We start from the raw sequence: 144179 nt of genomic DNA on the forward strand, positions 1-144179 counted from the left end.
AGCCATAGACAATATATTTATTCAGTCTTCATAACTAATTGGGTATTCTGTTAGTAAAAGTGTGAGTGGCCTTTCAGACCATGCTGCACGAAATTTTAGCACTAAAAGGCTTTTGTACTCAAACCAATATTATATTTAAATACAAACTATGCTGGAAAGTTAATCCAACAGCAATAAAAAGTTTTTTAAACCTTGTCAAGGAACAACAGTGGCAGAATATTTATAGTGCCAATAACATAAATAATAAATACAATGCTTCCCTTAACACATTTCTCATGCTCTTTGAGAGTTACTTTCCATTAGAACGTTTTAAACGGGGTACTAGCAGTAATAGGCAGCCCGGGTGGGTGACTAGCGGGATAAGATTATCTTGTAGAACAAAGCGGGAATTATATCAAAACGTTAGAAGTAGTCACAATCAAGCTACAGTAGCCCATTACAAACAGTATTGTAAGGTGCTTAAAGATGTTATTAGGAAGGCAAAGAGTATGTGGTATGCAAATAGAATAGCTAATTCACAGGATAAAATTAAAACCATATGGTCGGTTGTTCATCAGAGACTTTTATAGCAATTTGTATAGCAATCCAGGGGAAAATTTGAGTGTATCTAATTTAAATGATATACCTAGTGTTCCAGATATACTCCCATCGGAAGTCAAGTGCGCTCTAGATAGCATGAAGAAGGGAACAGTGCCAGGTGATGATGAGCTCAGCGTTGACATCCTCAAACTGGCAGGAGAGGTAACAATAAATCACTTGGCAAAAGTATTTACTTCCTGCCTGCACTATGCTTCAGTCCCACTATCGTGGAACAAGGCTAAGATTATTTTGATACACAAGAAAGGAAGTATTCACAATATTAAAAACTACCGTCCTATCAGCTTGCTCTCAATTTTGTACAAAATTTTCACAAAGATCTTGTTAAACCGAATTAGTTCCACACTGGACTGAGCCCAACCTATAGAACAAGCTGGATTCCGAAGCAATTTTAGCACTATTGACCACATTCTGACCGTTAGTGAAGTGATAAGCAGAGCGAATGAATACAAACTGCCTCTCTGCATTGCCTTTGTTGACTTGGAAAAGGCATTTGACTCCGTTAGCCATGTAGCTGTCCTCCAAGCTTTGAGTGAGCAAGGAGTGGGAGCAGCATACATTGAAGTGCTCAGGAAAATCTACGAGAATTCTTCAGCTTATGTTAACATTGGCGAATCAACTCAAGAATTCCGCATCATGAGGGGTGTCAAGCAAGGCGATCCCATCTCCCCAAAACTGTTCTCTGCTGTATTGGAAATGGCTATGTCAAAGCTGAGCTGGGAAGGTAAGGGAATTAGAATTAATGGAAGAAGGCTTAACAACTTGAGATTTGCTGATGATATTGCCTTACTGGCCAAAGACTTCGCAGAGCTCCAAAACTTATTTACAGATCTTGCATCGGAATGTCAGCTGGTTGGCTTGAACATGAACCTTTCCAAAACAAAAGTAATATCCAACAAATGGGTCCCAGCTGGAGATGTGAAAGTCAAGGACAGTCTACTAGAAGAGGTCAGTGAATATGTCTACTTTGGCCAGATTATAAATATGAAAGGAGACGTAAGACCAGAAATCTATCGACGCATCAAGCTTGGGTGGCAAGCATTTGGGAAGAATTCAAAAGTATTCAGATAAAAAATGCCAGTAAATCTGAAGAAAGCAGTATTTGATCAATGCATTCTTCCTGTGATGACGTATGGCTGCGAGACATGGACACTGAACTCATTCACAAAAGGGAAACTTAGGACAGCACAGAGAGCCATGGAGAGATCAATGCTGGGCTATACAAGAAAGGACAGGAAAAGGGCAGATGACATCCGGTCTGTGACGAAGGTTAAGGACATCTTAGAGAGAGTAGGTTCCTTGAAATGGCAGTTGGCTGGCCACGTTGCAAGAAGAAAAGACAACAGATGGACGAAGCTAGTACTGGAGTGGAGTCCGAGAGAGCACCGAAGGCCTAGAGGAAGACCACCAGGCAGACGGGACAAAGACATCAAGAAGATCGCTGGTAACACCTGGCAGAGAACTACCCAAGACCGTCCCACTTGGAGAAGACTTCTGGAAGCCTACCTGAATCCACGACTCAAAGAGGCCACATCATCTAATGATTGAATTGGCTGATGATGATGATGATGATGGTCGGTTGTGAAGGAAGTGTCTGGTCAGCAGTACAAGGTCGACGATATAAAGTCAGTTGCCAGTAAAAATATTTCTGTTACTGATATGTCAGATATATGTACAGTTTTTAAGAGTCATTATCTGAGCATTGCTGGTGAATTAAATAAAAATTTAGTTTCTACAGGAAATCATATAACTTTCTTGGCAAACGCCTTTCCGAGATTGATGTCTGAAATACTCCTCTGTGATACAGACAAGAGGGAGATTGAGTCAATAATAAAATTACTGAAGACTAAGGACTCTCATGGTTAGGACGGAGTGTGTAGCAGGATATTACTGTGCTGCACGTGTTAGCCCTGTATTTAGCCATATTTGTAATTTTTCCTTTCCTGACCGATTAATGTGCTCAGTAGTTAAGCCGCTTTATAAAAAGTGAGAAAGAGAAAATGTAGATAATTTTAGATCTATTTCAATGACATCAGTGTTAGCAAACGTTATTGAAAACGCTGTGTATGTAATGATAATTGATCATTTTACATCACACGATTTGCTATCGAATGTACAGTTCGTCTTTAGAAGTTGTTTAACAACTGAAATTGCTATATTCTCTTTTCGCTGTGACGTACTGGATGGGCTAAACAAAACGTTTCGAACACTTGGCATATTTTTTTTATTTAACTAAGGCATTTGATTGTGTTGATCACAGAATATTGCTCCAGAAGTTGGACCATTACGGAATTCGGGGAGCAGCTCACAATTGGTTCACCTCTTACTTCAGCAACAGAGAGCAAAAGGTCATTATTCACAGTATTGATAACGGCTGTGATGTGGGGTCTGAGTGGGGTGCTGTCAAGTGGAGGATGCCCCAGGGATCACTATTGGGCCACTCCTGTTCCTTATTTATATAAATGACATGCCCTCTAGTATTGCGGGTAACTCTAAAATATTTCTGTTTACTGATTTGGTAGTAAAGGATGTTATCTGCAACATTGGCTAGGTTTCAAATAGTGCAGTACATGACCAAAGTTTATGGCTTGTAGAAAATAAACTAAGGCCAAATCACAGTAAGACTCAGTTTCTACAGTTTCTAACTCATAATTCAACAAAACCTGACCTTTTAATTTAACAGAACGGGCATATGATTAGTGAAACTGAACAGTTCTAATTTCTAGGTGTTCAGATAGATAGTAAGCTGTCATGAAAAGCCCACGTTCAGGATCTTGTTGAAAGACTTAATACTGCCATTTTTACTATTCGAACGGTATCTGAAGTGAGTGATCGTTCGACACGAAAATTAGTCTACTTTGCTTATTTTCATTCGCATATGTCGTATGGTATTATATTTTGGGGTAACTTTTCCGATTCCAGAATGATATTTTTGGCTCAGAAACGGGCGGTTCGGGCAATAAGTGGTGTAAGTTCACGAACCTCTTCTTGACCCCGGCTCACGAGTCTGGGTATTTTAACATTGGCCTCTGAGTATGTATATTCCTTACTGTCATTTCTTGTTAACAATATTAGCTTATTCCCAAGAATAAGCAGCTTTCACTCTGCTAATACTCGGCAGAAATCAAACCGGCATTTGGATCGGACTTCCTTAACTCTTGTGCAAAAAGGTGTGCAGTATACTTCTGCATCCATTTTCAGTAAGCTACCATTCGAATTAAAAAATCTTAGCAGTAATCCACGAGCTTTCAAATCGAAACTGAAGAGTTTGCTCATGGGTCACTTCTTCTATTCTATCGAGGAGTTCCTTGAAAAATAGAGCTGATTCTTATTGTATTGTTGATTGCGTTTACTTAAACTTATGGACTGACATTTTTAGGGTTCATGAACATTTAATTTTATCTGTTATTACTTTTATGTTGTAATTTCATGTACTGACACGTTCCATGACCTTGGAGATTTCCTCCTCAATTTGGTCCTACGGAACTTGACGTGTAAGTAAATAAAAATGAGATGCTGAATACAAAGTCAAAAAAGTTTATTATACATTAAAAAAGCAATAAGGAAAACTGAAACTTTCAGAGGCTTGAACTATACTATACCTCAATAGTGACAGAATTATCTCTCAACGGTGTCTCTTTTGTCGTTCCTGGCACTAGGCTCGTGAATATATTGTCCACATCGTAAAAAGCGAATCATATCTTCTGCCGAGTTCTCAATGCAGATGAGACAATGTTAAGATGTAGATGCATCCAGTTTTAGGTTGGTGGGACCTGGTTGAGAGATTCGCTCGAAGTTTTTGATATTGTCTTTTGATGTACTGGAGTTGATGCTCGAGTTTCCTCTTAGACTAGACTCCAGCTTACTTTGTTCCCCCCCCCCCCCCCCCCCCCCTCTGTAATTCAAACTTATATCCTCTTCGGTGAGACTTTTCTCCGTTTAAGGGTTTTTAAGATGTTTGCTGAAGGACCTCCAGCCACATGAGGAAAAGAGGGCTGAGGATTCCATTTCAGGAATGGCTTCACATTGATCTAGTAAGGTCGGCTCGTTGACTTTTTCTTCATCACCTAGACCGACCACACTAGGATCTAATGCAGGCATAACTTACATCTGAGATCCATCAAGGCAAATCAGGAGTGTTTTCATAATTAAATGGGGAGTCACCATCCACCATTACCTCCATTACCCATCCACCGGTTGCTGTCTATGTGGGTGCAAGGTTTTCTTCCTCAGCGGTTTCACTGGAAGCACATTATTCAGGAGGGATGACATTGGAGTTGAAGGGGTAAATCCCCGTGCTCCGGAACTTTGCAGCTACATTGAGTGGTGACAGAGCTATTGACCATGCTTTTTGGAAAATAATCCCGATTGAGACCTTATTATTCTCCTGTTAGAGGTGTTTTCCCCTAATTAAGGCGAGGATGATGTTATTGGTCTACACACAATGTTTGTTTCTGTCATTTATAACAATCCTATTTTAAAATAACTCAGGAAACTCGCATCTACAGCAAATATGGTTCAAAAGAACCATCTGTCCATAAAGCAACCACAAAATTTAACTGTTCCAGGGCTTGGGGATAACTTACCTTAGTAGCTTTGCAAAAATCTCCAATATCCACGTCTGCAACTGAATAATGTGAAGCATGGCGCCCCATCTTATCTTTTGTCACTAGGATGCTATTTCGGGTCATGTAGACGCTGCCATTTAACGGATCTGACTGAAAGTTTCTAAAATAAAGGGTAAGGGCATGGCCTTTTTGGGAACTATGGCCTTATTTGGTGCACTTACCTTATTTCTTTTCTCTGTTTCAGTCACTCGTTGCTTACTGCTCTCTGTGAGACTGTCGACCACTTCTGATCCTTTTAATTTACCCATTTCCCAAGTCCTTAAGCGATTCATGTGAATATCTAGGGCCCGTGTGGACACAATAATGTGGATGTAACTCACAGGCGAGGTTACTATACTTATACTCATGTTTCTACTTGACTAACATGATCGCAGTGGACTGTGAATGATAAGGATGTAGTTAGCTTTGTGTTCTTGCTTAGGGATTAATAAACCAAGTAAACAAACGTCGTCTTTTATTCTATAATATTATTGCCGTCACTCTACCTCTACATCTACATAGATAGACCGCAAGCCACTGTATGATGTGTGGCGGAGAGAACCCTGTACCACTGCTAGTTATTTCCTTTTTTTGCACCACTCTCAAACAGAGTCAGAGGTAAACGACTGTCTATATGCCTCCGTACGAGTCCTAATTTCTCGTATCTTATCTTCGTGGTCCTTAGGCGCAGTGTATGTTGGCAGCAGTACAATCATCCAGCAGTCAGCTTCAAATGCCGCTTCTCTAAATTTTCTCAATAGTGTCTCTAAATGTAGGTCACCTTCTCTACAGAGGCTCCCATTTGGGTTGCCGAAGCATCTCCGTAACCCTTACGTGTTGTTCGAACCTACCGGTAACAAATCTGACTGCCCGCCTTTGAATTGTTTCGATGTCTTCCTTCAATCCGACCTGGTAGGGATCCCAAACACTCGAGAAGCACTCTATAATCGGTTGCACCAGCGTCACATATGCGATCTCCTTGACAAGTGAACCAATCTCTCCTAATATTTTCCCAATAACATGAAGTCGACCATTCAACTTCCCTACCACAGTTCTCACATACTCATTCCAATTATTATCGCTTTGCAACGTTACGGCCAGACATTTAAATTATCTAGTAATACTGCATCCGAACATTACAGGTTTTTCCTTCCTGCACATAAGCATAAACTTATATTTTTCCACATTTTGAGTTAGCTGCCATTCGTCACACCAACTAGATTGGTAGTGGGAAGTTCCTATGGGATCAAGCTGATGAGGTCATCGGTCCCTAGGCTTACACACTACTTAACCTAACTTAAACTAACTTACGCTAAGGACAACACACACATCCCTTGCCCGAGGACTAAGTAAATATGTATACTATTCCATCGAAATTGTTTAAAATGTTTTCGGTAAGCGTCTAAAATAACTGTACAGTTCTACGAATTACTGTTGAAGTAGATTGATACAATAAATGACATGCTTCGGATACAATGAAATGGCTCTGAGCGCTATGGGACTTAACTACTGTGGTCATCAGTCCCCTAGAACTTAGAACAACTTAAACCTAACTAACCTAAGGACATCACACACATCCATGCCAGAGGCAGGATTCGAACCTGCGACCGTAGCAGTCGAGCGGTTCCGGACTGCGCGCCTAGAACCGCTAGACCACCGCGGCAGGCGTACAATGAAATGTCGAGGCTATATTTCATTTATAAAACATACAAAAATAAAATGCATTGGAATATGCTTTAGTCCTGTTTGCTATAACAGAGCCTGGTTGAAGGATGCATCATGGTTCAAAATGGTTCAAATGGCTCTGAGCGTCCACACCTCATGGTCGAGCGGTAGCGTTCTCGCTTCCAGCGCCCGGGTTCCCGGGTTCTACTCCCGGCGGGGTCAGAGATTTTCTCTGCCTCGTGATGACTGGGCGTTGTGTGATGTCCTTAGGTTAGTTAGGTTTAAGTAGTTCTAAGTTCTAGGGGACTAATGACCATAGATGTTAAGTCCCATAGTGCTCAGAGCCATTTGAATTTGGCTCTGAGCACTATGGGACTTAACATCTGTGGTCATCAGTCCCCTAGAACTTAGAACTACTTAAACCTAACTAACCTAAGGACATCACACACATCCATGCCCGAGGCAGGATTCGAACCTGCGACCGTAGCAGTGGCGCGGTTCCTGACTGCGCGCCTAGAACCGCTAGACAACCGCGGCTGGCGATGCAGCATGTATTTGTGTAGAGGAATTGTGATGTTTTGTCAGAATATGTGGTATTGCACAGTGAACTGTATTGCTGGCGAACGTTTTACGCCATTTATATTCGTAAAATTGATACGCATACAAAGTATTATATATCAGAGCTCTGTCTTCATCTTATTTACGAGCACTTAAGCCAATGTGAGAGCTTATTACCAGATAACACATGTATTATCCTCTGTTATGCTATAAATAAATATTCCCATCCTATCCTACTGCACATTACAATCATAGCACTATTTAGTAAGCTGTATGATGTAGACAGATGGAGAGACTTTACGACATAAAGCTTATAAGTTTGTATCCTTGGTGTGCACTATCTTTGCTACGTGCACAGGCAGTATCTTTAGTAAATGTATTTTCGCGCCAACTGACATACATCCACATGTTGTCAGTGTACCTGAACTTGTATGTGAGATAGATTATTAGAACGATGATAACATCAGCAGTTCAGTATATATTGAACAACATATTACGATGTAATATGTGTCGTACTCGTCGGATCCTTTGGGACTCTCACAGTCAAAAGGCTGCATTTTGACGACATGTACTCATGTCAGTTTTATATTCTAACAGAATGCACGTAATGTACATTTATCTCCAATTGTTATAATTGAGCTACTTTCTTAACGAAATGTTTGCTGAATGATGTATATACACCCTGTGCTTCACTTTCGTATTTTTGTGTTTAGGTGACTTTGCAGTGTTACTTGAAAATGGTCATAAGGCCGAATTTGCAGTAGTACAATAAATATTTTAAACAGTCAACGGCGACTATGATGTCTTTTAGAAATATTATATGACTGTGAATCCCAGCCATGAGAAGTTAATCAAATTTGTATCAATTATACTTACGGAGCTTGAATCGTTCAAAGTTTAAGGGTAGATACTACATGTTGTACTAACTGATTGTGTTGAGATAAATGTCCTAGAGATGGATGTCCTAGTATCATAACTTTAATTTATATCAGGTGCTCCAACGAGTGCCCAGTTTTCTCAATGCACAACTCAATGTGCCCCCTAAACAACGTACGGACGTGATGTAAGGTTGGTGGCGTAACGGAGCCATAAGCTTCCTCGATGCACAGGTTGGAGTGGTGGTGCCTTAGGTGGAAGAATGTTTCCTTACACTGCCGTGTACAAGGCAGGTGAAAATGTACAGTTTAAAGAAACAAGCTTCGTTCTTCCACAGACTTTGAAGTGGATAAACACGAAATACACATCTAACGCGTTCTTTGACATGTTGCTGCTTCTCGGCGAAATAAGAGACGATCAGAATGAAGTATCCATGGCTGCTGGAAGAGCTCCGTTCTCCATAACGTTTTTCCGTACAATTTGAGAAGACACGGCGGTAACAGACGACCAGCAGGATGCAGGGATATGGAAGTGTTTCCCTTAGCTACCGCATACCGCGATCATCATATCAGTTGTTGCCTTCACTGGAATTAATCAAGAACAGCTGCGAAGATAAGAATCATAGAAGTAGATGCCCTCTGTGTAGCAAAGCATTTTAAATCAATATTGGCATGGCCTCCGGTCCAGATTGTATACCAGTCAGGTTCCTTTCAGGGTATGCTGATACAATAGCTACATATTTAGCAGTTATATACAACCGCTCGCTCACAGAAAGTTCCGTAACTAAAGACTGGATAATTGCTCAAGTCACATCAATACCCAGAATGGGAAATAGGAGTAATCCACTGCATAAGAGACATATCTCATTAACGTCGATATGCAGTTAAGCTTTGGAACGTATACTGTGTTCAAACATTATGAATATCTCGAAGAAAACGCTTTATTGACACATAGTCAGCACGGATTCAGAAAACATCTTTCTTGTGAAACACAACTAGCTCTTTATACTCATGAAGTAATGAGTGCTATCGACAAGGGATGTCAAATCGATTCCTTATTTTTAGATGTCCTGAAGGCTTTCGACACTGTTCCACACAAGCGTCTTCTAACCAAACTGCGTGCCTATGGAATAGCGCCTCAGTTTTGCGACTGGATTCGTGATTTCCTGTGAGAAAGGTCACAGTTCGTAATAATAAACGGAAAGTCATCGAGTAAAATAGAAGTAATAACCGGCGTTCCCCAAGGAAGTGTTACAGGCCCTCTATTCTCCCTAATCTATATTAACGATATAGGAGACAATCTGAGTAGCCCTATTAGATTGTTTGCAGATGATTCTGTTACTTGCCGTCTTGTGAAGTCATCAGATGACCAAAACGAATTGCAAAAGGATGTAGATAAGATATCTGATGGCTCGAAAAGTGGCAGTTGTCCTGAATAAAGAGAAGTGTGAAGTTATTCAAATAAGTACCTAAAGATATCCGCTAAATTTTGGTTACGCGATAAGTCGATCAAATCTTAAAGCTGTAAATTCAACTAAATACAAAGGGATTACAATTACAAATAACCTAAATTGGTACGACCACATAGATAAAGTTGTGGGTAGAGGAAACCAAAGACTGCTATTCTTTGGCAGAACACTTAGAAGGTGCAACAGGTCTACTAAAGAGTCTACTTACACCACGCTTGTCCACTCTATTCTGGAGTATTGCTGTGCATTGTGGGATCCGCATCAGGTGGGACTGATGGATGATATCGAAAATGTTTAAAGAAAGGCCCCTGGTTTTGTATTGTAGTGAAATAGGGGAGATAGTGTCACAGGCATGATACGTAAATTGGAGTCACAATCATTAAAATAAAGGCGTTTTTCGTTGCGACGGGTCCTTCTCATGAAATTTCAATCACCAGTTTTCCACTCCGATTGCGAAAACATTCTTTTGGCACCCACCTACATAGGGAGGAATGATTATAACGATAAAATAAGAGAAATCAGGGCTCCCACAGAAAAATTTAAGTGCTCGTTTTTCCCGCACGCCATTCGAGAGTGGAACAGTATAGAGACAGCTTGAAGGAGGTTCATTGAACCTTCTGCCAGGCACTTTATTGTAAATAACAGAGTAACCACGCAGATGCAGGTGTAGGTATGCATCTATGTGGTGAGTAGTATTCTGTCGCAAGTTTCCCTCGTACCACCTACCGCGGAAACAGGAGCTGAAGGGGAACGATTTCAATCGGAAAACAAGTAGTATCACTCGGACATTCACAAACTATGGCACAGTGAACCCTCATAATATTCAGCAATGGGTCCCAGAAAATACTAGATGGGTGCCTAATGTCGACTGTCAAAACTGATAGTCCATTACAGATTTCTGTGCAATTGTAGGAGATGAAATCATCAGTCCATACTACTATGCGGATACTCTCACAGGTGAATTGTACCGAGCCTTTATCGTCGACTGTTTTATTGCCCTCCTTGAAAATGTCAGTCTAGACATTAGGGATCTGTCGTGGATGCAGCACTACGGTCACCCAAGCCGCTGCACATTATGTTGTGCAAGAGTTCAACAACAGGTTACCTGGAAGATCGCTAGAACTCAGCGATCCTCAAGAATGGCTCCCAAGGCACCAGCACCAGTGGATTCCTTCTTGTTGGGTACTTAAGGAATCGTGTTTATATCTCCGTGACCACAGTGAATAGAGGAATATGTCGCTGCGTGACACCAGCTTGTCGTGCAGATGGCGCAGTGTGTTGTGTACTAAGGAGAATGTGGACTCGCTCGAACGCCTCGATTAAATGAGCGTTCCACTTCCATAAAATTCATGTGTGTATAGATAAATACGTAAAATATTATATCTCGTGCATCTTACTCTTCTAAAACTAATAAATGTGGTACACACCTACCTAAATGAATATTTTTTCACTTATAATCCTGTAAATGACAGAGAAACACGTTTTCCGAAACAGCGTGCAACACATGGAAATATTATAGATGTAGAAATACACACACGAATGAAATTAGCGTGAAGAGAAGCCAGAACTGTAGTAACCTCAGTAATTAAATGGAATGGCACACCACAAGAGCTAAAAGTTTTTGATGTCATATACATTACAGAAATGGAAAGGAAAACAGTACTAGGAAAAAGGCAAATTTCATGAAAAGTCGTATAACACAGAGATAAACTTGTTATCCGAAGGAGAACACATAGGGCGTTAGTTTTAAATGCACAAGAGTAAGGAGCAGATGGCATGTATACACCAGAAATTTTTTGAGGGAGATGTTCTGAACGACGTTGAACGTGGATGAGCGTAGATGTTGAACTCGAGCGCAGCAGACGTCATAATCAAACTTGATAAGGGAGAGACGGCTTTTCCGAAACGAAAGTAATACTTGGTCATTAGAATAGAACAATATCTTTATTAAAGGGTTTCGGGAGCGCGTATCAGTGGGGAGTTCCAAGGAAGAAAAGGAAGCTTTTGTTACCAGACATTACGAAGAACGACACAGACATTGCCTGTAGCTAATTACGTGCACTTACCTCGTATTGTGTTAAGGGGAGACGTTTCCTGTTTTTAAAATTAAATTTGTACATCAAGAAAAATAACAGCATGATAATAACTTTCCTTTCTATTTCTTCTGTGGCAGACAGAGGCTTGATATAGATTCCAACTATTTAAATAAAAAGCAGTCGTTCATTGTGTATTTACATTTCAATAACATCTGTAGCAACCTATTTCGGCAGTCTAATAGCTCTTTACAGAGAAAAGCTGTGATCGGACTGTTCAGCGCAAGACATGCCACTGTTGTAGTCTCTGACTTCAAAGAAACATAGTAGATTCCGATTACGAGTTTCGACCATTTCAGCAAGGTACATATTAGAAACTGAAGGGACTCCCTTTATTTCTTTTCACTTGCAAACAACAGCACAGGAAATTCCTTACAAGCTACCTGCCTCTCTTCAATTTCATAGTAGCTCTTGCTTTTGGTTTATGCCCTCAGTTACTGCGAAGTGTTACAGACAAGTAGGCTTTATAAATAATTTTAACGTGTCACAATTATAAAACTTGTTAACAGTAAAACATATACCTTTTCTTCAAGCAGGTTTAAAACAACTCCAGATGCATGAATTTTCTTCTGGCATGCTGCAGAAGATTTTTATTTTGAGAATCGTAACTCTGTATTCTCAGATCTCATAAAGATTCGCAACATTCTCGAGTTTCAGCGGCTGTCTGGTAAAGAGATATCCACACCACAATACTATTGACCTGTCAGTGCAGTGATTCCTCTCCAGAACGTATTTATAATTCGTGAAACTATGGAAATGGTGCACAATTGGTTTAATTTTGTTGAGACTGCAATTGTATTACAATGAGATCCAGAACATGCCAATGCGGAGATTATAAAAAGTAACATTACATGTGCTACAACAGTTCCAGAAAAATTAAATTCAATAAAGTCTCGAGAGAAAAGCTGATGTCCTCCTACAACGTTCATAAGTTTTTTGTCTCGAACACACATAATTTGTCCCACTGTTAATATATGGAGCAAAACAAAAGAAAACAACTAATTAACAAGTAAACTGATGACAGAATTTTACACGACTGCTTCAAGCGCAGCTACTCGTTGAACAGAAACAACACTGTACCTCGATTAACTTTATGAAACGTCCCCTTAGAAAAATTATACATGACTGTGCTTAAATTGACAGACAATATTTTTTGGCGCAACGCAAGCAGACTTTCAAAAATCCCTACAAAAGAATGGCCCTGACTAACATTAAGATATGCCTTTCACAACTCACTTACCTCACAAAAATCTTCGTTACTCGAACTACTGCAATACAGCGAGCGCCACTACTGCCAGCTAAATAAAAGATACAAACTACTGAAGGCACTAACTACTGATAGGCATAGTTAGCAAATGAAAGATTTTGATAGAGAACAAACAATGTATTTACCTCAATAGTGTTCAAAAGTCAGTTAATGGCATCCAGTTTTACAAATTTACTGTCTCTGTCCAAAACTCCGCCATCTCACTCCCAAACATCCACCACTGCTGGCGGCTCACTTCCAACTGCGCAACGCTACGCGCTGTTAACAGCCAACAGCCCAACACTACAATAGCGAATATTACAACAATGCCACCCAGCCACAGACTGCACAGCCAGTGATTTTCATACAGAGCGCTACGTGGCGTTACCAATATAAAAACCTAGACAGCCTACTTCCAACTTCCACGCATCAGTGTTGTTTGTAGTGCCTTTCATCTGACGACTGCAATCACTGTAGTGTGAGTCCTCACTCAAAACTTCACCTGAAGGTCATTCGTAGACATTAAGCCATCTGAGAAGTCGTCCGTAAAATTATCCCATTGTGATTCGTTCATATTAACTAGATATGGAAGCCCTGCATCACTCAACTTTGTCTTATTATCAGTCATCTTAGGTGAATTGACCACAGCTAACTCAAAAACATCGCAATCCACAAAGAAGTCTTGATATATGCTGATGAAATTACATAGAAGGCGTGAACTATTTTATCGAATACCGTTAGAAATACGGAAATTTGGAAATAATAGCGACACGGACTTATTACGCGGGGCCTTCAGGACGTAATGCAGTACTTGTTTCTGAAGTCAGGTTGGTTTAATTCAGGATTTTAATACACCATATCATTCATTGTACTCTTGGCTATTTTCGAAATATAATTTCCGGTCAAAGCGATAGCCTTACGCCACCTTAGTGGGACGTTTTGTATGCCCGCAGAGTACGACTATACTGGTCGACGTCGGAGCCAACGTTTTGCTCCATGAATAACGTCCCTTTCATCCACGTACTGCTTTCCTCGGAGTGATCCTTCATTTGGCCAAACAGAGGAAGTCGGAAGGTGCGAGATACGTTCTGTAGCATGGATGAGGCAGAAGAGTCCAATGACGTTTTGTGAGCTCTCCTCGGATGCGTAGACTTGTGTGAGGCCTTGCGTTGTCGTGGAGAAGGTTGAATTCGTTTGCAATTTCGTGGCGCGAAACACGCCGATATCACTTCTTTAGTTTCATGAGGGTGGCGCGATACGCACCCGATTTTGGCGTTGCACCCGACGGACGACATCCAAAAGAATAACTCCTTCAGGGTCCTAGAACACTATCATCATTAGATTTATCTGCTTAGGGTGCGGGTTTGAAATTTTTATTCGGAGGAGAGGTGGTGTGGTGCCATTCCAGGAACTGTCGTTTTGTTTCCGCCTCGAAGTGATAAACTCATATATCATCACCTGCGACGTCGTTGGAAAATAATGGTAACGAATAGCCTCGTAACGTGCCAACAATTCCGTACCGATGGCCCTTCGCTACTCTTTATGGTCCTCTGCTAGGTTCCGAGGAACCCAGCAGACATACACCTGTGTATGCCAACTCATGGACGAGTATGTCAGCACTACTAACACTGACATCCAGTTGTACATGACGTGTGTGATTGTGATCCATAGATCACCTTGAATGACAGTGTCCGCACGTTCCAGCATTGCAGGAGACACAGCGATATGCGGCCGGACGGCACGCGAAAGGTCGGACAAGTTGGCGCGACCTTGTTGCTATGACAACAAACGCCTCGCCATACTATTTACCGTGCTTTTGTTCACTGCTGGGTCTCCGTAGAAAATCTGCTGACGTCTATGAAGAATATTGCTCTGGTTTTCCGCTAAATGAATCTCAATGAGTGTTCTCTGCTTGTAAAGCACCTTCATTTCCGACGCCATTTGAACGTTACGTGTAGCACCGCCAGCTATCGGAAATTTATGAAACTGTAGGAGGTCAAGCGGGAATACTCCTCTATATCCCACACCGAATTCAGCATGTTTTCAACCGTAACAGGCCGAGAAAAAATGTGTTCTATTACTTACTGAACGCCCCTCGTACCAATGAAATAACAAATCAGATCTTATGAGCTATTGAGCTGGGCTTTCGAAGGCAGCCTGCACGTCTCAGCCGCTCCAGCCAATGTCCTACGAAAACTCGTTCTCTCCCAGTTTAGTAACGGAATGACTGGAACTGGGGACCTAGTAGCGACAGACAGACTTCGTCCCCGCCATTGCCCTCAGTGGTTGACAACCCCACAACAGGCTACAGCAGTACACTCAGCCCACTGCCGCCCCACACCGAACCCAGGGTTAGTGCGCGGTTCGGTCCCAGTGGCTCTCCCCCCGCCCCCCGGGAACGTCACACACCAGCCGAGTGTAACCCCAATGTCTCGGTGATAGAGTAATTGTGGTGTACCCGTACGTGGACAAATCGCCGACATAGTGTAACTGAGGCGGAATAAGGGGAACCAGCCCGCATTCGCCGAGGCAGATGGAAAAGCGCCTTAAAAACCATCCACATTCCGGCACACCGAACCTCGACACTAAACCGCCGGGCGGATTCGTGCCGGGGACCGGCACGCCTTCCCGCCCGGAATGTAGTGCGTTAGACAACACGGTTAAATGGGTAGGCTTGGAGGGACAGTAACTCCGTATTATATATAATTCCGCAATGACACGTATCAAGTTGTGATGTTGAGACTGCCCGTAGTAAAGGCGAAACGATGACATCGGCTCGTAATATTAATCGTTCAACAAAACAAATGAGTATTATTTAATACGCAGACTACATGTGTTCCTTGTTTCTGTGTAGTGATAACTGCCCACTGACGAATGAGAAGCACGGTGTGACGTTGCTGTGTTGCAGAAGGTGGTGCGCGAGATGAACCGCCTGGGCATGATGGTGGACCTGTCACACGCGAGCGTCGCCACCATGAAGGACGCGCTGGAAGCGAGCCAGGCGCCCGTCATCTTCTCACACTCCGCCGTCTACGCGCTCTGCAACAGCTCCAGCAACGTGCCCGACGAAGTACTGAGGTCCTTGGTATGTATGTTCAAGAATCTATTCTTCGTATGTCCAACGGAAGTCTGATGCAGAAATAGTCTGATGCAGAATTAAAACTGTCAACAAGAACGTCACACAAGTCCAATGCCGCGTTCGCAGTTTGGTGTTCAGTTTCGTTAAGCTCTAAGGGGAAATATACCGACGCACCACGAAGCAATTATCCGAGTAGGACAGAAATCGGTAGAAGAGACATACACATACAGACAAATAAATAATTACTATTTCAGATAAACTGAATAATTTCTTCCAGAGAAAGAGCTCCACAAATTAAGTAAATAAATTACGTGTAGACCTGCCTCTGGCCCTTATGCAAGCAGTTATTCGGCTTGGCGTTGAGTTACAGAATTGTTGGATGTCCTCCTGAGGAATATCGTGCCTAATTTTGTCGAACTGGGGCCTTAAATGGGAAAAATCCCGTGCTGATTTGAGGGCCCTGCCCATAATGCTTCATAGATTCTCAATTTGGAAGACATCGCTCGACATTGCTGGCCAAGGTAGGATTTGGCAAGCACGAGGACAAGGAACAGAAAATATCACTGTGTGTGGATGGGCGTTAATTTGCTGAAATGTAAGGCTAGGATGGCTTGCCTTGAAAGGCAAGAAAAATGGTTGTAGAACATCGTCAACGTACCATTGCGCTGTAAGGGTGTCGTGGAAGACAAGCAAATAGGTCTTGCGATGAAAAGAAATGGAACCCTGGACCATCACTTCTGGCGGATGACTGTTTGGTATACCGCCGCAGTCTTGCGTGTCTCCCAACACGTTTTCGCAGGTCATCGGCAGTTCACTTCGTAGCCAAACTCATCATTGAAGAGAGTTGTACTTCAGTCAACGGGATTGCAGGCCGAAGACATTCTGAAGACGCCCCAGACAGTGGTGGGGTACCAACCTGACTGTCATACGCCATATGACCCGACCACCATTAGCGATTGTCTTGGGGTGTCATTTCTTTTCACCTCAGGATCCCCTTGGTTGTCATACACGGCAACATAACAGCACACTGCAACGTTGAGGATATTCTACACCCCGTTCTATTGCCTTTCATGGCAAGCTATCCTGAAATTACATTTCAGCAAGATAATGCGTGCTTTCGTGCATCGCAAACCCTGCCTTGGCCAGAAAAATCGCCGAGTCTCCCCCAAAACGTGCACGTTTGGAGCATTAACTGCAGGGCCATCCAACTACTTCAAGAGTTTGACAATATAATGCGTCATTTGGACAAAATTTGCCATGCCCGAAGGGTACCATCCAGAAATTCTGTCTATCAGTACGATGCCTAGTAACTGCTTGCCGAGGGGCCAGACCTAGACCAACGCATGTTTGAATTGTTCAATTTGTGAAGCTTTTCCTCTACAATATATCATAATTTTTCTCCGAAATTATCATTGAACATGAACATGACAACCGATTTACGTCCAATTCAGATAATTCCTTCGTTGTGTGTCCTTTTTTGTATTAGGGCGTATTAGCATCTAAATGGATCGTAATTGTGGCCCTCACTATGGTGTGGAACGAGTCAGCTTTACAATTACAGTTCACACTTTCAGCACAAAATATGGCAACAGGCTGACAATTAAATAATCACTCAGACACACTCACACACACACACACACACACACACACACACACACACACACACACACACAGATTGTAGTGTTACACATTCTGAATTTTTTTTTCATTGGAAGAAGTTGTCACTTCTACTTTTTTTTGTTAACAAATTTTTGTACGACAGAGTGTATGGTCAAAGCTTTTCATGGCGTTCGTACTTAGTATGGTACCCGAAAAGCCGCACCATCTGTATTTTACGATATCTCTCATAAGTGTAGACTACATATGTTAACATCTACTGTTTTCTTTCTTCAGAAACCATAGTATCCATTTAGAAAACAGGGTTGCTCTGGGATGATGATTTAAACTTTAGGGCTCATGGACCACGGTTATGTAACTGATTGAGAAAAAAAACCCTTCTGCGGAAACTGCTTAGTCGAAAGTTACGAAGACAAATCGTAGTGGTATCGCCTTAGCAGTGAAATAGGAGACAAGTAATTGTGTGGACAAGGTCGTAAAACGGCATATTATTAGCGTAATTGCTGAAACTGTAGGGACGGCGGAAACAAGCAGAAAGGAGGCACACTTGAAGAAGGGTGGCAACAGCAAAATTTCAGTCTCACTGTAGGTATTTCTACGCTGACGTAGTCCTGACGTCAAGTACTGCTGTGCTGCACACTTCACTTTACTGCTCGTCTACCTCTGTCGGGTGCGTGACAGACAGAGGAGGCGTAATGGTTAACACACTGGACTCGCTTTCGGGTGGACGACGGTCCAAACCCGCGTCCGGCCATCCTGATTTAGGCTTTCCGTAATTACCCTAAATCGCTTCAGGCAAATGACGGGATGGTTCCTTTGGACGGCACGGCCGACTTCATTCCCCATCCTTCCATAATCAGATGGAACCGATTACCTCGCTGTTGGTGTCCTCCTCCAAGTCAACCAACCAACCAATCGAGTGCGTGCCTACTTCTGTTGGTGAAGGACGTTCACCAGTCGCTGAATGCTCAATAGTCGTGTATGGGGCCGTGAGGATTCCTATATTCCAGTTATAAAGAAATATCAACAAAGTTTGGTTTAAACAGTTTTATATTAAGCATATTGGTCAAAGTGGGCCCTTCCCTTCACTCCATTCCCACTATAATTCCATGTAGCACCACCTTTAGCTTTGTTACGTACCTCAGGTCGGCGAGGAAGAGAGTAAACAAGTTTCCTTATGTTTTTCATGTATAGCTGCAGCAACTCATTGGTAATTTGTTCCTCAAAGCTACCCAACTGCGGTGATGTTGATACCTACATGTCACCCATTGCTCCAAATAAACTCTGACATTCTTTGTGGGAGTAAGATCACGTGATTTAGCGGGCCACGTGATAGATGACATTTGGTGCCCTAGTGTGCGTCAAAGCAAGAACACACGCAGCCCAATGTTTGTAACGAGTGGCTCTCGGCGATGTAATTAATGAAGGTTATCGCGTTGGTCGATTGAGACATGTAAAATGAAGAAAAAGTTACGTGTGACTTATTGCGGCTCTACAATTTTAATTTCTAATGGTCACTGTACAAATGCAGGCAAATGCGTGCGCTCGCTGACTTGTTGACTTGAGGTGATGTGCATTATTATCGAATTTGTTATGTGAGGATTACTAATAAAGAGTCTGGTATAGAAAACTTTAAGGCGGTGCACCTTTAGAGGAAAAACTGTAATTATGATATGTGACACAAGGTGTCTTGAAAGAAAGCTTATATCTCAAGAGCTCTCTGCGAAAGCGCAGCACATCGTTGCTTGCTTGGCCTTAGGAATTCAGTCTATATGCAGCGCCTCTCGGAAGCGGACCACAAATTGTGTGTGCCCGAATTTCACAAAAACCTTGATTCGGCGACAGTAGCACGGAGGATAATTTGTAGTGATTGTGGACTGCAGGACTGCATAATGTAAATGGTGCTCCAAGTGTTCCCCTTATCCGGAAATGGATCGAAACGTTTGAAGAGACCCGTTAAACACTGGCCATACAGAAATACGGGTGAACAGGGTCATCAAGAGCGGACGAATCCGTGGAAAGAGTAAATCGGTCTGTTCGTAGCAATCCAACCTCTCCATTCGTAAGCGTGCAAGTTCCTTAAATGTGCATATATCATCACTGTACCGCACAGTTAAAAAATCCAACTGGTGAAAGAATTAAAGCCTCAAGATGTGAGGCATAGGCCGCAGTTCGTTTGTGATGTGACTGATTGTCCTCCATTTCACAGCATTTTGTTTTCTGATGAGTCTCAGTTTTATCTGAACGTTCACGTCAACTACAGTGCACTATAGTGCACCTAATAATAAACAGATGCATGAGAAACCGCATCATTCGCCAAAAGTTATTGTGTGGGCAGCGATATCGCCGCGTGGAGTAACAGGCCCGTAGTTTTTCGAGGACGAGAATGGCCGTGCAGTTACAGTGATATTGGAAGGTTATGTGACGATGGTAAATGACTTTTTGGTTCCTGAGTGGCAAAAAATTTCTGATTATAATCAAAGAAGATGTGTACGAACTTTCAGCACGCTAGAGTAACTTGCGGCAGCAAGTTCTGTTGCTCAGTAGAACGGAAAACCGGCTCAAGTTGCAAACATTTTATTTTTCATTCGATGATCAGTTTCGGGCCTAGAGATATTTTCAAGTCAACTCACAGGGCAGAAAACTAGATTTACACTCATGCACAACATAGTTATTATTAAGTTCTTAAGCACATGCCAAATATACAGAGCATATCGTTTTAAACTTACGTAACAAAGTCGAAAATGGCATTTCGCAATACGTCGAAAAATGTGTAATGTACATTGTAATGCGTACAGGTAACGGGCAGTTTACTCCTTCCTCTGTCGTAAGAAAACCTCGGGATTTCGTAATACATGCCGTTTGTGGCGATGCTGTGTACTATTGGTCAGTGATTTTAAGTATTTGACTCTTTTTGGTAAAGATTTTAAAAAGTATTTATTTTATTGAGTACTTGTACGGCTGTTGTGTGGATTTTGTATTCTTGATGACTGTAGAACGTTTTAATAAATAAAATGGTTTCCTTTAACCTGATGGGGCGCCCCCTTCCCGATGCTTCCTTACGACAGGTGAAGGAGTGAACTGCGAGATATATGTATGCACTGTAATGTGCATTACACTTTTTTCGACATCTTCGGAAATGACATTTCAGACTTTATTATGTACGTTTAAAACGACATGTTCTGTATGTGTCGTATATGCTTAAGAATTTGGTAATAAATGTATCATGCGTGAATGTAAATTTGGCTTACCGCCCTGTAGGTTGATTTGAAAATGGGTCTCGGCCCGAAACTAGTCATCGAATGAAAAACTAAATATTTGCAACTTGGACTGGTTTTTCTTTCTATTAAAGAAGAAGTTTTCAGTAAGATGAAGCCACAGCACACACATACAATGCGTCTATGCTGCAAGTTCGTGAAAGGTTTCCTGGTAGATCGTACTCCAGGAGGGACGAATATAAACTGGCTCCCACGCAGTCGAAATTTGAGCCCCGTGGATTTTTTCTTGTGAGGATGTGTCAGATGTAAAGCGTTTGTCAATAATCCGACATCTCTTGAGCAACTGAAAGCAAATATCAATAGCCAGGACTCCGTCTTCAGGCCACAAGTGGCCCATCGGGACCATCCGACCGCCGTGTCATCCTCAGTGGAGGATGCGGATAGGAGGGGCGTGTTGTCAGCACACCGCACTCCCGGTCGTCATGACGGTTTTCTTTGACCGGAGCCACTACTATTTGGTCGAGTAGCTCCTCAGTTAGCATCACGAGGCTGAGTGCACCCCGAAAAATGGCAACAGCGCATGGTGGCCTAAATAGCCACCCATCCAAGTGCCGCCACGCCCGACAGCGCTTAACTTCGGTGATCTGATGGGAACCGGTGAATCCACTGCGGCAAGGCCGTTGCCAAATATCAGTAGCCAAATGGCAGCGACCTCTGTGTCTACAATCTGAGACGTCATGCAAAATTTTGGTCATGGTCTAAATGAGTGCAGTAGGCACTCTGAGTTGCATTTAAATGGCGTTATCTTTCAAGAAGTAAATTCCTGAACTGTACAGTAAACTTTCCTTCGAGACATTCAGTGGAGTATTATATACTGCATTCTGCCACGGTCGGTCCCCGCTAGACCGCGGATTGTAGGTAAAAACCTATTTTGTTCCTGAGTTCCTATTTGCATAAAATTTTGTACTTATGCGTTTCATGACTATTTACACTTAATAGCGTTTATTCTATAGAACCTAAAAAAGCCTATTTCGACGTTAGTGCCTATTTTTGCCTATTTCGGCTTTAATATCCTAAAAAGTGCCTATTTAATCATATAAGACAGTGGCTTCAAGTTTTTCCACACTATACGACAGATGGAAAAAAAAATATTTTCTGCCCAGCGTGCAGCAAGGTGGCTAGTTGATATGCGCTCATGCTTCGTATTTGCCTAACACTTCGATCTTTTTTAATTTTTTTATATCGTTATCCCTGTTAATACCAAATACCCTTTATAGGTGTTTTATTATTCATATGTAAAAAATAGATCACGCATCTTTAGGTTAAATTGAAATCTGGTGAATTCTCTGAAAGAAACAAGTTCGGCAGTGATTTGTGTTACGCACTTGCGGCAGCAAACATCCCCTTTCGGAAACTAAAAAACCCTATTTTCAGAGGTTTTCTTGAGAAGTACTGCCATCAGTCTATTCCTGCAGAGTAAACTTTACGTAAGAATTATGTGGATTCAGCTTACAATGCTGCATTGCACAGAATCCGAGAAGATGTTGGAGAATCTTGTATATGGATTTCTGTGGATGAAACTACTGACAGTCTTGGCCGTTACATTGCAAACCTGATTATTGGCAAGCTAGATCCAGATGCTCCATCCAGGGCTCATTTGGCATACTCAAAACAGCTTACAAAAACTAACCAACAAACAATAGCACAGTTTGTGAACAATGGGCTTAAAGTGCTATACCCAAACGGAGTGGATGAGAATAAGGTACTTCTGGCCGTCACAGATGCTGCTGCATATATGATAGCAGCGCTTCAACTATTAAAAGTGTTCTACCCATTAATGCTGCACGTAACTTGTGTAGTGCATGGGATCAACCGCATAGCAGGGCAAGTAAGGCTACAATTTCCTAAAGTAAATAAAGTAATATCTATGGTGAAGAAAATTTTTGTTAAGGCACCATCCAGAATGCAGGCATTCAAAGAACAGCTTCCAGATGTCCCATTGCCGCCAGAGCCTGTTGTCACCCGCTGGGGCACGTGGCTGATAGAAACAGAATACTATAGTACGCATCTCTCAGCTGTCCAGAAGGTGGTTGAAACTATACCGGTGGATGCTGCATCCGTAACTGCAGCAATGGAGTTACTCAAAGATTCTTCTTTAAAACGGGACTTATCTTACACTAGGGCCCACTACACATTTATGGCAGGAATAATTTCACACTTAGAAGGCTCAGGGAGACCTATCTACGACAATATTTCTTTGCTTGAAGAAGTCAAAATGAAAATTAATGAAGCGCCATGTGAAGTAGGGGAAAAAGTACGGGCAAAAATGCAAACGGTTTTGCAGAAGAAAACTGGCCTGAAGGAGTTGTGTGCAGCTGCCAACATCATTAGTGGAAAATCCAGCACTCCTGACTGCAGCCTTCCTGTCCAACATGTACCGAAAATTAAGTACGTTCCTGTCACATCTGTTGATGCAGAACGTTCATTTTCAGCGTATAAATTGATTCTGACTGACTAGCGGCACAGTTTTTCACTAGAAAACCTAGAAACGATTTTGGTTATGTATTGTGAAGCCAATTATGGTCATCTTTTTTACGGAAATCTTTATCTTGCAGAAACTCAAAAATATTTGGAATTATATTCAACATTAATGTTGTAGATTGCTGTGCTCTGTAACTGTGTAAAAATTCATTCTCCTTGTTTTAATGACTAATGAGATGTTCATACTGTAAACACTGTGTATTTTAATTTATTTTTATTTTCTCTGCATCATTTTTATTAGAGCCTATTTTAGGTTTTATGTAACCTAAATGAACTACTGAAGGAGCCTATTTTAGGTGCCTAAAACACACTTTTTTACGACCTAAAAATCCGTGGTCTAGACTCCCCGCACGGAAATAAACTGCGCCCGCATAAAGGACGCAGGCAGACTGAGTCTGACTTCAAACAAAATCAGCATCTTGGACGTCGGAGTAATTCGATGAGACTGCGAAGCTGGGGGGAAGCAATAGCTTTTAGCTTTAATCAAAGACCACTGAGGTATTCAGACTGAGTGATGCTGGAAACCGGTGGGCTGCAGAGACAGGACGAGCCAGTGAGAGACGGAAGAGCGGAGCGGTTGCGTCGCTGAAAGGCGCATCGCCGGGCGGCTACGGTCTTTGCGCCGGGGAGACGAGGCCCTGCCCGCCGCCGCGGCGTCGCCTCTACACGAGCACGGCGCCTCGGCGCTGCTCCGGGTGAGAGGGACGCCGGAGGAAGGAAAGACTGCGCACGTTCCAAGCGCTGTTCGTTTTGTTTGCGGTAAGGTCTCCCGCAAATAGTCCGGGAAGTCGCTCTGTCCCCCGGGAAATCTATGACACAGCGCTTGCCGAGAGGCGATACGTATACGTGGCAGCGAGTCTGCGTGTTTATGTGTGTGCGCGACCATGTGCCTGTGTGAAGCACTGAGTGCCGCATACGAGACAGCATCCTCTCACCACAATTTCCATTTTCCATCTTTACAGAATTACGCCAACGGAGCAGGGATATCTTTCAGCGTCTGCTTGCAAATTCTTTCGAAGCGGAGAACGTTCCGAACGATGGGTCTTCCGGTACGGGTTCATCGTATTCTTTTCTGCGGTAACAGAAACTTAGGGCAGAGTTTTATGATTAACTTAATACATGTGAAAAATGATTACAGTTAATGAGAAACACGATGTATAAAATCTGAAGGCAATTGCAGGTAGCGGGTACGTAGATTGAATTTGCTATGTTATTCATTTTGTAGTGGGGATTAGTCCACGAGACAGCTACAATTCCTTTCCCGAATATTGTTTGTAGGCTTAAATTACTCGGAAAATGTCGGTTCATCAACTTGACCAGCGACATTCCTCAATTCCTCTTTCGAACAGGATATCCTAATCCATCCCTGTAACAAAGTTAATACATATCTTCAGGTTCATGTGTTGATCCTTTGCGATAATATTAACCAAGTCCAATACTTTCACAATGCATGTAATTACGATAAATTTAACAGATGTGCCTGACTGTGCTTGTTGACAGTGGTAGAATGTCATAGTACGATATACACAGCCTTTTACCGTAACGATGTTCCACAAGCTATACCACTGATTCAGGCATCATCTACAATGTGAAACATACGTCTTTACACAGTTCTCTCTTTGGCGGTTTGAATGTTATTTGACTTTCTTCTCAATATTTGAATGTATTAACTGTTATGAACTGAAAATTTAAATCATGGTGTTCCACTGGAACACACGACATTGCGTAACACGATACCCATATGCTTCATTTTATAATATAAGAAAATCTTGCGATTGCATAAAGAAGTTATGCAGCGTCAGTGGATTTTGTGATTCGGTGATAAAAGAAGCGGTAGAGATACGTCTGCACGAAAATTTAACTAAGCGAGACAGTGGTTACCATCGCAGGACAGCTTGGGATCCGGCAATAAGGGAAAATTCGGCATTAACGCTCCGCCGCGGCCGGCGCTGATATGAACAGACACCGGGAATCGACGCCCGCACTCGCGTGCCCCCTCCCTCCCCACACCACCGATGGCGCCAAGCACCCGGTACGATTCCGCTGGCACGTGATTGGTCGCCAGCCGAAATCTGATGGCGGTCCTGCGGCTACAAAGGCGCGCGGCAGGCAACATCCCGACACTTCGCCTGAAGATGATGGATACGCAATCCATTGAAACGCTGCAACTAGAAGACGACGCCACTCGGCTGATAACCCGTGATGATTTCATAGCTAAGAAAATCTTGTTAAAATTATTTTTATGTACATGTTACAGTTTTTAGCAGTTTTCTCATACTTTTTACAGCATTTAGAATGGAAACAAGCATTCTATAACCGTCAGTTTCCCAGATATAGAAGCCGCTATTTCTCACTGAAGTAGCTCCTCTCCTGTCACAACGAGGCTGAGTATACTCCTTCACAGTCGTCCCACCAAGAAAAAATTCTCTGGCAGTACTCGGAATTGAGTCCGGGTCCTCCACATGGTCGTTCCACATGCTCGTCAGTTACGGACACACATATACCTTCATCGCAGTGTTGCACACAGAACCGGTACTCGTTTAAGCGGGTGACGAGGTGCCGCTCCTGTCTAAAGTGTTTTCGTTGTGCACCCTACTGTCGGCGGGCCATTCTCTGTTCCTACGTCATAATGTAACGCAGCAGCAGTCGTCCAAAAACAGTCACCCTGTCCGTGTGTGTACTGGTCTTGCTGCTAAATAGTTCATTTCCTGATAAAGGTACGTCAATAGCTGTATTACTTTAACGACCCAGCAAACTCAGTATGTGTGTCCTCTCGGCGCTAGTAACGTGTTGCTGTTCAGATCCTGCCTAGCGTTGAGTATGGCCGTCCTGAGACCATCGATACTGTATTCACATGGCAGTCCAGCGATCCCGAATAATGCAAGTAAGAATATCGTAGAATAATACTCTCAGTCTGGATCTCGAAATCCAACACGTGCTGGTAGACATTACTTCCTTCTCTCACGAGGCGTAACACAACCTTCCCACAAATCACCCATATTTAGGTACGACTGCTTAAAGAGGGACATTGTATGATATTTTAAGGTATGCGCAAAATGTAGATCGCGCTTCTCTTGCTACACCGTGCGACTGCGCTGAGCTGCTGGTCGTTTCCATATCCAGACGTTTACTCACTTTATGTCAAGCTTACAGTTTCCAATAGCTTTGCGAGTTACAGAGATGTGTCTGAGAAAGCGCATATCAGCGTGCGTGTTTTACTTTTTCCATTCGTCTACTACTCTGCCCAGATTTCCAACGTCCCCTGTTACGTTCTTTGCTTGCAATATGCCACGCACAGACTCTTACTCTTATTTTCTTTTTTGTGTGCTCCATTGCATAAATACAAAGCCGAAATGTCTGGTCTATTTTACTGGTTTGAATCGTTTTTCTTCTTGACAGCACAATTCATTGCACGTGGTACGGTGCATACGCATGTTCCCATAAAATGTTTAATAACTGATATAGTGTAGGATTTCAGCAGGGATGGCATTAGAATATATTTGAACTACGTCGGTTTATCATGTACTAGCACTTTTGGCGAAACATGGTGACATTTTCACACGTTAGCCCCGTGTTTGTGTCATCGAGAACAACAGTTGTTCTGCTACAGGAAAAAATGGTGTTAGAAAAGATATTTAGTTGACTTCTGTGTTTCTGTAGTTAACAAGGACAACGCAACTCGTAATTTTGGTTTCATGAGCTTTTGTGAAAACTCAAAGGTGAAATTAATGTAGCAATCCATTTGAATGGCTGAGGCTGGTTTTTCACTGTGTAAATACGTTGTCCATGCAATGCTTGGGTTAACCACTTGCTACTTTTTCATGAGCTACACACAAATAAGAAATTCGTAGCAGAGTAATTCATACCCATAGCAATTTTGATGACAGTCTGACATTAGCACTTATAACAGCGGTGCACTAGAGAACGTTAATATACCATGAAGCTATCAGTGTTATCGGCACAGTCAAATACACAGAGTGGTTATAGTTAAACTTTCCCTATTTCGGCCAGTGGAGACAGAAAAGTATCTACCGTTCGCGTAGGAATGATTTGCGTGTACCGCAGGATCTGAGTTATTAGTAATGTTATTGCTATGACTTGCTGTTAGGCGGCGGTACCAGTACTGCCTTGTAGTGCTGAAAAGTAAGCATCAGTCTGTTTACAGTTCCATGCAGTGAACAAGGGTGTGGTCAAGGTGAGTAGGGCTTTACTCGTAAAGCTGTTTTATCGAAACAACAATAGTGTCGTTGTTCTGCACAAGTTCAGACGCAGTAAAGGAATACGGAGAGGTCCTCTTTCCGCGCTGGTGTTGAAGAACATGATTCGGAAGTGCGAATTTACTGAAGATTAGAGAATTGCATCTGGGAAAAGCCGACGACCAGTTGTGACACACATTGTTTCAGAGCAGATTCTTTAAGAGCTTACTGCTGATATTACTGAGAATTCTGAGCACAATCTTGTTTCAGATGTTCAAATGTGTGTGGATTCCTAACTGCTGAGGTCATCGGTCCCTAGACACACTACTTAAACTAGCTTACGCTAAGGACAACACACACACCCATGCCCGAGGGAGGACTCCAACCTGCGGTGGGGGGGGGGGGGGCCGCGCAGTTCGTGACATGGCTCCTCTAACCGCGCGGCCACATTGTTCGATTTTGGAGCAGTCCATGAGGTGTGTCACGTCAGCTGAACAATCCGCGGTCAACCATTCGAAAACTGCTGCCGACCATTGGTATCTATAGTGCGGTTCCACAGTGTCATGGGTTTAGATCTTGGTACCGCGCACCGCGGATTTGCAATACACGCCAGACGGCATGGACGTAGAAGATCCCTAGAGGTCTCTGCACAATCGCGCCTTAAGCCGTGGCGCCGCGCGCCACCTTGCTCACGTTTAATGTGAGGGCGCCACAGTGGAACACGTGGTCCCAACGGCCAATAGCGGCGCCCTCGATCATGTATTTAAGCTCCTGTCTCTCGCTCAGCCAGTGAGTGTAATCGTTGCGTGCGTCTTGACATATCGCCTCGACAACAGATAGCGTGTTTACCGTTCTTTGTTTCCATTACTAGTGGACGTCTTGGATCCGTTTGGTTGTCTCTGTCACCCCATTGCTTCTTGCGTGTCGTCGTCGTAAGGTCTCTCTCGATCGTCCGTTGTTGTTTCGTGTCCGTACTTTCCGTTCGTTTGTTTGTTCGCAGGCCGCTCTCCGCTTGGTCTCGGCAGTCATACTACACACTTCTCACCTGGAACGTAAACATGGTACGCAATTAACGAATGTTACACTCTCATAAGAAAATTAAAATGTGTTTTTTTTCAATGGTTTATTCATTATTTCCCTTCCTCATGCCATTGCAAATATTTCCGCAAAGTTTCATTCCATTACTATCACTCGTTCCACATGGGAGCCTTTTGAAGTAGCGGAAGTTCAATTATAACCATCCTGTATTTTATTATTGACAGAGTGAGCGGTAATGCTGTAAACAGACCGGCTATGCATCCATTCGTAGCCAGACAGCATTTTCAAACGCTAAGAACAGGAAATGTAGCAGTACCCGTAAGCTTTGCACAAAGGAGAATACGCTTACACTGATGACTCTGTAGCTATCTCAATACGGCTTCTTCCAGTGGAACTGGAAATTCAGTAGACCTATAAATACACAAAATAGAAACCTGGCTATAGCTATGAGAAGGAAGAGGTAATGCACACAGAATATGGAAAATAACTTTCTTCATAATTTTGTACACATAAGATCTAGAAGAAATAAGTGAAAATACTTCTGTCGGTGTTCACTGGCCCATTCCGACACTCGTCTGCTTGAAAAAAGCCTTTATGAACAATCACTGTGAAGGTCCGTACGTGGGTCGCATGTATATAGAACGTGTACAATATGAGACAAAGGAAGCCTCGGCGAAGACCTACGACACCTGAGAGACGGCTCCAAAGGAAAGTAGTACTCAGGACAACAGAACGCCCATGCAATGAAAGGGTAGAGATGGGTGATCCGCTTCTGAACTACTTCCAAGGAACAGACCCTTCTAAGGAGTGAGTGATCAGTGACTCGCAAAAAACGGAGCGTTATCTCCTCTGATCCGAAATGTTTCTGTGGAGACGTTAGTGAGCTGAATGAAGATCCTGCGTCAGGCTGCTGCAACAGTGCCCCAAGTCACATACTAAACACTGATGTATGGAAACCCAAGAAACAACAATTTCATATACGACACTTGCGATCTGTCAAGTCAGGAAACGCCGTATAAAAACTACCAAAGATACAGCAGATGCACATCACGCAGGCCGGCCTGTGTAGCCGAGCGGTTCTAGGCGCTATAGTCTGGAACCGCGCGACCACTACGGTCGCAGGTTCGAATCCTGCCTCGGGCATGGATGTGTGTGATGTCCTTAGGTTAGTTAGGTTTAAGTAGTTCTAAGTTTTAGGGGACTGATGACCACAGCAGTTAAGTCCCATAGTGCTCAGAGCCATTTGTACCACATCATGCTGGATTTTCATAATTCTTTCACTCTACGCTAAATATTAGCCCTAGAGAAAAAAATTAGCAGTACTTCTTTTTGTAGGACACTTAATGTAGTTTAGTTTTGTACTGGGATACTTTTTCGGTAGAAGCCGTAATTTTCATGTTATTCAAGAAAAAGGCTAATTGCTTTTAAATGTATCCCCACCCCAACAATCATCCCTCAACAGTCATTATTTCTAATATATCGTTGTTGGCACTCCGTCCTACCCCTGTACAAAACTGTGCAACGAGACAAATTATCTCCCGTATTCGTCCGCCTGCTTAGCTGAGTAGTAACGTGCTTGCTACAATGCAGCAGGCCCAGGTTCGATTCCCTGCCAGGTTAGAGATTTTCTCCGCCAGTAGATAGGGTGTTGCGTTGTTTTCATCACCATCTCATCATGACCGATGCGAAAGTCATCCATTCTGGTGACACGTGAAATAAGACTTGCACCCGGCGGCCGAACTTCCTCGGGCGCGACTTCTCGATCATCAATGCCACACGATCATTTCATTTCCATTTCATTTCCCATATTCCACATTTTTTCTGCATTGACTGGCTATTACACCACCAACTTTGCCATGCACTTTAAAATTGTAAAATGGACTTACGTAAACGTATGCTTCCGCGCCCATTGTCACATTCAATAATTTTTCTTAATTTGTGACCGCATTGTCAACATGTAGAACTAACGACGTTTCGGTCCCTTCTGCAAGTGACATTCTTCAGAGAGTTTTCGTTTACTGCTGAATGAGAAAATTTCGTTTCTTACATACCTGCAGCCGTAACTGTTACGTAATTCTGATATGCTATTGAGGACGAACTGGAGGGGTGTTAAAAGTCTTTATTGGTGTTATTATTATTTCTTTTCATTGGTGGAAACCCCACGTTTCGATTACTGTTTGCAATAGTGCATGTGATGGGTGGAAATCGGCGAATGGGAATCCAGGCGGCAGCTGTGACATGGCGCTGTTTTCCTGCTTTCTGGCGCCAGCTTAGGCGCGCCAGTACTCTACGTACTTGCGACCGCTGCGGTGTCACGCGCGTCTTTGGTGTATTGCTTCACGTGAGCTGCCGTTTAGTAACGCTGTTATTACTAGCAGCCAAGACGTCGGAAGTCGATATCCCTCTTCTCTGTTCACGCTCCGATCCGTAGAACGCCAGTTCTCTTTCTCCTGATAACGATGTCCTACTGAGTAGTCCCCACCTGGAGATCCGCATGGGGGACTATTTTACCTCTGGAATATTTTACCCAAGAGGATGCCATCATCAATTAACTATACAGTAAAGCTGCATGCCCTCGGCAAAATTTACGGCTGTAGATTCCCTTTGCTTTCAGCCCTTCGCAATACCAGCACAGGAAGGCCGTCTTCGTTAGTGTTGCAAGGCCAGATCAGTCAGTCATCCAGACTGTTGCTCCTGCAACTACGCCAAAGGCTGCTACGCCTCGTTTGGAATCACACGCTTGTCTGGACTCTCAACATATACCCCTCAATTTCCGCTGCAGCTACGATACGGCAATCTGATCAGTGAGGCACGCAAGCCTCCCCACCAACGACAAGTCCAAGGTTCATGGGGGGGATGTTGTTATTTATCATAATTAGAGTATATATTCACATAATTATTTTTACATATATGACAATGCGCACACAGGCACACACACACACACACACACACACACACACACACACACACACACACACACACACACACACATATACTTCATTTATATATTTAAAATAATCAGATTAATGCTTTCAGGACAGTTATGAGATGTCTTTTCCTTTCATCTTTATGTATTAATCATTTGACTGTTACATCCTCTTGGTTGTAGTTATTAATCTTCACCCTTTGGTCCATCTTTCTCAAGGCCTTATGCCCAACAGGTAATAATTCATCGATAATTCAACTATTCTGCCATTTTCCATTCTTTTGATATAGTCCATTCAGTAGTTCGTGTATTCCTTAATCTCTTCATACATAGTTTTTAACTCTCTGTTCTCTGATATCAGCACACATGCTCCTTTCAGAAACTGTATATCCAGATATTTTTCTTAGCAGTACGTCTCCAATGCTTGTATTCTTTATTCACAACTTTTTTGTTTTCGTACTGCCACAGTACTATTTCAAATGTCATAATTGGTTCTGACATGATTTTGTAAAACTTGGGTAAATTATCGTTTCACACTTTAGTTCTGAGGGCTCTAGACATTGTTGTGTTAATAAAATTGAATCTTTCTACTTTTTTTGTATGTCCAATTCTGTCATGACTGAGATAAGACTTCATATGAGACTGAACGAGTTTATGCTTCCTGTATTCTAACCATTTATAATTATTTTTATGGGAACTGGCCTCTGGCCTTTGAAAGACATAACTTCTGTTGTCCTTGAAGTACAAACAGACTACATTCCTCTGCGATTGTGGATGAAATATTACCAGCTGTCCAGTGGGTTTTCTCATTTCCAAGGTTGTCATGTGTAGTGATAGTCGAACTAGACAGATATTTATCTGAGTCATATTTGAATAGAAACAATAGAAACAGCGATTCCTTAAACTGGTGGGTATTCAAAACAATTTCCGTCCCAGTGTTACAACAACTGGTTCAGACAGTATTATGTAACCCTCTATGTCTAGGCGCTTTGAGTGTATCTATTCAAAAGCAACACAATGTTTACCAAGAGAGGAAACTGATTGACTTTAAATAGACCAAATTTTATTTATAAATCATAATACTGATTAATTTTTTTTCGGTTTAGGCACACATTTTGTCATACTGACTGCAGATATCTAGATTAATTAAAGTTATGCTACTGTTCTTAAATTGTAATTTGTCTCCAATAAAAGTATGAAAACGTAACAATAATTAGCCTTAGTTTTAAAATTTTGCCTATTGTTGAAAAGTATTTAGGATTTTGATGTAATATTTGGAATTTTTGCAGCGGATGAAAAGCAGATCATTTAAATCTCGAACCTACTGCCAACTTAACATAAACTTATTACTTCTCTTTCTATGACATTTCAAAACAGGAATACGTCAGATAAAAATACAGGTATAACTGCCTGAATTACAATGGCAAAATGACTTCCTTTCATTAATTTACGCGAGTGAATGATGAGTGGTGAGCCACGAAAGGGAACTATTTTTTTTTTCCAGTGAGAGGACAGCTGTAACCGAATCTCTGGAAAGAACAGTTTCACCTCTCTCTATACAAGACAGGTCATTGCTGTCTACTGAGAGTGTCGACATTAAGGAACAAGAAGTCAGATTCGGAAATCTTCCAAACACAGGCGCTGATTCCGGAAGATCTGTGGAATATATGGAAAATATTAATGAAAGATAATCTTGGACCACGCAAGTAGTATACTTTACAGGCTATGACAACTGTTAAAACAAAGGTGTAACGCACATAGATGCTACACATAATGGTAACCGGCGAACAACATTGGTCTTCGTTGAATACTGTCCCATCTGAGAGCATGAAATAAAACTGGACATTATCAGGTTCGTGGTACACACGCCGTATTAATGGTTCAAAAATGGCTCTAAGAACTGTGGAACTTAACGTCTGAGGTCATCAGACCCCCTAGACGTAGAACTACTTAAAACTAACTAACCGAAGGACATCACACACATCCATGCTCGAGGCAGGATTCGAACCTGCGACCGTAGCAGCAGCGCGGTTCCGGATTGAAGCGCCTAGAACCGCTTGGTCACAGCGGCCGGCCGTATTCATGGGACGGGGTATAGGTAATAATTTAAATAATGCATGAGACGTGGCATTCAATGTACGCAAATCACGTCCGAAAAGACTCAGTGCTCTCTTTGTACTTATTTCCACCTGTCATAGCTTATTTTGGTGAAGGATATTGTCTTACGATGTTCTACGTGCAACTATTTTACGGTACTGTTTAGCCTTCAGATTGTTATCAAACGCCTGTGAGTTTTATTCTTTGACGTCGCTGGTAAATGATCGCAATGGCGGAGCGCAGAATGTGCAGTCCACAGTTTGATTCAAATCCAAAAAATGAGAAACGAGATCAACGCCCGAAGCGTCACGAAGATGACTAGGACTAATGTGGTAAAATCTTGGAGGGAGTAAGACATCATTAACGTAGCAGCAAATCCAGAAACAGGCAAACCATAGTTACTGCTAAGACAGACAGGTAGCATGGTTGATATTAGATTTAACCATAATATTCGAGCGGCATCAAGAACTACCTTACAATTAGTCACAAACTATTATAGCATCAATCAACTGGAAACTTTCTCGAAAACCTCATGTCATTTCTTTTTAATTCTTATTTTACTTTTTGGATTGAGTATCAGACCTACAGCAAGGTTATCGAGTTGAAAGCTGAAGGACAAATATTTACTACTAAATGAAGCGTCGTTCAAGGATATAGTCAAGGACATGCAGCGTGATCCGCTCTTCGCTCGCCGTTGTACCGTGACTATTAAGACAGAAATAGTTCGATCAAAAATGTAGTCGGGCACCTCCTTAGACTACGTTTGCTTTCATTCACACTGGTAACATCCGCACATTGTGGAGACATAACGCGTAACACCGGAATTCCATTAGGTCGTGACATTTCGACTTTTACGAGACGTAGTCCTCTCTTTGTGTCATAAATATAAATAAAATCGTTTTTACGGTGACATTTATGTGACGCCTGCGTAAAAATTTCCAGTATTTCGCCTGCTAATGTATGGTAATAAAAGACGACACAGTTATGTGATTAATAATAAACTTACATACAAGAAAGAAGTGTACCATACTAGGTTTTATGAAAAACTACAAAAATATATTTCAGTCAACACAAAAATAATTATAACCCTCTATTGTAAAAAAAAAAAAAAAAAATACGCTTTCTCCAAATGGCAACCCTTCTAAGGAGATGACATGGCCAAAAGTCTGTATTCATTTTGGCAACAGTAATAAAGTTAACTGTTTGCTCTTTCAATGTCAGAAGTGTTCGAAAAGTGACGATGATCTCTACACGTTCACTTGAGCAACTAAACTTTTACAAAGCCAGATGTGACCAAATGAATAATGTCTGCAATTTATTACAAGGCATACGTGTCTGTAATATTGATAGTATTGTACTGACACATTTAAGCATTGCAAACATTAAAACGCGTTTACACCTTAATTTCCTGCGAAGGGTATCTTCCTTACTTACTTTGGAAATACAACCAAAAATCGTTCATTGAACCCCTTTAAATTCGTGAATGAATTAAAATGATGAATAAACCATTTAGTGATGGTATTACATATTTTCCGTAGTTTCGTATTTTGCTTGCCTGGGACAGCTACCAGAAAGTTGTCACAGGGAAGCATTAACCACGACGTTAAGGATGAAACTGCAAACAGTCAGTGATGTCTCCATTCAAAATAAATTCAACACTGGACGTGACCGTAGATTAGTGGCTAGTAAAATTATCATAAACCCCAAACACCAAATGTTGAAACTGTTTGAAAGAAAGAAATCTGAGTACTGAACAGTGAAGTGAGATAAACCAGCAGCCTGAATCAATAGCACGATAGAGACTCAACCAGACAATTCATGATAAAATATCGAGTTGCGGAAATAACTGGTATAGAAGGAATCACAGACCATAACGAAAGTGGAACAGTAATACTAAAGCCCTACTGAAAAAGCAATGACAATTCAAAACTGAAACGATTTAAGTAAAATATCTTAATGCATGACTATCAGAAGAAAGTGGAAGGTGAAAATAAACCCAACGAAAATCTATAAAGAAAACTTTAGTAAAGCAGAATATCTGGCAAAAGAAGTTAAACAGACGTTAAAGGTAGGTAGGATATAATCAACAGCAATGTAAAACAACAGGCGAATAATGGAAACATAAAACATTTTCCAGTACATCTGCAACATCTACCGCAGCCTAAACACAACATTGGTAGAACAAAAGCAGATGTACCTATTTACCAAGAGGTTTTTCAGTCAAAGATAGAAAGGCTATTGAGCAGGTGAGGAAAGGCAGAGCAGAACGGCATGTCATCGTATTTCAGCTATTGGAACTGTTAGAAACGAAACAGTCGTTAGTTAGCATCTTCACAATGGCTGCAGGATGGTAACATACCATCAATTTGGAAAATAGCCATATTACGCTGGACTAACTTCCATTTCATTAGCTTTTTATCTGCTATGCACAAGCTTTTCACGAAGATTCTAAAGAAGAACATTACAGGTGTTTTGGCTAGAGCTTAGCTAGTAAAATAGGTATCGTACCTCAGTGGATTCAACACGATAGGCCGCTTCCATTCAGCCAAACTAATGAGCGTGCAACGTTACTTTACTCGTCCTCTTCGAATGCGAAAAGGTATTTGATTCAGTCAGCTACAAAGGAGTTATAAAAACCCTAACAGAGCTAGGGACAGAACAAACATACATTAAAATGATACACATGGATATAACAGGAAAACGTGATGCCAAAACTGTAACACCTGGACTGTGGGCCAGGGGAAAAAAGTCATTTGATCGCGTGAAGCTTAATCCATACCCTGTCCAGCTTCGGCCGAGTTTACTTCCCGAGTGAAATATGACAGGGTTTGAGTTGATGACTTCGTCAGTCATGTCGGCGTAGTCCATGGGTCCCGTGGTTACTGTGAAAGGTCGCATTACAGTCAAGGATTACACAACCAGTTTCGTTGATCAGCTCCATCCCATGGTACAATGTTTGTTCTCCAGTGGAGATGCTACGTTCCAAAACGACAGAGCCCATCTTCACGTAACTCGCATGTCCAGAAATGGTTTTGTGAGCACGAGCATGAAATTTCTCATCTACCCTGGCCGCCACAGTCACCAGATCTCAATATTATTGAAGCTTTGCCGTCTACTTTGGAGACAAGGTTGTGTGATCGCTATCCACCACCATCACGTTCACCTGAAGTTTTGCTGATAGAATAGTATGAGATGCAAGATGTCCATGAGAACCATACAGGACCTCCCCTTTTTTTTTTTTTTTTTTTTTTTTTTTTTTTTTTTTTTTTTTTTAGGCTTCAGTTCTCTAACTAGTTTAATGCGGCCAGCCACAAATTCCTCTTCTGCATCACCCTCTTCATTTCTTCTTCCTCAGTTATTTTCTGGATATGTCCCGATCTCTGTCTTCTCCTTCCCTTTAGTATCGTGGAGGTTATTCCCTGATGCCTTAACACATGTTCTACGATCCTGCCCTTCATATTGTCAGAGTTTTCACTGTATTTGTATGTGTTATATCTGATCTTTCGGACATGTACGAATATATGTGCCTTGACTGCAATTAAAGATCATCCAGTGCAGATGCACTTTCACTGTATTTGTATGTGTTATATCTGTTCTTTCGGACATGTCCGAATATATGTGCCTTGACTGCAATTAAAGATCATCCAGTGCAGATGCACTCTTTGTCTGACGCCGGCCGCTGTGGCTGAGCCGTTCTAGGCACTTTAGTCTGCCACCACGCGACCGCTACGGTTGCAACTTCGAATCCTGCCTCGGGCATGGATATGTGTGATGTCCTTAGGTTAGTTAGTTTTAAATAGTTCTAAGTTCTAGGGTTCTGATGACCTCAGATGTGAAGTCCCATAGTGCTCACAGCCATTTGAACCACCTTTGTCTGACCTCTTGCGGAAACTAGCATGATTCTGCGAGCAGTGAGGGTAACAGACAGGGGACACTACGAATGTAGTGTGCGATAAGTTGCGAATTCTGGTTGGAAGGGAAGCGCTCTCAGATACCCGAAGCTGTTAATGGGACAGTTGGCACAAAGCGGGCAATACCTGTTGGACTCCAGGTCCGACACGACTTTTCACTTAGTGCCCATTACGACTAATGTCGGAATTTTAATTTCGATCATGTGTATATACGACTGCAGGATAAAAAATAAATGTTGTCAGTCTTTTCGGACAGGTCCAAAAGAACAGTATGTGCAGTCCGCAGATTGCTGAGTAGATCACTGAGGGAAAAATCATTGCCTGGATGCAAGCTGACTTTATTATTCCAGTAACACCGTGCCGGACACTGCCATCATCAGATATTTTGGAATGTCATGTTGTACCTAGACGTGAAGATAGATGTTGGAGTAGTAACAATCGTAAGCAGACTTTTGTATCTATAAGCAAAATCAAGGTCCGGGGTATCTGACTATGACAGTGTCCAAAACGCGTATAGCTGGAATAATAAAGTGAACTTGCATCAAGTGAATGACTTTTGCTCAGCGACGCATCTAGTGAATGACTTTTGCTCTGCGACCTATTCAGCGTTTTTCTGACTGCACTTTATTGTCCAACATCGTCACATACCTTCTTCGTGACTTCGTGTCATAGCTACATTCTGAAGGAACAGGCACCACACACAAAGCCGAGCTTTATTTTTGACATCACATCCGTAAACCCAAGTTTCATCACTTGTTGTGACCCTTTTCACTAGCTTTCTGGCATTGGTGACTTCATCTAGCTACTCCTGGGCAAGTTACATTGCAGCTGTATTGGTTTTAAATTCAACAATTATGGAAAACATTGTACTATTGCAAGTTTGATATCGAAAATATAAGAAAAAAGTCAGGGAATGTGCCAACTTCCTATATCATCATGGTCTTCTTTGATTGATTCCACTGTCGTCCATAATCATTTCTTGCACTTTGTCCAACGGTTTCATGGGCTGATGACGTCTACGGATGGATAGGTCGCTCATCATATTCAAAGTCTACAGCCTCCTCCTAAAAGTCTATACTAGTCGTAACCTCTTTCTTTACTCACAGCAAGCTCACCAGAAACGACATTTAACGTTTCTAAAATTTCTATGTACTTTATGGTATTTCTGATGCTAAATTTAGTACAAACAAATTCACTTGTGTATGAAATAGATAGTTGCCAATACTATCAAAAAGCTTGCGAAAGCTGTTTATAGAGTACTGTAGAAGTGCATGTACTGAGAACTGTTTGTTTCTGCCCCGGCAGGCGATGAACGGCGGAGTGGTGATGCTGAGCCTGTACCCGTATTTCATCACCTGCAGCGCGGCCGCCAACATCACTGACGTCATAGGTGAGAAATGAGTTTATCACGTTGGGGCTCATCCCGGCCAATACTGCTAATGAATTTTGTCCCTTCACTCTTCATTAGTCTGCCTTCAAAACTGCCATCCAAATTTTTCTGTTGAGGCAGCTTTTCAGTTATGGATACTGGTCGAGCAGTTCTCTAATAAGATCGTTAGTAATTAGGAGACACGTGTGAGGTACACGGCACAAAAGGTTATACGTAATCTGGTCTTAAGGGAGACTGAGAGAAGTAAATGGCGAAAGGGTACAGTAATTACGAAATTTAATGGTGATAGTTTTACTTCCACATATACAGAGTGAAGAAACATTGACACGCGCTGGATCTTCGACGTGATTCCTTGCATACGAACAATACAAAATTATCTCAACCCTGTGCATTAGTGTAAACTGGACGTTAAAAATGTCTGTTTGCCAGCATTTCATGCACATTTATAGCAAGTACCTTAATTCAAGATTATCGGCCTCTTGATTAGAATGTAACAGATGAAGCAGCAGTAGAACAATACTGATAAATCTTGTGACTATGTGGTGCTTACAGTTGATACGGCCTATCTAGGATGATTCCGAAATGAGTATTAAAAGAATGGGTCACGTGCCGCAGATCAAAAACGAGATGAAAAGTATTGGTTTTGGGGCAAAGGTGAGAAACGTTGAAAGTTGAGTGTAATGAATAGGTGAAGATGAAGTGTGGCTTGGGAAAAGTGTGAAGACTTAAAGGCTCAATACGGCCCTGAAAACAGAATAACAAAAATATACTACATTAAAGTATTAATACTCACTAATGAGACGTATTTCGTATGCTACAATAGCTATATAATGTTTAAGAAGCCGTACACCATATAATGAAAGCGAAAATTAGAAAATAATAAAAAAGTACTCGTACATTCCTGGATCATAATCCCCTGCTTACTCTAACACCAGCCTCAAGACACTGAAATGACTGGGTATATCAGTTTAATAATGTCGGAATTGAACTTAAGTACCTAAAACGTGATAACAGTCTTTGCAGACAGCGACTCCTGTACGTCTGGTTTCTACAGAAAATACACAAAAGATGTAACTGTGTGACAGACTATTTTCTGTTATCTTCGTGCAGAGTCTGCAAATATAGTTTCATCCTGCATAGTCTTTTCATTTCACAAGTTGCTACACAATCTAACCCGGAAATGACCCATTTCATCAAATTCCTGAATTGGGGTTTGAATAGGACGAGATATCAACTTACTTTCATTTATTTCGCTTCTAACAAGAAATAAAATAATTATACCCGAAATATCTCCACTAGCAGTGGAAGAATAAAACCAAGAACTTACTATCTAATACGTATGAGCATGTTCTAGACCTAACAGAAGGCTATAAAATATGAAGGGCTTATTTCAATAGTGGTACAAGTCCATTACCTCCAATTTTCTGCCTATAATGCTTCTGAAATTGATGATCCAAAGAATCGGAAAGAAAGGATTATATCTAGCAAGAAGCCATATGCTTGAATATTTCTGGTATCTCAACTACATATTTTTCAACCCTCATTTAACTTTTGGACTCTGTATCTGAATATGAACAAAAATGAACTTGTTCCACTACTGGAATAAGGCCTTCATATAAAATGTGAATTAACTAAAAAACAAGTTCCGTATTTTATTGTTTATTTTTGCGTAACGCTGTTCATAAGTATACATGGTGCGTCTGTAAAGGTCAGTGAATGGCCTCAGAAAATAAAATACCTTTACTGGCACTTAAACTAATCACCATGAGATACAATATACTTCCGACATCGGCTGTGAACCGTTAGCAAACTGTTCGCAAACGCATGTTGTGGAATTGCTCAACCACCGTCGTTACGTGTCGTTGGACACCCGCATCATTACAAGAGATGAGATATGGTGCTACCAATGGCATCAGGGGGCCAAGCAATAGTCAGTGTTTTCATCATCTTCCCCGCCTTCGTTGGGTTGAAATTCATGAGACAGCAAGTCTTTGCGGTTGAGAAAGACGATCAACATCGTCTTGATCTAGGATTTTGTCGGCTGACTTTTCTTGGGAAGCGGGTAAGACGATGATCTCCACGCCACTGACTGCCACTAGGTCTCCGCATCGTATTGGTGATATCAGGTCCAGTCTCTTCTAATAATGCGGATGTCCAACAACGCGTGACCACGGTACTTCGAGCGATTCCCCAAAAATTGTTTGTTGACAGTTTGCATCATCTTAACGACCGACATCACAAGTGTGTCGTAGTTAATTGTGATTCATTTGAAGGCGAGTAAAGGTGTTTTCTTCGTACCTCTTGTTTCCTTTATTTTCTAAGACCGTTCACCGAATTTTCGGACGTGCCTTGTATTTACACGATATAATTCTCAATAGTAACATAATGTGCATTACGTATTAACAGGTGCACTGAAATTTACATGTGAAGCTGAGGTTTTACGGAATTGCCAGCAGAGTCTGAACTGCTTCTCAAGTCGTGCGATTTAATTTTGGATATTATCTTCTGGTTTTCTCCTTCAATAATTACCTTGTGTTGCACATTACAAAATAGTGCTGTATTGGAACTAAAAACGTTGGTTCTATAATTGCCAGTTAAAACTCGAGAACTGCTGCGTTGTGTGGTTGGTAATGATCGCCGAGATGGAATCTTTAGTGAATAATGTAAAGACGTAGAAGGAAGCTCTGTTTCTACTGCTCTTTTGTGCTAAGAATGACGGAGGGTGATGCCACTGGTGTGCTTATGTGCACAAAAACTTTAGACTGTCCCTTGATTCCTACCGACAGAGTTGTTATCACCTTATGACCAAGCGCTTTCATTTTGTTTCCCGATATGCTGATTGAGTATCCACGTGCTTTTCTTGCACACATGGATGACTAATTACATTTAATTTGTAGAATTTCATCACACGACCATGTTTTTCCTGAAGCTGACAGTTTTGTTTCTGACTGGTTATTTATATCGAAAATAGTACTTACGCTGAACAAGAATTTAAAATTCACTTAATGAGAACTCGTCATGGGTTAGTGATCACGCTATTAAGTTTTCATAATCCTTCTCTCATTCTCTTTGGATAAGCAGTTACTTTGGTTTGATATAGTTTTGGAATAACGCAATAAGAAATTGCTTTGATCGATAATGGAGAATATCAATATTTCTTAAAAGCATTTCAGAAGAAAGGAGTACGCAATCGACCCTCGAAAAGCGTGGATAAATGATTGCAAACATCTGTTTGCAGGGACTGCTTACAGGTATGTGACCTTCTGTTTCAGCGCACATCAACCACGTGCGTGACGTCGCTGGGGTGGACCACGTGGGCCTTGGTGCTGGTTTTGACGGCATCAGCCAGTGAGTATTGCTGAAAGGACTGTGGCCACTAGAATTTAAGGCAGCTCGCACGTTGCATTTAGATAGTTTTACTGTAAAACAGAACTTCGTGGAGATCAGAAACAAACTGCTAAGTGAAAAGTCTAAGAGAAAATTTCATTTTAAAAATTCTTTGCATGTTGAATTACTGGATACCTACAGAACTACCAATTAATACCTGTTGTGACTTTGCAGTGCTTCCCCTAAAGCAGTTATCAAGGGAAATTTCTTTCGTTATATATCCATATACGTGGGCTGCGTACCTTGAGAATGTGCTAAAATATTGTACATAGTGTGTCACAAAAAGAGGACGAACACTATCCCATTAGAACAGTGGTTTCCAACTTTTCTGAGTCCGGTATCCCTGGGTGCTATCAGATATTAGCTAGTGCCCACCGCCATCATCAGCATTAACTCGTAACTAAACTGTAGAATGGAAAAGAATTTTATTTTGAACACTTTCATTTTTAAATGACGAAAGGTTAACTACATTTGCTGTAGTAGGTGTATTATCAGAAAACACACTAATGAGTTAGTGAGCGATTTGGTACTGTTTGTTCCTAACAACCTTTCATCATATAATGAAGAAGCAATTTTCAGTACATCGAGAATGCTACCTACAATTCCTTTTCGGGAAAGCAACTTTGCGCCACTTGTCTCCCTACTGGCACGTGCTTCACGCACACCCTCATCCCCCATTTAAAATTAAAATGTCTGCACTACACTTAGGCCAACTGTTTGTAAATCACTTGACTGCGTACCCTTTACTTCTGAACTGGCAGGAATTGGAAGAATTCAGACTGGCAGTGCTTTGTGACCTACTACTGTCACTACTACCAATATTACTAATACTTTTACTACCAATTAACCCCGAACAAGTTTCCTAAGGCCCAATAGTAACGACGTACCCCCGTTTCCTCCCAAGCCGATTGGCGTAACCGGATGCGGGTATGGCGGTGCATGTGGTCAGCCTACCGCTCTCACGGCCGTTATCAATTTTCGTGACCTGAACCGCTTCCAGTATCTCAGTTAACCTCACAAGGGCTGTGTATAGCCCGGTTGCCAACAGCGTTCGGCAGACCCAGACGATCACCCATCCAAGTGCTCAGCAAGCCCGACAGCGCTTAACTTCGGTGATCTGACGAGAACCGGTGTTACCATTGCTGCAGGCCGTTGGCGACCACTACCACTACCACTACAACCATCACCATGACTACTACTACTGCTAATAATAATAATAATAATAATGCAATGTAGGCCCTACATCAGTGTAGAAGCCATTAGATTCTTAATGTTACCTTGTGCTCTCAATTAATTCATTTAATGTAGCGAAGTGAATAATGAAGCAATTTCTAATCTAGTACAAGGACTACTTGAAACTTGAAGAAAACGTTTTCATAAGATATTTAAACATATGAGATGTACAGGTCTCAATTTCACTGTGATCGCTGCATGGTACAAAGTGCTAAGAATGTGCGCAGTGGACGTAGGTATAACCTTGCTCTAATGTTAGTACTTGAAAAAAAATTTAATTATTGGTAACGTATATGATCAGTTTTTCATTCTTACAAAATTGTGATAATAGCAATGATCTTTAAAAATAATATATTTTCTTTGCCGGTACATAATTTAACCCATTTGTTTTTACACCTCAGAAAATTGTCTATTCCCCCTCAGGTGATGATTATTCCGAGCTTCGGACAACGGTTTTAGAATATGGGTTTATGGATTTTTTCTGGGAGGGGAATACCATTGGCGACTCTTCAGTCTATTCTCCATTGCTGCCTACGATTTATTCGCTCTCTGATTATGGGTCCATGATCCACTGAAGCCCTCCCCCCCCCCCCCCACGAATCCCCCCCCCCCCTCCCCCAATCTCAAGAAGTTACTTTACTGATCGCTGACGAAGATTTACAGATTCTTAGGTTAATTGTTAGTTATTTGAGGATTAACACGGCAGTAGTACACTGAATGGCATAACTTCATGGGAAGTCACTGGAAGTGTTGTCGGTCGTCACCTGCAGAATTCTGTGCGGTACGTTTGCACATTTGTCCCTGTCAGTACAGGTAGCAATGATATTCCTGGTGGCTCATATGGCAATCCACGACGAAATGACTAGCAGTGTTCGCTGATCAGCCTTTAAGGATTTGTGGAGGCCACGCGACATCTGTTCGCTGGACACTTCAGTCGTTACTAACCTCAGCTACGTTCGTGGTCAATGTCAGCTTAATTGACAATGACGAGGCTGTTAGAACCAACAGCTTCAGAGTCATGGTTTGTCGTATATCGCTGCTTTTAGTGGTACACATTTCCCTGGTCCCAGTACCATTATGGACAGAGGTTTTTGGGTGTCCCCATTTTGTATGTTAGTGAAATAGTCGTCCAGCAAGGCAACAGTGTGTTTCCTTCGTAGGAGACAAGGCCTGTTTACGCAGCAGCTGGCTTCATCTTCTCCACTGGCGGTCGTGGCAATCAGTGGTGATCACCGAATAAAAAACAATATTGCGCGATGTTCCTTCTGTGGTCCGTCAGCGTACAAAGTCACGTTTGGTGCCGGTGGAGTGACCTAGTAGTAGGTGTCGGCGCCTATAACTTCCTCTGTAGTGTCCCTGCATGACGTTTCCGGACTTGGGTTGCTATCCTCGGTTAGTTCCTCAAGGCTGTTCTACAAACCCTCGAAGTTTGTCAGTTTGTCGCAAAATTTCTGGGACACTCTTCATAGCAATGATCTGCCACTAAAAATGACAAATGCTCCAACAATTGTCTATTTGCAGATGACCATTTTTGTCGTGAAAGAGATCGAATGTATTATAAATTATCTAGCTAATAGGATAGTGATTAACATCTCTTCTCTGAAGAGAACAGATTAACGCCTAACTGCAAGAATACGCAATTCATAGATTCCGACACAAAACCTATGCAAAGGCAAAATTTATTCTCTCTGTGGTCACGCAGTCAGTGTAATCGAAATTCTTAGAAGTGACGTAAATGAAAAGCTTCCACGGAGGTCCTTTTCAGGAACTCAATGCTACTATCTACGCAGTAAGAATGATCGCCACTCTCTCCCTTACACTCAAAAGCGCAAAGACGTCACATACTTCCACTCTATATATACGTTTTGGGACAACTCGGAGCACTCACCAAAAATGGTCTATGTCCAGGAAACAGCGGTTACAGTGCGCTACCATATCTGTTTGCTCATTTCTTGTAGACTATTGTTATTGTGTTATGGTATCCACCATTACTGTACTTAGATACGATCATGGAATTTGTGGTTGATAATATTGACCGATTCAGAAGAGGCTGCAATGTTAATTCTGAGAACACCAGATGATAATAAAATTTGTACATACAACAATTTCTAGATCTACAGCTACATGTACATACAAATTCCGCAAGCCACCATACGATGCATGGCGGAAGGTACCCTGCACCACTATTAATTACTTCCTCTCCCGTTCCATTCGCAAATAGAGCGAGGGAAAAACGGCTGCCTATATGCGTCCGTACGAGCCATAATTTCTTTTATGTTCGTGATATTCAGGCGAAATGCATGTTTACGGCAGTCGAATCGTTCTGCAGTCAGTTGGAAATGCCGGTTCTCTAAATTTTGTCGATAGTCTTCCACGAAAAGAACGTCGTCTTTTGTGTAGGGATTCCCATTTGAGCTCTGGAACAATTTCTGTAGTACTTACGTGTTGTTCGAACCTACCGGTAACAAATCTAGCAGCCCACCTCTGAATTGTATCTATGTCTTCTTTTAATCCGAACTAGTTCGCATCCAGAACACTCGAGCAGAGCTCAAGAATGGGTCGCGCTAATGTCCTATATGAGGTCTCCTCTACGGACGAACTCAAGAATGGGTCGCGCTAATTTCCTATATACTGTCTCCTCTACAGACGAACTGGATTCTACTAAAATTGTCCCAATAAACCGAAGTCTACTATTCGCCGTCCCTACCACAATCGTGCTCGTTCCATCACTCTGCAATGTTACGCCAAATTATTTAATAGACGTAACTGTGCCAAACAGGCACACAGCCATTGTCTTATTCGAGCATTACGGGTTTCTGCTTGTTATCTGCATTAACTTATTTTTTTATTAGATTTAGATCTAGCTGCCAACACGTAGAAATGTTGTCTAAGTCATCTTGTATCTTTCGACAGTCACTCAACGGCGACACCTTCCCGTACACCACAGCATGATCAGGAAACAGCCGCAGATTGTTATTTATCCTGTCACCCGGATCATTTATGTACATAGCAAATAACAGCGGTCCAATCACACTTCCATGGGATACCCTTCACTTTGATGAACATTTTCCGTCGAGGACATCGTACTGGGTTCTGTTACTTAAGAAGTTTTCAAACCACTCACATATCTTGGACCTATTCCATGTGCTCGTACCTTCTTTAATGCCTTCCGGAAATTTAGGAACATGGACTCTGCCTGTTGCCTTCATCCACAGTTCTTGAACATTCCTCAGTTGTACACTATTAGCAGCTGTCAACAGGCTTCCAGCTGAACAGAAAAAGTAATGATGAAACCCAAGTACGTAAATCTAGGTTGAATAGTTTCCCTACAGTACACTGCTGCACTGCACAGTAGTTTCTCACAGTAGTTGAAAATTTTTCTCTCCACCCTTCAAAAAAATTGTGTTCCGCTAATTTTTGGTTCTTTTGTTTGCAAAAATTTTAAGTCACCATCCGTATGGCTTAGTAAATGACGAGTAGCTTTTGCCTGCTTGCTAGATGCAAATGACGGACGAGAGAGCAAGGTGGACATGATAATAAAATATGTCAGTAAGTGCTCTGGAGAAGAATAGTGTGTGACTGTGTACTGTGTCCAGCAGCACGACGACGGGACTGGAGGACGTGTCGAGGTACCCGCAGCTGCTGGCCGCACTCCTGGAAGACCCGTCCTGGAGTGAGGATGACGTCAAGAGGCTGGCAGGGCTCAACCTGCTCAGGGTCTTCCGCCAGGTCGAGCAGGTTAGTAGGCGGTCTGCGCTCCCACTAGAACAACACCACACCCACCGATTGTGCAGTCATGGTGCTAATCTAGCCATGTAGAATGCTTGGCATTTCCTTTCTAATTAATCACCTAGCTTTCGAACTTGCCGTCATTTCCTTTGTCCGTCTCCAAATAGCTACCACACACAGCATCCTGGGCAATTTTTAAGGTATATTTAATGTTTTAAGTGCAATCTGTATGCGTTACATTTCATTCAACCACTGATAAACTTTATTATGAGTTTGATTTAATTTCGACGAAATTCTGCTCTAGGAGGCCTTTAGGTTCAGTATACTTATTAAACCAACATTTTTTAGGAAAAATATGTTCTTCTCGTTGGAGAAGTTTTATTTACCCATTTGGCAGTAATTACATAATGGAGTACTAGTTTCGGCAAACTTTAATGGCCATGTGCATATCATTTGAATACATCAAACAATGTGCCACTCTATGCAGTGCACTGTCATCTAGTCCTGTCCATATAGGAGCTCAACTCGCTGGATAGGACACACCAGTGTAGCGTCATACGTCAAGTAATAATAACATAATAGTGATGATGACTGAAATAGTTAGTGAACTGTTACCAGAATTATGTTTTATTACTTGATATATGTCTCTACACCGAATTACGTTTTTACTACTTGTATCCAATCCAACTAATAGAGCTCCTGTATGTACATGATTAGATGACAGTGCACTATTTATGGTGGCATAATGTTTGATGTTTTTAGATGATCTGCAGATGACAATTAAATGTGCCGAAACTAATAGTCCATATAAGTAATTAGGGATCTGGGCAAATAAAACTTTCCTGCCAGTAGATTACATTTATTTAAACACGATATTGCTCTCCTGCTGGCAATGTCAAGTAACCACGACATTATTTAGTACTACTAAACCCCCATCTCCGTAAATAATCCGAATCCCATGAATAAAACAGCAACATACAATTAATTGTCCACAGCTCGTGGTCGTGCGGTAGCGTTCTCGCTTCCCGCGCCCGGGTTCCCGGGTTCGATTCCCGGTGGCGTCAGGGATTTTTTCTGCCTCGTGATGACTGGGTGTTGTGTGATGTCCTTAGGTTAGTTAGATTTAAGTAGTTCTAAGTTCTAGGGGACTGATGACCATAGATGTTAAGTCCCGTAGTGCTCAGAGCCATTTGATTTGAACTATTAGTTATTTTAGAAAAGAGTTTATGTATTAAATAATTACGTTAAGCAAGTAAGTGAGGTGAGTTTAGAAAAGGTTTCAGATTGTGAAAACAATTTGTTAGAAGTCGGTAAGTGCTCTCGTTCAAGACGTCATACTTTCTGAAATATTTGTCGCACTGTGATACAGTTTTGTAGGTACATTTAGTTCTACATGTAGACAGTGTCTGCAAAACGCGTTGCGAATCGACTAGTGATAAGGAAGTTTCTTGTCATCCTTTTCGTGAGTCACTAAGTGCTCCAATTCTCAAGTACTGGTTGATGTAGTGTTGGTATTTAAACGCTGTAGCTTACGCTGCCCTAAGACATCAATGTAGTTTGTGACTGTGATTGTTTTCTGTCTTAAATCTTTAACGTAAGATTACACCTCTTGATGGATAGGTTATGGCTGAATTTTAAATCCTTAAATTATATAACATATTGAAAATCAAATTTCAGCGTCCTCTGAAAGCTTTAGATAGGCAACCTGCAACTTGGATAGGACGACCATGCACCATATTAGCCGTTCAATAATACTGTTTACGTTCCGAAAGTGAGTTTCGTTGTTGATTCGGACACGGAAACTTTATTGCCAAAAAGAAATACATTACTGCATCACGAACTATACATCCAATTTATTTATTTTTTTTCAATATAATCACCACCGACTTTGAGACATTGGTCGTTGTGTGCAGTCAATTTGAAGAAACCACTGTGGTAAAACTCGGTGCCCTACAATCCAAGAAACTGCCACATAACCTGCTTCATCTCACCATTAGTTTGAAAGTTACTTCCTGAGAGGGCATCTTTCAATGCAGTGAACAGGTGAATGTCCGATATGGTAAGATCGGAGTTGTAGGCCTGTGGTGTGCGTACTGTAAGACCTTCGGTACACACACCATCAGATTATTTTACTTTTCGCTCTAACGAAGTTGGCAAGTGTCAGCCATATGTCTTGTAGACTTACCGTGGCGTGTTTATCTTCTGCCGTTAGGTCAGACGACAGAAATGCCACTTGCACACTTAGAGTAGCAGATTGACGGTGCACAGCTTTAAACAGAACTTGATTAATTTTCACACACATTTATTAAAATAGTAGCAAGCATAAACCTTATGTAACTTGATTCTGGATGCTATTTACAATTGACAATCTGAAGTTCCTTTGGTCTTGGTACGTTACTCTTATTCTCACATGTCTCTGATACTTGACAAAGTGTCTATACGTTTATCTTCATGGCTAAGTACAGGATTATGGTAATCTTATTAGGCGCAGACGGAAATTTGACTATAGACTGGTAAAGACAAATACAGACAAATGCAGACTGGTGCAGACAAATGCAGACTCACTAATCAGAGGTCTGTACATTCGTTATAATACCTTGCGCGTTTAGGTATCACTGCACGAGTGTGATCTACGAGGAGAAAAGGTTCTACATTAGCAACAATCTCATTGGTTGCGTTACATATTAATACGCGGATCGGCGGAAGCAGAATTTGGTCCGTCTCTAAGGCAGCACTATCTCGTAGTGTGGAGACGGACGAGTGCTGCGTCTGCGCTGTTGCGTTTAGCGGGGCGCGCTCTAGTGGGAAAGTTGTGTACGCGCTGACTATGTGGAACTACTATGTACACAACAAGGCCACGTGATCCAATCTCTCCCATCTGAAGCGGCGAATCTGATCCTGTATGGGCCTTGCTGTGTGTGGTTTTGCGTTGTCGTCCAAGAGCGCAACATCTTCACTCAAGAGCACTGGCCTCTTTTGTCGAACAGCGGACCAGAATGTGGTAAAGGAGTCGCAACAGCATGCCAAACTGACGGCTCCTTGCTGGAGGAAATCAAGGAGAGTCACACCTTTCACCTCTCAGGCCACTGTGGCCAAAACCTTTCCTGGGGAGGGTAACAATGAAGTTTTTCGTCACTAATGGTCCTGGATGCTTCCGCGTAATTGAGACGACCTTGGATCCTAGTGTAGGTAGTGCACCCATTTCTCAAAACCTGTGATGATACTGAAGAGAAATTCATTTACCTCTCGCACGTACCACATCAAATTATCGAAGCGGACGTCCATTCTTCCACTCTTGTTACCCAGGGTCTCATTTATCGGCAAACGTCTTACAGACCGTTTAGGTAATCCAACATAGCATGCAGCAGGTGATGTGCCTGAAGATGGCCAATACGCAATGTAGACACTATGTCTGACAGAGTTGTCCGCATTTCTACTGACACCATAACCTGTACGCTATAATGTTGTTTTCATTATTAAATGTGGAGAGACGCTCAAGTTGACCTTCAATCTCCACACTATGCCTTTCTTCTTTGAACGTGCAACACCAGCGACCAACCATTTAATGAGACATAACCTCTTCATCACACACGGTCTGTAGGTATTCATGGTTGATGTTCATACTAGCTCCAAGTGCCCATTCATACCAGATAACAGCACATACTTCCATTGGTGACGACGTTGCCTGTATACGTCCGTCTGCCATCGTGATGTATACTCACGTTAACTTCAGCACGACGGTCTGTTGCTACTCTCCCTTCTCCGCGCTCTGCGGATACCTCATCCCTCCTCCGCTGAAGCGCCTTCCGTTGTTGAACCATTAATGGGTGGTGAGCCATATGGTTTTTTTTTGTGTCACCTGATGTACCATCTTCTCTTTCCGAAACAATGACGAAACTTAATTTCGGAACGTCTCTCATAGGAGTATCGGAAAATATATACGTCAGTGCTAAAGAAGGAGAATCCGTATTTCCAAGCCGCTAAATTTATTCTGAGTAGTCCTGGAGGAGGGTTTCAGAACTTTAAACATATTAATGAAGTATAAAAGCACTGAAGAAATAACTACTCGTACTTGTACAGGAAACTAATGCCGTGCAACACTTTCTCTGCCTTTGACAGTTACCCTAACTCGGTAAAGAAAAGTAGATATAACTTCCTTCAGTATGGGAATTTGGGTCCGCCTTGATACAAAACACTTCTGTTTTATTTTCATTTTCTTCTCTAAACTAATTTGTGTGGCAATATCGCCATCGTCAGTGAGTTTTTTCTTTATTCTAAAACATGCAAATTCTTCATTGCTACAAACATTACCGAACGTTATTACATGTGCACTGCTTGGTTCTAGATAACGCATTATGTCAATAGTTTTATAACATCTTGCTTACTTTTAAGTCACCGCGTAGTTATTACATTTGTTGCCGTTTTCCGGCGTATTTTCTGTGTGTTATTGCAGAGGTTTTTTTTATACAGTATATTCAGCATCTCATCTGCAATTATATGACCGATCTGTTATTATCAAATATGAAAATGTGAACTCACATACATCAGTCTTACATAGTTGAGAATTTCGGTAGTGTTGCGTATAGAGTTTTGGCGGGTATTAGGTTGTTACATAATCTGTCATGTGCTCACGATCGTCGCCGGCTGGCATTCACTTTAAATCACGGAAAAACATAAATGTTACACCGTGGCTGCAATTTGATACTTAACGCCATCTCGCTATTCACGCGTATGGTGAAGAGTTTCACGTATCGCTTGAAACTGAAACTGATTATTAGATCCCGAAGGGCTATCAAATTGCGAGAATGTTGGGAAACACGTTTCACTCGCTCCTCCAAATAGTCGCAGACATTTTTTGTAGGGTTACAAGTCTTTAAACTAGGTGATCAGCTGTGATGTGACATATAACTGACCTCTATTAATATTTAACTGTCTATTACAACAAAAAGGCAATAAACTCTTTATTTTGTTGGATTGCACAAATATTTCGAAAGGATCAGTTAATAGTTCGTTGCGAAAGAGCAAATTATGATATGGATTAAAGAGTATTTCTGAATAAAGTTCTGAATTGTTAGTGAAATCTGAATGTAGGAAATTCGTTTCAACTCTTATTTTGATTTAACTCCTTTTCTCTTAAGACAAACTGATTTTGTGCTGAATCCTAAGTTACTGAATAGCTTCGATTTGTATGGTTGTGTTTGAGAAACCTGTTTACTGAAAATTAGTCTAGACCACGTGACCTAATAAAATCATCAAACTTCAATGTAAGAAAACTATGTACAAGTTCTGACAGAAAGGGGGATATAAGAAAATTAAATTACAAATCCAAACTAAGTTTAATGTATCACGCAAATCTACCCTAGTTTCCTCTAGAACAGTCACAGTGGCCACATTTGACTTTAATTCCTCAGTATAATAAAAACAATGGAAACTACGTAAAGAAAGTTAAACGATTCTTTACAGTTCTCATTATTCCAATTAGAACAAGAAAATTGCATTCACTAGTGCAGAAGTGCTTTCAGATGCGACCTCAATCAGAACTAAGAGAGCAATGAACGATTCATTGAAGTACTTGGAAGTATAAAATGGAAACTCAAAAAAAAGGGGGGGAGCGCTGTGTTGTTATTCTTAGACGAACAAGGAATTTTATATAAATCAAGCCACTTTCAGACACATTCAGTAAAAAATGGAAAAGCTCTCTTAAAATACTAACAGGGAAGCCCCGAAGCTCCCCATCGCACCCCCTCTGATTTAGTGGTAAAATGGCCCAGTGGCAAGATGTGCAACATAGAGCATATTGCAAGGATAACGGGGTCGTCACTGTGCGTTCACGGTGTTGGTCTGCGAAGCGGGTGATCCGTGTTCAAATGTCCCTTGTGCCATACTTTTCTCTTCCACAAAACCATGAACTTTCCGTTCGGCCATTGGCTTGTCTGTTCTTCTTCCTTAGTTATGTCAATTGCCATAGTACATATTGGTTATAAAAGAACTTTGTGTTCTGGCGTACGGCAGGTCTTGTCATTGGGGAAGCCTCGTCAGAGAGGTCCACCGCATGAACGTCTAGGGAAGTGAGGCCAGTGGTGGTTTCCCGTTGCCTTCCACCGATAATGATGGAATGATAATGAGGACACTTTTTTCTTATTTTCACTAGCTGCTTATATTTTATGACCCACCGTCTATTTTCTTATGGTGGGTCGTATGTTGCCACTTAGCCGCTGTGACTGGGTCCGGAGTCCGGAGTGACTGAAAGTAACACCACACCGGCTCCCGTCCCCACTCACACTGTTGCCCGTGTCCCGCCACGTGGAGGCGGGCTCTATTTGTTTAGAATCATTTGATATCTTTTTTATTTTTTTGTGCAGCATTAAAAAAACTTATAACTAATACAACATCAAGTAAGATATTAATAAACAAAACGAAATTAAATATTTAGAAAGAAGGAAGGGAGAGAACTGAAAAGAGAAGGAATAGGTATAATATTGCCCGTCACCTGGTTGTGGGCGGCGGCCCGGGTCTTGGAATGACCCTGAAGACGCTGGTCGTCGCTCACCTAACATCTACCATCCTAAAAACTAACTTAACTAGAAGAGATTAGAGTACGTTAAAGCTAGAAACTAAGACTAAGACCTCCATGTACAGCCTGCTAAACTGTTTACGATATACAATAGAGAGGTAACTGATTTTGTGCTTGGCTCAAAGTTGCTAATGAAAGGGTACTTGTGGTAAAAGTAATAAGGTAATGACGCTAAAGGTTTGTGTTGAGCCTACAAGACTCCTAGTAGAGTACATCAGGCGCAAGCACCTCCCGGCCCCGCCGACAACACGACCTGAACGGTGGTTTTCCCCGATCTACCATAGGTATCCGTCGGGTTGGGCCCAAAAGAGAGGAACCACAATTAAAATCCTTCCATCCAGGACGTGCGCCGCCTCTTACCAGGGGGCGTAGGTCCCTTGAAGACGTGCCTAACTTTAAGCTTCAGATCAGAAGTTATTAGTGTAGTGGAGGTTCAGGTATAGGCTGTGTAGGTTGGTTGTACAAACAGTTCACGCTGAGCCAATGAGACTTACAATGAAACGTGGTGTGGCAGTTAGCACCTTCCGGCCCCGCCAGCAACACATCCTGAACGGTGGTTTTCCCCGATCTACCAAGGTATCCGTCGGTTTGGGCTCAAAAGAGAGGGACCACAATTAAGATCATTCGATCCAGACTGTGCGCTGCCTCTTAACGGAAGGCGTAGGTCCCTTGAAGAGGTGCCCAGCTTTAAGCTCTTATTAGACATGGAGGTGCTGTTAACTATTTACATATAAGGTGCAATCTGTTTTTAGGATTGTGTGTGACTTGGGCACCTCTTGTCGGTTGTTCCACTCTGTTCTTTGAATTTGACTTGGTTGACACTATGGATCATCCACGCTGGACACTTCAATATCTGTGTTGGTGCCCTGGTCTGTATCTGTTTCTTCTTCATCACTTGTGGTGCTAATCATATCTGTGTCCCACTGGGCATCGTGACGTCTGTTTGGACCGACTTGCCTTCGGTAGGGTCTGTTGCGCGAGTATTCTACTTGTTGGATCTTCGAGATTTCGTCCGTTAGTTTGTTGAGTTCAGTCCACCTTTCCGGGTCGCGTATTATGGCATATAGTTCGTTCTGTGTGTTCAGGCGATTTATGTGTACTGTGTGTCTTATGTTCGTGCGTTGCCCGCAGAAGAAGACAGTATGTTCAGGGGAACCTTCTTCCCCGCATGTGCATCTATTAGTGTGCTGCAGACTCACGCGGTACAGGTGCGTGGGTTAAGGGCCATGTCCTGTGATGAAATGTACCATACTGCGGCTGGGATCAATATGTTTTAGTTTTAGTCTCTCCGGGATGTCAGGGAAGAAGTTGTATACACGGCGGCCCTTATCCCTATTGGCCCACTCGCTCTGCCAGGTATCCACTCGCCATGCTCTGAGTTGGCGTGTTGTCTCAATCGGTACACCAGTGATCTGCCGAACCTGGTCTGTTCTCCCCATCCTAAGCCAGTACATTGCTGCGCGGTACCTGATGGTGATATCTATGGGGAAGATTCCCATGACGACACATAGTGCGTCATTTGATGTTGTGTTGAATGCCCCTGTTAGTCGAAGTAGAACACTTCTTTGGCCTCGACGTACAATGGTTCTGTTGGTTGAGAGATATTACCTGTGGGCCCACGTACTGGCAGCAAAGCATAGTACTGACTCGAAGAGAGCGCAATGGTATGTTCGTGTGACTGACAGGAGTAGTCTGAATTGTTCCGAATTTAGCCAAGTCAGTTTGTGTAGTATCCTTTCTGCTTTGTTTGTGCATATTCGCATGTGTTCGTGGAAGTTCAATCGTTCATCAATGTATACTCCTAGATAGCGTGTGACTGCTAGTCTTTTTATGTTTGTGTCCCCGATTTTGGCTATTGGTTTCCTGCGCAGGATACCCTTTAGCAATGTATAAGTTGTTTTGTTTCCTGCTATCTTTAATTTATTATCTGTGCACCATTGGGTTATTGTCCTAAGTGTTCCATTGGCTCTTTCTTCTAGCTGGTCTCGGTTGTTTGCTGAAACTACGACGAGTAGATCATCAGCATAAGCGACAACTCCATCTGTCAGGATGTGCTCCTCTAGTAACTGTAGGAGCGGTTCTATAACTATGTCCCAGAAGATGGGGCCGCAGATCGACCCTTGTAGACAGCCTTTTTTAATTCGTTTAATCACTTTCTGGTTGTCTATTTGCCAAACGACCGTTCTGTCTCTGCAGTAGTCCATGAAACTATTATACAGAGACTCCGGTACCTGCAGGTGTCTGAGCCTCTTGAACGAGGCCGGCCACCAGAGGTTGTCGAAGGCACCTGAGATGTCTATCATAATTGCAAGTGTGTATTTGGAGGGTGTGTCGAGTACTATTTGGATTGCTCTGTTAATTGCGTCGTCTATAGATTTCCCTTCCCTGAAGCCGTATTGGCCTGGTGTCAGTCTCCGTAATGTTCGGTGTGCTTGTAGTCTTTTGCAGAGTAGTTTTTCATGTACTTTACCGAGTGTATTGATAAGGCAAATTGGTCTGTATGACTTGGGGTCTGATGGGTCTTTGTCTGGAGCCTTTTTGATGATAACAGCCTTCGAGGTCTACCACACTGCAGGCACACGGCCCAGCCTTAATGCATCGTTTAACAACGTTGTGATAAATGGGGTGATCTGCGGTGCAATTTGTTTCAGTACCTCAGAGTGTATACCATCCGGTCCAGGCGCCTTTTTGTTTTTGAGTTCTGAGATCGCTGTCGCCACTTCTTCCTGCGAAAATGGACAGGTGACGGTTGGTGTGGTGTATACTGTGTCTACTTCGCGTCTCAGTGCTGCATGTTGTGGTGTGTCTGTGTCTGCGATGTCGTCGGGCAGGAGTTTGCTCAGCAGGAACTCCGTTGTGCGTCTTACCATCCTCCTGTCGCAGCGTTCCCAGAACCAGTGGGCTCTTAATTTTCTCTGTCACGATTTTGTATGGTTCCCCCCAAATGTTTAGTTGTGTTTGTGCTGCTACATGGCTGTTCCAAAGGTCTTTCCTGGTCTTAATCAGCTCAGGTTTATACACTCCTGGAAATTGAAATAAGAACACCGTGAATTCATTGTCCCAGGAAGGGGAAACTTTATTGACACATTCCTGGGGTCAGATACATCACATGATCACACTGACAGAACCACAGGCACATAGACACAGGCAACAGAGCATGCACAATGTCGGCACTAGTACAGTGTATATCCACCTTTCGCAGCAATGCAGGCTGCTATTCTCCCATGGAGACGATCGTAGAGATGCTGGATGTAGTCCTGTGGAACGGCTTGCCATACCATTTCCACCTGGCGCCTCGGTTGGACCAGCGTTCGTGCTGGACGTGCAGACCGCGTGAGACGACGCTTCATCCAGTTCCAAACATGCTCAATGGGGGACAGATCCGGAGATCTTGCTGGCCAGGGTAGTTGACTTACACCTTCTAGAGCACGTTGGGTGGCACGGGATACATGCGGACGTGCATTGTCCTGTTGGAACAGCAAGTTCCCTTGCCGGTCTAGGAATGGTAGAACGATGGGTTCGATGACGGTTTGGATGTACCGTGCACTATTCAGTGTCCCCTCGACGATCACCAGTGGTGTACAGCCAGTGTAGGAGATCGCTCCCCACACCATGATGCCGGGTGTTGGCCCTGTGTGCCTCGGTCGTATGCAGTCCTGATTGTGGCGCTCACCTGCACGGCGCCAAACACGCATACGACCATCATTGGCACCAAGGCAGAAGCGACTCTCATCGCTGAAGACGACACGTCTCCATTCGTCCCTCCATTCACGCCTGTCGCGACACCACTGGAGGCGGGCTGCACGATGTTGGGGCGTGAGCGGAAGACGGCCTATCGGTGTGCGGGACCGTAGTCCAGCTTCATGGAGACGGTTGCGAATGGTCCTCGCCGATACACCAGGAGCAACAGTGTCCCTAATTTGCTGGGAAGTGGCGGTGCGGTCCCCTGCGGCACTGCGTAGGATCCTACGGTCTTGGCGTGCATCCGTGCGTCGCTGCGGTCCGGTCCCAGGTCGACGGGCACGTGCACCTTCCGCCGACCACTGGCGACAACATCGATGTACTGTGGAGACCTCACGCCCCACGTGTTGAGCAATTCGGCGGTACGTCCACCCGGCCTCCCGCATGCCCACTATACGCCCTCGCTCAAAGTCCGTCAACTGCACATACGGTTCACGTCCACGCTGTCGCGGCATGCTACCAGTGTTAAAGACTGCGATGGAGCTCCGTATGCCACGGCAAACTGGCTGACACTGACGGCGGCGGTGCACAAATGCTGCGCAGCTAGCGCCATTCGACGGCCAACACCGCGGTTCCTGGTGTGTCCGCTGTGCAGTGCGTGTGATCATTGCTTGTACAGCCCTCTCGCAGTGTCCGGAGCAAGTATGGTGGGTCTGACACACCGGTGTCTTTTTTCCATTTCCAGGAGTGTATTTGTCCTCGGCGAGCCGGTAGTCGTGTAGTCTTAATTGTCTTTCTCTATCTGAAATTGCTAGTTGGTAAAGCTTACGTTTACGTTTTGAGTCTTGTTTGAGTCGTGTTAATTGTGTAGTCCAGCGAATATTTTGGTGTTTTGTCATTCTTTGTGTGGGTATGCAGGTGTTCTGTGTGTGTGTGATGATATCTGTCAGCATGTGTGCTCTGTAATCAACACTGCCGGTGATGTCTTGCGATATGTGCTCATCTATTTTTTGTCTGACCCTGTCCCAGTCTGTTTTGTCAAATAATAGTCTTTTTGGTAGTGTTTCTGTGTTGACATTTGGTGTACCACTTAAGGTTAGTGTGATGTTGTTTTGGTCGCTAGCAGTGATCTGGTCATGTACGGTCCAGTCTCGTACGTGGTTGATGGCGGCGTCATTAACGATGCTGATGTCTATGTTTGATGAATGACCGTTGTGTCCGATGTGAGTCGGTTGATGTCCATCCTTGTTGAGTACGTGAAGTCTGTTTTCTTGGATGATGTCATTTATTATTCTACCTCTGCCGTCAGTTCTGTCTGAATGCCACAGGGTTGATCTGGCATTTATGTCTGCACAGATGAGAAGTTTTTTGTTGCCAGCGTATTGCGCAACATCTCTGATGTGGTCTGCGTATGGTTTGATGCAATGACAGAATTGGGCGTACAGCGACGCGATGATCCAAGTATCCCCCTTGTGTGTGACTTCAACTCTAACTAGGTGCTCGGAACAGAGTTCTGTAATTTTGACTCGATGTATTTCTTTGTTTAGGATTATGACAGATGCCAAGCAGCCTGTCCCCTCCACAACTGTCACCGCACTTGGAGGAAAGTTGGGGATATGCCCTTGTCTAGTGTAGGGCTCCTGTATGCATAGAATGTCACTTTTTAGTTCACGTAGGACCCGTGGGAGCTCCGAATTTACAAGTATACTTCGCATAGCATTAAGCTGTGCTATTAGCAGTTTGGGTGTTTAACGGTGGCGTAGCACTTGCTGCCAGTTTGACTGTAATCGAAGTATGTACTCCCATGAGCCCTTACGTGATCCTTGTAAAGCCTGTCCATATCGAATGGTTCCTCCCTGCGGGCGCACACCTGCATGAGCAGATCTAGTAAGCTGTCTGGATCTGTTGGAATATTCTCCGTTTTGAGAATCAGTCTATCGGTTTGCTCTGATGTACGGAAACCTACAGATTGGCCGTACGGGTGTAGGGTGCGGATGAGCATCCGCTGTGCCGTCTCTAAGATGTCTCTTTTTTCTAGCCTACTTAATTTTACACTTATGTCTAGCTTGTCGTAACTAAAACTTTCGGTGTCGATGGCGTGTGTTGGCATCTCTGCAGGCGTGACGTGTCGTGATGGTGTAGTGGCGTTGCTGTGCACCTCTGCGGGGGGCGCTGGATTGGCTTCCTCGGTGGTTGTTGTGGGGGTTTGCTTGGGCGTCGGCATTGAGGTTGTTGGTTGGGGGGCTGAGAAGGTGTTGGTATCATCAGGGGTATGCACTTTCGTGTCACTAGGTTTTGAGGCAGCCTGCCACTGCCGCGATTGGTCGTCACACGCTTTCACTTTCTTGACTCTCTTAGGCTGTTTGGGTTTTCTATGCGGTTTTAGTTTCCTAAAGGTTGTGATGATTCGTTTGTTTATTGTGTGTGTTTCGTTTGTGCAGCCTTGATGTGTATCGGATGTGTTGGTTGTTTGTGCCTCCATTCTACATTGATTTGACTTGATTAGGTTCCCACTTGACTGCTCGTCTACGCTACCTGTGTCAGACATAACAGCTTTTGGTATGTTATGCGCACTGTCGCCTCTATTGCCAGACCCTCCGCAGATATCAGTTGCGGTTGTTGCTGCGGCTTTTTGTGTGGCATTCGTGGTGTCTGCCGGCGCTGTGGCCTGTTCAAGGTCGGTATTACGGTTTCGAATATCATTGTTATGAACACTACAATATCTGGCGTAAGGGCAATAATAGACGTCGTCTTCTTCCTCTGTCAGTGAGTCAGAGAGAGTTATTTTGCGTTTGATTTGATTACAGTCAGAGGTGTCTGATTTGTCCATGTTTTACGTTTCGGCTCCAGATGTGCTGGCTTGCGTTACGGTTGTGTTTAGCACCGTTGGGTTCAAGGTCTCACCTTGTATTTGATTGGTTTGACACGTCCTTCGCATTTTGTAGTGTCGTATGTGCGTCGTTGTGCTGGAGTGGATGGGTGATCTTGAGTCGTTAGCAACGCTGTTTTGTGCAGTTGCTTTGGTTGGTCATTTGTGGTATGGTTTTCTGGTCTGTCGGTATCAGGATTTGGGGTTATCATGTCTATTCTCATGAGGACAACACAACACCCAGTCCCTGAGCGGAGAAAATCTCCGACCCAGCCGGAAATCGATTCTGGGCACCTTGACGTGACAGACCGCCTCGCTGACCACTCAGATTAAAAAAAAAATAGAATTACAAAAAAATATAATTGACTGTCTTAAGTAGAATTGCGGTTCTGTCAATTGATTCACAACCGTCCAAACTCTACACAGAAAGTCATATGGAGTATACATACTAATAACAAAGACATGCACAGGCAACATAAATTAAGGAAAACGTCATAATGAAGTTAATAAACATTGTTAAGAAATTGGGAGCAGTCATGGGAACTGGTGTATCTCCTTATTCGTTGTATATTTTCTCTGCCACATCGTCGTGATTTGTGCCCTACCGCCATCGAGAATTACCCTACGCCTTGTTTTTCAAAAATTATGTCTAACATGTTACCAAACATCGTCCTGACACTTGGTTTCAAATGGTTCAAATGGCTCTGAGCACTATGGGACTTAACTTCTGAGGTCATCAGTCCCCTAGAACGTAGAACTACTTAAACCTAACTAACCTAAGGACATCACACACATCCACGCCCGAGGCAGGATTCGAACCTGCGACCGTTGCGGTCACGCGGTTCTAGACTGAAGCGCCTAGAACCGCACGGCCACACCGGCCGGCGACACTTGGGTAACGTTTCATCTTCCAATGTGCTGTTCTCATATAAGGCTCGAAAGTAAAGAGTTTATCTTCACTATGGATGATGGTATATGCCACACACTGCGCTAACAGCCACATCACGATGTTGTTCTTGGTAGCGGGAAAATGTTTCCATTCCGGCCAGAGCAGGATGTCGGTGCAGTGGCTGGCTGGGGTGCTGCGGGTAATCAGGCCCACCTCTGCTGCACCCATTTCCAGTTAATGAGATAATCGCCACAAGTAAAGCGATGGCGTAAGGTGTCGACCAGACCACAGCGGACGCATTTATCACTGTCACATAAGCCGATGCTATGCAACCTTTCATTAGTGAGGATAACATCGTTTACCACTTTATACCACGTGGATGCCGCCTCAGCAGTGTGGACAGTTACACTTATGTTGCCCCTAACTGCTTTCCAATGAACACTCGGGTATTTAAGTTCAAAGGGATTCCGGACTATTGGAGATGTCAATCTCTTTAGTAACAGGTGCGTCGTTGGTAAATCCTGCGTGAGATAGTTTCCATCTATACAGGGTGTTACAAAAAGGTACCGCCAAACTTCCAGGAAACATTCCTCACACACAAATAAAGAAAATATGTTATGTGGACATGTGTCCGAAAACGCTTAATTTCCATGTTAGAGCTCATTTTAGTTTCGTCAGTATGTTTTTCCACCTACGCTCAATTGAGCACGTTATCATGATTTCATACGGGATAGTCTACCTGTGCTGTTAGATCATGTGCCTTTACAAGTACGACACAACATATGGCTCATACACGATGGAGCTCCTGCACATTTCAGTCGAAGTGTTCGTACGCTTCTCAACAACAGATTCGTTGACCGATGGATTGGTAGAGGCGGACCAATTCCATGGCCTCCACGCTCTCCTGACCTCAACCCTCTTGACTTTCATTTAAGGGGGCATTTGAAAGCTCTTGTCTACGCAAACCCGGCACCAAATGTAGAGACTCTAGGTGCTCGTATTGTGCGCGGCTGTGATACAATACGCCATTCTCCAGGGCTGCATCAGCGCATCAGGGATTCCATGCGACGGAGGGTGGATGCATGTATCCTCGCTAACGGAGGACATTTTGAACATTTCCTGTAACAAAGTGTTTGAAGTCACGCTGGTACGTTCTGTTGCTGTGTGTTTCCATTCCAAGATTAATGTGATTTGAAGAGAAGTAATAAAATGAGCTCTAACATGGAAAGTAAGCGTTTCCGGATACATGTCCACATAACATATTTTCTTTCTTTGTGTGTGAGGAATGTTTCCTGAAAGTTTGGCCGTACCTTTTTGTAACACCCTGTATAGCTTACTTCAATAAAAAGAAACCTGTTTGACATGTCGTAGTTCGTAATGCATTTTACCTACATAAATGGGTGGGTGCATATCGGTGGGTTGTAAGGTTCGGAAGAGCCAACTGATTACGCTGAGTGGTTCCTTGTCCAACAGGCGGGTGATTCGTTTAATATATAACGCCGTACACTTTCAGTTAATGTCAGGCGGGCCAGTCTGGAAGACGTCAGCGTGGTGTATTTCACTTTAAACAGATGCTCTTGCCAGATAAATCTAATAGAGATTTTCATCACGTGTTTGGCCTGCACCTTTGAGACGGGAAATATTTGGGCCGCATAGTACGCTTTTCTGAATATATAACTGCTGATGAGTCGTATGCGTTGGAGAATGTCAACGGACCGCCAATTGTTTTCATAGATGGCACCTTGAATTTTATTGGTGACCTGCTTCCAATTTTTTGCATTCATTTTTAGCGGGCATTTGTTGATAATGATCCCCAGAGTTTTGTGGGCTTCTACACGATTCGCCCAAGGTGCAATAACTGCGTCCAATCCCCGAATGTTGACTAAGGTACATTTATCGGCGTTGATTTTAGCACCTCAATCACGACAGTACTCGTCTACCACGGTCTCTGCCGTTGCGCAGTAACATTTTGACGTCGCCAGCCGGAGTGGCCGAGCGGTTCTAGGCGCTACAGTCTGGAACCGCGCGACTGCTACGGTCGCTGGTTCGAATCCTGCCTCGGGCATGGATGTGTGTGATATCCTTAGGTTAGTTAGGTTTAGGTAGTTCTAAGTTCTAGGGGACTGATGAACTCAGCAGTTGAGTCCCACAGTGCTCAGAGCCATTTTTGAACTTCGACGTCGCCAGCGTAAGCACGAACCACGAAGGACGTCCCGGCGATCGACAGGCCTGCAAGTTTGTCATGAATGGGGCGTAAGAGTGACTCGAGCGATAAAACAAATATCATCATGGAGAGAGGGCTCCCCTGCGGCACTCCTCTTTGGATCTCGATGGGCTGAGTAAGCTGTCCATTTACGCTGACTTTGTTTGTAATGCACGGGACGAAATGTTGCACGACATTAATAACCCGTTGATCAAAACCACACCGCTACAGTAGCTGTAGGAGGTTCTCGGGGCGGACGCGATGAAATGCCTTGCAAAAGTCGATAAACAGCAATGCGAGATTCACGTTAGTGACTGAAGCTATCGCTATTATATCTCTATATTCCGAAAGGGGCGTCATAATAGTGCAACCAGGAAAGCCTGATTGAGGGTTTGAATCACTTGCTTCATTAATGGAGACAATCTACTGTTGAGTGCTCTGGCAAAGGTTTTGTAATCAAAACTGTGTAAAGTAATCGGTAGGAAGTCATCTAAGGTTTCTCGGTGTTTGATTTTTGATAACGGTACAATTCGACCTTAATTCATTTCGGCTGCCACGTCACTCCCTCGCACCACTTCATTGAGAACATCTGTAAATGCATATCCGATTATGGGCCAGAAACGAACATAAAATTCCCGTGGCAATCCATCAGGACCTGGGGATTTATTCGATGGCGAGCCAGAAATCAGTTCAAGGACGTCGTCTGGAGCAAAATCGTGTATGACCGCCGAGTTCTCCGCAGGCGTGACTACGGGGGGCAGAGCACGCTCGATCTCACCGCCGTCATCACCATGTGTATCGCATTGCGAATACAGATCCGTGAAGTACCGGTAAGCTGCAGTAAGAATATCACTCCGTCGGGTCAAACGGAGTCCATCATCTGTGTCCAGCTCCCCTATAAAAGCTCGCTTGCGATTGGAACGATGTTTTATGAAGTGATACAGCGATGCAAGTTCGTCCTCTTGAAGCGACTTTGCCTTAGACCTGATCTTCAGTCCTTCAAGCTGCATTCGCTTTATGCCTATAAGCTTCGCCTTTATTTGTTTGATGGTCGCCAGCTGCGTGTTGGTTTGTGACATAGTCGAATACAACTCTCGCAGAACTGTCTGGTAAAAATCAATCGTACGTTTGACATCTTGCGCCCATTGCCAACTGTAGATTTTTAATAATAATCGCATTTTCCACTTGAACACAACATTCCACCAGGATATCTTGCTCGGATATGTGCAGCATTGCTTGAGACAATCCGCCCTTGTCTTGGAGAAGACATCTCGTAGCGCGGCATCGGCGAGAGTAGAAGAATTTAGGCTCCACGGAGTGCTATGCCATTTACTATGCTGTTTGACCAGATTTATCGTGACACAGAGGGTGCAGTGGTCGGAGAAACTAGCTGGAATGTCATCGGCGCCCAGAACATGTTGGTACATGTTCTCAGAGATGTACAAACGGTGTAGACGGCTACATGCGGTGGAGGTCAGGTACGTGTACTTTACTAGGGTAGGAAATTTTATTTCCCACGCATCCTTCAGCTGCAGGTGACGCACCAGATCATGTAGTTCCCTACAGTAATTTAAGTTTGGCGATAGATCTTTCCTGTGGATCACACAGTTAAAATCACCACTAATTATCAACTTAGATTGGTTGCGAGGTATAAAGTAGATGATGTCTTGTTTAAAGACGTTAGCTCTTTCTGATTTTAGAGTCGTTCCAGACGGAGCATTGATATTGACGACGGTGACATCAAAAATTTGGCAAGCTATGCCTCTACCGGAGTCCAAAATTTCGATATTGCTCACTTGGATTCCGTCTCGTGATAGAATGGCCGTAGCTGTACTCTCGTCCGCCGCGGTGTTTACGATTGTTGCAAATCCTGATACACTTCCTGTAACAGAACTATATCAGCTTCGGACTCATAGATAAACTGCCGTAGCATTGCTACTTTTAAATCTGTCTTAACTCTACTAATATTCAGGGACAAAAACTTATAAGCATGACTGATGATCGTCAAAGACGTGTGGGTGTTGGGAGGCGAAGGAAGCCCATTCCATCTCACTGTCGGACTTCTAACCTGCATCCGCAGGTTTTTTACCAGTTTTTGCGCTGACTTTACTTTTTGACTTACTTCTAACCACGGAGTCATTTGATTTAACTATATTTTACCGTCGTACAGTCGTCCGAAATGTCATAAAAGACGGCGGAGTTGGCGTGTCATGGCTGTAAGCAGTATGTGAAAGTCCTTGCTTCGGAACGGATGACGGCAAGTCTGAAGACGCGGCTTCAGTAGGCTCAGTGTGTTTGTTTGCAGCAGCACTGGCTGTTTGTATACAGCTTTCCGGTTCCTCCCGTTGTTTGGAAGCAGTTCCGATGTGGCGAGTGTTTATGTTATGCTCTACACCACGTGCATCATCCCCCGTGTTTACGATAATCAGTTGACTGACTTCCGCCTCTTCTATGTTGACCACCTGTGGCGAGTCAAGAAGCGGTACCGCAACGGAATGCTGTAAACACTCGACTGCACTCGTATTGACAGTTCCTGCGACGGCTGTTCCAATGTGAATTTGGCGGTTCGTAACTGAGCCGTCCGACATATGCGTGTCCTGTGTGGAGGCCCGTGTCTCCGCGTCATCGGTTAGATTTCTTACGACCTGGTCACCGCAGCCACTACCGCACTAGTACGGCGTCGTTTGTTACCGACAGATAATGCAACGCCAGCCGCTAAGGGGTGACTGGCCACGGTTTTCGGAGGCAGGGGTGGGAAGGTGCGTTACCGAGATCGTTGTCCTCTGACACAGACGCACTTGTTTGGGAGTCAATCACAGAAAGCGTCTTTATTTTGTTTTAGGACATCAACCAATGTTAATCTCTCTCGTTGTTGCAGACTGTTTCGATATACGAAAATGCGCCGCTGGCAATCACCTCGTAAATGGCCACTCGTGTTACAGATAAAACAAGTGTCTACTTGTCCATCGTAAATGACATGAGCCTTATAACCACAAACCATTATAAAGAATGGGGTGTTGACTTTAATGGCCTTGTCATCTGATCGAACACCACTATAACGTTGGAGTTTGTGACGGCTCGACCATTTTTCGTTTCTAATCTGTCGGATGTCACCGTATTTGCAAAGGGCATCTCTAAGAAAACAATTCTCAACCTCAGGTGGCAAATTTGAACACTCGCACTTGTTCATAGTCAATATCAGCGTTACTTATGGAAACTGTACTCACCGACAGATCACGATGTCGGAACTCTGCTTTCCCACCAGTATTCACCAAAATTTTCTCCAGTTGTATCTGATCTAAAAACTTCATAAAGAAACAGTATTCCTCCATGTCATAATATGCTGTGTGGACCTGGTCGGACGTGATATCAATAATACCTACTATCCAGGCATGGATTTCTAGAGAACTCGGTTGCACATTCCTGGAGGATTTCTTAAATGCAAAACACAGGGTAATCTTACGGGGTACACTGAGAGCCATAACTGCACCATATGAGCGGCCGAGACCGCTGTGAGTGAATTAAGTAGCGTGTGTACGACGGTAGTGAAGAAGCACTGAGAATATCACAGGTCACAATGCAAGAATTTCTATAAATACGGCTTGCGGCGTCATGACTACGCGGAAGTTTAAATGGCTCTGAGCACTATGGGACTCCTGAGGTCATTAGTCCCCTAGAACTTAGAACTAGTTAAACCTAACTAACCGAAGGACATCACACACATCCATGCCCGTGGCAGGATTCGAACCTGTGACCGTAGCGGTCTCGCGGTCCCAGACTGCAGCGCCTAGAACCGCACGGCCACTTCGGCCGGCTACGCGGAAGTACCGGCACGTCCGGTCGCTGTCGCATCCCAAGCGGAACTCGAAATTCGGGGCGGACTATTGGTTGTAGTATATCAGTAATTTGGTACGAATGTATTTACACTTTGTAAGGATTTTTAGGGGATCTTCTATCTTCGCAGTCTAACACCGTAACCATAACCACAGCGCCATGGCTACCCAAATATGTTCGATGCTGCACATCTTCAGCTTGGAACGTTCAATGTATCGGTTTTGCTTCTTTTTTCGCAGAGCAGTAGACCTTCTAGCTGTTTTCAAGCTTGTCTGTGTTAAGTTTTTGACGGACTATCCATTAAGCCACCGTTCCACTAAATCTGAGGTTGGGTGCTATGGAGAGTTTCCATTGTAAGTGGTTCATAAACAGGCGCCACAGATAGTGTGCCTCAGTGTTCGTCAATCAATCTACGTATGCGTTCAGACCTGTAGATATCACTGTTCTCATCTTGTTAGACGGCACTGTTCACACCACACTCTGGCCTGGACTACACGCTCCATAGACTGCGGATGAGACTCCCCACTGTGTGGTTATTTCACTTTTCCGAAAGGAGGCAAAATCGTTTCTCGTCAGACCACAGAACACGCCTACTTTCAGCCACTGTTCTTTTTCTGTGTTTGGCTAGCTAGAGATGAGCAGGTCTATGTGCTGCTATGATGACCTTTAGTGAGGTACCCGATTCCAAACATCCACTGCATGCAGTTTACTTCGCATTAATCCCTCGGCTGTTGGTTGAAATAAACCTGCATTCTTGACGGCATCAATTCGTGTAGGGTTTGAAATCGATTGTCACTGGCAAGGTGTGACACTCATCAAAAATGTAATCTATTGCGAATACATAGAAAGAAGGATCCTTGTGTGAGAAATCTTTTAGGGCTTAACTGCTAAGGTCATCAGTCCCTAAGCTTACACACTACTTAACCTAAAGTATCCTAAGGACAAACACACCCACCCATGCCCGAGGGAGGACTCGAACATCCGCCGGGACCAGCCGCACAGTCCACGACTGCAGCGCCTTACACGGGAAGGATCCTTTATTGTATGATTATATGATAGCGGAACAAACACTGGTAGCAGTTACTTCTGTAAAATATTTGGGAGTATGCACACGGAACGATTTGAAGTGGAATGATCATATAAAATTAATTGTTGGTAAGGCGGGTGCCAGGTTGAGATTCACTGGGAGAGTCCTTAGAAAATGTAGTCCATCAACAAAGCAGGTGTCAACAAAATACTCGTTCGACCTATACTTGAGTATTGCTCATCAGTGTGGAATCCGTACCAGGTCGGGTTGACAGAGGAGATAGAGATCCAAAGAAGTGCGACGCGTTTCGTCACAGGGTTATTCGGTAAGCATGACAGCGTTACGGAGATGTTTAGCGAACTGAAGTGGCAGACTCTGCAAGAGAGGCGCTCAGCATCGCGGTGTAGCTTGCTGTCCAGGTTTTGAGCGGGTGCGTTTCTGGATGAGGTATTGAATATATTACTTCCCTCTACTTATACCTCCCGAGGAGATCACGAATGTAAAATTAGAGAGATTAGATGGCTCACGGAGGCTTTCCGGAAGTAGTTCTTCCCGCGAACCATACGCTGTCTTAACACGACAGCTCCTTTTTGTCTTCCTGTCACGTCTCCACGTCGACCCACCTTACTGCGCTGGTTCCAGGCAATCTTCACTGAGAACACTTACGTCAGCGGTACAGCGTCACTTGCCCGTTTGATGCCAGCCCCACATCCTCATCTCTATCTATCTCGTACTCTGCAAACCACCTATGTGGCACAGGGTAGTTACGGCCCCACTAACATAGTTCCTTCTACCCTCTCCCACTAACGAAAGGCGGGTGGGGAAAATGATTGCCGGTAAGCCTCTGTATTAGTTATAATACCTCGAATTTTCTCATTGTCCTCATTTCGCGAGGTGTATGTGAGAGGAGGTAACACATTATCCGTCTCTTGTCTTTAATAGTAAACCTCTGTGATGTAAACGCCTCTCTAGTAACGCCTGCCACCAGAGTTTGTTGAACGTCTTTGTGACTCTCTGGCGCCGACTAAACGATCTCTTGACAATCGCGCCACTCTTCACTCTTCGTTGGATCTTCCATATATCTTCTATTAGTTTTACCTGGTAATAATCACGGATCAATGAACAATTCTGCTTCTGGGATGGGTTAGATTTCCTCCTTTTCCTATGAAGTTAAGTTTGGCATCAGTTTTCCTGCCATTTGTTTTATGTGGTCATTCCACATAAGGTCGCTCCGGATAGTTACTACTATGTTTTAAGGTAAATACTGTTTCTATCAGTTTTTAATCAATAGTGTAGCTGTAAAGTAGAGGATTTCTTTTCGCTCCAAAGAGACAGGTGTGCTCTTTCAAAGAGGTGACTGAAAAATGTTGTAAGCACCATACGTCAATACTAGAGACGACAAAAGTTTTCAGATAAATGTCGGCGAATACAGTGAATTCGCCTTTGTTGAGTGTTGTATTCTGGCCCTGTTATAAAACGTGTTGCTCTAAACGTAAAAGTCTCTACAGCCATATAAAAATGCAGCTGAGCTACTTAGGGAACGGTAATAAGAATATATAGGACAGAAGGACGATGTTGCTCACATGAATATGGAAAATTTCGACAACCTGAACTCTATGACGCTGGAGCAACAATTATATAACCCCGTGGTGTATCTCGCGAGGACGTCGTAATAAGAAGTACAAATGTATATAGGAAATTTCCTAATACTTTTACCAAGGTTGGGGACAGGTTCCTTATTCCAAAGGTCACATTAGAACGCGTCCAAAAGCCCTTCGTTTTCGAGATAATAAACGAAAGTTTGTAGCTCCGTCGACTGGAGCTCATCAACACATAAAGTCATAGTAAAAGCTCTAAATGTCCAATTCTTGCTCCTAAACACTGATGCATTCGTCGTATCAATGACTGTCACACCCTTTCAAATACTCCCTGACGGTTCCGTACAGTTTCACAGGCTTCCTTGAGCGATCGATGTTAGGGATCGTACGAACGGATACGGACAGAAGATTCCCCTTGGCTCCAAATGCTGTTCACATACGACACGTAGGCTCTCATATTCACATTATGTATTCTCTTGCACGCTTATGCGAAGTCACTTGTAGAGTGTTTAAGTTGATACTATATACAGAAATTTATGAAGATATTATGACGAGCTTTTCGAGAAAGTTGCCATAAAACTACTAATTTTGGACTAGCAGACACAAATCCAAAAACAACCTGCCCTTCTCTCCGCAGTTCTTTCTCAGATGTACCAATAAATTTAGTAGACTCTTAAAAATGTTTGGCTTAGTTAAGATTAGACGACTTAAATAGATTATTTCTTAGGATATTGTGTAGGTAGGTGTAAATACATAACGCAAGCTACATGGAATTTTTTGGTTGACATCCTATGATAATTTGTCTTCTTTTGTTTATAAAGTACGCATTGCTATTAGGAGTGTTCAGTTATTTATATTATTGAAAATGCGGACGCTATATGCTTTGCTTGTAGTTTTTGGGGATGTGGAAAGACTGTCCATCACCTGTAATTTTGTCTTCCGGGACCTTCATTACGCTTCTTTACTCTTGAAATTCTTATCTCAAGAGAAAATTACTCTTTAATTCTGACAGAGCATCTGACATTTGTAACAGGTTTTACAGAATAATTTTTTTCTTATTTTGTCTATGTACTCCCATAGGTTAGGTAGTATGATGACTTTTATTTAATATTCTCCAGAAACTCCTCTCCATTTATTTATAAAAGGACAAACTCACACCAAAAATGTATTTAACAGTATTTAATAATTATTTAATTACGTTGCTAAATCTGCTAGGGTAATCTTCTCTTCGTTGGTTTATAAAGCGACATAATGTCAAAGTGGATTTTTATTTACTTACAATACTATATTTGCGGATGCATATTCATTAGCTTTTTTCTTTACAATCTTTTGTTAAATATTAGCTTGTAATTAAACATATATAACATTCTAGCGAGCGAGATAAAGCCTCTGATGGTCACAGACGCGGATTCTGCATTCGAGACGACCATGTATGGAGCGAAACACGCATTCGGGACTGTGTATGCGTGGAATTTAAATAATGCCGCGGCCCCTACGCAGCCACTGTGTTTATACATCAGTCATGACAAGAAAACAAAGTTCCAGGGCAGAGCAAATGAATTAATTTTCCGCCACTCTTTTGTTCTCACAGTTAATCCTAAACAACCCTCGGCGCCTCGGCAAAGCAGGCGTTCTCTTTGTTGAAATATCGCTCGCCTGGCAGCTAGCTGAGAGCTTTTATCCATGGGAGATGAGAGGGCCACACATGGGTGGTTTTTTTTTTTTCGAGTGTTCGAGGATTTATCAGGAAGGATGGGGGTCTTATAAGTTCTGCATACGATCGTAAGTAACGGGAGATTTCAGTTTTCCTGTTAACAGTCCCCGTACAGTTGTTATATCAACAACCAACACAAGTACTATTTACATCTCTCGTACTACATCTACATATATACACTGAAACGATGTATGATAGAGTGTATTTCATACCGATATTGACGATTTTCGGTCCTATTCCAATGACGTATTGAGAGACGGGAGCATGAGGGTGTGTATGTCTTGTACATGGCCTATTCTTTCTTATTCTTATGATTCTTAATCGAGACGTACAATGCTGTCACCAGAATGGGTGACAGTTATCCTCGAATACATTCGAAAGATCCCGTTTAAGTTCGGCAAGCATCTTTGCTACACTCTTATATGAACCATATCGATCTGTTGTCCTAACAGTTCATCTGTGAATTATTTCTACGTCTGTTGCCATGCCTACTTGATAAGGACTTGATAAGATGTCACTAAAGGTTGCTAATAACTAAAAGATTCATTTGCGACTGGTTTCCACTTTTCATCATAATCTGATTGGGTTCGTAGCACAGAAAGGTATATGCCAAAAATCCATGATTGATCTGACAGTTGATGAGGAAAAGTCGGATCTAGTAGCAAGTGAATAAAGTTTGCTTTAACAATTTAACAGCAGCTTTTGTTTAGTATATGAAAAATAGCTTCTATACAACATACTAAAGATGTGAAGCACATTTAAAGATTCTATAATTGGTTGCACTAATGTGTTGTATGTGATTTATTTTCTTGGCACACTGATCTTTCCGAGAATGCTTCCAACATACCTGCGAGTAAATCTTCGATTAGCCTTCGATACTACTGGTTTTAAGAGTTCATCCCAATTTGTATAGCTTGTTAATGTTACCGACTGTTACTTACACATTCTGACGTCCTCAAGATGTTCACATCTAAATCTCGATATGTTGGAACACGCATTTGTCCACAACTTTACAATTAATGTGATAGTGTTAGTGACACTTCTAATTCTGCAAATAAAAACCATGATCAGGAGGTTTTTCTTTCCTGGTGGCAAGTGTAGCACAAGAGTAACAGATGTTTTTTGCAGAAACCGAGGTAAAAGAGACATAATATGGGATCTGGCACATAAAACTCAGTGCTTCTTGTAGGCATGGTGCTGACCAGTCAGTCCTAGTGGCATAGGCGTGAGCTTAGCATGAACCTGTCGTAATTTCGTGTTGTGGGCGCACCTGCAGCCTCGACTGATGCTATGGCACAGGCACGGCAGGAGTCTAGAATGATGCTATGGCTTCAGCTTGGCTGCAACATGACAGAACTTGGTTGCAGCGGTTTGGCCGGAACACAGAGTGTACTGCAACGTGACTCACCAAAAGCCCAGAGCGGTGTTGTGATATGGGAGCGGCAGCACCGCAGAGTGATGCAGTGATGTGAGCTTGCCAAGGTACAGAATGATAGTGTACCGCAGGATCACCAGGAGGCTATGTGATGCAGTGGCACACAACCACCAGGAACCTATAGTGATGTTATGGCGCACGCTTGGCAGGAACTAGCCATGTGTGACTCTGTGACTCGGGCTCAGCTGCAGCATGGCTGGATTCAGTTCTGCAGGCTCTGCTTGGAGCACAATGTCGACCGCTGCTTAACTCTGCAGGAGCCTGGAGTGATTTGTGGCCTTGCAGACATGGGCTCAGAGTGATGCTGGCCTCACCAGAAACTTGTAGCGATTTTGTAGTGCAGAGTCAGCAGGAGCCAAGAATGGTACTTCGGCACAGGCTCTGCATGAGTGCACAGTGATGTTGTTGGATGGGTCCAGTATGAGACCAAATTGTTGCTGTGATGCAGGCTCCCTAGGAACCTATATGCTCCCCAGGAACTCTGAGTGTTACTGCAGGAGCCCATAAGGTTGCTGTGGCGTGGCCTCGACATTTGTCCAGAATGACGCTCTGGAATGGGCTCAACATTTGCCCATAATGAGGCTCTGTCATGGGTTCAACACTGTTGCTGCGCTGCGGGCGTCACGTAAGTACAGAGTGAAGCTGTGGTGCCACCGCGGCAGGAGCACGGAATGGACATTGGCATGGAGCTGCAGAACCCCATCATGGTTCCATGGTGCATTCTCAGTTGGAGCACTGTGTGTGGTACAGCGTTGGCTTTTCAGCATGCCAGTGAGGTTGCAGTACCGACTCGACTGGAGCCCTACGTAGAGCAGCAGTACAATCCCTGCAGGACGCTACATCACAGGCTTGATAGAAACCTGGAGAGAGTCACTGTGTTGGCTCGACAGGAGCCCGATGTGAGCTGCTATGTCGATTCTGCAGAAACTGTGGTAAGGTGAAACCTATGAGCAGGTGAAAGCTCAGTGGCACCGAACAACAGTGGCTACTAGTAATACAAAGGTGCCAACAGACCAGCAAATGTGGCTCAGGTTGATGGTCCATCAAATGCTGCATGTGTAAAGCCCAGAACAGGACACATCTGTCTGCTGGCAGTCATGCTACGACCTATATTGAGACGTGGTAGGATATCAGCTGTGGCAATATATGACTGGGGATGAGGAATAGTCCTATGACTGCAGTGCTGCTATTGGCAGTGCATGTACAGCTAGCCGAGAAGCATCCACACCCATGTAGCTAGATTAGCCACAAAACAGTATAAAACAATTCACTGCATTCTCTTCCATCTGCATTAGCAAGGCCACAATTTATTGTCGAATGGAATCATTCAAGCCCTATATTGCCCATAGTCTTACTGTATATCACATGGTTTACAGACAACGATCCATAAAGGATTTCGAACAGTGGAAGCCAGTATCATGGTAAACAGAGTAGGAGCAAACGTTTGTTATGACCTTAAAGAAAAGGGGGGGTTCAAATGGCTCTGAGCACTATGGGACTTAACATCTGTGGTCATCAGTCCCCTAGAACTTAAAACTACTTAAACCTAACTAACCTAAGGACATCACACACATCCATGCCCGAGGCAGGATTCGAACCTGCGACCGTAGCGGTCACGCGATTCCAGACTGAAGCACCTAGAACCGCACGGTCACATCGGCCGGCCGGACCTTCAAAGGTCTTACTCTGTCTCAGATATCACCATTCCGCCAGTCATATGCCTGCTGGGAGCTTACAACTTACTAATTAGTACTGGCTACATCCGTATAACACTACAGTGTTGCACGTGGATGCCACTGTAAAGACGACAACATCGATCTGTGAGAGCGTGCATTTTGCTGTGACTTTGGTGGTGAGAGATAGTCGTTGGTAGAACTATCGTACGTTTCCATCCAGTACCTGTAATTCTGTGACGCCGGCTGAAGCAGACGAGCGGTTTTAGGCGCTACAGTCTGGAACCCGCGAACGCTGCGGTCGCAGGTTCGAACCCTGCCTCGGGCATGGATGTGTGTGATGTCCTTAGGTTAGTTAGGTTTAAGTAGGTCTAAGCTCTAGGGGACTGATGACCTCAGAAGTTAAGTCCGATAGTGCTCAGAGCCATTTGAACCATTTTTTTGCAATTTTGTTTACCTCTTTGTAAGTGCTTTTCGTCGTGTATCGTTGGTGTTTGGCCAGAATATTCCACTGCATAGACTATAATCGTTCATGGCACATTACAAAATGAAAAGTTAATGATGGAGTTCCATATTCGTCAATGTCCAATCAGAACAAGACACTATTTATGCCAGCCACTCACCTTTCGATGGTACGTATGTGGGGGTCACTCAGCGCCCACGCTGAAACTGGTCGTGAAAATGTTATGTACGTAAGGACCAAGAAGAGTTTCGATAAACATCCACAAGCTCAGCAATACACTCGCTTATGATAACGAAGATTCTTCAATGAAATAACCATTTGCACTGCATATTTAAAACCGGTTAGTTATTGAAATGTCTCGACTAGCAGGACAGACCGGATTAGGCCAAAATAAGATGCTGTCAGTTGCACTCAACATACAAACTTTATTTATTAACACACAATATTATAACAAGGATGCAATACACTCAAAACTTTAATCGACCTCCTTTGATTAACTTTAGATCGGCTGAAGGCCAGTCTCAAAATCATAGAAACAAGACTTAAGCAAGAAATTGAAATACAAGGTCTTCTGGAGGGTTCACCGAAGAATATTTGCTAAATCTTCAATCCAAACAGGCTGAAGGCCTTAGCAATTTAATTTTAATGGAACTTGGCTGGGTGCCTCATATTAAGCAACAAAAAGAGTTTCAATCCAAAAGCAGAAGGCCTTATCTTAAAACATTTTATATAAAATTCCGCTGAAGGCCCCCGTGAAGAATAACAATATCATGCCTAATGGGCAAGACAAGAACATTAATTTAAGAGATATTAATACTCGGCTTAAGGTCACATATCAAAAAATATGTTTAACGGCTTCAGGCCTACAAAAAGCGTTTCAATTTAAAAGGCAAGAAGGCCTTATCTTAAAACATTTCACCTAAAATTCGGATAAAGTCCCCATGTAAAAGAATAACAATCTCATGCCTTACGGACAAGACAAGAACATTATTTTAAGAGATACTAATACTCGACTGAAGGCCACACATCAACCAAATAACTAAACCCCAAACAGGGAAATTACTATGTGACACACAAGGAACGGCGCTCAGAAGTTTCCAAGGGTCGGTCTGGGAATGTAACACTATAGACCGTTTAAGTGAGACAGGCAGCCTGTCCAACGACTTCTTAATCTGAAGCAACCCAACCGACTGACAGCCGACCGACCAATCAACAAAATCAGTTCCGCTCCACGCAACCAGAAAAACGACCACAAGATATCAATTGAACGACACACAAAATATAGGCTGGCCACGCCAACGACCAGCAACACCTCAGCTGTCGAACTACACGCCGCGCTGGACAGCAACAACACGACGAGAAAAATACACTGCCGAAAATTACGTCAACGAACAGGGCAGGTAACCGGAACGTCAACGGCCACAAGGCAGAAGATACCACTGGTCAACTTCAATAACAGGAAATAAATTAAGTAAACTCCACAGGAAGAAGGCTGGAATCTTGTTGTTGTTGTTGTGGTCTTCAGTCCTGAGACTGGTTTGATGCAGCTCTCCATGCTACCCTATCCTGTGCAAGCTTCTTCATTTCCCAGAACTTACTGCAACACACATCCTTCTAAATCTGCTTGGTGTATTCATCTCTTGGTCTCCCTCTACGATTTTTACCCTCCACGCTGCCCTCCAATGCTAAATTTGTGATCCCTTGATGCCTCAGAACATGTCCTACTAACCGGTCCCTTCTTTTTGTCAAGTTGTGCCACATTCTCCTCTTCTCCCCAATTCTATTCAATACTTCATCATTAGTTACGTGATCTACCCATCTTATCTTCAGCATTCTTCTGTAGCACCACATTTCGAAAGCCTCTATTCTCTTCTCGTCCAAATTACTTATCGTCCATGTTTCACTTCCGTACGAGGCTACACTCCATACAAATACTTTCAGAAACGACTTCCTGACACTTAAATCTATACTCCATGTTAACAAATTTCTCTTCTTCAGAAACACTTTCCTTGCCATTGCCAGTCTACATTTTATATCCTCTCTACTTCGACCATCATCAGTTATTTTTCTCCCCAAATAAAACTCCTTTACTACTTTAAGTGTCTCATTTCCTAATCTAATTCCGTCAGCATCACCCGACTTAATTCGAAAATAGTTCAAATGGCTCTGAGCACTATGGGACTCAACTGCTGAGGTCATTAGTCCCCTAGAACTTAGAACTAGTTAAACCTAACTAACCTAAGGACATTACAAACATCCATGCCCGAGGCAGGATTCGAACCTGCGACCGTAGCGGCCTTGCGGTTCCAGACTGCAGCGCCTTTAACCGCACGGCCACTTCGGCTGGCACTTAATTCGACTACATTCCATTATCCTCGTTTTGCTTTTGTTGATGTTCATCTTATATCCTCCTTTCAAGACACTGTCCATTCCATTCAACTGCCCTTCCAAGTCCTTTGCTGTCTCTGACAGAATTACAATGTCATCGGCGAACCTCAAAGTTTTTATTTCTTCTCCATGGATTTTAATACCTACTCCGAATTTTTCTTTGGTTTCCTTTACTTCTTGCTCAATATACAGATTGAATAACATCGGGGAGAGGCTGCAACCCTGTCTCACTCCATTCCCAACCACTGCTTCCCTTTCATGGCCCTCAACTCTTATAACTGCCATCTGGTTTCTGTACAAATTGTAAATAGCCTTTCGCTCCCTGTATTTTACCCCTGACACGCTTAGAATTTGAAAGAGAGTATTCCAGTCAACATTGTCAAAAGCTTTCTCTAAGTCTACAAATGCTAGAAACGTAGGTTTGCCTTTCCTTAATCTTTCTTCTAAGATAAGTCGTAGGGTCAGTATTGCATCACATGTTCCAATATTTCTACGGAATCGAAACTGATCTTCCCCGAGGTCGGCTTCTACCAGTTTTTCCATTCGTCTGTAAAGAATTCGCGTTAGTATTTTGCAGCTGTGGCTTATAAAACTGATTGTTCGGTAATTTTCACATCTGTCAACACCTGCTTTCTTTTGGAGTGGAATTATTATATTCTCCTTGAAGTCTGAGAGTATTTCCCCTGTCTCATACATCTTGCATACCAGATGGTATAGTTTTGTCAGGACTGGTTCTCCCAAGGCCATCAGTAGTTCTAATGGAATGTTGTCTACTCCCGGGGCCTTGTTTCGACTCAGGTCTTTCAGTGCTCTGTCAAACTCTTCACGCAGTATCGTATCTCCCGTTCCATCTTCGTCTACATCCTCTTCCATTTCCATAATATTGTCCTCAAGTACATAACCCTTGTATAGACCCTCTATATACTCCTTCCACCTTTCTGCATTCCCCTCTTTGCTTAGAACTGTGTTTCCATCGGAGCTCTTGATATCCATACAAGTGGTTCTCTTATCTCCAAAGGTCTCTTTAACTTCCTGTAGGGAGTATCTATCTTACCCCTAGTGAGATAAGCCTCTACATCCTTACATTTGTCCTCTAGCCATCCCTGCTTAGCCATTTTGCACTTCCTGTCGATCTCATTTTTGAGACGTTTGTATTCCTTTTTGCCTGCTTCATTTACTGCATTTTTATATTTTCTCCTTTCGTCAATTAAGTTCAATATTTCTTCTGTTACCCAAGGCGTTCTACTAGCCCTCGTCTTTGTACCCACTTGATCCTCTGCTTCCTTCACTATTTCATCCCTCAGAGCTACCCATTCTTCTTCTACTGTACTTCTTTACACCATTCCTGTCAATTGTTCCCTTATGCTCTCCCTGAAACTCTGTACAACCTCTGGTTCTTTCAGTTTATCCAGGTCCTATCTCCTTAAATTCCCACCTTTTTGCAGTTTCTTCAGTTTCAATCTACAGTTCATAACCAATATATTGAGGTCAGAGTCCACATCTGCCCCTGGCAATGTCTTACAATTTAAAACCTGGTTCCTAAAGCTCTGTCTTACCATAATATAATCTATCTGATACCTTCTAGTATCTCCAGGATTCTTCCATGTATACAACCCTCTTTCATGATCCTTGAACCAAGTGTTAGCTATGATTAAGTTGTGCTCTGTGCAAAATTCTGCCAGGAATCTTAGCCGACTTAAATACACAAACGTTGTTGCTCGCGGGATTGCCCTAAAAGCGACAATTAGGATCAAACGGAGAAGTGTAGCCAGTTGAGGCTCGATAGTAGGTTAAGTGAGGACTCAACTTTCATATCCAAGATCGGTGGACGACGAACTTCGCAGCATCGCAAGCAGCACCTCACACTCCAACCGTGCGTTCACCGGCAGGGGCTTCCTTGCTGCTCCACGCCAACCGGCCGTCTGGTCACAGACCGCCCAGCTGCAAACTATATCCGTCTCACCAAAGATAGTACGGCAGTACTAGTATCGATACACGCTGCCGCTGCCACTCACGGAGAGGACAGCAACATTATCGTGATAACTGCAGGAGATATACAACCACAGGTTTGCAACCAAGGTTTAACCCAAGACAAGCATAACTCGAGCCAGCCACGGCTCAGTTATGTATATGTGGCTGGAACTTATTCTTGATTGTTCGTTATTGATCGAGTAAGTTCAGAATACTTATACGACACAGTACCATAATAACGTTAGTAAATACTGGCATCACACAATTCAGACTGGTATACGGGGTTATTACAAATGATTGAAGCGATTTCACAGCTCTGCAACAACTTTATTATTTGAGATATTTTCACAATGCTTTGCCCACACATACAAAAACTCAAAAAGTTTTTTTAGGCATTCACAAATGTTCGATATGTGCCCCTTTAGTGATTCGGCAGACATCAAGCTGATGATCAAGTTCCTCCCCACACTCGGCGCAGCATGTCCCCATCAATGAGTTCGAAAGCATCGTTGATGCGAGCTCGCAGTTCTGGCACATTGTGTCTGTTCACTTCACCATTAAGAAAAAATGTTGCTTCATCACTGAAAACAAGTTTCGCACTGAACGCATCCTCTTCCATGGGCTGTTGCAACCGCGCCGAAAATTCAAAGCGTTTGACTTTGTCATCGGGTGTCAGGGCTTGTAGCAATTGTAAACGGTAAGGCTTCTGCTTCAGCCTTTTCCGTAAGATTTTCCAAACCGTCGGCTGTGGTACGTTTAGCTCCCTGCTTGCTTTATTCGTCGACTTTCGCGGGCTACGCGTGAAACTTGCCCGCACGCGTTCAAACGTTTCTTCGCTCACTGCAGGCCGACCCGTTGATTTCCCCTTACAGAGGCATCCAGAAGCTTTAAACTGCGCATACCATCGCCAAATGGAGTTAGCAGTTGGTGGATCTTTGTTGAACTTCGTCCTGAAGTGTCGTTGCACTGTTATGACTGACTGATGTGAGTGCATTTCAAGCACGACATACGCTTTCTCGGCTCCTGTCGCCATTTTGTCTCACTGCGCTCTCGAGCGCCCTGGCGGCAGAAACCTGAAGTGCGGCTTCAACCGAACAATACTTTATGAGTTTTTCTACGGATCTATAGTGTGTCGTGACCATGTGTCAATGAATGGAGCTACAGTGAATTTATGAAATCGCTTCAATCATTTGTAATAGCCCTGTAGTTACTGAAGTTTCTCACAGACACAGTCCTGAATATCTCGAGAATAAATCAAGATCGTGTGTACAGAAATATTGCAGATGACAGTAATTTTAACTTATTATTGGATACAATACGCTTCCATACAAATTCTTCCATCCGATTCTTGAAGTCATTCAGAGTCAACTGCAACATTAGCAAACGCATTATGACGTTCTGCATTGGGTGATTATATTCTATGCAGTCACCAAACACTAGCAACGTATAGCGTATTGCTCCACTTAAAACATGTAGTGCCGGAGTACTACATATTTGTCAAACATGCTTTTGTTTCAGTACTTTAAAACTAATATACTACGATATCATCTTCACTTCAAGCATTAAACTTTATTAGTTTTGCCTGTTACCATAGCCATAGCTTCCCTGATTTTCTTTGCCACCTATCACCCACTGGGTTAAACCTTATCTGGAGAAGTAATCTGTCTCCACTCATTCTTTCGAGATGTTCGTTCCAGTTTCTTCTATTTTCTTGTGTTTTATTGAGGGTGGTAAACATGTTCAGTTCTTCCATAATTTCCTAATTTAGGAATCTGTCCCCTCTTCTGCATTCCCTTACAGTACTTAGAAATCCGATCTCTTATGCCTGTATGAAACGTTCTAGTCGAGTGTTATTAACCCACGATTCACTTCCGATAACAAGCATTGGAACTGATATGGTCTTATAAAATTTTAATTTAACTTTTTTCTCGTTTTATTTTTTAGATACGTTTATTGTTCCATAAATATTCACAAACATTGCAGTTCCTTCCCCTTTTTCTTCATCATACTCGCATGTGACGTCACAACCTAAATAGTTAAAATGTTTGATCTGTTCTATAACTGATCACAATTTTTGTCCGAACAGCGTGTTTTCCTCTAAAAGTTATTGGTTTAGTGATCTATCATCTTTAGAAAAATAATTAATGGAAATGAAAGATGAACATATCCATGGTTCTGCCGACCAACTTTCAAGGAAGCAGTGACGCATATCTATGACAACCGTGCAGTGTTAATGTTGCGACTGTGCCAGTGGGGAAATGCCATCAGACTTTCAGAGGAATCTCGTCCATATCATCCAGAAGAGAGCAAAGACAGGTAAACAGAGAGAAATGCGAGACCTGCCTCACAATTAGCTTGAGAGCCCATGCACCCAAGTTGCTGACGACTATCACATTTATAAGAACACGAAAGGAAAGGAAAGATTTGTTGGATGGAGATATCTTTACATGATGCAAAAGAGGTTCGTTTGATGTTACGCTTGATAATAACTTACGAAAAATCAAGACTAGTTCATAGGATCTGTCAGTCTGGAAAACGCGTTTGCCAATGGGAAGTGGTGCAAGGTCTCTAGAATTGTGTGTAAGTCAACCTGCTTTTGTGACTGACTTCACTGAAGATAAAATCATCTGGTTTTTAGACAGAACCATGTTCCTCTTCAGACGTCTGTAATAGTCGACGTTTGGGCTACTTTTCTGCTCTTCGTTGTACGTTGTAACGTATGTCAATATTGAGTGACTGAAAAATTAGTCCACATATCATTATTCAAATAATTTATATTACGTGGTTCTTAGCAAAACCTTTGATGATTACTCAACAGATAGCGCCTTCAGAAAAAGTAGTTTTAAATATCCTAGGAAGAGTAATGGGGGACTGCATTCTCACTCTCTAAGACTAGAGTTCATTTCCACAAAATTCTGTACAAACATGCCATAAAGACCACATGTTTCTGTCAATATAAAATAAAAGACCTTCTCGGAGCTAATACGGACGTGCCTTACAACAACATTGCGGGAGTCTACGTAGAACGTGTGACTGTGGCTTAGTGTATTCAGGCGAAACTAGGAAGACAATAAGGCATTAATGACTGTGAGCGCTGCTCATGTTTAAAACAAAACCTGAAATCTACAATAGCGAAACATCAATCGGACTGATGTCAGGGCTTAAATTTGTGAAAGGAAAAGCCAAGCAGCGATTGCCAGCTCTAAGAATGAGAGATATTTCAAGAGTGATGATGGCTACAGACTCCATATTCGTGGTTTCCCACGATCAAGGAAGTGAATACCCAGTCGTGGTGTGTGAGACATACAAACGACTACCGGCGACGAGCTCGGTGACATGACAACAATATTTTGGCAATTATTTCCCCTGTCTTTCACTACCTATTATCACTACCTCTCCCATGACTATGGTCCACCAACAGTTACCTAAAGGGTTTAACCCAAAATCTCCACCTCTGCCGAGTAAGCACGGTGAAATACCCTTTTACAAGTGAACGCGGGACTTGTTTCCTACAGCGTACAGCCAACTGGAGAGTTTAGAAGGGCCTGAAGATGATCCCCAATAGACAGACAGAGCGGGATGGTGCAGTAGTTAGCGTACTGGACACGCATTCCAGAGGACGAGGTTGCAAACCCGCATCCGCCCATCCAGATTCAGGCTTTCCGTGTTATCCTTAAATGGCTCCAGGAGAATGCCAGGTTGACTTCAGTGAAAGGCCACGACTAATTTCATACCCTACCCATGATACAATCCGAGCTTGTGTTTCGTCTCTAATGACCTCCACGTCGACGGGACGTTAAACCCACTCTTCCTTTTCTTCGCAATGGGGAGATCGAAATGTAGATGAGTAAAGAAGAATTTTCGGGGGGAACGGGACTCGAGCTAACAATCTGGAAGAACTTCAGTGTTTGAAATTCCAAGAAATATGATTATATGATGTAGGGTATGATGGATGTGTCGTGCAGAAAAACAGAGTGGAAATAATAGCAATGGAAGACCGAGGAAAATGCCCACATAAAAAGCAGCTTAAGACGGAGGTGTAATATTTCGTCTCTTCTGTAAATCCTATATACTGAAGAAGAAGTAAAATAAGTAAATGTAAAGAAAGGTTCATAAATGAGATAAAAGATCAGGGTGAAATACACTCCTGGAAATGGAAAAAAGAACACATTGACACCGGTGTGTCAGACCCACCATACTTGCTCCGGACACTGCGAGAGGGCTGTACAAGCAATGATCACACGCACGGCACAGCGGACACACCAGGAACCGCGGTGTTGGCCGTCGAATGGCGCTAGCTGCGCAGCATTTGTGCACCGCCGCCGTCAGTGTCAGCCAGTTTGCCGTGGCATACGGAGCTCCATCGCAGTCTTTAATACTGGTAGCATGCCGCGACAGCGTGGACGTGAACCGTATGTGCAGTTGACGGACTTTGAGCGAGGGCGTATAGTGGGCATGCGGGAGGCCGGGTTGACGTACCGCCGAATTGCTCAACACGTGGGGCGTGAGGTCTCCACAGTACATCGATGTTGTCGCCAGTGGTCGGCGGAAGGTGCACGTGCCCGTCGACCTGGGAGCGGACCGCAACGACGCATGGATGCACGCCAAGACCGTGGGATCCTACGCAGTGCCGTAGGGGACCGCATCGCAACTTCCCAGCAAATTAGGGACACTGTTGCTCCTGGGGTATCGGCGAGGACCATTCGCAACCGTCTCCATGAAGCTGGGCTACGGTCCCGCACACCGTTAGGCCGTCTTCCGCTCACGCCCCAACATCGTGCAGCCCGCCTCCAGTGGTGTCGCGACAGGCGCGAATGGAGGGACGAATGGAGACGTGTCGTCTTCAGCGATGAGAGTCGCTTCTGCCTTGGTGCCAATGATGGTCGTATGCGTGTTTGGCGCCGTGCAGGTGAGCGCCACAATCAGGACTGCATACGAGCGAGGCACACAGGGCCAACACCCGGCATCATGGTGTTGGGAGCGATCTCCTACACTGGCCGTACACCACTGGTGATCGTCGAGGTGACACTGAATAGTGCACGGTACATCCAAACCGTCATCGAACCCATCGTTCTACCATTCCTAGACCGGCAAGGGAACTTGCTGTTCCAACAGGACAATGCACGTCCGCATGTATCCCGTGCCACCCAACGTGCTCTAGAAGGTGTAAGTCAACTACCCTGGCCAGCAAGATCTCCGGATCTGTCCCCCATTGAGCATGTTTGGGACTGGATGAAGCGTCGTCTCACGCGGTCTGCACGTCCAGCACGAACGCTGGTCCAACTGAGGCGCCAGGTGGAAATGGCATGGCAAGCCGTTCCACAGGTCTACATCCAGCATCTCTACGATCGTCTCCATGGGAGAATAGCAGCCTGCATTGCTGCGAAAGGTGGATATACACTGTACTAGTGCCGACATTGTGCATGCTCTGTTGCTTGTGTCTATGTGCCTATGGTTCTGTCAGTGTGATCATGTGATGTATCTGACCCCAGGAATGTGTCAATAAAGTTTCCCCTTCCTGGGACAATGAATTCACGGTGTTCTTATTTCAATTTCCAGGAGTGTAATATAAACGATTAGGGATTAACCGATGGCATTTACTTGGAATTGCATGATCGGTTAAATGTAAAGAGCTGCAGAACACAGATTATGGAAACAGCAGAAACGGATTTAGTGCAAAACTGAGATAAAAACTAGGAACTACGTAGTAAATGATGCGAATGAATTCTGGTACAGTGGAAGAATAATAACAAGGGACGGACGAAGCAACACGTAAGTAGCAGGGTAGCACACACATAAAACATTCCTCAGGAAATGCTATCTCCTACACCCATGCTCAGAAATTAAGGATAATGCTGATACACGGTGAAACAACGCTCTGGTGGGCAGTTTGTGGGTGTAAATCACCTCGGGGTATGACCATGCGGTGCATTTGACCTGCGGTCGTCGTACGGTGGCACTGCCAGCAGTCCACATACGCAGAGGTGTGTTGGTGCAACGTCAGAGTACGGTGCAGCGAGTAACTGTGCAGACGTTTTCAGACGTTCTTTACGTGCTTAGGTTGAAACTACAAAAGGTTTTTCAGCACTACCAATGAGTATATAGGTTGTACCAGAATAATAAAGACAACGTTAATGTGTGGTGCGGGAGGCAAACTGACCACATTTCGAAAGGCAGCCCGTATCCAGAAACGCACGGCTTGGACGGTGGAGATCGTGAAAGTCTGAGATCGAAATGCAGTGACCTATTTTTCCGATTCTTTTTGGTGACTGAATATGGAAGGTATGCAACTCGTTAGGCATCTGTGTACTGGGAATGGACGACCTGAGCCTAACAGCATTCCTGCACACGCGCTGCGTTCCTCCACACAGCCCTCCTGCTCATCCTAGTGCGGACCTAGTGTGGTCTGTCAGTGGAGTAACGTTGTTGACAGCAGTGCTGCGGAGATGACCGACATGGCGCTTGCATACGGCAAAGCGGATTGCAGTGGGAGAGCTGCTGGAGGATTGCACGCGAAACGTTATCCAAACAGAGATACCGCACATCATTCCACGTTCGTAGCCGTCTAGAGACACCTCAGAGAAGCCCGGAAGTTGAACGTGGATTATTTCTGCATGAAGTGTCTCCATTGTACAGTAAAGTGGTAAGACTTTGTGGTTGGTACTTGCGAATGCTATCCCCTGTCTACTATTTGCTCTCTGGTAGGAGCTGACGGAAACACGACGCGGATCACCCACGCTCGTCTCGATCATTACAAGTGGAGGAGGACGTGCTGACAATGATCGGAGTGCACCCAGCCACCAGCATTCGGCAGGTGTCACGGGTGCTCCAGATGGATGAAAGTGCTGTGTGGCGTGATGTCCATAAACACCAGCTCCATCTATACCATCTGCGGACAGTCCAGGCGTTACATGAGGAGGATACTCAGGACCGGTACAGCAAGCACATTGGTAATTACCGCAATGTATACCGCAGCCACAATTCGCCAGCTTGGTGCTATTTACAGATGAAAGCACGTTTATTAGCGACGGTATACTAAAGCCGCACATGGCACATATTTGGCCGGTCGAAAATCTGCATGCGCAGGTGATTCAAAATCACCAACGCAACGTCTGTCCCAGGATAATTTGTGGCCATATCGCTGGACTGACAGACCTCACATTTATTAGACATGTTGTGCCTACCCTATTGCTTGTAGTGTCACAAAATGTTTGGACGGACATGTGGCTGAAACATGATGTCTCCAGCACACTTTGATGTCGAGATGCGGATTCACCTCAGCATCGCGCATCTTAGACGCTGGATCGGTGTGAATGGATTAGGTCCACGGACAGCACGGTCACCAGATATGACACCTGTATACTACATTCGTAGACACAGTATGAAGAGTAGTGCGTGGCACACCTGTAATTTCAGCGCAGGACTACTAAAACTGTTCAAGTCCGCGGAGAGTCCAAAGACAACCACAATTATTGGCTCATGTGCATGAGACTTAGTACGCTGATGTCGATTCTGCATTACGTAGAAAGTACGCAGTACGAAGTCCGTTTGTAATGCAGACAGCCCGATGTGCTACTCAGTTGGGTTTATTGATTTAATGTGCAGCGCACGTGCGTCTCATACTTCGCCGCTCTTCAGCGCCCAAGCCGTGCATTTCTGGACACAGGTTCCTTCTGGAAAGCAGATCTGTGTGCCTTGCCGCACAACATACTAAGTGTTTCCGGTGGTTTCTGGGGCACCCTGAATACCTAGAGATGACAGTGAGATTATGCAAACCGGCAATATATAAGTGGCGATAAAAAAGTTTCCGTTTGAACGCCGTGCAGTCCAGAGTCGGTATGCCAACCAAGTAAAACCTCCGTGGAATTGAGGTAATCATGCCACCAAAGCAATAGGCCGAAGGTACCTATTTGGTAAAACACCGTGTCTTGCTGAGTGAAGAAGTCTGAAACTACCTGCTGCACATTCTCGTCAGACAGGAATCGTCGACTCCTCAGAGCCTTTTTTAAGGGACCAAAGGTGTGGTGATCACAAGGGGGTGTTCATGTGTCTTCCACTTGAATTTTGCGTAACTACGGTGTTACAAAATTTTCGTTATAGGGACTTGTGTTATCATGCAACAGCAGCATACTCTGTCGCAGAAGCTTTTCGACACAAATGTTGCCCCATACACTTTCTTAATTCCGCTGCGGATGTCTACCAGTGTTTGTCCTTTGGCAACCAAGAAAAGAATAATAGCACCTTGGTCCAGTTTGGACGCATTTGGTAATAACGTCATCACAATTCACGTTTCTAAATTTACGACACGCACGTTGAAGGAAAAAAATTTCTGTGATTATATACCAGCATCGGAGTCGCGCTTCGTTGCATGCACGCTGTGGCAACGCAGTCAAACGAAACCTTTTTGATCGCCCCTTCTACCACAAAGAACATTAACTCAAAAGTAATCGCTAACCTTGCAGCTCACCAAAAGGCCAACCCTGCTGTCTGTGTGATCTGCTGGATACGAGAATCGCTACATTACTTGAAGCAATTCCGGTAGTAGAAACTGTCATTCTGCCGAAACGGAGCTGCACAGATCACGTTTTTGCCACTCAGCACCTACACTGAGGCACGATTAAAAAAAAAAAAAAACACCGCAGCTACTTTTGTTGACCTGTTGTTGACCTAAGATACAGTGTTCAAGGAAAGAATGTTACACAAGCTTCTCCGTTCAACTCCTTGCAAAGGAATTGTTCGGCTAATAGAAAGATTGCTGAAATACTGATTGTGAGAAAAAGTCATCGCATCCTAAATGAGTTCCCTGGGGAAATTAAAGAACAGACTACCACTTTGGTCAGTTTTTGTTTCAAACTTTTTCGGCTTGTACATTGCTGAGACTCCAGAAACTAAATCAAAGAAGTTTGGCTTCGCCAACGACTGGATACTTGCAAAATGGTCTAGCTCAGTAATTGAACTGTCAGAAGAAATCCTAATGGTGGGCCTAGACGTTGTGAGAAAGTGCTTTCGCAAATGGAGACTCCAACCTTGCGCCACTGGAATGGAAGTTTCCTGCATTTCCCTAAATAGCAAAGCAAAAAAATGGTTCTGAGCACTATGGGACTTAACTTCTGAGGCCATCAGTCCCCTAGAGCTTAGAACTACTTAAACCTAACTAACCTCAGGACATCACACACATCCATGCCCAAGGCAGGATTCGAGCCTGCGACCGTAGCGGTCGCGCGGTTCCAGACTGTAGCGCCTAGAACCGCTCGGCCACTCCTGCCGGCAAATAGAAAAGCAGCCGGAGAAAAAATTCAGAATGTAGTTTGGGAACCTAAGTGCCTGTGCCTAACCATTGACAGAACGTTATCTTTCAGAAAATACTTGACAATAACAGCCGAAAAACTGAAAACAAGAAACAGCTTCTGCCAAAAGCCACTTAGTACAACTTCGGAAGCATCAGTATCCACACAGCGTTTTTACACCACGTCTCTGTCTTCGCAAACGCAGAATATTGTGATGCAGTTTTGTTCAGTAGACCACATACACAAAAAATACACGTCCACCTAAGTAATGCCATGAGATAAAACTTCCTAGCAACCTGCGTTTTTTGCCTCTACGGACCGAGCTATCCAAGCACGAGACACGCCCCGGCCTCACAGCTTCGCTTCAACCAGCCGCTCTTCTCCCATTTCCTAAACTTCTCAAAGTATTCTGGCTTACCCTATGGGACTAGCACCATTGGTAGAGAGAATATTGCGGGGGAGATTGGTCAGCCACAGTGTAATGGATGCTTCCAAGAAACAGGAATTGCTGGTGTTATCAAATGAAGTAGCTACTATTATTACACCACGATCCACCTCCTTAACTGCTACTCCGAAACGAGTAAGAAAAGATCGTAGATAACGAAATCTCCCAATTCGTTAAGATACCAGTGATGCTAACCATTAGACTCCGTTCTAGACAACCATCAATAAAAACAATAAGGTTCGCTGTAGACAATGAGTTCTACCTTTTCAAGTCATGAATTCAAGAAAGGGCTCAACTGCAAATATCATACGCTTTTTCATCTCACAAGTTTTCTGACTGGTTGTGATAATGCATGAATCCCTCTCTTGTGCTCTTTTTCTCAGTGGCATCTGCACTCTTTGTCTTCACTTTAATTCTTTCCACATAGTGCTTCCTCTAGTGCCATGTAAATTGTTGCCTGCTGTCTCAACTATTGCCCTCCCACCTAGCCCCCTTTTTTTGTCAAGAGTTTTCTACATGCTCCCCACTTTACCGATTCTGGGGAGTACCTCCTCATTTCTTATCTTATCTTTCTACAGCACCACGTCTCAAACGCTTCGTTTCTTCTCTCATGCAGTTTTTCCTCAGCCCATAAATCATTATCGCACAATTTGGTGTTCCAGACGTACATTATCAGAAATTTCTTTCTTAGAAAAAAGCCGATGTTTGAGATTAACAGCTAGGAATGCCCTCTTTTCCTGTGCTAATCTGTTTTTTGTATGCATCTTGTTTCATTTGGCACGTGTTATTTTGTTCCAAAGATAGCAGAATTCCTCAGCTTCGTCTACCGTGAGATGCCAAGATCTGGTATTAAGTCTCTTGCCGTTCTCATAACAGCTACGTCTCATGACTTTCGTTTTTCTTCAATTTACTTTCAGTCCACATTCTGCACTAATTGCATAGCTCATTCCGTACCTCCGTCATTGCTTCTTCGTCGTATAGTAGGGGCGAAAGACTACATCCCTCTCTTACATCTTTTTTAATCCGAGGGATTCGTACTTGATCTTCCATTATTATTGTTTCCTTTTCGTCCTTGTACATATTGTACAATAGCCGCCTTCCGCTATAATTTACTCCTATTTCTTTCAGAATGTGGAACATCATAAGTATCTTGTTTCACACAAAAATCACCAGGATTTAACCTGCGATGAAAAATGTGGTCAGTGAATTTAAATCCTACACGGCAGATTTTATACCAGTGTGCTGAGCTATCATTCCCTCTACCTGAATGTGAGAAGATGAAACCATCAGACATTTGGCAGACCACCTCACAAGTTCATAGTGCGGTAGACTATAAGACTCCCTGCTAGCAACCGCAGACTCCAGAGACAGACAATACTTTATCCTACTTATATTAAATCTACTTTCTATTATTACTTAAAAGCCAAATGGTAATTACGTACATAATTACTTGTTCTATTTATTCTAACGTGTCTTCCCCCACCATTTTTTCTTCATACGCCATAACTCAGGAGGAGCAGTCAAATAAAAACGAAACAAATGGGAAAGTTAGGTGTGTATTACTTCAGGAGTAATCACCGTAACTCTTGATATATTTATCCCACTGCAGGCAACACGGTCAGTTTTTTCATGGAAATATATTATTTGTAGCCTACGAAATCGTGATTATACCCACAGGCACTCCTCTTCGTGCCAAGCAAATCAACGGCCACCAAGGCTGCAAAAATTGGGAAATGTCATGCGGAGAGGTCGGGACTGTATTTAAGATATGTAACGCCACCCAAATGTTGCTAACGTTGTTTCGAGTACAGTGTAAAAGAGACCTGGAAACCCCTTACACATCATTCATACAATCCCCATCCCTCCCCATTTGACTTTCGTATCTTTGGAGCCCCGAAGGAAGACATTAGTGACCATGGATTTGCTTCTGACAAACGGGTGCCAACAGCTTTCCACGAGGGTATTGATCGTCTTCTCTTACAGTGGGATGGATGAATTAACAGCAATCGCGAATACTTTTAAAATAATTAACAGTTGACTTGTTTTCTTCCGTCTGCATTCTTTTCATTTTACTGCCCCTTGCATTAATCCAGTTACAAGTATGATGTGTATGTTTTCGGCATTGTTAGTCAGCAAGTTTTCGTAACTTTTCATAAGAATCGTTAGATAAAAGGCCTATTGGCCTGGAGCTCGTGTTGATAATTCTGTGGCACGTAAGCTGAATATTGTACTTTGTTCACTAAGAACCCACCTATAGCCACTGCAGATTTGCTGCGTGCTTTCGACCTTGGCGGTGCAATACGATCCACCTTGTGAAATAGTCCCTACAGTCAAACACGTCTATGTCAATCTGTGCTTACAAAAATCTCAAATTCATAATTAACATTATTTAATTCGTACTTAATACTTACTAGAGAGCATCAGGTTTCACATACCTCGGTGAAAGAGGACTCATCAATGCTTCCTGAAGAAGAGCGCATAGAATAACAGTTCGCATGCATAGTGTACTAAAATAAATACAAATTTTTCACTACACATTCATCAATAATTCAAAAGAATGAATATTAAGTTATATTATTCTCATTTACAAACATCAAAAAATTTTGCATCACCCCGGTTCCAAGAACTCCGGAAAATAGGCGTTTACTGTGGCACAGACACAGTCCCTTTGACTGTTCAGAGATGTCACTAAGCTCGCTCAAAGATGTAGACAATCATGAATGAGCAGCGCCTATTAGACGGAGGCGATCCGACAGCCGATCAGTTCCAGACATTCTACCAGGAAGGTGGTATACGTTTCGTGTTGTTTGTAGTTCAACGATGCCTACACGGTCAATACCGCGGTTCGATCGCGTCCGCGTTGTTAATTTGTGCCAGGAAGGGCTCTCAACAAGGGAAGTGTCCAGGCGTCTCGAAGTGAACCAAAGCCATGTTGTTCGGACATGGAGGAGATACAGAGAGACAAGAACTGTCGATGACATGCCTCGCCCAGGCCCTCCAATGGCTACTACTGCAGTGGATGACCGCTACCTACGGATTATGGCTCGGAGGAAACCTAACAGCAACGCCACACCGTGTTGAATAATGGTTTTCGTGCAGCAACAGGACGTCGTGTTACGACTCAAACTGTGCGTAGTAGGCTAAATGATGCGCAACTTCACGCCCGACGTCCGTGGCGAGGTCCATCTTTGCAACTACGACACCATGCAGCGCGGGACAGATGGGGCCGACAACATGCCTAATCGACCGCTCATGATTGGCATCACGTTCTCTTCACTGATGTGTGTCGCATATGCCTTCAACCAGACAATCGTCGGAGACGTGATTGGAGGCAACCCGTACAGGCTTAACACCTTAGACATACTGTCCAGCGAATGCAGCAAGGTGGAGGTTTCATGCTGTTTTGGGATGGATGGCATTACGTGGGGCCGACGTACGCCGCTGCTGGTGATGGAAGGCGCCGTAACGGTTGTACGATACGTGAATGCCATTCTCCGACCGATAGTGCAACGATATCAGCAGCATATTGGCGAGGCGAGGCACTCACCTTCATGGACGACAATTCGCGCCCCCATCGTGCACATCTTGTGAATTGATTTCCTTCAGGATAACGACATCGCTTGACTAGAGTGGTCAGCATGTGCTCCAGACATGAACCCTATCGACAATGCCTGCGATAGATTGAAAACGGCTGTTAATGGACACCGTGACCTACCAACCACTCTGAGGGATCTACGCTGAATCGCCGTTGAGGAATGGGATAATCTGGACGAACAGTGCCTTGATGAACTTGTGGATAGTATGCCATGACGAATACAGGCATACGTCAACGCGTGAGGACGTGCTACTAGGTATTATAGGTACCGGTGTGTACAGAAATCTGGACCTCCACCTCTGAAGGTCTCGCTGTATGTTAGTTCAACATGCAATGTGTGGTTTTCATGAGCAATAAAAAGGGCGGAAATGATGTTGATGTTGATCTCTATTCCAATTTATTGTACAGGTTCCGGAACGAGGTGACGTAATATTATTTTTAATGTGTGTAAATATAAAAATAATATACATAAATTGTCAAAGAAAACTTTACTCTTAGTGACATGTAGAATGCATTAATATTTTAATATTAGCGGTTCATTTTTGCTGTCAATATACGTAACACTTTTCAGTTGCTCGTCTAAAGATGAAACCAAAACCAGAGTAAGGGCACATTTGCTATTATCGTATTTACATTTTTCTCGTAACAAAGATTTCAACATACGCCACTTCATCAAGAGGCTCCAGTCACCCGTCACTTGACAAGGTGTGTACTCGACCCCGGCCTTTACAGCGTCTTCAATTCGGATGCGGTCACCTTTAATGACTTGTCTGAATATTTCTGGAGGAATAGCTGCCCAATCCTTTTGAAAAGCCGAAACCAGAGGAGGTGGTAATGTAGTATGCTTGGGTATGGAGCGAGGTTGTTGTCTAAGTGATCCCGAAGTTGTTCAGTTTTGTTCAGATCGGGACCCTTGGCAGGTCAGTCCATTTTAGGTATGTTATTATTAATATACCGCTGTCTCACAGATGCTGTTTTATTACAGGTTGCATTATCATGGTGATACAATCATCCTCTCCGAAATTTTCCTCTGCTGTAGGCAGTACACAGTGCCGTGAAGTGTGTTCATGTTTTTTTTTAGTTTTTTTTTTATTTAGTGTTTTCCTAAGCGCAAATAGGGTCCACACACTACCCACGAAAACTACACCCTTAACGTCACATCAAATCTTCCATATTTGACTTTTGTCATTAATCATAAGCAGTGTTCTGCATTCATTGCCAAACCTAAACGCTTCCATCGGATTTTGCCAGCGTGAGTCATCACTCGAAATGACTCGTTTCCATCCACCCAGTGTCATCGCTCTTTACCCCACCTCAAGCATCACTTAGCACCATACACAGAAATGCGTGGCTTATGAACTGCACGACGTAACTCTGCGCAACATCATTGTGGTAGCTGGACTTATGGTGGCAGTTTGGAACCCGCGAGTGATATACCTTACTTTGGCTTCACGTGATTTTGTAGAACCAGCCTCCGCATTGCTGGACGTTCCTTTTCCGTCAGTACACGAGTTCTGCATAATCTTGCTTCAGCTGTGGTTGTTCCTTCACGTCTCCACCTCACAATCCCATCACCAACAGTCAACTTAAGTCGCTCTAGAAAGGTCGATGGATCTGTTACTCAGGTGACATTCAGTTACTACTTAGCCTTTCTTGACCGACACATTCGGCAGTTAACTGATTCTCTACTAACAACAAAATACTTTACGCCTCCTTTTATGCTGGCGAATGCGCTCTCGTGACATCAAGTGGTCAGTTGCGCATTACTAAGGGGTGTTGTTCAGACAGTGTATCTTCAATGAGTAATAGGTTGAATCGTTTGAAATTTTCTTTTACACATCATAATCAACGGTGCTTCAGTTGAAGCCCTCTTATAGGGCGCAACGAAATTACCAATCAGAGTATCACATTTATATATCACTCTACCATCTGGTGAGCAAGATGTATGACATGCGAAATGCCCTAAGACTTCAAGAAGAATATAATACTTCCAAAGAAAGCAGGTGCTGCCAGGTGATAAAATTACCGAACTATCAAATGGCTCTGGGCACTATGCGACTTAACTTCTGAGGATATCAGTCGCCTAGAACTTAGAACTAATTAAATCTAACTAACCGAAGGACATCACACACATCCATGCGCGAGGCAGGATTCGAACCTGCGACCGTAGCGGTCGCTCGGCTCCAGACTGTAGCGCCCAGAACCGCACGGCCACTCCGGCCGGCACCGAACTATCAGTTTAATAAATAACGGTTTCAAAATACTAACACGAATTCTTTACAGAATTATGGAAAAACTGGTAGAAGCCGACCTCGGGAATGATCATTTTGGATTCCGTAGAAATGATAGACTACGTGAGGTAATACTGACCATACGCCTTATCTTAGAAGTTAGATTAAGGAAAGGCAAACCTACGTTTCCAACATTTGTAGACTTAGAGAAAGCTTTAGACAATATTCGCTGGAATACTCTCTTTAAAATCCTGAAGGTGGCAGGGGTAAAATACAGGGAGCGAAAGGCTATTTACAATTTGTACAGAAAACAGAAGGCGTTTATAAGAGTAGAGGGACATGAAAAGGAAGCTGTGGTTGAGAAGGGAGTGAGACGGGGTTGTAGCCTATTCCCGATGCCATTCAAAATGGCTCTGAGCACTATGGGACTCAACTTCTGAGGTCATTAGTTCTCTAGAACTTAGAACTAGTTAAACCTAACTAATCTAAGGACATCACAAACATCCATGCCCGAGGCAGGATTCGAACCTGCGACCGTAGCGGTCTTGCGGTTCCAGACTGCAGCGCCTTTAACCGCACGGCCACTTCGGCTGGCCCGATGTCATTAAATCTGTGGATTGAGTAAGCAGTAAAGGAAACAAAAGAAAAATTTGGAGTAGGAATTAAAATCCATGTAGAAGAAATAAAAAAACTTTGAGGTTTGTCGATTACACTGTAATTCTGTCAGAGACAGCAAAGGACCTGGAAGAGCAATTGAACGGAATGGATAGTGTCTTGAGAGGAGGATATAAGATGAACATCGACAAAAGCAAAACGAGGATAATGGAATATAGTAGAATTAAATCAGGTAATGCTGAGGGAATTAGGTTACGAAATGAGACACTTAAAGTAGTATATGAGATTTGTTATTTGGGGAGCAAAATAACTGATGATGGTCGAAGTAGAGAGGATATAAAATGTAGACTGGCAATGGCAAGGAAAGCGTTTCTGAAGAAGAGATGTTTGTTAACATGGAGTATAGATTTAAGTGCCAGGAAGTCTTTTCTGAAAGAATTTGTATCGAGTGTAGCCATGTATGGAAGTGAAACATGGACGATAAATAGTTTAGACAAGAAGAGAACAGCAGCTTTCGATATGTGGTGCTACAGGCGAATGCTGAAGATTAGATGGGTAGATCACGTAAGTAATGAGGAGGTACTGAATAGAATTGGGGAAATGAAGAATTTGTGCCGCAACTTGACTAGAAGAAGGGATCGGTTGGTAGGAAATGTTCTGAGGCATCGAGGGAACACCGATTCAGTATTGAAGGGCAGCGTGGAGGGAAAAAAATCATAGAGGGAGACCAAGAAATGAATACACTAAGCAGATTCAGAAAGATGTAGTCTGCAGTAGGTACTTGGAGACGAAGAAGCTTGCACAGGATAGAGTAACATGGAGAGCTGCATCAAACCATCTTTGGACTGAAGACCACAACATCTGGTGCCAACGTTCGGCAATACATGTGACTTTTTCGTAATCTAAGATGCACTTAATCTTTGGAAAAATTGTCCAAGTTGAAAATACAGGTTCAGTGTCACTAAAGAAAGTTAATGGCTCCATATCGATGGAATAACTGAACCCACCAGCCAGAATTACACTGCATCACATACACTGCAATAAGGTCCGCTAAGATCACTATCATGGCTTTGTTTTTTATTACTGATAATCATGAATTATTTATTTTCCTTTGATGGTAATGACTGCGTTAATAACAATGTTATATGCCGACACAGATAAGTTCACCCAAATATAATAGATTAATACATAAATAACACAATCACAGTATCCTTTTCGTATCTAGTTGCTGAACTGATGCAGAGGGAGAATGGGTCTTTTGATATGCGATTACCATTTGTTATTAGTTCATTGTCGTAACGAATCAAAAAGAATAGCGGCATGGAACCGTAAATTTGTGTTTTTGTGCACACTGAGTAAACTGTGTTACTCAAATATCAAAGCTGTTAGTCACCATACTTGTTAGAGCTGAGAACAGATAAATACGTTTTCGTTTGCAGCAGATTATTCTTATTTTCAGTATACATTTGTATGATTTGAATGCCTGAAAGTTACTACTGTATTTTAAAAAATCATTCAAGCATTGCTACAGGGGACGTTTACTCAGTTCAGTTGGGGCAGGTTTACACACTATTTACCATTGCTATCCTAACTATCCTAACTGATAGCCTAGTAGAGGAAACTTTAAGACAAGAGAAAAAGAAAACGCAATCTAAAAAATGAAGGCACTGGAGAATAAAAGAGAGAAATTTCTAAAAATGCTATTTGAATCTAATGAATCTCAAGCTGGAAGAATTAATTGTCTGAGGGCAAGGACTAAAATGGGCGAGAAATTCCTAAAAGCAAGAACAAGGTAGAATGTGGATACCAAAATATCTCTTGTTGGCACTGAATAAAAGACAGTCTTCCTTAAACGAATTAATTTGTTAAAACACAATAACTTTTCTGAAAATATACATCTGATATCATTAGTGTCCCCCCCACGAACCATGGACCTTGCCGTTGGTGGGGAGGCTTGCGTGCCTCAGCGATACAGATAGCCGTACCGTAGGTGCAACCACAACGGAGGGGTATCTGTTGAGAGGCCAGACAAATGTGTGGTTCCTGAACAGGGGCAGCAGCCTTTTCAGTAGTTGCAAGGGCAACAGTCTGGATAATTGACTGATCTGGCCTTGTAACAATAACCAAAACGGCCTCGCTGTGCTGGTACTGCGAACGGCTGAAAGCAAGGGGAAACTACAGCCGTAATTTTTCCCGAGGGCTTGCAGCTTTACTGTATGATTAAATGTTGATGGCGTCCTCTTGGGTAAAATATTCCGGAGGTAAAATAGTCTCCCATTCGGATCTTCGGGCGGGGACTACTCAAGAGGATGTCGTTATCAGGAGAAAGAAAACTGCCGTTCTACGGATCGGAGCGTGGAATGTCAGATCCCTTAATCAGGCAGGTAGGTTAGAAAATTTAAAAAGGGAAATGGATAGGTTGAAGTTAGATATAGTGGGAATTAGTGCAGATCGGTGACAGGAGGAACAAGTCTTCTGGTCAGGTGACTACAGGGCTATAAACACAAAATCAAATAGGGGTAATGCAGGAGTAGGTTTAATAATGAATAGGAAAATAGGAATGCGGGTAAGCTACTACAAACAGCATAGTGAACGCATTATTGTGGCCAAGATAGATACGAAGCCCACACCTACTACAGTAGTACAAGTTTATATGCCAACTAGCTCTGCAGATGACGAAGAAATTGAAGAAATGTATGATGAAATAAAAGAAATTACTCAGATTGTGAAGAGAGACGAAAATTTAATTGTCATGGGTGACTGGAATTCGAGTGTAGGAAAAGGGAGAGAAGGAAACATAGTAGGTGAATATGGATTGGGGCTAAGAAATGAAAGAGGAAGCCGCCTGGTAGAATTTTGCACAGAGCACAACATAATCATAGCTAACACTTGGTTTAAGAATCATGAAAGAAGGTTGTATACATGGAAGAACCCTGGAGATACTAAAAGGTATCAGATAGATTATAAAGGGTGATTCAAAAAGAATACCACAACTTTAAAAATGTGTATTTAATGAAAGAAACATAATATAACCTTCTGTTATACATCATTAAAAGAGTATTTCAAAAGGTTTTTTTTCACTCAAAAACAAGTTCAGAGATGTTCAATATGGCCCCCTCCAGACACACGAGCAATATCAACCCGATACTCCAACTCGTTCCCCACTCTCTGTAGCATATCAGGCGTAACAGTTTGGATAGCTGCTGTTACTTCTCGTTTCAAATCATCAATGGTGGCTGGGAGAGGTGGCCGAAACACCATATCCTTAACATACCCCCATAAGAAAAAATCGCAGGGGGTAAGATCAGGGCTTCTTGGAGGCCAGTGATGAAGTGCTCTGTCACGGGCTGCCTGGCGGCCGATCCATCGCCTCGGGTAGTTGACGTTCAGGTACAGACAGATAAGTGCCAATGTGGTGGCGCTCCATCCTGCTGAAATATGAATTGTTGTGCTTCTTGTTCGAGCTGAGGGAACAGCCAATTCTCTAACATCTCCAGATGCTGTAGTCCAGTTACAGTAGCAGCTTCGAAGAAAAAGGGACCAAAAACTTTATTGGCTGAAATGGCACAGAAAACGTTCACCTTAGGCAAGTCACGTTCATACTGAGTTGTTTCCCGCGGATTCTCAGTGCCCCATATACAGACATTGTGACGGTTGACTTTCCCGTTAGTGTGGAAAGTTGCTTCATCACTAAACACAATCTTTGAAACGAAAGATTCATCTGTTTCCATTTGAGCAAGGATAAAATCACAGAAATCGATTCTTTTAATCTTATCAGCTGCAGACAGTGCTTGAACCAATTTCAGACGATAAGGTTTCATAACTAACCTTTTTCGTAGGACTCTCCATACAGTTGACTGTGGAATTTGCAGCTCTCTGCTAGCTCTGCGAGCCGATTTTCCAGGGCTGCGAACAAATGCTTGCTGGATGCGTGCTACATTTTCATCACTCGTTCACGGCCGTCCAGAACTTTTCCCTTTGCACAAACACCCATTCTCTGTAAACTGTTTATACCAACGTTTAATACACCACCTATCAGGAGGTTTAACACCATACTTCGTTCGAAATGCACGCTGAACAACTGTTGTCGATTCACTTCTGCCGTACTCAATAACACAAAAAGCTTTCTGTTGAGCGGTCGCCATCTTAGCATCAACTGACGCTGACGCCTAGTCAACAGCGCCTCAAGCGAACAAATGTACAACTAAATGAAACTTTATAGCTCCCTTAATTCGCCGACAGATAGTGCTTACCTCTGCTTTTTGTCGTTGCAGAGTTTTAAATTCATAAAGTTGTGGTATTCTTTTCGAATCACCCTGTATAATGGTAAGACAGAGATTTAGGAACCAGGTTTTAAATTGTAAGACATTTCCAGGGGCTGATCTGGACTCTGACCACAATCTATTGGTTATGACCTGTAGATTGAAACTGAAGAAACTGCAAAAAGGTGGGAATTTAAGGAGATGGGACCTGGATAAACTGAAAGAACCAGAGGTTGTACAGAGTTTCAGGGAGAGCATAAGGGAACAATTGACAGGAATGGGGGAAAGAAATACAGTAGAAGAAGAATGGGTAGCTTTGAGGGATGAAGTAGCGAAGGCAGTAGAGGATCAAATAGGTAAAAAGACGAGGGCTAGTAGAAATCCTTGGGTAACAGAAGAAATATTGAATTTAATTGATGAAAGGAGAAAATACAAAAATGCAGTAAATGAAGCAGGCAAAACGGAATACAAACGTCTCAAAAATGAGATCGACAGGAAGTGCAAAATGGCTAAGCAGGGATGGCTAGAGGACAAATGTAAGGATGTAGAAGCCTATCTCACTAGGGGTAAGATAGATACTGCCTACAGGAAAATTAAAGAAACCTTTGGAGATAAGAGAACGACTTGTATGAATATCAAGAGCTCAGATGGAAACCCAGTTCTAAGCAAAGAAGAGAAAGCAGAAAGGTGGAAGGAGTATATAGAGGGTCTATACAAGGGCGATTTACTTGAGGACAATATTAAGGAAATGGAAGAGGATGTAGATGAAGATGAAATGGGAGGTATGATGCTGCGTTAAGAGTTTGACAGAGCACTGAAAGACCTGAGTCGAAACAAGGCCCCCGGAGTAGACAACATTCCATTGGAACTACTGACGGCCTTGGGAGAGCCAGTCCTGACAAAACTCTACCATCTGGTGAGCAAGATGTATGAAACAAGCGAAATACCCTCAGACTTCAAGAAGAATATAATAATTCCAATCCCAAAGAAAGCAGGTGTTGACAGATGTGAAAATTACCGAACTATCAGTTTAATAAGTCACAGCTGCAAAATACTACCACGAATTCTTTACAGACGAATGGAAAAACTAGTAGAAGCCAACCTCGGGGAAGATCAGTTTGGATTCCGTAGAAACACTGGAACACGTGAGGCAATACTGACCTTACGACTTATCTTAGAAGAAAGATTAAGGAAAGGCAAACCTACGTTTCTAGCATTTGTTGACTTAGACAAAGCTTTTGACAATGTTGACTGGAATACTCTCTTTCAAATTCTAAAGGTGGCAGGGCTAAAATACAGGGAGCGAAAGGCTATTTACAATTTGTACAGAAACCAGATGGCAGTTATAAGAGTCGAGGGACATGAAAGGGAAGCAGTTGTTGCGAAGGGAGTAAGACAGGGTTGTAGCCTCTCTCCGATGTTGTTCAATCTGTATATTGAGCAAGCAGTAAAGGAAACAAAAGAAAAATTTGGAGTAGGTATTAAAATTCGTGTAGAAGAATTAAAAACTTTGAGGTTCGCCGATGACATTGTAATTCTGTCAGAGACAGCAAAGGACTTGGAAGAGCAGTTGAATGGAATGGACAGCGTCTTGAAAGGAGGATATAAGATGAACATCAACAAAAGCAAAACGAGGATAATGGAATGTAGTCTAATTAAGTCGGGTGATGCTAGGGAATTATATTAGGAAATGAGACACTTAAAGTAGTAAAGGAGTTTTGCTATTTGGGGAGCAAAATAACTGATGATGGCCGAAGTAGAGAGGATATAAAATGTAGACTGGCAATGGCAAGGAAATCGTTTCTGAAGAAGAGAAATTTGTTAACATCGAGTATAGATTTAAGTGTCAGGAAGTCGTTTCTGAAAGTATTAGTATGGAGTGTAGCCATGTATGAAGGTGAAACGTGGACGATAAATAGTTTGGACAAGAAGAGAATAGAAGCTTTCCAAATGTGGTGCTACAGAAGAATGCTGAAGATTAGATGGGTAGATCACATAACTAATGATGAAGTATTGAATAGGATTGGGGAGAAGAGAAGTTTGTGGCACAACTTGACCTGAAGAAGGGATCGGTTGGTAGGACATGTTCTGAGGCATCAAGGGATCGCCAATTTAGTATTGGAGGGCAGCGTGGAGGATAAAAATCGTAGAGGGAGACCAAGAGATGAATACACTAAGCAGAATCAGAAGGATGTAGGTTGCAGTAGGTACAGGGAGATGAAGAAGCTTGCACAGGATAGAGTAGCATGGAGAGCTACATCAAACCAGTCTCAAGACTGAAGACCACAACAAAAACAACATCATTAGTGTTCTGCCCAAGTGCAGATTTCCACATGGTAACTCTACATTCTACCCTGTCTTCTGCCGTCCTCCTCAGGCCTCATAAATTCCACTTGCCATTACGTCTTGTAGGCAACAGTCGTGTTACAGTGGTTAAAATCGGTTCCCGTCCGGTTACCGAAATAAAGCGCATTCGTGCTTGGCTAGCTCTTGGATGGGTGACCGTCCTTGCAGCCGAGTGTTGTTGGCAAGCGTAGTGCACTCAGCCCCTGTGAGGCCAAGTGAGGAGCTACTTGATTTAGGAGTGGCTCCAGTAACGAAACCTGACAAAGGCCAGGAGAGCAGTGTGCTAACCGTGTGTCCCTTCAAATATGCATCCAGTGACGCCTATTGACTGAGGATGACTCCTCTGTCGGTGTGTACCGTTGGGCCTTCTGAAGTCTGCTCAGAAGAAGATTAGTTTATGTATATCGTCCTGTATCTTTTCCTACCTCTCAATCGCCTCTCACAGACAGATCCTTCCGAGGCGTTCGTCAGCAAGCACTCCTGTTTCAACAAACGTCAGGTCTAGTTTTCATTCCTTTTTCTTACAACCTTCAGCAGTTTGATGAAGAGGGTGATTATTGACTTTGTATTTACTGCTCGAAACGATACAGCTAATCAAAAAGAAATCAGGAAAGGGTTCAGTGAGCCCGCCACGCGGTCTAACGCTCTGCTTCCCGATCGGAAAAGTGTGCCGGTCCCCAGCATGAATCCACCTGGCCGATTAGCAGCGAGGTTCATTGTGCTGGCCAGCCTGTGGATGGTTCTTAAGGCGGTTTTCCATCTACCTAGGCGAATGTGGGCTGGTTACTCTTATACCGCCTCAGTTACACTATGTCGGCAACTGCTGCACAAACACTGTTTCCACGTACGCATTCACCATAATTACTTTATCACTCAAACATTGGGGTTACACTCGTCTGAAATGAGACGTTCCTAGGGATGGGGTACACTGGGGGCAGAACTGCACAATAACCCTTGGTTCAGTGGGGCGGAGGTGGGGTGGGATGACTGCTGTGGCCTGTTGTGGGGTTGTGAACCACTGATGGCTATGGCGGGACGAGCCCACTCCATCGTTTCTAGGTCCCCGGTTTAATTCGCAATACACACACAGTGGGCTCTGTATTTTTTTAATGGTTTGATGCGGCCCGCTCCGAATTTATCTCCTGTGCCAACCTCCTCATTTCAAAGTAACACTTGCAACTTCGAACCTCATTTATTTGCTGGATGTGTCCCAAAATGTGTCTTCCTCTACAATTTTTACCCTCTTCAACTCTATCTGGTACCAAGGGAGTTACTCCCAGATGTCTTTAAAGATGTCCAGTCATCCTGTCCGTTCTTCGCGTCAGTGCTTTCATTAGGTTCCTTTCCTCCCCAATACTGTAGAGAACCTCCTCAAACCACACCTTATCAGTCCACATAATTTTCAACACTCATATGTAGCACAGCAACTGAAATGCTTCGATTCTCTTCTGTTCCGGTTTTCCCAAAGTCCATGTCTCACTACCAATCAGTGCTGTGCTCCTAACGTACATTCTTAGAAATTTCTTCCGCGAATTAAGACCTCTGATACTAGCAGACTTCTCTTGGCCAGGAATGCCCTTTTTGCCAGTGAAAGTCAGCTTTTTATGTCCTTCAGATTTCTATATTGACTGTATTACGCTAGCAGATGGAAGTTCGTTAAAAAGTTATTGTTTTAGAAGGTCGACTGGTGTGAGTAAAACCGTAATTTTATTTACTGCCAGTGAAACTTATTTTGAAAAGTTTGGTAGTGTGTTTTTATTGCTCGTTATTGTGTTGTATGATATTCGTAAACCTGTCCAATAAGAGGGGCTCATTTTTGCTTTTGACTTTTGCCTGTACAAAATTTTTTGTAATCTTAAATGTAATGTTGAGTTAGAAGTGTGTGTTATAAAATTTAACAGCCTAAACACGATAAATTTAATCGAAAATATTCTAGAAAGTGGGAAAATAAATCAGTGTATATTACACTGTTTCTGTTTACAAGGCATTTTATTCTACATCTACATTTATACTCCGCAATCCACCCTACGGTGTGTGGCGGAGGTCACTTTACGTGCCACTGTCATTACCTCCCTTTCCAGTTCCACTCGCGTATGGTTCGTGGGAAGAACGACTGCCGGAGAGCCTCGTGCGCGCTCGAATGTCTCTAATATTACATTCGTGATCTCCCCGGGAGGTATAAGCAGGGGGAAGCAATATTTTCGATGTCTCATCCTGAAACGCACCCTCTCGAAACGTGGACAGCAAGCTACACCGTGATGCAGAGCGCCTTTCTTGCAGAGTCTGCCACTTGAGTTTGCTAAACATCTCCGTAACGCTATCACGCTTATCAAATAACCCTGTGACGAAACGCAGCGCTCTTCTTTGGATCTTCTCTGTCTCCTCTGTCAACCCGACCGGGTACGGATCCCACACTGATGAGCAATACTCAAGTATAGGCCGAACGAGCGTTCTGTAAGCCACCTCCTTTGTTGATGGACTACATTTTCTAATGTCTCTCCCAATGAATCTCAACCTAGCACTCGCCTTACCAACAATTAATTTATATGATCATTCCACTTCAAACTGTTCCGTACGCATACTCCCAGATATTTTACAGAAGTAACTGCTATCAGTGTTTGTTCCGCTATCATATAATCATACAATAAAGGATCCTTCTTTCCGTGTATTCGCAATAAAGTGCATTTGTCTATGTTAAGGATCAGCTGCCACTCCCTGCACAAAGTGCCTATCCGTTGCAGATTTTCCTGCATTTCGCTGCAATTTTCTAATGCTGTAACTTCTCTGTATACTACCGCATCATCCGCGAAAAGCGGCATGGAACTTCCGACACTATCTACTAGGTCATTTATATGTATTGTGAAAAGCAATGGTCCCATAACACTCCCCTGTGGTACGCCAGAAGTTACTTACAAGTATGTAGACGTCTCTCCATTGAGATCAACATGCTGCATTCTGTTTGCTAAATACTCTTCAGTCCAGCCACACAGCTGGTCTGATATTCCGTAGGCTCTTACTTTGTTTATCAGGCGACAGTGCGGAACTGTATCGAACTCCTTGCGGAAGTCAACGAAAATGGCACCTACCTGGGAGCCTGTATGTAAAATTTCCTGGGTCTCATGAACAAATAAAGCGAGTTGGGTCTCACACGATCGCTGTTTCCGGAATCCATGTTCATTCCTACAGAGTAGATTCTGGGTTTCCAGAAATGACACGATACGCGAGCAAAATACATGTTCTAAGATTTTACAACTGATCGATGTCAGAGATATTAGCCTATAGTTTTGCGCATCTGCTAGACGACCCGTCTTGAAAACTGGAACTACCTGTACTCTTTTCCAATCATTTGGAACCTTCCGCTGCTCTAGAGACTTGCGGTACACGGCTATTAGAAGGGGGGCAAGTTCTTTCGCGTACTCTGTGCAGAATCGAATTGGTATCCCGTCCGGTCCAGTTGACTTTCCTCTGTTGACTAATTTCAGTTTTATATTCCTTGGACACTTATTTCGATGTCAGCCATCTTTTCGTTCGTGCGAGGATTTAGAGAAGTAACTGCAGTGTGGTCTTCCTCTGTGAAACAGCTTTGGAAAAAGGTGTTTAGTATTTCAGCTTTACGCTGTCAACCTCTGTTTCAATGGCATCATCATCCCAGAGTGTCTGGATATGCTGTTTCGATCCACTTACTGATTCCTTGTCAGAGCAAAGTATGCGAGACGTAACAGAACGTTTTTGCAGAGACATGAGGGAATTTAGTTGGCGAACCTGACTCCTGAAGAGAACGTCATCCCCATTTCCACCTAGGAGGGCACAGCTAGGAGCTTAAACTGCCCATGTTGTTGCAGGTACGAGATAAATGGCGGTTGGCAGCCGTGACGCCGGGAGAGGATTTCATCGCCAGTGCCAACCTGGAGGGCGCGGCCGGCAACTGCACTTACGTGGGCTCCTGACCACGGGGCACTGCGATACTTCCCCGGCCGGCAGGCACACGCCCATCCGACGGCTTCCGCTCTGCTCTTCTTCTCGTCGAGCTGTGGTTACGGCGTGGGACTCTGCTAGCTTCCAATAAGTACAAAACTTGATGAAAGGAGATGTGTAAAAGATGGCCAACGCAAGAGTCACCGATGGTACTGTAGAGCGAGCTGAGACACAAGCGACATTTGTGGAAGAAGACGATTGTGATACTTAAGCCTTACAAGAAAAGAGAAAGCTTTACAGGTTTTCTTCACTGCTGTGATGCAGACAGTGCTGCTGCAGAAGAGCAGTTGGTGGATTGTCGATGTTGCTTCAGGAAGGCTATGGCATTGCATTTAAATGTATTGTGATAACTCTCAGAGCCGGTACTTGCATTAATGCTTTGTAAAATAACTTACAGTGACATATTTTAAAGTAAAGTAAAATTTCTTACAGTTTCCTAAGGTTCAGGGCAATAGGCAGTGTTAATTCGCGAAATTTCCCTATTAAAATTCCTTGAATTCCATACTCGCCGCAGGACATCACGTGTTTTACTTCGGCGAACAGTTTAGCTTTGAGGTCAGTAAACGTATGCTATCGGCGTAGTTAAAAAGGAAATCCTCAATAAGTCGACGGAAATAAAACTCAAATGGTGTCAGGTAAAGCCGTGCAACGTTTTTAGTTTGAGATATCTAATTACCTAGATACCAATGGTTCAGATAATCCAAAAGTTTTCAATGATGTATGGTAGTATTTTATCCTCTTCTTTATCCAACCTGATTAACACTTTTTCAGAAGACCTTTTGCAAAACACTTAATGAGTATCTATAATTTTTAGTTTTTGCACCATTATTCATCTGCACTATGCAAAAGCTTACTCTCAGTTGGCGCCAAGTAGTCGAAAATGAATATCAGTGAATATCAGTCCGACTTTGTCGAACCGTTATTGAAACTGGGTCTCCATATATCGTGATAATTGATAACGACCAATGAATTTGTTACACATTCCTGGTCAGCTTGTCTGGACAAACCACTCTTCTCTCTCGATGGCTATAGTTCTGCTGGACATAATCGACTTTGCACGAGAAGAACACTGTTTCATGTTTGTCGCAATGCTCGATTATTCTGAGCAAAACACAAAGCAAGCACACAGAGTGACAGTGAAAGCTGTCATTCTGATACAATTGGCTCCGATGCAAACAGAATAAGGTCGGTAATTGTGTCAGTAAACGGTTTGAAATGTGATTCGAAAAATAGACACCAGAACCGGCTCTGTGAGGTGTCACAAAAACGTACATTCTGCTGCAAAGAAGTAACGTCCTTATTGAAATAGGCTGTGTTGTTAAGGTATATTCAGTCGCAGTGGTTACTTTGGAAAACAGCTCAGGGCACTTTCCCGCCTATCTCAGTCATATATGTCAATTATTGTAGTGGCATGGCTATATAACATGGAATCTGCGCATTGTTTCTTCACGTTACTACATATTTTCTGCTTCTGCGTATAATTAGACATAGCGAAGTTAACACCCAAATGATGGTCTTCCATTCTTTGATGCTGCTTACTTTCGCACCAGTTTTTCATGTATCAGTACATTGTACAAAGGCGATACCTCTTGACATCATATTATCTCTCTTAACAGTAAAACCTAACAAACTTGGTTCGTAAAGATAAATTATTTTTCACCATTAACATATCATTGTAGCAAACCAGCGTTTTTAAATTACAAGCTGGCGTTGTGTTGGCCGAATTTGTGTTGGCTGGATTTACCTTAAGTATACTCTTTTTCCGGCCTCTCGAAACCGGTTCCCGATTAATACAATATGATTATATGCAGGGAGTCCTGTCAAAAGATTGTGATACTGATAAACTAAGGGGAATTAAGATGCAAGGAGCACAGAAGTTTTCGGAGTATCTTACTTCGCCATATTGTAAAAAAGACACCAGTAGACGCAGAAGAAAGCCATTACAACCGTGGCAGAAACGTCGGTTCCTCCAGTGAAGTTTTTTACATTATGACGCTGCACGATACTCAGAAAACTTTTGTATCAACTGACTCTGGGCGCGGAAGCCTACGCAGTTATAATGCACTTTGGAGTTTCCAAAATTAATTCCACATTTCGTTCATTTAATGCTGCAATGACTTTACTGAATGAGCATAGGCGGAAGCTCCACGCTAACACAAAAGTATAAATTGTTTTGGATTTCCGTAAAGAATGGTGACACATTATGTGACAACGCGAATTACGAGTCTAAGGTGTTCGCTTTCAGTATGGTCCAGCAAGAAAACAGTGTACATGGACGAAGAATCAACAGCAGCGAACCACTCTTGATGTCATGGTTTAGAAGATTTTTAGAGGTTTTTATGAACATGGAAAATGACTGAATGTTAATGAGAACTGGAGTAGATTGAAAACATAAATTTTATTGTACTCTTATATATGTCTATGGAATGTTGACTTCATGTATATCTTCAATTTATGTGGAATTAAACACGGTAGTTTTGTATAAACATTTTGTTACGTTTCATTAATCCTGTAAGAACTATTCTTAAAAAGTATTTGAATGTATCCGTTTTTAAATTCAAAACTTGTGTTCGACTTCTATAAACGTTCATGGCTATGAGTTTAACGGCAAATAGGGACTAAGGATGGAGAGAAATGCTGTTTACAGAGACGTTCTTGTAGAAATTACCTATGATAAACATCGAACCAGTCAATTACTATTTACAGGTACAACATATTTCTGCAGTTCATATGAGTAATTTTTATAAATTTCTCAGATAGCTGGTGTATACCAGTATTCGCTGAGTTTTGGAAATAATGGATAATGGCTATGATAACTCACAGTGTAGTAAGACAAGAAACGAAGGTGATGTGCTTTACATGGAATACGATACAAGACACTTCCACACGGCTGCCCGTGATGATTTACGGTGCTAGGATTGTGGCAAATAATAGAGAGGGTGCTGTTTTAAGAAATTTGCACGCTGTCTAAATATATAAAATAATACCACTGGAATGTGTGCATGAACAACACTGTCACTCGGCATTTACCACTTCGAATGGAAGGAGGCACTGTGGATCTACGAGTACGTCAGGTAATGTATGCACAGAGTGTAGTAAACACACACATCGTTGTGCTGACCGAGAGCTTCCGGTAGTTTGTTGGCAACATTGTTTGCAAATTGTTCCGCAAAATTTTGCAACATTTTACGTTGTTCGCGTAGCCGTCTACAGTAGCGGCAAATGTTTCAAGACTTTTATTCGTTGGATTGGCAGCAAACATTTCACATTGCGTATTCGCATCGAGAGCTACGCTACGACAAGCGAAGAGAAAGATTTAATAGTATGTGGTGCTGCATTAACAATAATCTACGAAATAAACAGACGAAGGAAACGACGTAGTTGTCCCCGGTGGACAGAAACATACTACAAAATATGTAGCGGGAATGACGTCCTGTGTGAGCTGAATTTGGGAATATTACAGAACTGGTTGTTTCAAAAAAAAGTTATACATTTCAGAGGAGCAGTTCCTGTGAGGCAAAGACTTGCTGCTACTCTTTTTTTTTTGGCAACAGAAGATTCCTATAAAAGCCTTGCATCTTTATTCAACATTTAAAACCCAGCCGCATCTCAGATAGGTGCTGCAGTTTCTGAACGCTTAGCTGACGGACTAAAGGTTTATGTAAACACAATTCAGTTATGTTAATTGAAGGTGGAGGTGGTGAGGGGGACAAGAATGGAAAGAAAAGAAAATGATGATGTCAGCTGCACCGGGATTTTGTGTGGAACAGACAGCGACGAGAGAAAATGCGTGCCGGCCCTAAGTTCGAACCCAGGATCTCCAGCTTACTGGACGCTTGCGTCAGCTACAGCGCTATTCGACAAGGTGTTAACCGTAAATGCACGGACTATCTCGGCGCGTTCCCCGGCTGACCCACATTCCCACCTAGCGCCACTCGCCCGCGGTCCCTGTCCATATCCTCCATGCTCCCTAATTTGAGATTCCCGCCGGAGGTCGAACGATATTGTGCATCCGCTACGACGGTGGTGTGTTCATTACCCACCGAGGCGAATCAATCATACGAATGCGTGGTATCTGCTTTTCAGGAAACGCCCGAAAGAACAGACATCACGCTGATGTCCGCCTAGTGAGCAGGAGGTCTTCAGTTCCAATCCCGAACCGACTCATATTTTCGCTCGTCGCCACCGATTCCGCATAAAACCCTGATGCAGCTGATATCATCAGTTCCTTCCCTTTCGTTTTGATTCTCCCCCCATCCATATTCAGTATCACAGGCGCGGATTCCGTGTGATGTGTGTTCTTGCGGACCAGTCCAAAAGAACAGACACCATGCATTCATATAATTTAGTTATGTTAATAGCTCGGAAATATGCGTTAAGCTGATCAAATATTCATTTTTTGATGCTAAAGTTATTCAAAATTATCACTTTTAACAAAGAAAACTTCATCATCCTCCATGCCAACGCGAGAGGGGAGTATGCTGGTGATGATACCCCCTACGTTTACTACTGACTCCAGCCACCTACATACACTTATTTCAGTCCCATTGAAAGGTCGCAATTCTGTTGTTGTTCCAACCGCCCTTTCGAATGGCGGCGGCTCACGTAACATGCTGATGACAAATTCTTTTGCAGACAAATAATGAAGTTTGTTGAAACTTCCTGGCAGATTAAAATCGTGTGCCGGACCGAGACTCGAACTCGGGACCTTTGCCTTTCGCGGGCAAGTGCTCTACCAACTGAGCTACCCAAGTACGACTCACGACCCGTCCTCACAGCTTTAATTCCGCCAGTACCTCGTCTCCTACCTACCAAACATCACAGAAGCTCTCCTGCGAACCTAGCATAACTAGCACTCCTGGAAGAAAGGATATTGCCGAGACATGGATTAGCCACAACCTAGGGGATGTTTCTAGAATGAAATTTTCACTCTATAGCGGAGTGTGCGCTGATTCTAGAAACATCCCCTAGGCTGTGGCTAAGCCATGTCTCCACAATATGCTTTCTTCCAGAAGTGCTAGTTCTGCAAGGTTCGCAGGAGAGGTTCTGTGAAGTTTGGAAGGTAGGAGACGAGGTACTGGAGGAATTAAAGCTGTGAGGACGGGTCATGAGTCGTGCTTGGGTAGCTCAGTTGGCTCCTCAGATTGTCAATATGCTAAGAAATATTGCAACAGGTATAAATGCGAAAATAGCAATCAATGGCCAAACATCTAAACCCATACAGGTAAGGCGAGGGGTTCCACAGGGCAGTCTCTTTAGAGCCCTTTCTCCTCACTGTCCACGCTAGATTAGCAGGCATAACATTTAGTGGTGAGAAAAGTGTCATACGAGCTTATGCTGATGACGTGGGTGTTGTAATAAGGAATAAGGTGGAGACAGTTACACTGGAAAGAAAAATCTAAAAGTATTGTCTAGCGTCGGGAGCGACAACAAATGAAAACAAAAGTAAAATATTGAATCTGAGGGGCCTAGATCACCTCCGACTGGCATGGGCAAAACAAGACAACAAACATAAGACTTTGGGAATAACCTTAATGGCATATCCGCCAACGCCATTAGCTGGTTACTGGGAAAATATGTTAGTTATGTCATCAACAAACTTGGGTCGGACGACGGGACAGAATTCCACGTTTACATAAAGTGTGAATACGCAAAAATCAGCACGTATCGAAACCACAAGAAGCACTACGGAAACATGCTAAAGATCATTTTTGAAAGAATGGGTGTCGGTTAAATATGTGGAATCGCTACAGCGTCTTGAACGAGAACAAACGGAAGATAATTAGAAGTCACTTGTGTTCTTATTATTATTTGGTATTAACTTGCTTCCAAAACTTCTGTGTTACACGAAGAGTTTTTTCAAAACATTTTGTTCAGAATTACTCGTGTTCGACTTCCATAGTATTTGTGTGATTGAATAGGAATTGTTAAGTTTTATCAGTGTTCAGTTTCTACTCAGAGACGAGGTTTCTTTGTCTTTGTTACATCGGAGAATGGGAGTTTTGTGTTAAGATTTCTGCACACTTAGTGCTATGACCCAACAGGGGGCATGAAAAAAGGGGTGGGAGGGGTCTGGGCCTCGACGCAGTGGCAGTGCCGTGAAGAGACCCCACTGCTAGTGCGGCGTGTACCACGCACTGACCTTCCTAAAAAAAAAAAAAAGGGACAACTACTGTCTATGATTAATGCGTTGTGTGATACTGACAATTTTGTGAATAAAAAAAAGAAAAAAAGTGGTTAAAAAAGTGGCAGAAGGAAATGGTGTAAGGGTTAGCACTGTGGACTCTGGATCCAGAAAAAATGTGATTACGGCGTTGGAAAGAAAAGTGGCTAGGATACCTGGCTTTCACCCAGGAGGCTCGGGTTCGATTCCAAGTACCGGAACGGAACAAAAAAAAAAAGTTTGCAGAGCACTTGCCCACGAAAGGCAAAGGTCCCGTGGTCCCGAGTTCGAGTCTCGGTCCGGCACACAGTTTTAATCTGCCAGGAAGTTTCATATCAGCGCACACTCCGCTGTAGAGTGAAAGTTTCATTCTATGAATTTTGTTGGCTGTAGCTGCGCTATTGAGACAGACACGATTTTTTTTATCGTCGCCACTACTGCTGGCGTCAAAAAAACGCAGTAACAGTAGGCAGTCATTCTCCTCACAAATAAAGTGTTCGAGCCTATTATTCCATGGTCCAATGAATTTCACATTAAAACCAACGTTTCGTCCTCATCTGCGCAGGACATTTTCAAGGGGGATCGTAGCTACTTTGAATGTCCGATTCACATACTAACTCGCTACTGACTACATCAAAACTCCGCTTCCGCGGCGTTCTTCAGCGCCGGAATCCAGATATCATTCAGTTTCACCCCCTCCGCCTTCCTATTAGAATTCCTGTAGCGTTTTACAATCTCTATGGTCTCTCTGTAGCCTGAAGATTTCAGAGTATCCGCTTGTAACTTCCAGAACTTGAGTAGTATCAAAATGAATGTGGTGGTCGCGTGGCTGTAAAGATGCTCCACAACACCTGATCTGTCACTCTCTCCTCTTCTGAAATTGCCTTTGTGCTCTTCTAGTCTTTCTTGACCGTTATTTTTGTAGTACCACGTACACCACCTCACAGGTATATATAATGCTATAAATTCCTGCATTTTCCAGCGGCTGGTGAGCATCATTGGCCAATTTTTAGATGATCTTGTATTTCCGGGTGGGTTTGTATATTAAATAATTGTACACTGAATAACGTACAAAAGTGACTTTCTAATGGACCCCCAGCCCCACACTTACCCACCTTCGATCAGAATGTTAGTGTGGTGGTCTTGGCATTCCATCCTGCCACTGTATAAAATTTGTGACTACAAGAATCATTTCCGACCTTTTTTGGTCTTTATTTTCTGGTCTATTACGCCACCGGTTCAGTTGACTACTTCGTTAACATCAATAACTTAAACTTTCCTGTGTGGGAATAGGGAAAAAAGTTTCCTACACGTTACACAGAAACTAATTAAGTTGATAATTCGATCTTTTTAATCACTAGAAGCACGGAAGTTTTGTAGTTAGAATACCAGACAAATAAAATGATTTAATCGTTCGCCTTCTGCAGTTAAAGTTCACAAAACTTCTAGGTAAAATTTACTCAAACGTCAATTCCATATTTTGTAACTATACAGCTAAGCCGGAGGCGTCATAAGAGACCGGAAAATGATGACCCCAAAGTTCGAATGTGATAACTAACTCGTGAAGCCACAAATTATTTTGTGGGGGAAGGAGGTAGCTCTGTGAACAAGAGAACAGAGAGCCTAACCAGTGGAGGGTGAGTGTGGGGATGAAATGTGAAGGTAAATTTTGTAAGGATTTCTTGAACAATTCGACAAACGCGGCGTATAGCGGAAACGTATTTCAGTACAACACTAATCTACCCCAAGTTCGCACTGAAAAAAAATACTGTACTCATGTTTTCAGTAGGACCAATAATTTGCACGCAGAAAGCGAGAGATACCGAAAATCTCGCACAGCGCGCATGAGCTGTAGCTTAGGTGAATTTTGTGGGTTAATTTGTGGTAGTTTGAAGACTTGATCTTCAAGTGTCCTGCAACAAATTGTTCGCCTCCTCTTCTTCTAAATACTTCTAGAACGTTAACATCCTGCATACACCGGTATTTTCACAGATTAAAATTAAAGGGTTAGGAAATAATCACCTAACAGATACTCTGAATCCTATAGAATGATCTCGTTTATACGTACATTTGCGTTTTACTTCAGAATCCGTCTGATACGTAGCACTCAGTGGCTTGGGCATAAGCTGCTACGTCGCAGCCTCTCATCCCCCCCATCCCCCCCACCCCAACCCCCCCCACCTCCCCCCTCCACGAAGCGAAGTGTAATACCTTCTTAAAGGGCATACTGAACTTCTGTTAACATCAAATGCTACCAGGGACTGATAGAAATTGGTAAGCGTTCGTCTACAACTCGTTATGTACTTTATGAACGAATTTTCAACGTATTTCATTCAGAAGACGTTGGCAATTATAACCAGTGCGTCTTCATGATCAACTTTAAATGTCCTGTAGTTTCGTATTCTTTGTGTCTTTACCTGTTGTGTTGCATTTGTCACTAGAACCAATATGAACTCAAGCTCGTTACACAACGTTACTTGGACGCTACCAGTTAGCTGAAGAAAACTCATGAGATACAGATACTGTTGAAATATTATTGTCCAAAGCACATGATAATGAAATTGTTCTTTGATACGCAGGAAAAAAGAAATGTTTGCGTCGATGAAAACCTGCCAGAAGGGTGCCTAAAAATAAACAAAAAAGTAAACTGGTTACTATACCCATATCAAGTTTGTTTCCTTCTGCTATGTTATGTTTTATTAAGGACGGTCTGTAACTGTCTGAGAAGCTTGTAAAGGTATTACAGGGTGGGTTTTGCGGAAAAAAAATTCAATATTTAACGCCTTTCCCGAGTTAATTAACATTGAAATTAGCCAATCAGGAGGCTGCGCTCTCAAATTTAAGCGCCCCGCTGAGACAATGTCACCAAACATGTTCTTCGTTTGGTTTCCTAAATCCGAGCAAGAGATTAAGGAAATTGGACGTAGAACGACAGTAAGGAATCCACGCTATGAGAACAACTTAAAGTAATTGTATCCGGCGGCCTCTCGAATTTACGCGCGCTGAGGCCTGATTGGCTAGCTCCAATGCCAATTAACACGGAACCGGTGGAACATAACAAATGTATTTCTTAACGATTATGTCTCAGCACAACCCACCTTGCAACATCCTTACAAGCTTTTCGGTCTGTTTCTAACATTCTGTATACGCTCACACAAACGGCATTTACTGTCTCTTTATTCATTTAGAAACTAGAAACAACAAATAGAACCGTGAAAGCATATAGCATGAAGGTCAAAGTTCCGAGTTAGAGTCCCGGTTTGACACAGTTCTGATCTACTAATAAATTTAACAGACTTCTTCGTCATAGGTTACAGTGTATTAGCCGATAGTGCATCAGTATTCGGGGTTTTAAATTAAAAGGTGGACAGAATGTGGTCATTAGATTTATTAATAAAGAAAGAAATTTCCTGAATGAGTCTATGATCATTGTGGATACTTTGTGGATAAAGCCGTCTAGTTACAGGTCGCACCGGTAAGATACATGTTACATTGATATTTTACAAGTTATAAGTTTTGATCTGATAAAGGACATTTTAAATTAGAAATATGTTAAGCGAACTAGATGGCATTATTCACACAAAAACAACATTGCAATATAATAGGTGCATGTCCAGAATTACTGGACCCTATACAGGGTGAGTCACCTAACGTTACCGCTGGATATATTTCGTAAACCACATCAAATACTGACGAATCGATTCCACAGACCGAACGTGAGGAGAGGGGCTAGTGTAATTGGTTAATACAAACCATAAAAGAATGCACGGAAGTATGTTTTTTAACACAAACGTACGTTTTTTTAAATGGAACCCCGTTAGGTTTGTTAGCACATCTGAACATATAAACAAATACGTAATCAGTGCCGTTTGTTGCATTGTAAAATGTGAATTACATCCGGAGATATTGTAACCTAAAGTTGACGCTTGAGTACCTCTCCTCCGCTGTTCGATCGTGTGTATCGGAGAGCACCGAATTACGTAGGGATCCAATGGGAACGGTGATGGACCTTAGGCACAGAAGAGACTGGAACAGCACATTACGTCCACATTCTAAGACCTTCTTATTGGTCTTTTTCACTGACGCACATGTACATTACCACGAGGGGTGAGGTACACGTACACACGTGGTTTCCGTTTTCAATTAGGGAGTGGAATAGAGTGTGTCCCAACATGTCAGGTCAATAGATGTTCAATGTGGTGGCCATCATTTGCTGCACACAATTGCAATCTCTGGCGTAATGAATGTTGTACACGCCGCAGTACATATGGTGTAATGTCGCCGCAGGCTGCTACAATACGTTGTTTCATATCCTCTGGGGTTGTAGGCACACCACGGTACACATTCTCCTTTAACGTACCCCACAGAAAGAAGTCCAGAGGTGTAAGATCAGGAGAACGGGCTGGCCAATTTATGCGTCCTACACGTCCTATGAAAAGCCCGTCGAACGTGTACCACACCCCTCATGGTAATGTACATGTGCGTCAGTGAAAAAGACCAATAAGAAGGTGTTAGCATGTGGACGTAATGTGCTGTTCCAGTCTCTTCTGTACCTAAGGTCCATCACCGTTCCCTTTGGATCCCTACGTAATTCGGTGCTATCCGATACACACGATCGAACAGCGAAGGAGTGATACTCAGGCGTCAACTTTAGGTTACAATATCTCCGGATGTAATTAACATTTTACAATGCAACAAACGGCACTGATGACGTATTTGTTTATATGTTCAGATGTGTTAACAAAAGTAACGTGGTTCCATTAAAAAAAACGTGGGTTTGTGTTAAAAAACATACTTCCGTGCATTTTTTTATGGTTTGTATTAACCAATTAACCTAGCCCCTCTCCTCACGTTCGGTCTGTGGAATCGATTCATCAGTATTTGATGTGGTTTACGAAATATATCCAGCGGTAATGTTAGGTGACTCACCTGGTATAATCGGCTCACACAGGTAAAAGCCTATTGTGAACATCTGTTCATTGAGAACTGTCAGCAACATAATCCACTGCTCCTCTGGAGCGACGTTATGTACGACACTCTCTCCGGAAGTAAATCGTAGATTCTGGAGAGTATAGTGTGTGTGGAACATTTTCTTGAAACGAATGTAAGGACAGTACTTATTAAAACCTAACATTTTGTTAAATGCATGTATTTTTGACTTATAATTTTGCTCTTCCTCTCCGAACAGTCAAGTGAAACCGGCCCACGGTGTATGACCTTGACGTCATCAACTATATGTCCCAGTTCCTTGATACTCTCAGTTTCCTGTAATAACATTCGTCTGCAGCGTCCCTACCACTCTCACACCACCCTCCCTTTTTGCTACCGGGAATCAAAACAAACACGCACTTTTTCCAATTTCTCAAAAAAAGTTGTGTCTGACTCTTGTACATTTGGTGCATTGGAAGTTAACAATAATAATTTAATTCAAGGCGTGGATTTTTATCTTCAGGTAAATAATTCAGAAATTACGTATCGGATTAGAAAACAGAACAATTCGCGCTTACTAATTTTAAAAATTCTGTCCGGCGCTTACCAGTCTTGGGCCCCCCTCCCCGTTCCCGAAGTCCTCTGTTGCACAGCTCCTGTAGGTATGTCCTGATGGCTTTGCAATTAGAATGAAAACTTGTGTAGGCTCTGTCACAGTATTTTATGCGTGCTGGAATAGTTCAAACCAGTCTCTGCTGTAATTGTTCGATCTGTTTTCCTAGCATTTTGCTGAATAATTCCGGAATCTGTGGCAATATTTTCAGGAGTAACTACAGTTTACCTGGTTCCGACATTACCCACTGGATTATCAGCCACGCAGTCTGTTCGTTGGCATTTGGCGACGAGCTTGCGAATGGTTTTTGCATCGGGTTCTTTTGGAACGCTATATCGAGTGTGAAACACGTTACTGTTGCCGCAGGACTGTTTAAAAAAAAATTGTTCAAATGGCTCTGAGCACTATGGGACTTAACAGCTATGGTCATCAGTCCCCTATATCTTAGAACTACTTAAACCTAACTAATCTAAGGACATCACACAACACGCAGCCATCACGAGGCAGAGAAAATCCCTGACGCCGCCGGGAATCGAACCCGGGAACCCGTGCGCGGGAAGCGAGAACGCCACCGCACGACCACGAACTGCGGACCAGGACTGTTTTCTAACCTGTTGTATTCTACGGTATACATGATTTCAACCTCTTCTTTCTATACACTAACCACCTTTCACGTATCAACCGTGGATCTGACCGCTCTGAGCTGCAGCATATTGTTTATAGGCACTATGCATTGCGATTACATCGCCATCTTCTAGCAGATTTTCGATCTATTCCGACATTTTTGTATAACCTCCATATAAACATCTTACAGCTTCCGTAATAAACACACCATTTATCACATTCACCTACCGATCTTAGTTTTCGAGATATTAGATTTTGATATCAGGGACTCTGTCGCTGCCATTGTAACGTGTATGGATGATTTTCTTGAAACGTGTGTAAGGACTCTGCTTCCACACATATTACAACCTATCCTTTCGTTATCTTATGATATTAGTTATCTTATAATTTTGTTCCAGCTACCAATCTCACTATCCGAATACTCAAGCGATACTGGCCCACAGTGTATGACCTTGACGTCATCCACTATATTTCTCTGTCCGTTGATATTCTCAGTTTCCCTTATTAACATACGTCTGAAGACTTTCCTCCACTCTCCCTCCACCATCCCTCGTTTTGGCTACCGAAAGTCAAAACAAACACACACAAATTTCAGTTCGTTTTTGTTTCTTCAAAAAAAGCTGATAAACAATTGTTATGTTGAGGACCAATATGCAGATAATAACACTTAGTCTCATATTAACTCACGTAGCACCTGTTATAATGGCGGAAAGAGAAGGTATAGCGCCTGTGACATCACGCAGCCTGTGACATCACGCACTCATCTCGCGACCCAGATCCAGTTCCTTTAGTGGTTCCCTAATTTAGTATCATTCAGTGATTCGCATTTCCTGTCCAGCCGGAGTATCGATACAAGGATCACCTCAGAGATACTCGCGCCACATATTCCGGCCTCAGCTTGCTCCTACACGAAACGCTGTCGTTGTCGCAAGCGTGTCACGTGTCCTGATGACGCGAGGAAGCCGCAAATACGGCTAGCCAGTCTGTTGCTAAATTCTGAAATTTCACATACACGCCACTTAACGGCATAGTTTTGACGTTCCCTGTACTACGTTTGTGGTTTGTATTGCTACCGAGACTGTCCTGCACTCTTAAGACGACTTTTCTACTCAGCAGAGTTTTGTTTTCGGTTAGCCGTTCACTTCAAGAATCGCCTTTTCGTTCCTCGAGTCGCCATGTTGCTGACAAGCTAGATAGAAAAACTAGCTAATAGCTCATCGCAAAGAATAGGAAGCGTCGGCCCAAAAGTGTTACTGACGGTATATTATAAATTCTTCCCAATCTGATCCTGTATTATGTCTCTACACCTTCTCCCTCTTCTCGGTTCTTTGATTGAATAACAATTTCCACTAATACATCACCAGGAAAGTTAGATCAACAGCGTCACATTGAAAGAATTTCAGCCTTCTGAATTGGTTAGTAATGAGTGAAAGCACAAAAGATGTGGACAATAGACTTATTTGTAGTCAGACACAGGTGAGCATTGTAATTAATAAATCACACAAGAAAGGAAACGGTATGTAACAGATCTGACTGACAAAATTCAATGGAATGTTACCCGTAGAATTAAGAAAAAGGAACTTTCAATCGAAACTATACGTACACTAGAGACCAATACCAAGAACAACCGTAAGCTCCAAGCGAGGTACTTCGAGAACAATCTAAACGCAGAATCACCAACAGACAAACTGGACACAGAGGAACCCACACCAAACACAGACAGCGAAACGCCACTGATAGAAGAGGTAAGAGGAACCATCGAGAACCTCAAGAACAATAGAACATCAGGAGAGGATGGAGTCATCGAGGAATTCTGGAAGCTATAAGATCCTAATCTCACAGAACACATACACAACATCATGAACAGATACGGGAAACAGAAGAGATACCGAAAGAATGGCGCACAGCACTGATACACCCTCTACACAAGAAAGGGGATAAGTCGGACCCAAACAACTATAGGGCATCTCACTGTTACCTGTCACATATAAGATATTTTCGAAAGCATTGCTAAATAGATTAGAGAAGCGAACAGACCACCTGATTGGCGAATACCAGGCTGGGTTTCGTAGACACAGGTCGTGTACTGAACAGATACGGAACCTTAAGATGATAGTGCAACACAAACAGAACATAACCATCATCTTCATCGACTTCAAGAAGGCGTACGACTCAAGGTATCTGTGGTGTCACCGCCAGACACCACACTTGCTAGGTGGTAGTTTAAATCGGCCGCGGTCCATGTAGTACATGTCGGACCCGCGTGTCGCCACTGTGATCGCAGACCTAGCGCCACCACCAAGGCAGGTCTCGTGATACGAGAGTGGACTCGACCCCCAGTTGTACGAGAACCAAGCTACCGCCCAGTTGTACGCGAACCTAGCTATCGCCCAGTTGTACGAAGCCTTTCTCTCTCATTAGCCGAGAGACACAATAGCCATCAGAAGTTAATGGCTACGAACTAGCAAGGAGCCATTTGTATCAGTGCCTATAGCTTACGAGTATTCAAGAGAGATGTATTCCAAGGATAAATAAAAGTTAAGTAAAAAGCATCTACATACTTTTCTTCTTATTCATTCATAAGTTTTTATGTTCCAGACTTCACGAATGTCTGCATTAGTCTAGCGTGCCTTTCTTTTGGCTACTACCGTGTGGCGTAACAGTCTTGTTACGTCACTACAGTATCTAATGAAGAGAGGAGTGCGAAACTAAAGAAGGCCTACAAACTGTCTATCTCACGAAATCCCAAGCTACGACACTACGAGACGGTGGTGCTACCAGAAACGCGCTATACGCAGCCGAGACAACAGTAGTACAGGGACAGACATGAATCAAATAGATAGAGAAGACGGAATGAAAAGTACTCAGGAAAATATTCGGGGCGACGCAAAAAGACGGGGTATGGATAAACAGGCCAAGTTAAGTACTATACGTTCACACAGTGAAATAATAGACCAAATCAGGAAACTAAGACTACAGTTTTACGGGCACCTCAGCAGAATGGCATTACATAGGATAACGAGACAGATCTTGGACTGGGTTAGCACAAGGAAAAACAACAAATAAATCAATGAAGTAAGAAATGACATGGAACAACACAACGCACCCAGGGAACAATACAAAAAAAAAAACGCTCCTTAGGAACTCAAGAGACACCACACAACAAACGAACAGAATGGACCGAATAGAGACGACAAGAACACATCCAGAGGATGAAGGAATACTGGGCGAACAGGAAAAAAGAGCTGCCGAAAAAACCACAGGACCTAAAATGGACCGAAGAACGGAAGCAGAAACAGCACACGAATGAGGGAAGTTTGGCAGAACAAAGAGAAAACAACAGGGAAATGGACATGAAGTTTAGTCTAAATGCGCTCTTCAAGGGCATAACAAAATATTGATGATAATAATAATAATACATACTACCATCATTAGATATCCATTATCAAAATTACGTACGAACTAAATACCGTAATGTATTATTTAGTGCACAATAAAAAATAAAGCAACATTCCACTCAAAACTTTGTCCTGTGAGCAACGTGATGGTTATTCATTCTCTCAATGAGGTCCGGTTCGTCTAGAACTCCATCTAATCGCATGGTTGTCTTGATTTCAGGATGTTAACAGAATCGTCGTGAAAACTGTTTCACACTAATATTAGTATATAATATTTATAACACCAAATTTACAGGGATTAAACGGTAGTCGGGAGGCAGTGTAAGAAGAGTAATTTGACTTACGAGAAAGAATAACAGCAAAAAAGTATTAAACTGCCATTTAATAGTTCTAAGAAATATATACATTGCCTGAGAAAAAAGTGAATACCCTGAAGACATGGTCGGACGTCATCGTAACTTCGTACACGTCCACACCACTGGCAGGTATGAAAATGGCAGGTATAGCAGCCACCAGAGTGCATTTGTGTTTCAAGTGTCTAGTGTAGGTACTAGGACTGACAGGGTATATAAGGTGTGTGAATTGCATTAAATATTACATTATCTCTGTGAACGTCACGGGGATGCTGCGTACTTGTTCGAGAGATCCTTATTAGCAGCTGGTCTCTTTGTGGGTCTCCTTTGGACGGAAGGTCGAATCGTGCTTTATCCAGATTTGTGAAACATTTGGGTGTTACAGTGGCCCGATGTTAGCCTGCGTGGGAATTCGAGGGCCGGCGAACTAGTCCCCAACACTCCGATCGACCATCTCTGACCATCAGATCCCGAGTCATCCCACACCATTGTTCGGAAACTAACAACAACAGGACTAGGAAATTAGCGTGAATTAGCGTGTATGCTATCTCTTAACACCTAAACACGAACTGCTGCGTCTGGATTGGTGTCGTGACCGGGTAACAAGGACAGCTAATGAATGGTGTCGTATTGTGTTCAGTGATGAATCGTAATTCTGCGCTAACCAGGATGACCGGCGTCTGGAAGTACGGTGGAAACTTTTGAGTGAGGTCCCATTCTGTTACTGTTTTGGAGAGACACAGAGGCGTCACACCTGGTGTTAACGTATGGGAAGGTCCAGGAATGATTACAGCTCACGTCTGGTAGTGATTTAGGGAACTGTGAGAGCACAACAGAAGATCACTATACTGCATCCTCAAGTATTATCTGTCATCCGACTGTGTATCATGGCGCCATTTTTTACAGAACACATGACACGTATCTCTGTGAAGTATTTGAGTGACGTTGAAGTACCTCAGTGGTCAGCAAGATACCCAGATTTGTCCCCAATAGAAGGCATCTGGCACCATCTCGGGCGCGAGCTCCATCCTGTTTTCAGTATCCATGATACGAAGGACCAGTTGCAACAGTTATAGGACAGCTTGCCTCAGGAAACACACTTCCGAATCGAATCATTTCATGAATCCAGGCCTGAGGGCGAACAACGCTATACTGGTAAGTTGGTTCACTCTCTCATATCCGTTGTAAGTTTGACTCAGTTTTGTAGCCCCTAAAATAATATTACACATCCTCTCAATCCATGAAGTTTCGCCGGCTGCTGTGGCTGAGAGGTTCTAGGCGCTTCAGTCTGGAACCGCGCGACCGATACGGTCGCAGGTTCGAATTCTGCCTCGGGCATGGATGTGTGTGCTGTCCTTAGGTTAGTTAGGTTTAAGTAGTTCTGAGTTCTAGGGGACTGATGACCTAAGTTGTTAAGTCCCATAGTGCTCAGAGCCTTTTGAACCATGAAGCTTCCTTTCATTACCTCCTCCGCTTCTGCATGCACTGCATTATGTAAGCCAATCTACATTAGCGTTTGTCAGTCTTACATCAGTTATGAGGAAATAATCTTTACAAAAACGCTGTTCATATTCGACTCAATATACAGAAAGTAACACTTTATCACAGTCGCATCATGTGACACGATTACGGTCATAATACCTTAAGCAAACGAAAAAGAGATGGAATTTCTTTCCTAGCAAGTACACTTAAATTTTTTCTATACACATAAATCTACCTGTTTTGTATCCCCGCTCTTTGCTTCCCAACTTCTCTTACCTCTTCCCAATTTCTCTCATCTCACGAACCCAGTTGGTTGATTGGTCGAGTCGGGGGAAGTCATCGGTCCCATCAGAGTAGGGAAGGATGGGGAAGAAAGTCAGCCGTTCCTATTTCAAAGGAACCATTCCGATATTTGCCTTTCCATTTAGGGAAATCACGGAAAACCTAAATCAGGGGTATAAAAGGCGTAGCGACAGCTTTCTGATTACAGTAGATGCTACTTCTGTTGGCGGGAAACGTCACTTTGTTAACACTGTGTTGGCTATTTGGAATCTTATTGAGTATTGTATTTCTGAAGAGCCTTTTGCACAAGGTAATTTAACACATATACATTCATATTTAAAGTTGAGTGAATCTAAGCTCTTAACGGAGGTTAGAAGCGGACTGGAGTTTATGTTTGGTAGTATAAATGGTGTATTTGATGTTCAAAAATGTAGGAGTAGGAAATATGATGCCGAGCCCATTTCAAATTGTAATGATTCCGCTTTGTCTTTTAATGTTCGTGTTCGAAGGTGGGCCGAACGTACTAATTTTATAGATTATACTGACCCGTTTTTAGTTAATAACTGGTCACGTATTCGTTTCATTGAAAAATACTTTGAATCTTTTCAGGCTAAGAAGGTTATAGTGAGTTCGTTGTCCGAGTGTCATTTGCAGTATAATGGCTGGGCGGGGCGCGTGGTACGCTGGTATAACCAGGCCTTTCGGTCCAAGGTGGTGCGTAAAAAACAGTTATATCTCTATGGCGATACAAATATCGGCAAGTCCACTTTGACTGAAAAAATCTTGTCACGCAAACAACATGTATATCTTCCTTTTTGTTCCGAATTCGGATTTGGTGGATACGACCCTCGTGTTCATAATGTAATTGTGTTTGAAGAATTTGAGTGGTCTGGGTGGCGTCCATATGCCTCAATTTTGAAGCGCATAGTTGAAGGACGACCTGTGACCGTTAATGTGAAGAACAAGCCAGGCATGGTTATAAAAAACCGAGGCTTGGTAATATTTGTGTCAAATGAATTTGCTATAGGTGATGAAGCTTTAATATCACGTTTGGACGTAGTGCATGCTGATTGACATATTATTCATTGTTTATCTATGAAGGCGGAAGTGGCGTCGGACTCGTCGGATATGGAGGCCCCGGAGGAAGTTATTTGCGTTTCGTCGGATGAAGATGAACCGCAGGGTTCGCGCTGCACGCCCGAGGCGTTGGATACGCCGTCGGACCATTCTGAGTAGGCCGTTTTTCAGTCGGATGTGCAGGTGGCGCACGGAATATACGCAGTCGGATTCTGCTAGGTTCGAATAAGGAAAGATGGGCGCCACCGAGAAATATGATGAGAATGCAATGAATTTCACAACATTAAAACATTATGACATAACAGATGAGTTTTTTGCTAACAAATATGCATCAGTTATAATTAATAAAGTAGTAACGTATGTATATAGAATTAATGTAAGAGTGGAACGTTTAACATTGGATGATAGAGCAAATAAGAAAATTTTTGAAGACCAAGGTGCTTTGGAAAAAGTTCGTATAGCTTGTAGCAATAAAATAGGTCCATTTAGTCTTAGACCTGAACGTTCATCTGGCGTTCCTTGGCGTAAGTACACTAGAAAAAATCTATTCAAGTTTGTAACCTATTACAAGCCCGAGACAAGTGCCGACATATCAAAAGTAAAATCATGGACAGATTTGGAGAACCAATGTCGAGCAAAACCGTCGTCCTCCCGAATGCGAGTCCAGTGTGCTAACCACTGCGCCATCTCGCTCGGGCCAACCCAGTCTTTTGGCGGATTGCATCGTTATCGTCCTATAACATAATCTGCACGTAGGAGATAATGCTTACTTAGTGATTTTCTCAATACAGAGATAATCAAACAACAAGTCAAATAGTTAAGATCACTTCCCGTGAGCCGACCGTTGTCGCCGAACGGTTCTAGGCGCTTCAGTTCGGAACCACGCTGCTGCTACGATTGCAGGTTCGAATCCTGACTCGGGCATGGATGTATGTGCTGTCCTTAGGTTAGTTAGGTTTAAGTAGTTCTATGTCTAGGGGACTAATGACCTTAGATGTTAAGTCCCATAGTGCTCAGAGCCATTTGAACCATCACTTCCCGTGAAGATTACTTTCCGCGTACTAGCATTGGTCTGACACGTAGAAAGACTTTTAGATTAAAACAACATCTTTTAAGAGATACGAAGGTATCGGTCAGCATTGGGCGGTGAAATAAATGTATCGGTGAGAAGTGAAAATTCGTGACCGATCGAGACGCGAACAGGGGTTTTGCGCTTAGTTTGAGTGCTCACCTTAAACTCCACGACCACCTTGACACGTTGATCAGGCAACCAAAACTCTCAAATTATCACATGCTAGTAGCGGCCACTTTCCATTAATCCATTTGCTAACAGCCTTAGGCTGAATCCCAGAAGAGTCCAGGTAGTATGTACCTGCACTGAAATTACCGTGAGCCGTCTATGCTAACAGATATTACCATATTTAAGTGTGGTGTGTGTTGTGTCGTTTCAGTACGATTTTCTGATAATACATGAGAAGAGAGTGGAAGCAAGAACCTTGTTTTCTAACGATTGTACAACCACCCCCCCCAAATATATATATATATATACGCAAGGATGCCCCTTTCTAAGGATCGTACCAGAACACTTCTGTGGTAGAAAACTTTTATGTCAATGAATTGGTTAGTAATAAATGGTTGGACGATAGCCTGATTTGCAATCGGAAACAAGTGGTCAGTGTAACTAACTCTTTAAAAGGAAATATGATCAAATTAAAACACTTCGCTTGAAAGTTTATTAACAATATTTAGTAGAACGTTACCATACGTTAAAAAAATAAAGAGATAGTTCCAAGAAAACTGTTAAAACCATAAGTTCCTGAGGGAAATAACATCAGTGCTGTGAGTGCAACAGTTTTCTTTCCCTACGTCATTCCGACATGATTACATGAGGACAGGTGTTTAACTGCCTCAGTCACGTCTCATCACCAACGAGTGACTTCATTGAGTTTACACTCACTGCTCCAAATGCGCACCGACAGTCGGCAGCGTTAACGGCGGAACGGAGCCTCACACCACCTCTGCGTCCCGCCAGGTTGGTTCCTGTCTGTATGTGTGTATTTCACCGCCGGTGACGCAAGTTCGTAGATCCACTACCTGCAAATTGGCTTCCGACAATGAAATTGCAGTCAGAGGCATGGCGCAATTTCAACGAATTCAGTCGAACTGGGAATATGGCTTTCTGGTTCCGTTCATTCCTCATCTGCTCATCTGCTGTTCGAGTCCGAACTCGTGCCACAAGGACTGCCATTTTCAATACAGGCGTCGATTACAGGAATGAACAATATCATCCATTACCACCATTTATTTGGCTTAGTCATAACATTTACCTTCAGTATTGACATATTTTGAATAGTTCTGTGTTGTAATTGTTGTCGAAGTACACTGAGGGAAATGGGAGTATTGTCTATCTGGTAGTTACCGCCGAACCGTCTAAGGCGCTGCAGTCATGGATCGTGCGGCTGGTCCCGGCGGAGGTTCGAGTCCTTCCTCGAGCATGGGTGTGTGTGTTTGTCCTTAGGATAATTTAGGTTAAGTAGTGTGTAAGCTTAGGGACTGATGACCATAGCAGTTAAGTCCCATAAGATTTCACACACATATTTTTTTTTTTTGTAGTTACCAAACACTGTAGAGATGTTTGTCTCACATAGGGTATTAAGTGGGAGATGCGCGAAAACGATCTTTTATTCGTTGTGGAATTAAATCAAACAGCCTCCTAATGTAACCTTCAGGAACATCTTTCCTGAAATACTTGCTTTGTCAGTACGTGAAGCCTAATGTGAAAATATTTCTCCATAGGATCGCAGACGTGCCGTATGTGTGGCAAATCAGAGAACTGGTAGGCCACTCGAGGATACGATCATAGTTCAAGGCGGTTTTGGTGTGAACTGCAGCGCGGAAGTTGCAAAAAAATGGTGCAAATGGCTCTGAGCACTATGGGACTTAACTTGTGAGGTCATCAGTCCCCTAGAACTTAGAACTACTTAAACCTAACTAACCTAAGGACATCACACGCATCCCTGCCCGAGGCATGCCGGCCACATCGGCCGGCCGGAAGTTGCATTATCCTGCTATAATATGCTGTCTGCTACACTTAGGATCGAGGGTACGACGTCACAGTATTACCATTCTTGCCAGATACTGACCAGTATTCAGTCGTGCTTTTCAACAATTAACAAATGTCATATCCAATAGCTACCCAAGCCATGATTCCATGATTTAGAGATGTACGGACTAGAGAATCGCTAGTTCTTGTGTCTTTCATAAGTTGATCTATGGACAAAAAGACGGTCTGACCACCATTAATACAAGAGAGACTCACTTCTGAACCCCACGGAAACCCACTCAGTGGTCCAGTTTGTCGTTGAAATAATGCCAGCGATTTTTGTTGGATGCTAGCTCAAGCCCGCAGCCTATCTTTCATTAAATCGTTCCGGAATATTCATAATGACGCTCTGCCTATAAGGTCTGCCAGGCTTTCAACTGTTGTCATCAGTCTATTCGTCAGGGCAGGTCGAACAGTCCAAACCATCTTCTCGTGGTGAAGTAGTTCTGCTGGAACCCGTGCCTGACCCTCTTGGTACAATGTTGTTCTTAATTCGGTTTGTATCCACCCAAAATGAACTCAGAACAACAGCGAACCAAGAGGGTCAGGCACTACAGTCAACACTGTGTGACATTTCTCGATATGTTGTCCCTTACCAGTTATATCAAGACGTTCTAAGGATGGTGATAAGCTACACATACACATCGTTTGGCCATGCTCTGTAGCGATGTAGAATAAAACAGAAAAAAGTGCAGAAACGTTAGGCACACACATTTATTGTGTACTTACACCAATCTTAAATCTTGGGATCGGTATTTTACTACACTGGGAATAAACTATAGCCTCATCCAGCGATAAAATGAAACTAGCTTTCTTCTCAGTATTCAGAATATTCATTCGTTGGAGAAGAAGCTGTAAGTCTTAACTGAGGCTAAGCATGATTTTCATCATAACTGCAGTAGCTCTGATACACAACAACAAAATATGCAGAATTGTGGAGTTACGAAAAGAGCCCTGGGATTTCCAGAAGCAAGTAACTTGTGATGGCCAGAAAACACGACAAACGTAGCTCATCGAGAATGGAGTGACGTAAGTTTGCAATCGCACATGCAAATACCTGTGGCAGGTGTCACAAGGCTGCAGTCACTATGGTGCGTAGACCACAACTCCAGGTGAACATTGGCTAATTTCTAACATATTAAACTTCAGGTTTGTTGAACTCGAATATTGGTTCCATAAATCGTTCCCACATTTATGAGCAGCAGCGAATTCACACGTGTGCTAATGTGGCACTCTGAGTGGAGGTTGGATGGTAGCCGTGTACAGTTTACGAAATGATTAATTCCCAAACCAGATAAATGGCCGTGTACTAAGCTCTTACTGCACATACATCCTACGCCTATCCCTACCGTCCATAAAATGTGGATAATAACATACAAGCACATCAATGTAACAAAATTATTCAAGAAGCAACCACTAACGTATCTTCACAAATAAATGTACACAACTGGCCATTAAAATTGCTGCACCATGGAGAAATGCAGATGATAAACGGATTTTCATTGGAAAAATATATTATACTAGAACTGACATGTGATTACATTTTCACGCAATTTGGGTGCATAGGTCCTGAGAAATCAGTACCCAGAACCACCACCTCTCGCTGTAATAACGGCGTTGATACGCCTGGGCATTGAGTCAAACAGAGCTTGGATGGCGTGTACAGGTACAGCTGCCCATGCAGCTTCAACACGATACCACAATTCATCAAGAATAGTCACTGGCGTATTGTCGAGCCAGTTGCTCGGCCACCATTGACCAGACGTTTTCAGTCGGTGAGAGATCTGGAGAATGTGCTGGCCACGGCAGCAGTCGAACATTTTCTGTGTCCGGAAAGGCCTGTACAGGACCTGCAACATGCGGTCGTGCATTATCCTGCTGAAATGTAGGGTTTCATAGGGATCGTATGAAGGATAGAGCCATCGGTCGTAAGACATTTTGAAATGTAACGTCCACTGTTCAAAGTGCTGTCAATGAGAAAAAGAGGTGACCGGGACGTGTAACCAAAGGCACCCCATACCATCACGCCGGGTGATATGCCAATATGGCGATGACGAATACACGGTAACAACGTGCGTTCACCGCGATGTCGCTATAAGCGGATGCGACCATCATGATGCTTTACACAAAACCTGCATGCATCCGAAAAAATGACATTTTGCCATTCCTGCACCCAGGTTCGTCGTTGAGTACACCATCGCAGGCGCTCCTGTCTGCGATGCAGCGTCAAGGGTAACGGCAGCCATGGTCTCCGAGCTGATAGTCCATGCTGTTGCAAACGTCGTCGAACCCACCGATTCCATAATCTGCTAACAGTCATTGGATCTCGACCAACGCGAGCAGCAATGTTGCGATACGATAAACCGCAATCGCGATAGGCTACAATCCGACTTTTATCAAAGTCGGAAACGTGATGGTACGCATTTCTCCCCCTTACACGAGGCATCACAACAACGTTTCACCAGGCAACGCCGGTCAACTGCTGTATGTGAATGAGAAATCGGTTGGAAACTTTCCTCATGTCAGCACGTTGTAGGTGTCGCCACCGGCGCCAACCTTGTGTGAATGCTCTGAGAAGCTAATTATTTGCATATCACAGCATCTTCTTCCTGTCAGTTAAATTTCGCGTCTGTAGCACGTCATCTTCGTGGTGTAGCAATTTTAATGGCCAGTAGCGTATTATTCAAGCATCAGCAAAAACTTCCGCTTTCTCTTTCTGTCAACTGCCATTCAAATATCGTCCAACTGTGGACGTAACGTTTACATTTAATTCAGTTTGTGTAATGCTTTTACAAAAATACTTGCTACTACATCAAAGTACACGCAACTGATGTCATAGGAGTCTGCTACGAGACAAACATAATCTATCCTTTTTATGACAAATTTGTAGAATCCTAACGTCATAACAATCCACAGAGCATCTAGTTCTCTCGCTGTCGCAACCCGTGTATATAAACGATATCTCTTGCGCGTATATTGCTTCTGGTTTAACATTATTGGATAATAAGCCAGTGGCTCAACCACCTAAAGAAGGGATAGTACAAAAAATTTATAGTACAAAGTCCCTACAATAAGGAAAATTATAATTCAGTAACATTACATTCGAGTACGTACTGAACTCGTTTGGAAAAGTCTATTAATAGTTGCCTATGGATAAACGCGAAGCTTGATATACTGCTATGTGTTACATTAGTGAATACTGGCAGCTTGTTAAATTTAGGCTATTAAGAACTGTCAGCAACTAGAACAGATTACCAAATTGTACCGAGGTTGATTAATTATTTGCCACTTGCGCTTTTCTTGCATGAGGAGGAGGCAGTGCCTAAGTGGTTCCTATGAATTTTCACATTAGGCCGCAAATTCCTGAGGGAACCCACCGAATACCATAAACTAAGCTATATCAACCTTGGTTCATATCTCACAGTTTACAAAGACAGGTTTAGTTCAGTTAATACAAATAATAATCAGAACACACTAAATTTCAATCAATAGTATGGCGTGATCGTTGGTGTAGACGGAAGAGGCATCTCATAAACAACTGAGCATGACATCGCCACTATGTCTGTCTGTCAAGCCGAAGGATAGGTGGTGACGAACTTAAGGTGTTGGCCATAACAGTCCTTCAGAATGTCGGCCAGGATGCAAGATGATCAAGTGCAGTGTAGATCCTCAGGGTAGATAAATGAAATACATTTAAGGATCCTATAACCTGTAAATCCTTTTTTCCCTGAATTCTATTGATGAAGGCGTGTGCACTAAATCTAATTCATTCAGATTCAGATTAAATCGAGTATATATTATGCAATTCCGTAATCACGTTCTGTCTAGAGCACGTTCGCTTGCGAACTTCTGTATGTCCTTATAACCATGTTACTTAGTGTCTTTGGTGCATTGACCGTTTTATCATATGCAACAGGGTAATTTCGAAGAATGATTGCCTACCGAAGTAGCGGGGTCCAACGATACATATCGAACGTGCGATGGTAAATCAATCATGCGACTCTGGTGCCGGGCGTTATATGTATGTTTACGGTTGTCACTACAGCAATGACCAAAGAAGAGCGTTACAAAAATACTTGTAATTGCAAAGGAGACAATTACCTTACTCGTCGTCGGTGTTGTCATCATGTGAAAGTCCATTACGGTGGTCTGGCTGGATAATTTGGATGAGTCGAACCATGTGTTCCTCCTGATACTCGTTCGATTTCCGTACTGGCCGCAATGACATTGTAAACGGTATTTTGCACACTTCGCACCACGTCAATATACACAGTCCCTTCGTTCCTCGTCCGGTAGTACTCCATATTTGCGACAAAAGGTAGAACTATTTTCTACGCTGGATAAACATGGAATTAGATTTTTCCATGTGAGAGAATCCGCCGAATAAACGTCAAGAAAACCAGCCATTACACTCACTAACGACATAAATCGTCTCGGATTCCCTAGCAACTCACAAATAATTCGCGGAGGTATGAAATTTAGAGCAACTAAGGGAACGACGGAAAACATAAAAATGACGATCACAAATAACTGATCACAACGCCCACCACCAGAGTCGCATGATCGATTTACCATCGCACGTTCTATAAGTATTGTTTGGACTCCGTGACTTCGATAGGCGATCATTCTTGGAAATTACCTGAAACAGAATAGATTAAAACGCTGTTCTCCGTAAGTCGACAAAAATCTAGTCTTCGTTGCCCACTCGACCTGCGTTCTGATGTAAGGAGGTGGGAATCTCAATCAATTGTGCGTACAAAAATATTTACCCAATGATCACCGATCACAACATAACAATATTTCCAGTATATGTTCGTGTCTAACGTCTGTCATATATATTGGTTTGACATAGACTTCGTTGTTATTGTTGTATCAAGGAAGTGAGAAATAACGAAGACTACTGGAGTCAGTGGCAAATTCACAAGTGGCCGTTAAAATTGCTACACCATGGAGAAAAGCAGATGATAAACGGATTTTCATTGGAAAAATATATTATACTAGAACTGACATGTGATTACATTTTCACGCAATTTGAGTGCATAGCTCCTGAGAAATCAGTACCCAGAACCACCACCTCTCGCTGTAATAACGGCGTTGATACGCCTGGGCATTGAGTCAAACAGAGCTTGGATGGCGTGCACAGGTACAGCTGCCCATGCAGCTTCAACACGATACCACAGTTCATCAAGAGTAGTCACTGGCGTATTGTCACGAGCCAGTTGCTCGGCCACCATTGACCAGACGTTTTCATTTGGTGAGAGATTTGGAGAACGTGCTGGCCAGGGCAGCAGTCGAACATTTTCTGTATCCAGAAAGTCCCGTACAGGACCTGCAACATGCGGCTGTGCATTGTCCTGTTGAAATGTAGTGTTTCGCAGGGATCGAATGAAGGGTAGAGCCACGGGTCGTAACACATCTGAAATGTAACGTCCACTTTTCAAAGTGCCGTCAATGCGAAGAAGAGGTGACCGAGACGGGTAACCAATGGCACCCCATACCATCACGCCGGGTGATACACCAGTATAGCGATGACGAACACTTCCAATGTGCGTTCACCGCGATGTCGCCAAACACGGATGCGACCATCATGATGCTGTAAACAGAACCTGGATTCTTCGGAAAAAATGACGTTTTGCCATTCGTGCACCCAGGTTCGTCGTTGAGTACACCATTGCAGGCGATCCTGTCTGCGATGCAGCATCAAGGGTAACTGCAGCCATGGTCTCCTTGCCGATAGTCCATGCTGCTGCAAACGTCGTCGAACGGTTCGTGCAGATGGTTGTTATCTCGCAAACGTCCCCATCTCTTGACTCAGGGATCGAGACGTGGGTGCACGATCCGTTACAGCCATGTGGATAAGATGCCTGTCATCTCGACTGCTAGTGATACGAGGGAGTTGGGATCCAGTACGGCGTTCCGTATTACCCTCTTGAACCCACCGATTCCATATTATGCTGACAGTCATTGGATCTCGACGAATGCGAGCAGCAATGTCGCGATACAATAAACCGAAATCGCGATAGGCTACAATGCGACCTTTATCAAAGTCGGAAACGTGATGGTACGCTTTTTTCCTCCTTACACGAGGCATCATAACAACGTTTCACCAGGCAATGCCGGTCAACTGCTGTTTGTGTATAAGAAATCGGTTGGAAAATTGTCTCATGTCAGCACGTTGTAGGTGTCGCCTCCGGCGCCAACCTTGTGTGAATGCTCTGAAAAGCTAATCATTTGCACATCACAGCATCTTCTTCCTGTCGGTTACGTTTCTCGTCTGTAGCACGTCATCTTCGTGTTGTAGCATTTTTAATGACCAGTAGTGTAACTTTAAGCTCTCAATTGAAGTTCACGTACGGTCTGAAGACTGACTCCGTCAGATGGAATTGTACACTGACAAGGGAACCTCCCCATCGCACCCCCTCAGATTAGTTATAAATTGACACAGTGGATAGGCCTTGAAAAACTGAAAACAGATCAATCGAGAAAACAGGAAGAAGTTGTGTGGAACTATGAAAAAATAAGCAAAATATACAAACTGAGTAGTCCAAGTGTAAGATATGCAACATGAAGGACTATGTAAGCTGAAGAGCGCCGTGGTCCCTTGGTTAGAGCGAGCAACTGCTAAACGAGAGGTCCTTGGTTCGAGTCCTCCCTCGAGTAAAAAATTTTACTTACTTTATTTTCGCAAAGTTACGATCTGACCGTTCATTCATTGACGTCTCTGTTCACTGTAATAACTTTAGTGTCTGTGTTTTGCGACAGCACCGCAAAACCGTGCGATTAGTAGACGAAAGGACGTGCCTCTCCAATAGGAACCGAAAACATTTGATCGCAAATTCATAGGTCAACCGATTTCTCCACAGGGAAACCCGTCTGAAATACTCTATACGACACTGGTGACTGCATGTGCGTCACATTACAGGAATATGTTGTCGACCCACCTAACTTGCACACTTGGCGAATGGGTAAAAAGATTCTTCTACTTGCCCGATTTAGGTTTTCTTGTGGATGTGATAATCACTCCCAAAAAGTGATGAAAACATAAGAGTTTGTCACATAAACGGCAACAAATGAATACAACAGTTTCACAGTCGCACAGTTTTCCCTGTGCTCTGTCAAAACATACGTTTTTAACGTTTTCAAGTTTTTCCATGTGTAGACTGTCAAATCCTGCATGTGTCCAAGCAAATCTGAACATGTCCTGGAATTTTGGAGAGCAAAGTTGATCATGTCTGAGTGCGTGAACTTTGATAATTGTCTGAAAATAAAAAATTAAAAGTTATCACTTCAGGGAGGATTGAACCAGGAACCTTCCGTTCCGTAGCTGCTCACGGTAACCAAGGGACCACAGTGCTCCTCAGTGCACAGCTACCTTAATGTGACATATCTTACACACGGACTACTCAGTTTGTATATTTTGCTAATTTTTTTCATAGTTCCATACAACTTCTTCCTGTTTTCTCGATTGATATGTGTTCAGTTTTTCATGGCCTATCCCTGTGCCAACTTATAACTAAATCTGAGGGGGGTGCGATGGGGAGGTTCCCTTGTGAGTACCATTCACAATCATACAACACTGTCACTTCAAGTCTGTATATGTCCGTAGTTACAAGCGGTGGATCCGAACACTTTGAGAGACTGCAGCGTGACTTTGCACTGCCATCCGTGGCGTGGCGTGTGCTTTTAACTAGTCCGGGCGCGCAGGAGTACACTGGCCGCTGGTCAGCCCGCGGCGGCATGGCACGGCGTGAATGGCCCGTAGTCGGTAGGCTGATATTTTCCTTACGTACGCCGGCTGGCGTTGCTGTGGTTGCCGCGGAAACGCGTTAGGTGTGGCTGCGCCCGCTGTGTTAAGCGGCGGTGGTGACGCCGTCTATCGGCCGTGAGTTGGACGCCGTCTGATTCCCGGCCGTGAAACGCTGTGCGCCACGGTGCCGTCGCTGATGATACGACAGTTACCAAAGTTCCATAGGCATAGGTATAGCTTCACCATAACAACACGTTACCTACAGCAAACCATAACGAATTCAGCTCATCAATCTCAGTCAAATGAGACCGCACCAAAAAACCGATAGTCGAGACCGAGTAAGCGGTTTCGCAGACGGGCGAAGTTTCGGAGTGGGGAAAACAATACAGTAAGCATCGTAACGTAAACCAGCTTGATATTCCAGAATGAGATTTTCACTCTGCAGCGGAGTGTGCGCTGATATGAAACTTCCTGGCAGATTAAAACTGTGTGCCCGACCGAGACTCGAACTCGGGACCTTTGCCTAAGGTCCCGAGTTCGAGTCTCGGTCGGGCACACAGTTTTAATCTGCCAGGAAGTTTCATATCAGCTTGATATTATTCACAAATACAAGAAAAATAAGTTAGATACCAAAAGTAGCTGTCATTAAATGAATCCAGTTGGTGTGATCGAATTATCTACTTTTCTCATGCGAACAGGGGAAGTGAACAACCACTTTTAATTTGAAATTACTTACCGTACTTTCTGTTTCTCTGTGTGCTAAGTACAACTTAAACAACCTGACATATGTTATTGCTGTTCAAAATCACCATAAATAATCGTTCCACTACTTATAATGAAAAGCCTTAAATAACAGACGTATTATTATTAGAAAACAATAATGATTCAAATGGGTCTGAGCTCTATGGGACTTATCTTCTGACGTCATCAGTCCCCTAGAACTTAGAACTACTTAAACCTAACTAACCTAAGGACACCACACACATCCATGCCCGAGGCAGGATTCGAACCTGCGGCCGTAGCGGTCGCTGGGTTCCAGACTGTAGCGCCTAAAACCGCTCGGCCTCTACGGCCTGCAAAACAATGATGCATGATTATTTTAATCTGTAATTTAACTCTGAAACCGATTTGATTAATAGAGTGTCAAATTTATGTATTTCACTCGCACTATCCATCGTGATACTTGCTGCGATTTTCTTAGTAATAACATATTGAAATGTGAAATATTTCTTATAATTCCTTGCTAAAAGTCAGTTTAGATCCTATATTGTGTATTGTTTTATGCAGTTCTTGTAAACATTGTGTGTCCATGTATTCGTTCAGGGATAGTATTTTCTCGTATCTTGATGACGACAAGGCCCATTAATCCTATGGCTGTCGGGATAACCAAGCAAACAGGCTCTGGGATTTGGTACTCTAAGGATTTCAATCCGTCCTCCATACGATAAATGTCAATCCTTATTCCTTCCATTCACTAATCACGAATGAGGAAGACTTTTCAATAACAGCTTTTCCCGACTTGAAATCGTTGAACACGAAAATGGTTCAAATGTCTCTGAGCTTTATGGGACTTAACATCTGAGGTCATCAGTTCCCCAAGAACTTAGAGCTACTTAAACCTAACTAAACTAAGGACATGACACATATCCATACTCGAGGCAGGATTCGAACATGCGACCGTAGCGATCGCGCGGTTCAAGACTGAAGCACCTAGAACAGCTCGGCCACAGCGGCCGGCCCGTTGAACACGACTCAGACTGTTTCATAATCTTGTAGTAAGTTCCTGTGATGTGATAATAGCTATGGCAGAATTTCCAGTGTGAAGAGAGATTGAGATATGTATCTATTTACGATTCTGTGCCCTGAGTACTGAAATAAGAAGTCGAACAACTGGTTCTCTTGCTGAGTAGTGAGGTAACCTGACGCTGTCAATTTCTGTTGTGCCTGGACTGCAGTCATGGACTGTGCGGCTGATCCCGGCAGAGGTTCGAGTCCTCCCTCGGGCATGGGTGTGTGTGTTTGTCCTTAGGATAATTTAGGTTAAGTAGTGTGTAAGCTTAGGGACTGATGACATTAGCTGTTAAGTCCCGTAAGATTTCACACACATTTGAACATTTTGTACCTGGGCTGCTACAGCAAGCACTTTTATTGCATACACAGGGAGCGTCCAGGTGCTTTCGCTACACTTTACTACAAGATTAATCCGTTATCCTCTACAATGTCTCCGGTGACTTCTCTCCTCTCGCAATAGGTCTATCTTGGCTGCCACTTCGTCGATCGGGATAAAGGCGGCCCATGGGGAAGTCAGTCCCTGTGTTTCTCTCCTGGATCAATTCCAGTCCCAGGATACATCTTTCCAATTAATTTTCGACCACTAGGAAGGGGCATACTGTCGTTACTTTTCCTAATTTAATAAGTGTTTTCGTTTGTGTCTTACATTCCTTGATCTCGTGCCTAACGCACAAGTGATATTACACTTGTCTACTGGGAAGACAGGTAACCAGATCCAATTATAGATCTTGTTTGTTAAAGAAACTAGTCGAGACTACATCCACCGAAGCTCCAAAATAATCATTATCGGAATATCGTCTACCATTGCCCAGTCTGCTGATTTCGGTACCGGTGGTTATTCCAGATTACATATATTTACATCCTCACAGAGCTCCTCCCGCAAATCGGTACCGGTATCGGAACAGAAGAACTGAACCATTTTGTCATTGCCCCTACCCTATACACGGCTGCTTCTCCAGGGCTGGATGCAGTCCAATTTAGTTAACCGGTTATATGGATAATGAGCGTCATCGACTACCTCTTTATGAATAGGCAGTTGTGACCGTCAATCGGTGTTGGCTTGTTGTTGCTGCTGACTAAATATCCCCTGCTGATTATTTTGATGGTATCTATATCCAGCGATGTATCTTCTCTCCTTACGGTTTGGACGATTTCGGCTAAGTCAAAAATTATGGTTTAAATGGCTCTGAGCACTATGGGACTTAACTTCTGTGGTCATCAGTCCCCTAGAACTTAGAACTACTTAAACCGAACTAACCTAAGGACATCACACCCATCCATGCCCGAGGCAGGATTCGAACCTGCGACCGTAGCAGTCCCGCGGTTCCAGACTGCGCGGGTCCCATAGTCCTTACCGCAATTTTGCAAATTTCTAAATTTCCTAGCATATCTGGGATGCCTAACAACGTGCTGTTCAGAGGAGATCTCGACCCCCTCGTACTTTTACGGATTTGTGTACAGCCCTGCAGGATTTATGGTGCCAATTTCCTCCAGCACTACTGCAGACATAAGTCGAGTCCGTGCCACGTCGTGTTGCGGGATTTCTGTGGCCCTACACGATGTTAGGCATCTGTACCAGTTTCTTTGGCTCTTGAGTGTATATAATACCGCATCAAAACATCCTTATAACCTTTTGTAATGCCGAACTGACAGATGTCACGAAAGCGGCAAGTATATAGCGAGGCGGGGAATATTGCTTTGTTAGTAGAGAAACAGTAGCATCAGCATGAGTTGGTCAGGAGAGCTCAGTTGCATCGAACGTGGACTAGTAATTAGATGTCACCTAAAATATCCTCCAGGGAAGTTTCCACGCTTCCAACACTGCCAAAGTCGACTACTGGTGACGCGATTCCGAAGTGGAAACGCGAAGGAACGTCCACAGACAAACAAAGACCACGCAAAACTTACGTACTGACAGGAACCATCTAGTATTGTGGAGGGTGGTTGAAATAAGTGGACAGAATTACGAGTTTCAAAGTGGAACCAGCAGTCCGGCTAGCACAGAGAGAACAGGGAGTTAAGAAGAATGCAGTACTTTTGTCGAGCGGCTTCTCATAAGCCAAACATTTCTGTAGTGTATGTCTGAAGTAGTGTAAACAGCGACACTGCTGGATAGTGGATAACTGAAAACGAGTAATTTGGAGTGATGAAACATGCTATAGACTCTGTCAGTTCGATGGAAGCGACTGAATTTAACGACGGCCTGGAGATCTTCACGGTAACTGCCATCACGTGTAGTGCCAAGAGTACGGAGGAGATGCTCTCACGGTATGGATGTGTTTTTCATGGAGAGGGTGTGGTTCTCTTGTTGCGCTTAAGAAAACGCTAAGTGCGAAGGATAATCAACCAGTTTTACAAAATTGTGCACTACGTACAGTAGATGATCATTTCGGGAACGTTAACTGATTGTATCAGCGTGAAAATGCTCCTTTACCGAAAAGCAGCATCGGTGAGGCAATGGTTTGTGGACAATAACATTCCCGAAACAGACAGGGCTGTGGCCTGCTCAGAGCCCCGACCTGAACCGAAAGGAACGCTTTGGGATTAGAATTTCGACTTCGCTCCAGACCCCAGCATCCAACATCACTACCTTCATTGATTCCGGCTCCTGAGGAAGAATTGACTTCTATTCCTACACAAACATCCATACACGACACTGAAAGTGTTCGCAGCTGAGTGAAAGCTGTCATAATGGTGAATGACGAACACACAGCATATTATCGTGTTCTAGTAGGTGTCCGGGTACTTTTGATTAAGAAATGTACAAACAGCACTTGCTTGCCTCTGAGGTATTTCTGACCTTGTAACTGTATTCATTTCAGAGATTCTGCCAGAGCTGGAGGCGATATTCTAAAAATTACGATAACATATTGCTGTATCGGACAGCTTTCGTAGTTTAGGAGTGAGGATGTTGCTACTAGACGATCAGCGTTCCTGCGATACCCATGATGAAATTAGTCCCGAAGCAGGTGTGGTCTGAATTAACTGAATTACACTCGGAACAGAATTCAATTATCAGAGTAGCGTTAAATCCATTCCGAGAGAGGCAAACAAAGTTTCATAGCCTTTTCTTGCTCTCTGACGCTTTATCGGTTGTACCGAAGTACAGGTAAAATCCATCCGAGTCCTCACTTGAAATAGCCGTATACGAATAAAATGGATACACTTATAGCAGATGGACTTTTTTTAATACAAGTCAGCTGCGCAATACAAAGCGTATGTGATAGATAACGGACCTAGCTACATCTACAGGGTAAACCAATGTTCCGCAATCGTACGCCACAGCGCGATTCCTTGAGTTCTACATGTAAAAGAAATGTCCATAACAAAATATTGTATCGTGCAAGTTTTCGATGCAAAAGAAAAAAGTATGGCAGTTTGGCAACGCTGTGATCACACGTTTGCTTAGTATCTTCATTTAGTTCTCTATAGGGATGAAGTAGTAAAGGCAGCAGAGTATCAAATAGGTAAAAAGACGAGGGCTAGTAGAAATCCTTGGGTAACAGAAGAAATATTGAATTTAATTGATGAAAGGAGAAAATATAAAAATGCAGTAAATGAAGCAGGCAAAAAGGAATACAAACGTCTCAAAAATGAGATTGACAGGAAGTGCAAAATGGCTAAGCAGGGATGGCTGGAGGACAAATGTAAGGATGTAGAGGCTTGTCTCACTAGGGGTAAGATAGAAACTGCCTACAGGAAAATTAAAGAGACCTTTGGAGATAAGAGAACCACTTGTATGAATATCAAGAGCTCAGTTGGCAACCCAGTTCTAAGCAAAGAAGGGAAGGCAGAAAGGTGGAAGGAGTATATAGAGGGGCGATGTACTTGAGGACAATATTATGGAAATGGAAGAGGATGTAGATGAAGACGAAATGGGAGATAAGATACTGCGTGAAGAGTTTGACAGAGCTCTGAAAGACCTGAGTCGAAACAAGGCCCCCGGAGTAGACAACATTCCATTAGAACTACTGATGGCCTTGGGAGAGCCAGTCCTGACAAAACTCTACCATCTGGTGAGCAAGATGTATGAGACAGGCGAAATACCCTCAGACTTCAAGAACAATATAATAATTCCAATCCCAAAGAAAGCAGGTGTTGACAGATGTGAAAATTACCGAACTATCAGTTTAATAAGTCACAGCTGCAAAATACTAACGCGAATTCTTTACAGACGAATGGAAAATCTGGTAGAAGCGGACCTCGGGGAAGAGCAGTTTGGATTCCGTAGAAATGTTGGAACACGTGAGGCAATACTAACCTTACGACTTATCTTAGAAGAAAGATTAAGAAAAGGCAAACCTACGTTTCTAGCATTTGTAGACTTAGACAAAGCTTTTGACAATGTTAACTGGAATACTCTCTTTCAACTTCTGAAGGTGGCAGGTATAAAATACAGGGAGCGAAAGGCTATTTACAATTTGTACAGAAATCAGATGGCAGTTATAAGAGTCGAGGGGCATGAAAGGGAAGCAGTGGTTGGGAAAGGAGTGAGACAGGGTTGTAGCCTCTCCCCGATGTTATTCAATCTGTATATTGAGCAAGCAGTAAAGGAAACAAAATAAAAATTCGGAGTAGGTATTAAAATTCATGGAGAAGAAGTAAAAACTTTGAGGTTCGCCGATGACATTGTAATTCTGTCAGAGACAGCAAAGGACTTGGAAGAGCAGTTGAACGGAATGGACAGTGTCTTGAAAGGAGGATATAAGATGAATATCAACAAAAGCAAAACGAGGATAATGGAATGTAGTCAAATTAAATCGGGTGATGCTGAGGGAATTAGATTACGAAATGAGACACTTAGAGTAGTAAAGGAGTTTTGCTATTTAGGGAGTAAAATAACTGATGATGGTCGAAGTAGAGAGGATATAAAATGTAGACTGGCAATGGCAAGGAAATCGTTTCTGAAGAAGAGAAATTTGTTAACATCGAGTATAGATTTAAGTGTCAGGAAGTCGTTTCTGAAAGTATTAGTATGGAGTGTAGCCATGTATGGAAGTGAAACATGGACGATAACTAATTTGGACAAGAAGAGGATAGAAGCTTTCGAAATGTGGTGCTACAGAAGAATGCTGAAGATAAGGTGGGTAGATCACGTAACTAATGAGGAGGTATTGAATAGGATTGGGGAGAAGAGAAGTTTGTGGCACAACTTGACTAGAAGAAGGGATCGGTTGGTAGGGCATGTTTTGAGGCATCAAGGGATCACAAATTAAGCATTGGAGGGCAGCATGGAGGGTAAAAATCGTAGAGGGAGACCAAGAGATGAATACACTAAGCAGATTCAGAAGGATGTAGGTTGCAGTAGGTACTGGGAGATGAAGAAGCTTGCACAGGATAGAGTAGCATGGAGAGCTGCATCAAACCAGTCTCAGGACTGAAGACCACAACAACAACAGATGTTCCGTCCAGTTACTGCAATGCGTAGAGTTTTGATTTTTTTTTTTTTTTAATTGTGGGTTTGCCTGTCACTTCATTTAATTCTAAATGTTGGTCTGGGCGTATAATGCTACTGCATAAACAGTTTCTTAAACGATAAGTATCCTGCAACAGTTTTTGACGTCGAAAATAACAACTACTTCTCAGACGTGTCAGAAATATCGTGAAGTGTAATACTGATGATCAGCTGAAAATAAATTACCAGTCATAGAAGAGAAATGAGTAAAGAACTAATGATTATAATGATTTCCTTTATTACTTTACGACCGGTTTCGTTCGCAGAACATCTTTAGGTTCCTAACAGTTGCTAAATCATGATATAAATTGTCTGGCTATCGTATGTAATGTGAGCATTATGGCGGCGAAGTGGTCGTTGATTTCCAGCCAACAAAAGCATGAAGCGTGCTGCGGCTCCACTTTCTTTCCATCTCAGGGCCGGTGACCCTTCTAATGACTACCACTAACCACCGTCTGCCAACAAAAAGGAACTATTATGTAAATTCAAGGTTGAAGGAGTTGTAAGGACAGGAAAGGGAAGGAATTGTTGATGTCAGCTGCATCTGGATTTTATGAGGAATCGGCGGCGACGAGTGAAAAAGGGTGCTGGACTGGGACTCGAATGTAGGATCTC

The 144179-nt window shown here is 43.0% G+C and overlaps 1 protein-coding gene, 1 non-coding gene and 1 pseudogene across 2 annotated transcripts; 2 read left to right on the plus strand and 1 right to left on the minus strand.

Annotated features, from left to right (window-relative positions):
- Positions 1 to 21592: 21592 nt before the first annotated feature.
- On the minus strand, positions 21593 to 21709 carry LOC124791182 (annotated as a pseudogene).
- An 8149-nt stretch (positions 21710 to 29858) lies between these two features.
- On the plus strand, positions 29859 to 29942 carry Trnas-gga. The gene is given in 2 exon segments: positions 29859 to 29898; positions 29908 to 29942. It is a non-coding gene; the product is annotated as a tRNA-Ser (tRNA).
- A 9763-nt stretch (positions 29943 to 39705) lies between these two features.
- Positions 39706 to 106510, plus strand: LOC124789037. Its single transcript, XM_047256326.1, has 4 exons — positions 39706 to 39777; positions 42396 to 42471; positions 47343 to 47481; positions 106415 to 106510. Exons 1-4 carry the CDS (start codon positions 39706 to 39708, stop codon positions 106443 to 106445), a joined length of 318 nt encoding a protein of 105 aa, XP_047112282.1. The 3' UTR covers positions 106446 to 106510.
- Positions 106511 to 144179: the final 37669 nt, after the last annotated feature.

This window comes from Schistocerca piceifrons, chromosome 3 (assembly GCF_021461385.2).
Source record: "Schistocerca piceifrons isolate TAMUIC-IGC-003096 chromosome 3, iqSchPice1.1, whole genome shotgun sequence".
Taxonomy (NCBI): Eukaryota; Metazoa; Arthropoda; class Insecta; order Orthoptera; family Acrididae; genus Schistocerca; species Schistocerca piceifrons.

What these genes read in the sequence shown, in the direction of transcription:
- LOC124789037 (XM_047256326.1), top strand. Translation starts at nt 39,706, where the DNA reads ATGAGTATTAAAAGAATGGGTCACGTGCCGCAGATCAAAAACGAGATG. An exon ending in GTATTGGTTTTGGGGCAAAG is followed by an intron (nt 39,778 to 42,395) that starts GTGAGAAACGTT and finishes CTTCTGTTTCAG; the next exon opens with CGCACATCAACCACGTGCGT. An exon ending in GGTTTTGACGGCATCAGCCA is followed by an intron (nt 42,472 to 47,342) that starts GTGAGTATTGCT and finishes TGTGTCCAGCAG; the next exon opens with CACGACGACGGGACTGGAGG.